The sequence below is a fragment of the Saccopteryx bilineata genome, chromosome 12 (assembly GCF_036850765.1).
Source record: "Saccopteryx bilineata isolate mSacBil1 chromosome 12, mSacBil1_pri_phased_curated, whole genome shotgun sequence".
Taxonomy (NCBI): Eukaryota; Metazoa; Chordata; class Mammalia; order Chiroptera; family Emballonuridae; genus Saccopteryx; species Saccopteryx bilineata.
This window is the reverse complement of record NC_089501.1, coordinates 23087792-23231970: the sequence shown is the minus strand read 5'-3', so window position 1 is coordinate 23231970 and position 144179 is coordinate 23087792. Positions and strand designations below refer to the sequence as shown.

Genomic DNA, 144179 nt, shown 5'->3' with positions numbered 1-144179 from the left:
GGCTCCACTCCTGCCATCATTTGAGATTAAAAACTCCAGATGGATCAAGTTTTAGATATAAAAGATAAACCCATGAAATGAATGAGAAGAAAACACAGTTCTTATGAACTGGCATAAGCCAATTGATTAAAACTCTTATTTTCGTTAATCAATAGCAGCGTTCCAGTAGTTAGACGTGGGTGAAGAATAACTACTGCCCCACAACCTCTCTATCAGGTTATAAAGCAAGCAATTCTCAGACCAAATTCTCCTGTGCCTGCAGCCATTATCAAGTTTTTAGTAAAAACTATGAAAAATATCTCATTAGGGATCAAGTCTTGGTGCCATCTTTAAGCAAACAAGACAATAGGTTCCTTAACCTTTTTTATGCTGTTCAAGCAAAGGGTAGAAGTGTCTCTGTTTTTATTTGATGTACATACCTCAAACGCCATTAATTTTACCAATAAGAACCCATCTTATCAACAGAGGCTGATTCATGTTTTAATTAAGAAAAGTTCTGCTTGACCTGTGGTGGCGCAGTGGATAAAGCGTCTACCTGGAAATGCTGAGGTCGCCAGTTCGAAACCCTGGGCTTGCCTGGTCAAGGCACATGTGAGAGTTGATGCTTCCAGCTCCTCCCCCCCCCCTCTCTGTCCCTCTCTCTCCTCTCTAAAATGAATAAATAAAATAAAATAAAAATAAAAAAGAAAAGTTCTTGCCTGACCTGTGGTGGCGCAGTGGGATAAAACATAGATTTGGAACACTGAGGTCGCTGGTTCGAAACCCCAGGCTTACCTGGTCAAGGCACATATGGGAGTTGATGCTTCCTGCTCCTCCCCCTTCTCTCCCTCTCTCTCCCCTTCTTTCCCTCTCTCTCCTCTCTGAAAATTGAATAAAGTCTTAAAAAAAAAAAGAAAAGAAAAGTTCTGGTGGTAATCAGAACTAAATTATCCGAAGCATGAATAGTCCTTGGAGTGTAGTTTTTCTGATTGTGCTAGCTGATGACCCTTTGGATAGGAAATCCTAATTAGGGCAAATGACCACCCATAACACATTGTTTAAGCTAAAGAGCATATATATAATAGTATACTGTCTATGCCAAGGTTCTTTAAAATGAATTAGAGACACCATTATACTGGTGTTTTTGTAGGGAAGCACTTTTTAAGTATGAGAGAAATGGAAAAAAAATGCAAAGGAAAAGAACCATAAAAATGGCATACTTTTATACATCAAAAATACCTTAAATTAAAAGGGGAATGGAAAACTGTTGGAAGTATTAGTAGAAATTATTGTGTAAGCAAAATATATACCATGTTTTTTATATATATGCATAAATGTACATGCTTATATATTTGTGTATGTTGCTGTTTTCTTCATCTTCTTTCATATTAGCTTATTATGCAAGAATGGTTACATGGATTTTCACTGAGTGCGTAGTAGGGTACACTTGCTAGCTTTGGATTAAGCAGTTTCTTTCACTGCAGCATCCTCACCTTGCTTCTAACCTGTGTTGTTGCAGCTGATTCTCTTGAGTGTTACTTTGCTGGTCACAGACCCTCTATTGGTCACCACTTAGGAAATCTCATCCTGATCCTAGGCAAAGAAAACTCTCCTGCTGTCCAAATGACTGGGGATTTTTGTTTTGTGGTTGGCAAGGGCAAGGTATTTGTTTTTCGTGTTTGCCATGAACTGTTATTCACCACTCAGGGATAACTTCCTTGACATGGGAGGATTTCATAACCACTGTTGCAGATACTGGCAGATCCAGAAAATAGCTTATCATTTTTCCATTTTTGTTGGCATTGCATCTCAGAGAGAAGAGATTCACAATGGTAACCCCAGGCAGAAGTAGTTCTAGAATAATATCTTGATGTTAGCATAGTGCTTCTATCCCCAGAGACTGAAGAAAGCTCCTTCCTTTCCCAAACAGAGGCCCACCTCATTTCTTACTTAATACCAACCACTTACTAGAATGATAAATCTGGAAATGTCCTTTTTCTCACACACACTCTCTCTCTCACACACACATACACATACACACACACCCACACACACACACACACCATGGTCTTGCCCAAGGTTCAACTGGCAAACAGAACATTGTTCTACATTGGTACGTTTCCCAAAACCTGTGTTACTCAGTCATGCAGTGGACATCTGTTGTTTATGCCTGCCAAAAATCCCTTTCCTCTTCTTTTGAAACGGAGCCCTGAACTTATATTGGGAAAACTACTCCTTCACTGTTGGATACAACCACGCAACTATCAATCAAGATGTCTCCATTTCCCTTGGCCAAGGGATAGGCATGTGATCCAAGCTATACCAATCAGATGTTTTCCTCTCCTTGGAATTTGAAGCTCATGTGGAATGTGGAGAAAGGTGGAAAAAAGCATTTGGAGCAGATCCATCCCATCTGGCTGTGACTGTCAGTTTGTTCCCATTTCTCCCGCAGATACTGTGGTTACTTTCTCAAGACTGACTCTGAGATTACAAAGATGTCTCATATTCTTCAATCCTCCAGTAGAGTTCTCTGTGCTTGTTAGACTGCGTTGATTTTTGTTTCTAGCACCTAAAGAATCCTGATACAAGGTTTACTCTTGATTGCATTTTTATGTAAGTATGCTTTCCTCCAAATTCCCTGTTCCTTGGTGGCATCTATCTACCAGGCTGGCATCCTAGATTGATTTTACCAATACCACTTGCTCTTTTAGTCTACTTTTCTTTTGAAATGTTGGATCAAGCCACAGGATGGGGCTATGATCAGATCATGCCTGGAATGTGGTTATTGAGGTTAAATGACTGCCATGACTCATTTTAAAATTACAGTACTTTCATCTTGATTTTTATTGCCTCAAATCAAAAGCAGTCTGAGTCTCTGATGGAGAGAGAAGAAAATGAATGAATGTAATAACCAGTGATGTAGCGGTTCTCCATGCCCCTTCTGTTGCCACCTGGTAGGAATAAATAGAGCAATGCAGATATAATCAGGGCTGAGTCTTCTGAGTTCTGGGGTCAAAAAATTGAATTTATCTTTGGGGAAGACACTCCCTTGTTTTATTAGACTTCTTTAAAATGCCTCAACTTTAATCATACAGCTCTAAGGCAAAACCTATGTGAGATAATAGAAAATATATATTAGTCTCTGGCACAAAGCTTCTGAAATCATTGCAATTTTCTAAGTGATAAGAGTACTCGGGGCATCTTGTTTTCTAATATTTGGTGTTTGATGCCTGTTTCTGACACAAAGTTTCTAAATCACCTGGAATTTCCTGGGTTGTAGCAATGTCTTTTACTCTAATGAAGTAACTCTGGGTGGCCTCCTAGATGGGAGCTGATCAGCACAAAGACTAGGATTTGTTGAGAAGCTTGAAACTTTCAGGCTTACCCCCTATCACGTAGTAAAGTGAGACGGGCTGGAAATTAAGCTGATGGTGATCATGCCTACATAATAAAGCCTCTACAAAATCCCAGAGGTACCCAGTCAGGCAGCTCCCAAGTTGCTGAGCACATGGAGGTGTGGGCAAATGCTGCGCCTGGAGCGAGCACGGAAGCTCCATACCCCTTCCCACATACCTTTCCCTGTGCATCTCTTCCATCTGGCTATTCATCTGTCTCCTTCATCATATCCTTTTTAACAACCTGGTAAACAGTAAGTAAACTGTTTTCCTGAGGTCTGTGAGCCACTCTGGAACATTAATTCGATCTGAGGAGGTAGTTGTGGGGACCACCAATTTATAGCTGCTGTATCTCTATTCTAGTATTGGTAAAAACCTGGACCCGCCATTGGCATCTGAGGATGGCAAGTTGTCTTGTAAGACTGAGCCTTTATTCTGTGGGATCTAGTGTCATCGTTAAGTAAATAGTGTCTGAATTGATTTAAATTATAAGATACCCAACTGGTGTCACAGAATTGCTTGGTGTGGAAAACCTCACATATTTGGTATCAAGAGTGCTGTGAGTGTGGTAGTATGTGAGTAAAAGAACAACACAAGAGTAATGTCATTTTATTTACACTACCCATTATTCTTGGAAAAGCCATTTTCATATTTATATATTATATGCTTAACGCTTCCATATGATTTTTAGGATGATTTCTAAATTCCATAAAAAATCATGTTGGGATTGTATTAGAGTATACTGATCAACAAGTTAATTTAGCTGGTTTATTTATTTATTTATTTTGTTTGTTTGTTTGTTTTTGTATTTTTCTGAAGTGAGAAGCAAGGAGGCAGAAAGTCAGACTTCCATATGCACCCAACCGGGATTCACTGGGCATGCCCACCAGGGGGTGATGCTCCGCCCATCTGGGGCATTCATTGCTCCATTGCAACCGGAGCCATGCTAGCGTCTGAGGCAGAGGCTATGAAGCCATCCTCAGTGCCCGGGGCCAATTTTGCTCCAATGGAGCCTTGACTGTGGGAGGGGAAGAGAGAGATAGAGAGAGAGGAGAGGTGGAAGGATTGAGAACCAGATGGGTGCTTCTGTGTGCCCTGGCTGGGAATCAAACCCAGGACATCAACATGCTGGGCTGATGCTCTACCACTGAGCCAGCTGGCCAGGGCTGGTCTAGCATATTGCTCAGTAAAATGCGAGATGCCCATTTAAATTTGAAGTTCTGATAAACAAATTATATATATGCATATGTGTATGTGAAATATCCCATGCAATATTGTACTTTTTTAGTGTATGTCCCATATAAAAAGTTTCCCATGAAATACTGTAATTTTTAGTATAAGTATGTATCATATAATATTTATACAAAAGGACTATTAATAATTTTTTGAAAATGAAATTTGAGTAGTCTGTATTTTTATTTGTTAAATTTGGCAACCATAATTTGGAAAGAAATGATATCTTTATGATATTGCCATCTTTTTCACAAACATTCTATACTGTCCAACTATTTAATATTTATATCACTAAATAATTAGAGTTGTATATCTTGTTTTTTTTGTTAGAATTATTCCTAAGTACTTAAAATTTTAGGTATTGTAAATGAGATGCATTGTTATTGCAGAGAAATACTATTGCTTTTTTATAGTGATCTCATATGGAGCAATCTTGTTTAACTTTGTCTATAAAAGTCTTGATTTTTGTATTTATGGTATTATTCCTAAGAATGAACTTTATTCCTTTGCTTTTAATCCATATCCTTTTATTACTTTTATTACTATACTGCACAGACCAAGACCTCCAACACAATGCTGAGCAGAAGTGGTAATAGCAAATATCTTTCTCTTGTTCCTAATTTAAAAGGAAATAGTTATAATTTTCCTAACAATATTATATTTATTTATGGCTTTTAATAAATAATTTTTATCAGGTTAAAATTTTTATTTCTAGTTTACTAAGAGTTATTTTATAATAATTATATTAAAATAATTTATTGTATGTAATCATTTATTATTTATATAATATAGTAATAATATATTATTATATGTATTTATGTATAGTATATACAGTTGTCTTATGTATAACTACATATTATATATAACATTCAATTATATTCATTATAATAATATGTAATATGAGAATAACTACTATTATTATGAATGAGTACTTAAACTTATCAAAAATACTTTCAGTACTTATACAAATCATCACATGGCTTTTCCCCTTTAATTGTTAATGTGGCAAATATAGTAACAGATTATCTGATATAAACACATCTTTTGGTTCCTAAGATATTTTCCAACTTAGTAATGACACACGGACAGAGACAAACACAAACAAGCACTTTGTGGATTCCATTTGTTAATGTGTTGTTTAGAGGATTTTATCCCATGTGATATCAACTTAAAATTTTCTTTTTTTATCGTGTTTATATCTAATTCTGCATTGATGGCTGTTCCGACCTCATAAAATGAGATCACTAGTGGGGAACTTCTTTTTCTATCCTCTAAAAAAGTTGGTTTACTTTTTGGTTGATCTTTTCATTGAAACACTAATTCTCAAACTTCATGTAAACTGCAGTATGCATAACTACACAGATTAATTAGCCTCACATGCAGGATTTCTGTTAGGAAGTGTGAAGTGGAGCTTGAGAATTTGCATTCTAACAAGTTCCCAGGTGACGCTGATGTTTTTTGTTCTGCCGGCCAGACTTGAAGAACCACTACTTCAAGTATTTGTAAACTCATTTATAGAACCATATCACCCCAATAAATTAAAAGTAAATTAAAAAGATTAAAAAATCTGATGGGCCAAGTTGGTTTTTGTTTGTTTGTTTGTTTCTTAAGGAGTGGGTACATTTTAAACTATTAATTTCACTATCTTAATGACCTAGTTCTAGTTTATCAATAGTTTTCTTTTGAGGCTCTTTGGTGAATTATAGTTCAATAAGACTTTGTCCACTTTTTCCAAGTTTGTTCTTATGTTGACAGAATTATTCAGGATCATTTTTGTACAATGTTTTAAATCTTTACTGTACTTGGTCTTATTTTTCAGTTCTAATATTATTTATATGTGCTTTCTCCCCAGGGATGTGTTGAAGTTGGCCTGTACTGACTGCCCAGAACCACTCTGTATCTCTTCTCAGTTTGCATGCAGTAACACCACGTAGGTAGATTAAAATCGGCAATAGTGGGGATATTTACGTTATGAAAATCAGAACTCTCACTAATTGTGGGCTACCTCTACTCCAAAAAGAGCTGGTTGAGCAGCACAACACACACACTCTCTCTCCTCTCCTTTTCTCCTCTTTTCTCCCTCTCTTCCGTCAATCTTTTGATATATTTTCCCATTTTATTTTTCCAAAAAATAAAATTTTGGGATTTATTAGATTATCAGTTTGCATCTTTGTTTCTTATATTAATTGATATTTGATCTTAGTTTTATTATTTTCTTTGCTCTATTTCTAGGATTTTCCCTGTTATTATTTTTCTAAATTTGGGGATGGAAAATTAACTCATTAATTGTTAGTTTTTCTTGTTTTGTAATATATGCATTTTAAGACTATACATTTTCTTCTAAAAACTTTTAATTTCATTACCCAAGTTTTGTTACATGGGAGTTTAGCTGTAATTTTTGAATTAATATTTGATAATAAGTACTGTTTACTATGATTTCTTCTTTGACTCCTACTTACCTAGAATTGTGCTTTTATAAATGACCAGATATTTATTATTATTATTATTTGTTCATTTGTACTATACATACAGTAATTATTTTTTCATTTCCTAGCGGAGTAATTATGGAATGTTGTAAAATTTTGGCAATTGTTGAAAATACATTGAAGCCCAGAACCTGATGAACTTTGGCAAATAAATGGATGTACATTTCCTAATTATTCTCTAAACTCTTAATATTTTGTTCACATCTTTAAAAAACATCTTTTAATATTAACTGTCAGTAACTATGCTTTGACTATCAGTTTCAGAGGGACAGGTGTTAAAATTTTCTTTGTCAATACTTTGTTACACTTCAATCTTCCTGTTTGCCTTAGAAGCCAGTTCAAGCCTCTTCTAATAGGTTTATCTACTTGAATACTTAATGGGCTTGGACTTCAGTTTCACTTTCTCTCTCTGTTATTGCTTTATACTATGTTTAAGGTTTCTAGGGTTTGTCTTTTCAAGTTAAGCATTGTACTAAGCCATTTTTTAAAATATCTCATCCAAAATTTTCTTTATACTGTTAGAGCAGGGGTAGGGAACCTATGGCTCACAAGCCAGATGTGGCTCTTTTGATGTCTGCATCTGGCTCACAGACAAATCTTTAATAAAAAAATAATGTTAAAAATATAAAACATTCTCATGTATTACAATCCATTCATTGCCTACCGCTCATGTTTATGGTTGCGGGTGGCTGGAGCCAATCACAGCTGTCGTCCGGGACAACACCAAATTTTTACTGAATAATGCGTAATGTACACGGGTCGTTGTGAGGTCAGGAAGTAAACTTCCCTTCTTTTAATCAAGTAGTCAGCTAGCTAATTGCAGAAACCCTTTTGACGAAGAATACGGCTAAAAGAAAAAAAGATGAGGAGTATCGTACTTTTCAGCAGGAATGGACAGAGGAATTCACCTCTGTGGAGAGAGCAGGTTCTGCAGTGTGTCTAATATGCAATGATAAAATTGCATCAATGAAATGGTCAAATATAAAGTGGCACTTCGACACACGCCATACTACATTTGCATCGAAATATCCAGTGGGGGACAGCAGGAAGAAAGCACGTCAAAAGCTACTGTGCAGAGTACAAGTTAGTCAACAGCAACTCCGTGTTTGGACCCAACAAAGTGACTGGAATTTGGCTAGCTTTGCTGGTGCTTTAGCAATTGTGAGAAACAGAAGGCCATTCACAGGTGGGGAGTATGCCAAAACATTCATGCTTGATGTTGCCAGTGAACTTTTTGACGACTTTTCGGATAAAGACAAGATATAATCAAACGAATCAAAGACATGCCTCTGATGGCAAATCAAATTGAGGCAACACAAGTGAAGGAAATAAATGCAGTACCATTATTTTCTCTCACTTTGGATTATTCAACAGACGTAAGCCATTTATCCCAGTTCAGCGTGATTGCAAGGTATGCTATCGGTGACACACTACGTGAGGAAAGTCTTGCTGTTTTGCCTATGAAAGATACAACAAGAGGGCAGGATTTATTCAAGTTTTTCACTGAGTTTGCTAAAGAAAAATATCTACCGATGGATAAACTTATTTCAGTGTGTACTGATGGTGCTCCATGCATGGTGGGGAAAAACAGAGGATTCGTAGCGCTTCTTCGTGAACATGAAAAGAGACCCATCCTAAGTTTTCACTGCAACCTACATCAGGAGGCACTTTGTGCTCAGATGTGTGGCGAGCAGCTTGGTGAGGTGATGTTGCTGGTCATTCAGGTGGTCAACTTTATTGTAGCCTGAGCTTTAAATGATCGCCAGTTTAAAACACTCCTGGAAGGCCCTGGCCGGTTGGCTCAGTGGTAGAGCATCGGCCTGGCATGCAGGAGTACTGGGTTTAATTCCCCGGCCAGGGCACACCGGAGAAGCGCCCATCTCCTTCTCCACCCGTCCCCTTCTCCTTCCTCCCTGTTTCTTCCCCTCCTGCAGCCAAGGCTCCATTAGAACAAAGTTGGCCCTGGCACTGAGGATGGCTCTATGGCCTCTGCCTCAGGTGCTAGAATGGCTCTGGTTGCAACAGAGCGGTGCCCCAGATGGGCAGAGCATCACCCCCTGGTGGGCATGCTTGTGGATCCCGGTTGGGCGCATGCGGAAGTCTGTCTGACTGCCTCCCCTGTTTCTAACTTCAGAAAAATACAAAAAAAAAAAAAAACACACAAACCCCCCCCCCAAAAAAAAAACCACTGCTGGATGAAGTTGGGAATAATTATCCTGTTCTGCTTCTGCACAGCAATGCACGTTGGTTGTCAAGAGGGAAGGTGCCCAGCCGTTTCGTGGCTTGTCTGAGCGAAATCTGGACTTTTCTTGAAATGAAAAACATCGAGCATCCTGAGTTAGCTAACACTGAGTGGCTCCTGAAGTTCTACTATCTCGTGGACATGACTGAACATCTGAACCAGCTCAATGTGAAAATGCAAGGCATTGGAAATAGTCTTATCCCTTCAACAAGCAGTGTTTGCATTTGAACACAAGCTGGAACTCTTCATCACCGACATTGAAACAGGTCATTTACTACACTTTGAAAAACTGGGAGAGTTTAAAGATGCATGCAGAGCAAGTGACCCTGCTCAACATCTTGATCTCTAGCAGCTAGCGGGCTTCACACCTAATCTTCTGCAGTCATTCAAAGTGCACTTTGGAGAATTTCATAAGTGCACTAGTCTTTTTAAGTTCATCACCCATCCACACGAGTGTGCAGTGGACAGCGCCGACCTGAGTTACATCCCCGGTGTCTTCATCAGAGATTTTGAGCTACAAGCTGCTGACCTGATGGCCTCAGACATGTGGGTGAATAAATCAAGTCACTGAATGAAGATTTGGAAAGATTTGCATGACAGCAAGCAGAGTTGGCGAGCAAACACAAGTGGGGAGAAATGAAAAACTTCAACCTGCAGAATAGCTGATTGTCAAAACTTGGAATGTGCTTCCCGCCACATACCACACACTGCAGCGTGTGAGTATTGCTGTACTGATGATGTTTGGCTCTATGTATGCATGTGAGCAGTCTTTCTCACATCTAAAGAACGTTAAGACCAACCTACGATCACGTTTAACAAATGGAAGTTTCAACACCTGAATGAAGCTTAACCTCACCACGTATCAACCAGACTACAAAGCCATCAGCAAAACCATGCAGCACCAGAAGTCACATTAAGGGTAAGAAGTACTTTATTCATCATTGGTTAGCAACAGCATAACAACGTTATTAAAAAGAATTCAGAGACTTATTGTACTTTAAAAGTGTTGGTCTTACATAAAATGCACACATTTACTTGTATTTAGTGTTAAACATATTGTATGGCTCTCACAGAATTACATTTAAAATATATATATGTGGTGTTCATGGCTCTCTCAGCCAAAAAGGTTCCCGACCCTTGTGTTATAGGGAAGTCATTTCCTATTTCAGCTCAGTGCAACGTGTTTGGTCATGCTCTTCTTACGCTTTGCAATCCTGACATTCATTTTTTTTGCTAAGACAACAACTTAAGTTTTAGCTTTATTAATTTGTTGCATTTATATCTTTCATACTTTTCATTTACAATTTATTTTTTAATCTTTTGTATTGGACCCCTTATTTGCTTGTCATTATTTTGTATTTATTTTATAAAAAAATTTAATTCACCTGACCAGGCGGTGGCACAGTGGATAGAGTGTCGGACTGGGATGCCAAGGACCCAGGTTCGAGACCCTGAGGTCACCAGTTTGAGCGCGTGCTCATTTGGTTTGAGCAAAAGCTCACCAGCTTGGACCCAAGGTCACTGGCTCGAGCAAGGGGTTACTCGGTCTGCTGAGGGCCCGTGGTCAAGGCACATATGAGAAAGCAATCAGTGAACAACTAAGGTGTTGCAATGAGCAATAAAAAACTAATGATTGATGCTTCTCCTCTCTCCGTTCCTGTCTGTCTGTCCCTGTCTATCCTTCTCTGACTCACTCTCTGTCTCTGTAAAAAAAAAAAAAAAAAAAAAAAGATATACATATATATATATAAAGCTTTTTGTTTCTCTATGAAAAATTTTTGAAGAAGAGGTATATGTTTTAAATATAAATATAATTTTGTAAGTTTTTATTTGTAGCACTTTTCTTCTATATCTTCTTTTTAATTTACTGAGGTTTTACTTGTACAAAATTAAGCAATCAAAAAAATTCCCTATTATAATGATGCTTGGAAAGGCCATGTAATTTCTATAGACTGTAGTCAATACATATCTATATAAATCTTATTAATGAGAGAGTATTTAGTTATACCTTATACTTAATAATTTTTATTTACTTGACCATTCAGGAATTGAAGATGACATTGATACATTTTCATATTTCTTTTGTGCTTTTAAAAATGTTTTCTTTATCTTTTGTTATATTTTAATATTTATATCAATGATATTTATTCAAATAGTATTTAAACAAATTTGTTTAAAAACTAATTTAGGGTGATATATAAGAGACACAATGATATATAAAGTTGCATGACTATTAGTCATTGTGACTTTTACTTTCTATCATTATAGATCGCTCTTTTCCTATTTATATTTTTTCCTTAAATTATAATTTATTTCAATATTTTATAAATAAATAAAAATTGAATCTTTTATATTGCTATGTGTATGATTATATGTCTATGTATATAAAAACTGTCCATTTACGTGTATAGTGGTTAAGATAATAATTCTGAAATCACACAGACCACGTATGCATCTCAGATCTGTTATACACTCACTGTGTATCTTTGTAGTTTTCTATTTCCTCAACTATACAAGAAATTTAAGTATAAGATCTACTTTTATAGGGTTGAATTAAAATTAAACACTATTTTATATATAAAGAGCTTAACAAGTATATTATATAACCCTGTTTTATATATCATCTATTTATGTATTTGTATGTGTAATATAGCACTTGGCAAATAGTGAACATTTAAGAAATATAAAATCATAATTGTGGAGAATTATTTCCTAAAGCAGCATTCAAATACTGACAAATTTAAAAATGAAATAAAACAGGAGCTAAACAAATCTTAGTTTAATAACATTGAGTCTGTGATTCACATTATCAGAGGAAATAAGTTAGGGTCCTTAAATTTAGGAAGCATTTAATTCTGTTAAAAAAATATTTGTTGGCCCTGACTGGTTGGCTCAGTGGTAGAGCGTCGGTTTGGCGTGCGGGAGTCCTGGGTTCAATTCCCAGCCAGGGCACACAGGAGAAGTGCCCATCTGCTTCTCCAACCCTCCCCCTCTCCTTCCTCTCTGTCTTTCTCTTCCCCTCCTGCAGCCAAGGCTCCATTGGAACAAAGTTTCCCTGGGCGCTGAGGATGGCTCTGTGGCCTCTGCCTCAGGTGCTAGAATGGCTCTGATTGCAGCAGAGCGACGCCCCAAGATGGGCAGAGCATCGCCCCCTGGTGGGCATGCCGTGTGGATCCCGGTCGGGCGCATGTGGGAATCTGTCTGACTGCCTCCCCGTTTCCAACTTTGGAAAAATACACACACACACAAAAAAATATATATATATATTTGTTAATGATATAATTTATAAGATAGTTCAAATTTTGAAAGTTTTCAGGTAATTATGTAAGCATTAGAAAGATATCTTTTATTTTATTTTATTTTATTTATTTATTTTTTTTTTCTGAAGCTGGAAATGGGGAGAGACAGTCAGACAGACTCCCGCATGCGCCCGACCGGGATCCACCTGGCACGCCCACCAGGGGCGACGCTCTGCCCACCAGGGGGCGATGCTCTGCCCCTCTGGGGAATTTCTGCCGAGACCAGAGCCACTCCAGCACCTGGGGCAGAGGCCAAGGAGCCATCCCCAGCGCCCGGGCCATCTTTGCTCCAATGGAGCCTTGGCAGCGGGAGGGGAAGAGAGAGACAGAGAGGAAGGAGGGGTGGGGGTGGAGAAGCAAATGGGTGCTTCTCCTATGTGCCCTGGCCGGGAATCGAACCTCGGTCCCCCATACGCCAGGCCGACGCTCTACCACTGAGCCAACCGGCCAGGGCCGATATCTTTTATTTTTGAGAAAGATAGTATGATAAAGATAGTGGTAAATAAAGAACAATCTATTTGATATTGATGGGCAAAACCTCTGAAATGAGGTGAAAAATGGAGCCAGAAAGATCAGATAGGAAGAATTTACTTTATTCTAGAGATATATGAGTACTAGAAAGCCTGGCAGTCATACGAAATGACCACTGTTCTAGATATTATAAATTGTAATTAAAATGATTTGTGCAAAGGTGTCTGCTAATTCAAACTGAATTACCCAGGGCAGGCAGCGAGGATGCCCCTTTGCTTAGTGCCCCATGGGGTTTCCCCCTTCTACTTGCTTAATTGCTTAAAGTAGAGTGCAATGAAGGAAACCACTGGCGGTACATTTCTTAAGAGCCACCACTAGCTCAATAAATAAAGGTGATTTAAATAATAAAATGTTAATTCACATGTCAAAGATCTCTTTGTACACAACATTTCTTGTGTAGATCATTTCATCATTTTAAAGCTTGCCTTGCAGAGGACCATCAATTATTTTTAATTTTACGTCCGTTCTTTCACGAACTTTTGAACAGGCAACATAAAGTTGACCGTGTCCAAATGCAGGCTCAGGTAAAAAAAATGCCAACACGATTAAGCATTTCGCCCTGAGACTTATTGATGGTCATAGCAAAAGCAAGTTTTACAGGAAATTGTCTACGTCTCAATTGAAACGGCAACCCTGTTTGAGATGGAGCCAAATCAATTCTTGGAAGTTTCTCTGTTTGAAACTGTTTTAATCCTTTTTGCGTTTCGGTCAGCATTACTCTGTCATTTTTTTTTTGCATTTCTCTCTTGCCTTTGTTCAAGGGACTCATTTTGTTGAGACAGGATTTTTTGTCTTGCATCTGAGGCAAGCCTTGTTTCTCTATGCTCATCAGTCTCATTTTGCCGAGAAAGACGCATTTGCTCTGTGACTGAAGCAAGCCTTGTCTTTCTCTGCTCAGTGGTTTCTTTTTGTCGAGAAAGCCGTTTTTGTGCAGCTTTAGCTCCTTTTCTCTCCTCTTCAGTGCTGTATTTTCTAGGAGGCATTCTTAAAAGAAATTATGTTAATACATAGTTTTTATGTAAAACAGATGATTGCCAATGCAAACAAATGTTCACCTTCCCCCTGGCACGCTCAATTTGCGTTCAGCCTTAAATTGTTTCAAAAGCAGATGATTGCCAATGCAAACAAATGTTCACCTTCCCCCTGACCCGCTCAATTTGCGTTCAGCCGTGGCAACTTCACCCCATTGGCTAGTACAGTTATGCAAGCAACCAATAAGCTATCGGCTACAAACAGACACTTAAGCTGCATATAATAAAGATAAGAGATCTACAAGACAGAATTGAGGAAACATAGGAAAAAAATGCCAAGGGATGACAAGTACATCTTGGTGAGAATCAACAGTTGTCAGGGTTTCAAAGTACAGTAAATCTTTAAAAATCCTTCACACATTTATAATTTTTTAGAATTTTAAAAGCAGAAATTAGCTTTTAGTTACATTTGAAAAATAAGTATTTAAAAAATTTCTGAGGTCGTGATTATTTGTTTAAAGTACACTTTACATTTTCAAATTAAAACTTTCTCTTCCAATTGAGATGAATGGAGACCAGATTTTACACACATCCATTACCTTAAACAAGAACAAAAAGAGACACATAAGAAATAAAAGTTTCAGATATTGGACAGCAAACAGTATAGGACTCTAGTGCCTGAGACAAGGGAAATCAACAGTGTGAACCATATGGTTTTACCAGTTAATTGATTAGAGACAGCTTTCACACTGCAGTACAGATCTAGGAACTCAAACAGAGGCCAAGAATCTTGCTAAGTTAAAGGAAAAAGTAAGTCAGAGTTTGCGGAGGCCGAGAGGGCTTGAACTTGCTGGTGAAAATCAAGTCACTCATAAATGTTGGTACTTTAATACATAGGAGGTTGAAACGTCCACATCTGGTTGTTATGCCAGTGTCACGACAACACAATTTATATCTAACTAGCTTAGATACTAGTTTATATTTTTAAAGAATAGTAGCTGTACCATATCTACACCTTAAACTCATTTTCCTTATATTATGATTCAGCTTGACGAGTTACCACAAGTAAAAATGCCCTGAGAAGGAGAAAAGGAGTCAATCTTAGGTTAATTACATCACAGGTATATGAACTTATTCAAGTCAATGAGATTTCCAAATGAGGCAGTAGTAACTAAATCTGTGTTGGGCGATTTAACATGAACCAGACCATCAGAAAACAATGGGAATTTAAAGAAGGGCTGTCTCTTACTGATTCCCTATTTCAGAGTTGCCAATGGACTCTTAAACCCACTGCTAGGTCCAGAAACTCTTTGCCTGACTTGTTCCTAAGGCACAGAAAAGGTCAAGCAACGAGGTAGTAAAATTTGTATTTCACAGCCACCGTCTCTCTTTTCTGACCTTCATTTTGCCCCTTTGGAGACTCTACAAATCTATTGCCTTGGTGGTTATCCTCTACCAAAAGAGAAGGAAACCAATACTGAATTAACTATGTTCATTGTAACCTCTATGGTGTTCTGTGTGAAATTATTCAATAGATACATCTTCAACAGCTATAGTCAGTTTGACATAAGACATGTCATCCATGATGTTTATGTGTTAGTCAATATAAAAGTTATTATTACCCTAATCAGAGATAACTCTTTTTGCTGTTGGTGGAGTATAAAACCAATGTTTTCTGCCTGACCTGTGGTGGCGCAGTGGATAAAAGCGTCGACCTGAAATACTGAGGTCGCGGGTTCAAAACCCTGGGCTTGCCCAGTCAAGGCACATATGGGAGTTGAAGCTTCCTGCTCCTCCCCTCCTCTCTCTCTCTCTCTCCCCCCCCCTCTAAAATGAATAAAAAAAACCCAATGTTTTCTGAGAACTTTCTCCCTCCTGCCCTACCTTCCTTCTTTCCTTCCAAGGGCCTAAATTCCAACTTCCTAACTTCCTTGCAACTTTTTTTCTTTTTTTCCCCATCCATCCACCCCAGAAAAAAGAAAAAAGATGAAAGTGGGGAAAAGAGAGAGAGAGTTTCAAGGTTAACAAGTAAAGCAGGCTGAAAGTATTTTATGAAACAAATTAGAGGCATCAACTCTCTATAGAAATCAACTGATAGTGAAATTATTTGAGCATGTAGATATGAAAAAAAGAAGACTACTCTAAAAATAATAATGAGAGCTTTTAAATAAGAGACACACAAATCCCAGCGTAGGTGGCCTGATAAAACTATCACAGTCATAAAAGAGAATTGAAGAGGATTCCAGATTGAATCAATACTGGTTCTGTATTTCCTTATCTACACTCACAAAGGGCTCTCATCAGCTTCATAGGGAAAAAAAGAACTAAAAACCTATTTTATAACCCCACTGTATTGGTATATCAGAACCTCGCATATACATGTATGTATTTATATTTAGTTGGAATAAGTATATGAGTGTGTGACTATACATATATATGTATGTGTGAACTGCAAGAGATTTTCATGCAAAGAGAAGGCTAGCCAGGACAGATTACCACAAGTACTTTAATTCTATTTGTAACAGGTACTTGTACCCAAAAATTATCCCCCCCCCCAAAAAAAAGCATACACACACACACACCAAAATCAAGCAAAGGGACACTTTATTATTATCTGGGGATGGCTCCAAATTCCCATAGAAAGCTCCGGCAGTATGGGCTAGCTTTGATCATACACCCATTCTTTTGACTGAGCTACTTGGACCTAAGAGGCATAGGATCAAAGTTCAGTGGAAAAGCCTATTTGCTTTTTGCTTCTACTCCAAAGTTTAAATCTAAATTCTGAATATCAGCACTCTTTGAGTCAAGAAAAGCACACCATCTAGCAACAAACAATGGAAGAAAGTGCAGACAAAGAAAGTGTTTGGCCCAAGGCACAGGGCAGAGCTGGTTGGATTTCCCTTCCCCACTGTTTTTGGGTTGGCTGGGAGAGGAGCTCAGGGGAGCTCCCTTGGCTCTTCTGATGCAGCTGGGTGGAAGAACTAGCCAGGGTTATGCAACACACACCAGATAAAAGCCTAGCTCAGTTAGATGAGGCCAGAAATATAAAGTGTCTGAAAATTGTTTTCTCTTTGTAAAACTAAACAAAATGAACCTCTTCTCTTAATCAAGAACATCCTTTGTTTCCACAAGAAATGAAAAGTCCCTTAAATGGATCTTATTCTCATATTATTTCTGAGAACTTTAAAATTCTCAAATATGTTCAGAAACATTTATTTTCTTTTTGCCTCTTATTCTGCTGTTGAAGCTGGTGTTCAGGATTTCCAAAGCTTTAGTATGTCAGTTCCAATTTTAACAGACCTCTGTTGAGTTTATTTGCTTTGGACCAATCTTCCTAATGTACAGCTCCTATGCCTCTCTGTTTTTATCCACCTGGTTCATTTGGGGGCTGGCAATAATAAGAAGTCAATGGATGGAAATATTCCCCAAACTGGGCAAACCAGAGTCCCTTTCCAGGAACTGAATCACTTTGTGTCACCTCTTTGGTCAGACACCTTCAAATGAGTAGTTGGGAAGCATTCCACATATTTACCATATTAGGAAATCAGTAAAATCAAACTGACTCTCTTCACCCCCCAATATAGAGGTGAGCAGTAGAGTGATATGATGAAAATATTACTATATATAGAAGATCCCTTCAGTATCTGGTTTATTCCTGAAGCTAGTTTAATACCTGTTCTTCTAGAGTCTTAGTTGTTTGGTAATTTTATAACTTCTGAGTTTCTTAACAATGAAACTTTTTTTGTTTTTTGTTTTTTGTTTTGCTTCAGCTAATGCCAGATGGGCTTCTGTTACATATATCTGATAGAGAGTAATGTAAGAATGAGACGGCACTCCATCATCAGATGTGCAGGCTTTATTAGAGAATAAAGACCTGCTGGGGCACTCCTCCAGGAGAAGTGCACCGGGTTACAGACTAGGGGCGAGTTATATAGAGCCTGAGGGGATACTGAGATAAAAGTCCTGGTATGTCTGGAATGCTCCTTCTTGGGGCGGCTTGTCAGCTTTTTGGAATTCCTCTGTCTCAGGGGCAATAGTCCAGTAAGGGTGAGGTCTGACAGATAAGCGGAACATCAAGAGGGCAGTTTGGAATACACATATCTATCAAGTAATACATCAAGACTTTCATTTGTTCTGTGTTTTTACATTTAATATGTACTATACCAGTCATAATTGGGGCTTCAACTTAAATTCTATATTGGGAACTGAGGACCCCTTTGTCTAGATTAGGTAAGCTTGAGAGATCTAGAACACAACTGGCCAAAAGTTTTGAATTTGGCCTACTCCATTCAAATTTACTTCTGGTTTTACCATGTGGCAGAGACTGCTAGTTGCTCATTTCAGTTTTCATTCTCCTATTCTTCCTCGTAATGGAAATCTTAGATTTTAGTTGGAAATATGGCTGCCTGGAAATACGGCTTTATTTTCTAATCTTCCTTGCTGCGAGATATAGCCATGTGACTCAGTTCTGGCAAATGAGATGAATGGCATGTAAGCAGAAGGTTTTGTTTTGTTTTTATAGCTTCCTGACTGATCAGATGGCATATGCTCTTTGCCCCTGTTCCTTTAAGCCTCCTTCTTTTCAGCTGGATGTATTGCAATCCAGTTGGGACTTGACTGGTTCTCTTGCACCATGCAGAGGAAGTCATGAGCAGAGGTAGATGGAACTTGAGACTAGGACATCATGGAGTTCATCTCTCCCCCCTGCAGAACACATATTTTTAGGTTTCTTTTTTTCTACATGAGAAAAAGAAACTAAACTAAAAGTTGTTCTTTTCTTATTTTGAGTAGAACTTAAGGTAGGTTTATTAAAGAAGCTTGAGTTCTCTCTACAGCCAACATATTTATGTTTCTGTACAGTAAAAAGTTCTGAATTCTCATTTCATGAATAAGTATAGTCATTCTCAAAAATCAATAATCTCTTAATAATATTGTTCAGTGTCATTTTCTAAAAATGCCATCTGAATAACATCACTAACTTGCTAAAAGTTTTTTCAATGTCTGAAAGCTCTTACTTACAATAATTAGCAAAGATTTTATTTGTTTGCTTATTTATTTGGGGATTTCATTTGTTTTATTCTCACAAGATTAGTTATAAGCTCTGTGAAGGCTGAGATCATGCCTATCTTATCCTATCACCAGTGTTTTAGACTGTGTATAACATATAGTAGACTGTCAACAAATATTTGTTAAATAAATGACAGAGATGGATGAATAAAGGAAAAATAATAAATTTGAGAAATCCTTGAGGTAACACTGTTCTGTAATGTACCTATATTAAATTTATTATTATAGTCAAGATTCTGGTGTATGAAAAAGATTAAACCAAGTATCACTTTCTATAAAACCTTGTTTTATTTATGAGGAGTGGGTATCATGGTATGCTACATGCAACAGGCAGAATTCTAAGATGACCTCCAATGGCCCATGACCTTGTACAACCTCCACCTCATGGGTATGTGAAAAACTAAAAACATGGTAGATATCACCCTTAAGATTAGGTTACTAACCAGTTGACTAATCAATCTCAAACTGAAGATTATCCTCAAGGAGCTTGACCTAATTGGGTGAGCTCTTAACAGAAATAAGAAGCATCAAAGAAAGCCAATATCTATGCAGGGAACTGACTATGGAAGCCATTTGTCAAAGAATAGCAAGTGGTTTCTGGTCACCAGCCAAAAGCCAGAAAGAAAATGGGTAGCCCAGGACTACAACTGCAAGAGCTGAATTCTTCCAACAATCTGAGTAAGCTTGGAAGAGAACCCTGAGCTCCAAATGAAAGCAGCATTATGACCAGCATCTTGATCATAAATTTGTGAGACTCAGAGCAGAGAATCCAGTTCAGCCCTTCCCAGATTCTTTTTTTTTAATTGATTTAAATTTATTGTGTTTACATAGATTCAAGTGCCCCACTGAATACATCTTCCCCCACCTCTGTATTTCCCTCAACAACCCCCTTGTCCCCCAACCCCCTACACCCTCCCTCCTTCCCTCCAGGATTTGCTTTCCTGCTTTCTGTAACGCTGTGTTATGTATATATAATTTCACCAATCTCTTTTTCTTCTCTGATCTCATCCTCTCATCCTCTTTCTCTCTGTGCGCTTTCCCTCTGGTCCCTTTGATCCCTCCTCTGCCTCTATTCTGTTCCTCAGTTCACATTGTTCATTGGATTCCTCAAATGAGTGAGGTCATATGATATTTTTATTTCTTGTCTGGCTTATTTCACTTAACATAATAGTTTCCAGGTCCATCCATGTTGTCGCAAAAGGTAGTATTTCCTTCTTTTTCATGGCCCCATAGTATTCCATTGTGTATATGTACTACAGCTTTTTAATCCACTTGTCCACTGACGGACATTTGGGCTGTTTCCAGATCTTGGCTATTGTAAACAATACTGCCATAAACATTGGAGTGCATTTCTTCTTTTGAATCAGTGATTTGGTGTTCTTAGGATATATTCCTAAAAGTGGGATGGCTGGGTCAAAAGGCATTTTTGAGGAATCTCCATACTGTTTTCCACAGTAGCTGCACCAGTCTGCATTCCCACCAGCAGTGCAGGAGGGTTCCCTTCTCTCCACATCCTTACCAGCACTTATTATGTGTTGTTTTGTTAATGAGTGTCATTCTGACTGGTGTGAGGTGATATCTCATTGTGGTTTTAATTTGCATTTCTCTAATGATTAGTGATGTTGAACATTTTTTCATTTGTCTCTTGGCCATCTGTATGTCCTCTTTGAAGTGTCGATTCATTTCTTTTGCCCATTTTTTGATTGGATTATGTTCTTGGTGTTGAGTTTTACATGTTCTTTATAAATTTTGGTTATTAACCCTTTATCAGATATATTTTTGAATATGTTCTCTCATTGTGTGGTTTGTCTTTTTATTTTGTTTATATTGTCTTTAGCTCTGCAAAAGGTTTTTAGTTTGATACAGCCCCATTTATTCATCCTGTCTTTTATTTCACTTGCCCATGGAGATAAATCAGCAAATATATATATTGTTGCGAGAGATGTCAGAGAGCTTACTGCCTATGTTTTCTTCTAAGATGCTTATGGTTTCATGACTTACATTTAAGTCTTTTATCCATTTTGAGTTTATTTTTGTGAATGGTATAAGTTGGTGGTCTACTTTTATTTTTTTGCAGGTAGCTGTCCAATTTTCCAGACACCACTTGTTAAAGAGACTGACTTTATTCCATTGTATGCTCTTACCTCCTTTGTCAAATATCAATTGTCCATAAAGGTATGGGTTTATTTCTGAGTTCTCTGTTCTGTTCCATTGATCTGTATGCCTGTTCTTATGCCAATGCCAAGCTATTTTTAGTACAATGGGCTTGTAGTATAACTTGATATCAGAAAATATGATACCTCTAACTTTATACTTCTTCTTCAAGATTGCTGAGGCTATTCATGTTCTTTTTTGGTTCCATATAAATTTTTGGAATATTTTTTCTATATCTTTTAAGTATGTCATTGGTATTTTAATGGGAATTGCATTGAATTTACAAGTTGCTTTGAGTAATATGGACATTTTAATGATGTTTATTCTTCTTATCTTTGAACATGGTATATGCTTCCACTTGTTTGTATCTTCCTTGATTTCTCTTATCAATGTTTCATAATTTTCTGAGTAGAAGTCTTTAACCTTCTTGGTTAAATTTACTCCTAGGTACTTTCTTTGTTGTTGTTGCAGTAGTGAAGGGGATTGTTTTCTTAATTTCTCTTTCAGACAGTTCATTGTTGGTGTATAAAAATGCCACTGATTTCTGAATATTAACTTTATATCCTGCCATCTTGCTGAATTCATTTATCAGGTCCAGTAGTTTTTTGACTGAGACTTTAGGGTTTTCTATGTACAGTGTCATATCATCAGCAAATAATGATAGTTTTACTTTTCTTTTTCAATTTGGATGCCTTTCTTACATCTTAAATCTACATTCCTCTTTTACTAGATTCCCAACCCCCCCTTGTTCTGTTTACAACAGGACCCTTAACATTTCTTTTTTTTTTTTTTTAACAGGGACAGAGAGAGAGTCAGAGAGAGGGATCGATAGGGACAGACAGACAGGAATGGAGAGAGATGAGAAGCATCAATTATCAATTTTTTGTTGCAGCACCTTAGTTGTTCATTGATTGCTTTCTCATATGTGCCTTGACCATGGGCCTTCAGCAGACTGAGTAACCCCTTGCTCTAGCCAGCAACCTTGGGTCCAAGCTGGTGAGCTTTTTGCTCAAGCCAGATGAGCCTGTGCTCAAGCTGGCGACATAGGGGTCTCGAACCTGGGTCCTCCGCATCCCAGTCTGATGCTCTATCCACTGCACCACTGCCTGGTCAGGCAACATTTCTTACATCATTGGTTTGGTTGTAATAAATTCCTTGAGTTTTTTTTTTTTTTTGTATGGGAAGCTTTTTACTTCTCCTTCTATTTTAAACAATAGCCTTGCTGGATAAAGAAGTCTTGGTTGTAGGCTCTTGTTCTGCATTAATTTGAATATTTCTTGCCATTTTCTTCTCACCTCAAGTGTTTTTGTTGAGAAGTTGGATGTCATCCTTCTGGGGTCTCCTTTGTAGGTGATTGACTGCTTTTCTCTTGCAGCTTTTAGTATTCTTTCTTTATTTCTTAGCTTTGGCATTTTAATTAGATGTGTCTTCGTGTAGGTTTATTTGGGTTCCTTTTTAATGGGATTCTCTGTGCTTCTTGAACTTGTGTGACTTTTTCCTGTATCAATTTCAGGACATTTTCAGCTATGATTTCTTCAGTCAAGTTCTCTATCCCTTGTTCTTTCTCTTCTCCTTCAGGAACCCCTATGATGTGGATGTTGTTTCTCTTCCTATTGTCACAAAGCTCTCTTAGAGTTTTCTCAGACATTTTGTTCTTCCTTTTTTTTTGCTGTCTTCTTCTGTGCTTTTGCTGATCTTGTCTGCTAAATAGCTGATTCGATCTTCTCTTTAATCCTGCCTGCTTTTAATTTCATCTAGTGTAGTCTTCATTTCTGATATTGTGTTTGTCATTTGTCTGATTTTTTTTTTATGATTTCAGTGTCCTTTCTGATGCCAAATATTTTTTTGTTTAGGTGCTCATGTTGTCTATCTATACTTGCTCTAAGATCCTTGAGCATCCTAACAATCATTATTCTAAACTCTGCATCCGGCATCTTAGTTATTTCCATTTCATTCAATTCTTTTACTGGGGATTTCTCTTGTTGATTCATATGAATTGCACTTTTCTGTCTTCCCAATTTGTCTCTATATAGACTGCTCCTTCAAATATGTTGTTTGTGTAGCTATCTGAGTATAGGGTTGGTGTTGTCTGAATCCAGCTTTCAGTTGTGTAATTTTTAAATTTTCCTGGGATGGCTTCAGCTGTTTGTAATCTGCTATAGGCTACTTTTTTGCTGCCACTGCTCTTTTTGCTGTTTGTGACAACGTTTTTTATGCCTTAGCTGGGTCAGGTGTGAGGAACCTTTCCTTAAGATACCACTCTAACTATGGTTGTTAGGTCTTGAACTGATGCTCTCCATATCTGGCCACTGGATGTACCAGCCCTGGACCTCCCTGGATGGAAACTGGTGAAGACCAGTGGGAGTCACCGCTTTTGACTGGCCCTCAGCAACCTTCTTGGAGCTACAGGTGATCCAGATCATCTTCTCCTCATCTGAATCCAATCCTCCAACTCAGCCATCTTGGGCTGCTCTCCCTTCCCAGATTCTTAACCCTCAGAGAATGTGAGATAGTAAATTTGTGTTTTTTTTAAAGCTTCCAGGTTTGTGGAAACATTGTTATAAAGCAATAGAAAACTAATACAAATACTTTTACATATATTATTTTTTCTCATAATAATACATAGATTGTGTTTTATTTCAGTTTTTATAGATAATTAAACTGATTCTAGAAAGGTTACACACTTGCCAGTGTTTACCTATCTAGTAAGTGCACTGTAGATAAGGAGAGTTTTGGAAAGGCCATATTGGGGTTGGAAATATCCATATTATATGTACAAGTGATGGAGTAGGCTGAGAACTGAGGCTGCAAACATCTCCATAAATAGTGTAATTGCTTCTATTCAGCTGACAGTATTGATTGAATACCTGAATTCTAATCAAAGTTAATAATGTAAGCTAAATCTTCTAAAAAAATTTTTTTTTTTTTTACAGAGACGGAGAGAGAGAGTCAGAGAGAGGGATAGACAGGGACAGACAAGCAGGAACGGAGAGATGAGAAGCATCAATCATTAGTTTTTCATTGTGTGTTGCAACATCTTAGTTGTTCATTGATTGCTTTCTCATATGTGCCTTGACTGCGGGCCTTCAGCAGACCAAGTAACCCCTTGCTTGAGCCAACGACCTTGGGCTCAAGCTGGTGAGCTTTTTTTTTGCTCAAATCAGATGAGCCGCGCTCAAGCTGGCAACCTCGGGGTCTCGAACCTGGGTCTTCTACATCCTAGTCTGATGCTTTACCCACTGCGTCACTGCCTGGTCAGGCTCTTTTCAATTTTTAATGGCTTAGAAATAAATTATTTTAGACCTGCTAATGCTTTTTAAGTTACTTATTTGTATTCTTGGCCTTTTATTCCTATTTTCATTTTCCATTATTTTCTTGGACATATTTTTACTAAAATCTCTCAAGTATTATATGTTAGAAGATATAATAGGAGGAAAGGAAGGAGGAAAGGATAGAAGGGAGCAAAGAAGGGAGGAATAAAGGAAAAGGGAGAGGAGAGGAGAGGTAGAAAGAAGAAGTGAAAGAAACTAAAGATGAAAGGAAGAAATAATAAGCAGAAATAAAAGAAAGAGAAAAACTACAGAGTGATGTTTTACAACTGAGGAAACTATGACTCAGAGAGATTAAAATTCTTGCTCAAAGTTAATCAGTTCGTGAGCTGTAATGCGTAATTCTCAAGTTTTCTAGCTTTAAGATTCATCTACTTTTTTTTCAGTCTCACATAAATAGTTAATATTCTTCATCCTAGGACTTTCTATTTTTATAACCATATATATATATTGCTCTGGCAAATCTTTTCCACCTACTCACAATGAAAGACTCACCAGTGCTCTCTGTTACCAGTTAAGCTTTGTAGTAGATTTGGGTCTTTTTGCATTGCGAATAAGAAGAGGTTGATTAAGATTAAACATGGTAGAACTGAATGAACTTTAATCCGCACATGCTCTAGAAATCACACTTTATCTTCAGCATAAAACCAAGGCCTTAAAATTTAGAAGGCCAAAGGGGAACCAAGGAAAAAATGTCATTTTAGAAAGGAGAAAAGATTAATGAAGTAGAAGGTAATAGAAGAAAGAGAAGAGGAAGAGGAGGAGCAAAGGAGGGTTATAAAACAAAACTAAAAAGAGGTAAATTTCAAAATAAATCTTAAAATCTTCTTTGGTATTTATATTGTATTTTGCATTTTTTTTCTTTTTTATTTATTTTTTCCTATGGAATAGCAGATCAAAGCAGTCACAGGTATTTTCTTCACTGGTGTTCACATTACAGAACTTAAATTCTGTGTTTATAAAATTACTTTCCTTACAGCAATGAATATATTTGTATTTTATTTACAAGGTATTTTCTTCTTATTGTCACATGGGTTGTTTTGGATTGTATCACATGCTGCTATTCAAGTACAGAGATGATGATACAGACTTACTGCTGAGAATTTTCCAATATAGTGCATCTCTCAGATTTGTGATTATGAAGTGCCTTTTTTCCTGTCTTCTCTTCCTAATTAAAAATGAGACCCTCGACATGAATTTACCACTTTAATAATTTGACCAGCGAACAACAGACTGAAACTAAGTCAGTGAAATTCAGAAGAATTTATTTATTTTTTTAATTGGCGAGGCTATGAGTTCATAGGCTAAATGTTAGAAGGAAAAGATTTTATTGCAAGGGGTATGGTCAGACACTGCAGATTTACTTATTTCTGAACCAAGTAAACACTGCTGCAAAGATACTTTTACTCTCAAACATTGTCCTGAAAGGGTTGCTGAAATTGTTACAAAACAAGAACAAAACAGTTGCCATTTTTTCCCTATCCTCCACTCATTCTCCTTTGGCAGCCATCATAGTGTTTCTGTTTATTTCTTTTTCTTTTTATTAAATTTATCGGGGTGACACTGGTCAACAAAATTATACAGGATTTAGGTACACAACTTTACAATGCATCATCTGTACAGTGTATTGTATGTTCACCACCCCAAGTCAAGTCTCCTCCCATCACAATTTATCCTTCCTCTACCCAATCCTTAAAGTAAACAGTTTCTGTTTGTGACTCATTTATTATGAATGCAATTTTGATTATACTATTCTCCAGATCATATGGGATATCAGAGTATCTAGAACACACAGATCCATCTAACTTGACATCATTCTGTTTTGACATTTGAAATATGATTGCTTGGTTCAGATCTTTTTTTTTCCACCAGGGATTAAGATATTTTTTTCAAAGCTTTGATATACAAGGGTGGGCAAAAGTAAGTTTACAGCTGTGAGTACACAAAACACAAAGCTTATTCTTGTATTGTTATTTATTAATTATTGTATTACTTATTTTTATTACAGCTGTAAAGTTACGTTTTCTCAACCCTGTGTAATAAAAATTACTGTTCATTGAGGAAAAAGGTTAAATTTGAAGACAAAGAATAGATACCAAGACCTTACTGTAGTCTTACCCATCACAGTTAATAGCCACTTTATCCTTCCAATTGCTCAGATAAAAAAATATTAGAGTCATTCTTGACTCCTTTGTTTCTTCACACCCTACTTATAACCTATGATCAAACCTGTTGACTTTGGTTTCAAAATAATCTCAGGATCTGACTTTCTATCACCAGCTCCTCTACTACCAGCCTATTCAAGATATTATTTTTGCCCTGGCCGGTTGGCTCAGTGGTAGAGCGTCGGCCTGGCGTGCAGAAGTCCCGGGTTCGATTCCCGGCCAGGGCACACAGGAGAGGTGTCCATCTGCTTCTCCACCCCTCTCCCTCTCCTTCCTCTCTGTCTCTCTCTTCCCCTCCCGCAGTGAGGCTCCATTGGAGCAAAGATGGCCCGGGCACTGGGGATGGCTCCTTGGCCTCTGCCCCAGGCGTTAGAGTAGCTCTGGTCGCAGCAGAGTGACACCCTGGAGGGGCAAAGCATCACCCCCTGGTGGGCAGAGCGTTGCCCCCTGGTGGGCGTGCTGGGTGGATCACGGTTGGGCGCATGTGGGAGTCTGTCTGACTGTCTCTCCCCGTTTCCAGCTTCAGAAAAAAAAAAAAGATATCATTTTTTCTCAGCTGCTTCCTTTGGTCTTTGTCCCCAGATGTCTACTCTTGACCTAGAAACTAAAATGATTCTATTGAAATATTAGTCAGATCATGGCACTTATCTGCTCAAACTCTCCAGTGATTCCCTATTTATCCCAGAGTAAAATCCCAAACTCACTTAAGTGTCATCTCCCCGCAGTCTTCTCTATCTACTCTTTAAAATTTCCAACTGTCATCCGCGTACCTCCAGAATGAAATGTCAAAAGCTAGAATTTTGTGTATGTGTGTGTCTATTTTATTCATGGATTTCCCCTGAGTACCTGGAATAGTTCCAGGCACAGATTAATTATGTGCTAAATATTTGTTGAAGGAATAAATGAATGATTATTGACTTAAGGCTCCTCTGAGGAATAATACAATATAAACAGTTATCTAACCTCTTACTAATCTTGGCTGATTTACATTTTTCTACTCATGGTTGGGTACTATTTAATATCCTGTTAAAGAAGTTATTATAGCACAAAGATGAGATAGAATATGGCCATTTGAGGGTATATAGTTAATAGGTTACTGTTGACATGTAACAGGTACACAAAAAAATTATCTGTAAGAAATGAGATTGGAGAAACAGAGACCAGACAATAAATTATTTGATATGCTCTGCTAAGAAGTTTGGGTTTTATCTTGGGAGGAGTATAGTGTGGCCATTACTAAGGTTCAAGGGATTTTGAGCTCATCAAGAGAAAAAAAATATGCCCATGTGAGGTAGTAGCACACAGCAAGCATTAGGGGGCAGTGCTTGGGGAGGGTTGCATGAGAGTGGAAGTCTCTCATAGTGTGAGACTGTACAGAAGTTTCTGGGCAAAGAAGCCTGTATGTATGTATTTATATAGTAAGTTTTAAAAATAAATGGTAGTTGTTACTAATTTTTTTTAAAGCACTGGAGAACATTGCAGGGAATTTTAGATTGGGAGGATACCTAGCAGCAGTGTGGATAATAAGTACGGCTCAAGTGAATTTTGGGAGACACAATGAGGAGTGTTTTATAGACAACTATAAGGAAAACCCACTGTACAACAGTGATTATGGAATAATAGAAAAACATAACAAGACATTTAAGGAATATTAAGGAAAGAATTGATAGGACTAAATCACTGGATAAATGAGAAGGCTGAATGTAATTTCTGACTTGAGAGAATGAATGGGAAGTGGAAGTTTGACAGGATAAGAAAAACAGGAGACAAGCCGATTTGAAAGTAAGAAGAAGGTGGTGATTTCAATTTGTAAGGTAATAAGTTTGAAGGCTATAGAACATTCAAAGTCAAGAAATTTTGCTTGTTTGTTTTTCTTGAATTATCCATTATCTACTTGAATCTGGAGTGGACCAGAGTCGAAGATTTAAATGTTGGAATATTAATGTTAAATGGTAATTAAGATCTTGTAAATGAATTAATTTTTTTCTATTGGAGATTAAGAAGGAAAACCAATAGTCAATGATGTCATAACAATCATAAGGAAAAGAATTTTGAGAAGAAAGATGATAAAGAACATTAGGAGTAATGGAGAGGTCTTGTACAGTAAGAACTGAAACATGTCTGTTGTTTTTAGCAACTAGAAAGACATTTTAAGGTTAAATTTAATAGCAGTAGAAAAGCAGAGTGGTTAAGACAATTCTAGGAAATGGGACAGCAAAGGTAAATACATATTGCTCTTTGGAGAAATATAGCTCAAAAAGGAAAAGTAAAAATAAAATTATCATTAGAAGGAAATAAAAAGACAAGATGAGGATATGCTGAAAAAAAAAAAAGAAAAATTAAAGATACAGAAGAGAGGAGATATATTTAATTTAAGTAAGATTTCCAAAGAAACAGATAAATGTGATTCAAAAACCAGATGGAAGGATTGTCATTTGAAATGCAGAAAGACAATCACTTAGCTAAAATAAGAAGAGAAGGGAAGGGGTAAGGCTGACTCTAACTATAGTTATATATATTTTGTGTTGTGAGTAGAGACAGAAAGTATAGATTATTCTTCCACCATGTTCTCTATATTCTCTCTAAAGTAGAGTCCATTTTCTGAGAGTGTTGGAGAAAATCAGTGGTGAAGGTCTGAAAGTATCATTGTGGGTAATGAGAGAGGAAGTGGATGAAGGAGAGTTAGAAGTTTTACTGTGTAGTGTTAATAGCTCAACTGATGTGGGAGACCATGGATTTGTAGTGGCATCAACCCATGTGGTTGTGGCATTTGTTTTCAGTAGTGCTTGGCAGCCAGATAGGAGACTGAAAAAGGCTCTCTTGGTTGGTCCAGGACTGGAGTTTTACTAATTAGTTGCCAGAGAAGGTTAAAGGGCAAGGGCACTGATGGTTATGACTAATAAGTTTTTTTAAGTAATAAATCATGTAATATAGGTGGATCAAGTTGATAATGATTATTTAGTGCCTCTTCTTACCAAAGAGAAATGCTATATGTTTTACGTAATTTATCTCTAATCCTCACATCAAGTATAATTTACACTTCATTTACAAATGAGGAAAACGAAGTTCAGTTGAATAATTCAATGAAATCAGGGAGAGGATGAGAGATTAAGATAAATTGAGGGACCATGGACTAGAGTTCTTAATGAGTCCAAAGAATATTATTTGTGAACATACAGGTTGAGGGAACAGAAAATTTAGGAGAGTTACAGAAAATTTAGAAAATCACTACAGAATGTGGTGTTTCAGAAATTATGAATTCAAAGCTGGAAGATTTCTGGATGGGGTATTGTTTAAGGTGTCCTGATCGAAATATATAGACAATGAGGTTGGAGTATTGGAAATATTGTCCGCACAGATGTGGCAGTTATCCAAGATGTGGTCAAAATAGGGTAAAAATGTGATCTTATGTTTGATCTGCTCAAGTCTTTGGTAAGCATGCGAGACGTAAGGAAGGAGGCAGAAAATGGCAGTTGCAGTAACTATAAAACATGATGATGCTAGATGTCTGAGTTTTAAGGAGAAGTTAAGGTTTAAAAACAGTGACAAAAATGTCGTTCTTTTGGGCCTCCTTCCTCTATGCACCTTCCTTTTATCTTTGATCACCCCCCTAGAATTGTGTTCTTTTCTTGTTTAATCTGTGCTGTTTCAAGTCTGAATTATTCACTTATTATTTTCACCTTTTCCAACCCCGTCCCTAGAATCCAACATATTATCACTCTTTGTAAATTGAACTTTCCATTTCCTTGTTTTAGCTGAAATTTAAATAATTCTATGCAAGACAGGGGTGCACTGAAAAGGGGAGTTGGTGTTTAATTAGGCAAATGAATCCTGTCCCCTCCTGTGAAAATCCCACTTAATGTTCTGAAACTCACTGGCCTCACATTTCCTCACAGAACTCATCAGTGAACCTGAGAGAACACGAGGAAATTGTCACTTTTCAAAATCCCCAAATAACTGATAAGGGATTTTACTATGGAGCCTCTGAAGAAATTCTAAGCCAGGTAGGCAGACACTGATTAGCTTGTTCCCAGGGTCTGATTTTGAGGTAGAAGTATCAGCAGCCGTGGGATGACAAGCTGTCCACAGCAACATTCCTCCGTTGGCTCATTTAGACACCTGATTAGACCTTTTGGGTCCAATTACGCTTGTGATCAGCTAACACCTTTAAGAGTTGATATTCCCCCCCCCCATGCCACAATTAATTCCGTCATTGCTTACAGTTTGTTATACTTTAATGATTTCTTATCTTATTGATTTTATCATTTTGATCTTAGCCTATCAGTTCCATCTGTTTGGCTATTTTACTATAAATATTTATCCAAATTGTCAGTTATTTCTCTCAGCATTTTCTTATTTTTTCAAATTTAGATACATATGCTTTCTTTAGCTTCTTCTAAGCTACTGAGATGAAGTAATAGTAAAGAAGAAAGGACAAAGACTGTGGTGCACTATTACAGAACTGGCAGGTTGGCATAGATAATTTTATCAACTTTTCTTACATGGAGTCACTGAGCTAGAGAAGTAGCACTTCTGTAAATCTTATTCATGAAAATATCCAGAGAAACTGGCAAATCTTTTGTTTAATTCAAGATACACTTTATGAAGTTTCCCTAAATAATTACTTTAAAAACTTAAAAAACAAACAAACTTCCAAACCAAAGAAACACGATATGAAAATGCGATTCGCGAGGCTGAGCCTGATGTCTGAGATCCCTGGTGATTCCAGGTGCCTGTACAGTGTCCTCCGACTGTCTGCTCTTCTTGCCTCTACATCAGCTCCTTTAGATTAGTTTTAGAACTTTGTCCGCTAGAAACACACAACCTTATTTACTCTTGAGAATCTACATTTGTTTCTCAGAGCAGGCCCTGTTATTTCGGCAAAAATAAGTGTTTTAAAAATAAAATAATTTTAAAAAATGAGCAATTTTTGAAAGTGAAACATAATTGGTATCTTTTTTTTAAAATGTACAATAGATGTGAGAAAACTACTTAATTTTCTGGTTCTCCTATACCACATTTTATGATTTAGAATCTGACTGAATAGCAAGTATTTCCCTTTCTTTTTTTTTTAATTTGGAAAGAATTTTAAAGATACATAATTTTTACTGGTTATCTGAGTTTCAGGCAGAATGCTAGAATTCTTTGCCATTAGATCTATACTATAGGCATTACATTAGGTTTCTGGTTTTAGACATCAAATAAGCGAATGGTGGCAATTTAGCCTTATTTTTGCTGAATATGCCAAGCACAAGATGCTTCCTATCAGCAGTTGAACACATTAATAAAACATCTGATTTTTAATTGAATAGTTGTATCTGTGCCAATGTAGAAGAGACAGTTATAAATTGTAACAAAACATAATAGGTTTCATCAAATAGGACTGTGTATAGTGGTTTGCTGCTGCATGTATTTGAAAAAAAAGGAAAGCAAAGATGGAGCAAAAAATTATGTTTCATATAAAACACACGTAGGTATAAATTTTTCTTAATAAAAATTTTCTATTGGGTAGTGATAAGTTGACTTGAACAGTTTTCCTTCTTGTCAATGATTTCTTTCCATGATTCAAACACTGACAACTTAATTGAGAAGAGAAAAGGCATCCTTAAATTGACAATATTGCTATACTTTAAGTTGTGTATGGTTTATATTTTTTATTATGTAGTTTACATTTTACAGTATTTTTCATTAAAAACCTCTCGCACCCATTTTTAATTTCATGTATAACTCATTTTTTCAAGTAATATACAAAAATTATAAATTAATATATGCAATATATATAAGTTTTGGGCAAAAAATAATATAGGCAATATTGCCTACAAGTTGAGCAAATTGAGGTAGGTGTTAAGAAGGGTAGTAATATAGATTAATTTTGTAGGGAAAAACATAAAGTAAATAGCATTACCAAATGCATTTTTATAGAAAATGATACGTAAATTAAGAAGGCAAAATAATTACTTTGGTTAGAATTATGAAGTGGAGTGGGGATTCGAGAAAGAGTTGAAAGATATATTGAGGAAAACAGGTTATAATGGAAACATGGTTTAAGTTGCTATTTGCCCACCATGCTTAATACAATATATTCAGTTGTACTTTAGTTTCATTACAGGTTAAATAATTCTACTACTTGTGTGTTAAGCTGACACACTGTTTTTTTTTTTCCTTTGCTTTTAGAGGTTACAGTGTTCTAGTCTAATTTCTCCCTTCATAAAGCTGATCCAAGTAAAGCATACCTTGATCTTGTGTGGTTTCCTTTCTTGTCCACTAAGAGAAGTTCTCTATTGTCTTACCTAGAATCTGTATGGAATCTGTCCTCCCTACTTAATCATTTTATTCTCTAAACACTGAGATTCTCTTTGCATATTTTATTTATTTTATATTTTATTTTATCTTGAAACAAGTTCAGAAAGATGACAAGATTGGCAAATTCCAGGAGCATGAATTCTTTAGACTGGTTGATTTTTTTACAATCCATTTATTTATTAGATTATTCTTACATCGATAATCTTTGCATTTACTATGTTTCAATCACAGATAAACCTATATTTCAGACTCTGATGAGTTCATCTTCATTGAATGCCTCCCACATTTCAAAATCAACAAAGCCAGCAGACAGCCTTTGTCTTGCCTTGGTCGGGGTTCTGGTGACACGCTCTCCTCAGCCTTGCCTAGACAAAGGTGGGATCGTTTCACTCACCCCGCTTCCTCTTCAGAGTCACCACATTTTGTGGCTACTACCTCCAAGTGATTTCTGATATCTGTCCCCTCCTCTCCTTCACCTTTCTCTCTGCATTAACTCAAGCTCTATTCTGTGGTCGAGCAATATAATTAATACCCATGTACTTAAAATTGCTGCTTATCTGGGTCTCCTTTCTGTCACTCTTTAAAAATTCCATCTTTTCCTTGTCAGCAAAGACATCTTCGTGAGGCAAACAGAATCAATTCATTGCCCCTCTTAAAACCCTACCAGACTCATCACTGTTTTCAAGATAAAGTCCAAAGGTATTCACATAGCATAGAAGGCTGTTTGTCACCTGTTTCCCGGTCCACATGCCTCCCTAATCTCTTGCCATAGAACACAAAAGCTACTTGAAGTTCCCCAAACAGCATTCACTCTTTTATGCCAGACTCTCCTCAGGGCCAAGGATCACTCCCCTCCTACGTGATTTCATGGGCAAAGAACTACTCGGGCTTGAGGAAGAGCCTCGCACCCCCCTTCTGACCATGCTCCCAAGGCTAAGATCGGAGCTTGTTCCTTTTGGCCCCTGTACCTCTAGGCAGACACTTAGGTACAACATTTTAATAGCATTTGAGTACTGTATGTGTTTCTTCCACTAGGAAGATTTAAAGATGAGGATTTTGTCTTTTGTATTTGTATCAACAGTATCAAGCATGTTGTCTGGCAAACAGTAGGTATATAATAAATACTCATTGATTAAATTGAATATTATAGAGAGATTAATTATTGAGAGATATGTGTGTTATATACCTCTGTGTAGAAATCTATGGATTTGTGATTATATATGTGTGTGTGTATTATATAAGAATATTTAAAACAAAGCATATGTAAAATCTGATAACGATAGCAACAATTTACAGAGCATCCACCATGTGCCTGGCATGCCATCTACTTTGTTTCCTTTAATTCTCACAAGTTCATGTAGTCTGTAATAATACATCGTTCCTAAATAAGAAGATTACTTATCTTATAAGAAGATTGAGAATCAAAAACTTATTTTTCCAAGATTGCACAATTAGTCAGTGGGTGGAGGGATTTAAATGCAAGTCCTTCTGTCTCCAAAGCCTGTGTTCTTTCTAATAATTTTCACTCAATAAGGCAACCCCAGACTTATTTCCCAGTGTTCCCCAATATTGTCTCTAATTATTCATCTTAGCCGTTTTTTCTGAAGGTCATTTTGATTGTTTTGTGGTACTGTCATATTAGGGTCTGCTGATTGGAAGGGAAACAGGAGCCAGGAGTCCCAGAAGAAGGAAGTCAGGGCTGATAAAAGATAGGTAAAAAAGGCTGGCACTCTGCCCCCTGCACCCTCCCACGCCCGCCCTGCCCCTGGCATATTTCATCTCCCTTTCTTCTGTTGAGTTCTGAAAGTTTAGTTTGGGCTGAATATGTTTTACTCTGTCACTTAGAACCTTGTAATATGAAAAGAAAATGTTCTTTTTGAAACTTGTAATATGAATACATTTGTGTTTTTCTTTGGTGAATCTTTGTTGACAGAGAGGAAATGATTAGTCATCGAAGCCGAGGATGATTCTTTTAAATTTATTATAACTTGTAGCCTAGGTAAATTTGACCTACCTCCAACCTTTGTCACGTTTCCAACCTTTGCAATATCTGATGAACATTTTAGAATTTAGAATTTAGAAGATCCTTTATGCAGCCTACACTTGGCATTTTGATTAATCAGAAAAAAATATGTAATGAAATGATTGTTATTTTCAAAAGAGAACCTACTTTTTTGTCTTTTAAGGAAAATCGAGTACCTCATTTTGCTTATATAGTTAGGCCACATATAAGAAATTCAATAAATTAATGTGAAATGAAAAGCAGACTGTTAGCAGATGTGACGTTATCTCAGATCGTCTGTCATCCGTTTTCCTCCACTCAAAACTTTTCCCTATGAGGAAAAATCAGTCCATTTTTAAATAGCACTTATATAAGATTAAATATCCTTATATACTTACCTGACTAAATGAGAAATACTTATTATCCTACTACTAATTAACAGGTTTGTTTCATTAAAAAACACAAAAGTTATAAACAAAGAACAAGCAATAACTGAGAGTATACAATTTTGGGATAATTTAGTTGATTATTACTATTATTATTTACGATAAATTAAGCATAAAGATTTATTACTCAGAAATGACACAAGTTCCTACTGCTTTTGTTTCTTTGGCATTAGACATACAATTCTTGCTATGTTACCAGCAAAAATTTTATCAGAGCATTACATAAAATAAGCAAAGTGACTTCTAGGCAAACATCTACAGAACAGTTTATGAGGAGATGCAAGCATTCTGCTTAATTATTTTGTACAGGATGAGAGCCTGATTAGTTGTTATAAGCTCTCTATAAACATTAGTTGATGGTATCACACACAAGTTGGTTGCATATGAGAAACACAGGAAACATGGTCTTTTTGTTTGTAATTGCAATGAACAGTAACAATTAAATGTAATAATTAACGTTAATTATTACAATAGAAGTGTTTAGCATCTTCCTAGTACGTCACATTGAAGATTTTAGTTCCCCCAAACAAATAAAAAGGTAGTTTTCTTGTCTACCAGTACTAATAAAAAAGAGAGCTAAGTATGAACCATTTTCATACCTAGATGAAGTGGCTTGGTAACAATGCATATTATCTTAGTTTTAGATAGTAGAAAACAAGAGCGTTAAAATAATGAGAGTAGTAACCCAATTTGTGCAAAGACACTAAGTCAGACAGTATTACATTCTTTGGGATTTTGAAGTGAAATCAGAGTGTCTTTGGTTTGTGTCTGGTTAATAAGGGAAAGCATTTCCTGAATTTAAAAAATGAAATTCAGACTTTATTAATGGAACTAAGAAGAGTTAGTACTCTCTCTCAACCCACCCCAACCAAAGCTTTGCCTCCAGATGTTATTTTGCATTTATTTTGCAATGTTTATTATGACAGTCCAAGCTGTTTATGTTTTAAAGATACATTGGTCAGTTTATTTATAGAGAGACAGCTTCTTGAAATGAAGACAATTTGCTTTGGGTGTGTGGGTCAAAGCAACGCCACACCAGAGAGAGAGGGTGTGACTGGTTTCCTCCAGCGGGCTCTCTGTTGCTGCTTTCATTATAAGGACCTTGTTTTATTTTGTTTTTGTTTTTTTTTTCTCTTCCTCTCTCTTTCTTTTTTATTTTGATCCTGTAAGGTTTTATAAGATTTACCCTGTGAAAAAGGATTGAGCTCCTGGAGCTGCTAATCTGACAAGAAATGAAAGGAACAGAAGGCAAATTGTGTGACTGAGCCTTGGTGCATTTGCTTATAAATCTGGCTGCTGTTAAAAGTGAAATGAGATTTCCCCAAGGCACCCAGGATAGGGAGCACTTTGTTTAGTTCTGATAGAATCACTGGTGCTTCTCAAACCAGGCTTAGTCCTGCTGGTGGACAAAAGGCTGTACGGGCACTGGTTGGTGCAGCAGGGCTCCATGAAGGTTGTGGAGGCCACACGTACTGAAAGCAGCTGTTATCTTTTTCCTTTCTGTGTTACAAAAATAAAACAATATTAAACTGTCAAATCAGGAGGAGAAAATTCCAAACTGGTTTTTTTTTCCCCCCTCACTGTGACTACCTTAATACCACTTTGATAGAATGAAGTAGCATTTAAAAAAATTTATTTTGGAATATAATATATATTTTTAAATTGTTTGTCCTTACCTCTGCTTTTCTAGGCCCTCAGAGTGTGCGTTGTCTTTCTGTTGGGACATCCAGCGCTGAGTCTGTGGGGCTGCTGGTGGGGGCATCACAGAAATGAGGCTGGGAATGTGAGAGCCCATGAGCTCAGGGGGCTCTGAGAACAGCCTGGGACCAGGGCTCTGTGGCGTTGTTAGAATTGTACTTTGCAGGAAAAGTGAAGGCCTATTTTTTCTTTTTGAAAATTAGACTATCTAGTGAATTCTTCTTTTAATTATTTTCTTCTACATTAGTATTATTTTTCTTTTCATACTCCAAGAAGTGATTTGAGAATCAATTTATTTTCTGAAATATTCTTCCCAATTCACTTTTAACTTGATGATTCCATATTGTACAGAGCTTCAAGTGACTAATATTAATACAGGGGAAAGCAAAACAATAGTCTCATTTTCTTTTCAGAATCTGAAATCACCTTATACCGGCTATTTCTCCAAAATGAAATGCTACTCAAGGTATACTTTATTTTTTTCAGTCTTTTGAAGCACTGCTATTATGTAGCCTATGCAAATGAAAATACTAAGTCTAATGGGACAGGGTATTGAAACACTGTTGTTAATTAGTTATGAAGTAAGCAATTGCAGAATCCATGGTTTGATTATTTATTTATTTAAATGATAGTTCATTAATGGATGATGCTATTGTCTGAATATGTCCCCCACCCACAATTCATATGTTGTAATCCTAATGTCCAGTGTGATGGTAGAAGGAAGTAGGACCTTTGGGAAGTTCTTAGGTCATGAAGGTGGAAACCTCATATTTGGGATTGGTACACTCATGAAAGAGGCTCCAGAGAGCTTCCTGTCTCTTTCTGCTATGTGAGACCACCATTAAGTAAAATGTGGGTCCTCACTAGACACCAAATCCATCAGTGCCTTGATCTTAGTCTTCTAGCTTCAAGAGGTGTTGTGTATAAGCTACCAAGTTTCTAGTATTTCATTTTAACAGCTCCGAGTAGACTCAGGCAGATAAGTTCTACTGATTGCTTTTATAGTCATTTCCCAAAAAGGACTTTATTAAATCTGAAACATGTGATGCTTTTCTATAGTAATTTGCTTATTAATTTTAAATTATTCTTTGCTTGTCAATTTAGTCTGTATTTATTTATTATGTAATTGATTGATTGCTTTTTGAGGGTTATAAGGGTGGAGGCAAGAAAACTGATACTGGTCCTGAAGTTCAAATTGTTTAGGCATGTAGGAATGTCTTTGCCCCAACAATCTATTTTGTTGACTATGGAAAAGATAATTTTCAATACAAATTTGGAAAATTTGGAGACCTAAAACAGCATATTCTAATAATCTCTTCTTTTCTATAAATAAACAGCACTTTGGATTTGATTGGATCATATGGAAATACAAATTGAGCTCTATTCTCCTGACCCTTTCACATGTTGCATATTAAGCTGTGCTTTAAATATTCCACAGTCAATAAGCGGAAATATTGGTTTACCACAATAATTCATTCTTCCACGCTCCCACCCGAAAAATTCCAACATTTAAAAGGAGGCTAGGATAGCAATCAAGAAAGCTAGAATTCATTTGCATGAAATTGACTCACTTTCCTAAACAGACTGCTTGTCTACGTCTTTTGGAATCATAAATTATTCTTACTGCTGGTTTGGATAAACTAAAATCAATTTTCTTATAGCATTTGGTGTGTTTCTAAAGTGAGTCATTATTATTATTATTATTATTATTACTACTATGGTAAGAAAATCAGTAAGGGCAAACAGTGATAAATGAAACCTGCTTCTAAATAGTTGCCACATGAAGAAAATCCCTCTGATGTTACATACAAAGTGTTTTTATTTTTGTTTTTCTAGTTTCCTTTTGTTTGGTTTTATTAAACTAGTACTTTAAGTGTAAATAGTATTGTTTCTTCGGTTTACAATGAAAGTACAGGAATTTACTAAATTATTTCTTCTACAATTTACTGTTAGATTAATTTTTAAATCATTAGGTAGTATATTTCTTGTTCAAATTAGCCAACCAAAAGATATAAACAAACAAAGTACAGGACCAAAGCAGGAAAGGAGGGCCAGGACAATTGACATTGCCACCATGGAGAGCCCAATGCTTCAGGTTAAATCATGGCTATTTTTTTTTTTTTTTTTTTTTTTTGGTGCAGCATTGTTGAGGACTGATAGCACATGGTTGTCCCTGACTAACTGTAAAGGTGAAACTAAGAACCCCCCATTTTTGTGGGGGATCATACCTTTTCTTTCTTTCTTTTTTTTTCTTTCTTCAAACTTTCAGTTGACCAAACTATTGTAGAACCTCTTACCTCTTGGGAGGTTGGAACCCACCAAGAGTGTGTGTGCATGATGTTAGCAGGCTTGTGAGCATCAACTGACTCAAAAATGCCTCCGGTATAGTATCAAGATTGAGTGGTAGCTTATGTTACTGTGTTTGGGCACCACAAAATTCATAAAGGGAAGTGGTGCTTCCTGCTCCGCCATTGATGTAGTTCTGATGCCAGCAGCTACAGAAAAATACACAAGAAAAGACAGCATGCTGCATTCTCCAATTTGTGGTCACCTCAGGAATTAGTGCTTTTATTAACTCCTTCTAGGGAAGGATATGGATCATTTCCTCTCAGAAGAAAGTCTCCAGTGAGGTCAGCAGTGTGTGGGGTGGGCGAAGGAGAGGAAATCTGCTGCTCTAGTGAGTGAAGGGCTGCCAGCGACAGTAGCTTATATTTATTGTGCTTTATAATTTCAGAGCACTTATAAATGTATTGTATCATTTCAGATTTTATTATAAACTTTTCAGATGACCCTATAAACATTTTAATGAGTTAAGTTGGTTGAAAAACATGCCCCTTGCTTAAAATCTATTTGTGATGAAAATCTATAGAGATAACTTGATAAGGTTTAACAGATTAGGCAGAAAACATTGGTAATCAAAATTATTATTCAGCGTTGTTTAAAAATATTTTTATTATGCATTTTTCAATTCTCTATTTTTAAAAGTAAAACTTAATCTTTAGTAAATGTTTCGTTATCTTGGACTGACTAAACATTATTTTAAACAATATTTTCCACTTTGCATAATCATAGATATAGAAGTGTAAGGTGTTTTTCCAAGTGTTTATTTATCAGATTGTTTTATGAACATGTAATTCTGTCTTGTCTTCTAGAATTACACTGTGATCAACTAGTAGAATATTTCTACTTGTACAGGTTCTCTTACAATTGTATTTTAATGAATATGAATAAAAGTCCTCTCCTGTCTTTTTATTAACCTATTTAGATGATGGATATGTTATTCTTTGCATTACTGAGAGGCAGAATGGGCTAGAAAAGGCATGTGATAATTAAAATATTGATGTTGAATGTTTGAACTAGCTGGGAGAAAGGGAGACCTTATTTGAACAAAGTTGTTTTGGCAGTTCTGACAGAAAAGATTTGTTGATGTTTCTTCTTGTTTCAGTGTAATTTTGAATAAAGACTCAGAGAAAAGATGATATTGTTGAAAAATATCCTGCTTACACTGGAAGAGAACAGAATGGAGAGTTATAAAGGTCCAGGGCAATCCAGAACTTTTTCCAGGAACCATACTTGTCTTTTTCTGTCTGCACTTCGGTCTTATTCTGATGGTGCATAATTCTCAATTCTCCTTCACCCTACAAGTGCACTTGGCTCCTCCCATTAACTGCTTCACCAGCTAATCCACCAGTCCTCTGGAGCTCACACACAGACACTTGGACGGACACACACGCATATACACACACACTCACATTCATTCACACATAGTCGTGTGTGAGTTCAGCTTCAGAGTTGAGTATTATACTAGGTTGAGGCCTCTGTGATTTAACTTCACAGACTTCTCCTTCATGAGGTCTGGTTCAGATCATGTGAAAATGCTTTCATAAAATGTGTCATGGACATTCTTGGAACTAATAATAAATATGCTTTTAATGATTTAAATATAACATAGGGAAGGAGTGTGAGCTTTGGACTCATCAAGAGCTGGGAGTGACTTCCAGGCTCACTGGTTGCTAGCTATGTGACTTTGGGTACATTTCTGTGCCTCAATTTCCGGATATTAAAAATGAGAGGGTTTTTGGCATAATTACACAATGTAATGTAGTCATTAGTAAGTGCACAGCAGAAAGGAAGTACAGGCAATTTTTTTTTGTTTTGTTTCTCTTTTTCTAATAAATCTAGAAATCAAATAAAAACAATAATACATCCTGTTAGATCAAATATTATTGCTTGCAATGGGATAAAGTTCATTTGATCTGAACACCACCTTTATTTAATCTTATTCTTTCAGAGGAAGATGGATTTATATCAATTCTATTTGTATTATAGGAAGTAACTCTCTATCTGTAAATAATCAGCCTTTGAAAGAGGCTCCCTCCACAATTTGCACAGAAAATAATAGCAGTTAAATTGAGAAAGAGTCTACTCAGTGCCTCTGCTATCAAAATATGTGTATAGGAAAGATGGCATGTCTATGCCCATTTATAAAAATGCGTACTTAAGAATAAATTATTTTTTAATTTTAAGAAGATTCAAGATTAAACTGGTATATACATTTTAGTTACTATTATTCTTTTCATTTCCATTATTCTCATGTGTATACTCACTTCTTGAAATTAATATATGCTCACTCTTGAAATTAGTACACATATGGATATTATTGCATATTGCTAATCAAAAATAAAATTGATTTCTATGTGTTAGTTATGAAATTGGTCATTATTTTCCATTGATATGTATATATAGAATAGTTATTATAACAAGTGATTGATTAATCTTTTAATTCTCATCATAACCTGGCAAGATAGGAATTTTCACTTCGTTTTTGCAGGTGAGAAACAGAGGCTCTGAGAGACAACACAACTCGCCCAACATCACACAAGTTATAGCCAAGCAAATAACAGAACTAGGATGTTAACACAGGCTAACTTTCACTATAGTGAATTTCCTGTTTTCTTTTCTCTCTCCCTTTGTGGGGATTTGCCTCTATGTCTGGCATGTGCCATATGTATGTACAGTGTGTCCATAAAGTCATGGTGCACTTTTGACTGGTCACAGGAAAGCAACAAAATGTGATAGAAATGTGAAATCTGTACCACATAAAAGGAAAACCCTCCCAGTTTCTGTAGGATGATGTGGCAGCATGTGCGCATGCACAGATGATGACATAACACCGTGTATACAGTGGAGCAGCCCACGGCCATGCCAGTTGAGATGTGGACAGTACAGAGGAAAGTTCAGTATGTTCTGTGGCTCGCTAAATTAGAATCTGTGACCAAAGTGCAACGTGAATATTGGCAAGTTTATAACAAAGCGCCACCACGTAGGAATAACATTACGTGGTGGGATAAGCAGTTGAAGGAAATGGACATTTTGGTGGAGAAACTCCGTTCTAGTAGGCCATAAGTCAGTGACGAGTCTGTAGAGGCTATACGGGATAGCTACTTAAGGAGCCCTAAAAAAGCTGTGTGTGAGCCCACATCGAACTGCAATGAATAGGTATGAAACTGGGAGAGTTTTCCTTTTATTTGGTCAGATTTCACATTTCTATTGTCTTTTTTGCTTTCCTGTGACCGGTCAAAAGTGCACCATGACTTTATGGACACACCATACTTCTTTCCTTTTCAATATTATTCATATGCCCTGGCTGGTTGGCTCAGCGGTAGAGCGTCGGCCTGGCATGTGGGGGACCCAGGTTCGATTCCCGGCCAGGGCACATAGGAGAGGCGCCCATTTGCTTCTCCACCCCCACCCCCTCCTTCCTCTCTGTCTCTCTCTTCCCCTCCCGCAGCCAGGGCTCCATTGGAGCAAAGATGGCCCTGGCGATGGGGATGGCTCCTTGGCCTCTGCCCCAGGCGCTGGAGTGGCTCTGGTCGCGGCAGAGCTACGCCCCAGAGGGGCAGAGCATCGCCCCCTGGTGGGCAGAGCGTCACCCCTGGTGGGCTTGCCGGTTGGATCCCAGTCAGGGGCAAGCGGGAGTCTGTCTGACTGTCTCTCCCTGTTTCCAGCTTCAGAAAAAAAAAAAAAAAAAAAAAGGAAAAAAAATATAAGAGAATATTATTCATATAAGTTTCAAAACCAGTAGTGTAGACAACTTTTAATTCAATAACGTCAGAAAAGTGGAGTTTAATTGGTATACTCTAAGAGTCTACACATTTCCACCTTTGGGAAAAACAAGGTTAGGAAACCAGAAAGACACTGTTACTAATGAGGACTTAATAGGGACGTCACCTAGAACTAACAGAAGTGTCACATCCTCCTCAAAACTGGGACTATAGTGATCCTCTCCAGCTTACCTTTTTTTATGTTGCACTTAAGAAATGGGGACCCAGAGCAGTTAATTTGCCAGTGGCTAACACCTGGGACTGGAACTTAACCATGCTGATAGATCAGATATCTCCACTCAGTAATAAATCAGAATTTGGAGACAAGAGCAGGAGTGTGGATCAGACATTGGTCAATTTATGTTCCTGTCCTCTTTTGATTCTCTTTGTACTAAGAATTTACCAGCCACCTATTACTATCAACAGTTTACCAGATTTAGAGACAGAATCAGAGCAGAAAGTTAATGCCCTCAGTGACCAGAAGTGGATCATGAGTTTTTGTTCAAAGTTGAGTAGACTGCCAGTATGAAGATCATAACAATTCCATGTGCCTAAAGCTCTATTATAAGCGGATTGAGAATTATAGTTAAAATTGATGCTACTTTTTGTTTGCATTTATATTTCACCCAATGTGTAAGTATTAAGGCTAGCTTTTATTTATTTTTCCTTTGTGATAATTCTACTTTTATTTAAGTACTGCATCAAGGATTTAGATGGTCTGCCATTGTCTGGAGGACCATAAGGTAAAGGTTTTGAGTCAAATCACATGAGAAGACATGATAGTCATGTGCCACCATTGTGTGTCCTGGTTTATTTAACCCTTTTCCAGCACGTGTACTCAGGTGTAGACCTTCCTGGTAATTTCTTATTGAAATAATAAAGACAATGATAAACATAAGAAGATACATAAAAATATTGTGGTCACTTATGCTTGACTAGGTAAGACTGAGGAAAAAGATGGTATTTGAATCAAGTAAAAACCTTAGAACATGGGAATATACTTCTGTCTACTATAGTTCTGTAGAAAAAACTTTGGTTATCCTTGGTAACATAAGTTGTAGTTGAAAAGGTAATTATTTTTATACATTAGAGATAGATTTACTTAGTTGAAACACTTTGTCTTATGTAGACGAGAAATACCAGAGTAAGAAACAAGAATACATCATTCAAAAATTCTGTATTTTGGAAGAGCAAAAGAGGAGTGGATATTGAAGTAAGCCAATCAGTCCACATGAACAGTGCAGTAGGTGGAGAAAGGGGGACCAGAGATAGGCAGGCAGAAGCCCAATTCACTGCAAATTCTTCAGAAATCAGTGCTCTTTAAGGGGTTAGGAAGCGTGGTGGACAGATCAGCCGTGCATCCTTCCCTTACAGCAGGAATGGTAAGGTGGGTCATAACAGTTTGTGCTGCACGCTGAGGGGCTTTCTCCTGCCCTGGCTGGCTGTGTCCTCTGTGAAACATTGGTGGGGCCTTCAGCTAGGGTGACTCCAATCCTTGAAAGAGGTCCACAGACTGAGAAAATATGGAGAAGAAAAGGCCAAATGTTCAAGATGCAGGAGGAACCAACATATTAAGAAAAGATGCTAATTTTTAAGCAATGAAGGGGTGTGACAGTGAAATAATTTAGGGAGGCGTATACCTCTATCACTAGATTTTTGTTGATTAAAATAAGAAAATAAGTTGAATAAATATCTCCTAGTCCTCTGTAAGTCTATCTCCATCGGCTAATTTCCAAAGGAGGATTTAAAAAGTAAACACTAAAAAATATAATATGTCCTGAATTACATAGGATACAGAATTCTCTTTTCTAATTATTGAGTCTCTAAGAGTAACAATTTTTCAATAAAACAAAGTGAACCAAACTTTAAAAACTATCAACAAATATATTTATTGTGGTGGCTTTCCCCCCTACTAGATACACCTCGTTAGAAAGTAGTATCCCTTTTTAGTTTCAGGTGGACCATTAAGCAGGTATTAAAATCGTTTCTCCCTCATTGAGAACAAAAACACATGACTTTGCAAACATGTTGTATTCTCCTTGTTCTAGTTTTTGTTTTCTATGAGATCAGAATTTTCTTGTAATAAGTGTGATTTTGCTTTACAGGTATGTGTTTACAGACTTCCATAACCAAGGGGTAGCAGAGGCTGAACCACAGTGCTGACAGAGACTGGAGACTGTTCCGGGTTATCACAACCCTTCACAGTTTTGGAAAGCACTTAAGTAATCTCCAACTCTATGGTTTCTTCCACACTTTGCCTTTCTCCAATCCCATACAGTATATTTAACTCTATGTGCATTCTCATGCTTCTTGCAGGACAGGATGAGGGCAATAGAACGGATCTTAAAACAGTTGTTTCTGTGGTGATAATTCTTATGATTCCAAATGCCAGGCCCTAACATCTGATCACTCTCTAGATCTCCTGGACAAAACAACACTGTCCTTGGAAAGTTGTTTCTTTCCCCCCGATCGATCTCTTTATTTGTCTTGAAGGGATACTGCATCTTTGAATTTGCAGACCTATCTTTTGCTTCTTAAAACAACAGCTTGAAGAAATATTTTTTCATAGGAAAAAGATGTTGCTTTTCCAGATGTCATCATTAGGTTGTTACAACTTATAGCCTATTGATAATTATGTACATGATTTCTTGTCTCTTAAAAATGCACAGAAGCACGTAACATAACAATTTTAAAGCATCCCTTCTTTGAACTTTGGGCTCTGTGTTGTTAACTATGCTTGTATGAAGATATAGCAACTATTTGGAATGTTGTTTAGACTGAGCTGTCACTGACACGTTGTCCATTTGTGGTCCTAATGGCTAGAGCACCTGTCCTGGGCATCTGGTTGAGATAGCAGCATCACGAGTCTACAACAATCTCATGGGACCCTCTAATGCACAGTGCTGATGGATACCGATTTCTGTTGTTTATCTTGGACCTTTCGCTTCTTCTGCTGCTGTTTATTTTCTCGTTGTTCTGGGGTTTCTCTGCTGGGTTCCAGACCTTTGTTATCAGGTACTGCATCCTTATTTTCTTCTTTATTAAGTTTTTTTCTTTTTCTTTCCCTTCCTTTTCTTCCTGAAATGAAAATATACACCTTTAAAAACATATTCAATTATTTTCTATTTGGTTATTCTAAGTTTTAAAAAATGAGTTAAATTTCTCTTAGGTTGCATACTATAATACCCATAGATATCAAATAGCTTCTCTTGAAATTATTCACTCAACTACTCTTTATTAAGATCATATTGTAGTTCCAGCAATGTAAACATGAAACACATATAAAATATAATGAAGCAATTAATAAATAATAGTTCTGAAAACTGGAGTGTTTTATTGTTATACATTTGGCGATGTTTTACATAATAGTTATTTATAAGTATTGAAATGTATTAATGAGTATATGTTATCTGGATTGTATTAAGGCTCTATTTTGTATTCAAATTTTTCCAAGTAGCAATTACATATTTGCAATCTGCCAATATATCTGTTTGCCCTCTTTTATTGTAGAAGAGATTTGATCTGCATACCAAATATGCAAATAACGGTTTATGAAGAATACTAGGATAACTATATGTAGTTTAACACAAATATTTATATATTGATATTAATTTCCATTGCAATTTCTACATGCAGGGACAGTGGGGACTATAACACAAATAACCTATAATAAGCTACAAAGGCAAGGACTCTTATCAATCAAAATGTGTCTCTATCAATCAAATGAGCAGGTTTTTATTGCATATATACTGGCTTCCACGGTGTTTGAAGTATGGATTTTAAGTCAGTTTTGCACTATGAGGCATTTTACAGAGTGGAATCAACACGACTTTGAAGGTTTTGATGAGGAAAGCCATTCTGCAAGGAAGACGGAGCCAGCATGAAGACCTGACACTCGTCCTGTGGGCACTGGAGAATGGCCGGCAACTGGAGAGGAGAGTAACGTGATAATGCGCTCGAACCTGGCACTGCATGGGATGGATTGTTTTTATTTATTTCTAAATCGTGAATTAACTGGATGTTTTTCTGTTGTGTAAATATTTTACATATACAATCGACAGTGTAAAATAATTTCTGAGAGCATGGTTTTAGTAGCAGCCATTAATACATATATCTCAATGAGAAATTACTAATTAATTCAATATTATAGTAAATGAAAACTAGAGACCAACTATTCCTTGAGAAGAAAAAAAATACTCAAAATCTGTATTCCCCACCTACTAAGCCATGCAACATTTGATATTAGTCTCTGCCTACAAAATGTTACTTTGGACAAAGGTATTTTGGAGAAATTATTTGCATGAGAGAACCAAAATATTTTCATGTCCTGAAATAGGCTGCAAATATTGAATTCAGTGGTTTGGCTTTCCTTTTCGAGAGGTCTGGTTTCAGAATCCCAGGGAACAATATTATTAATAGTGCATACGTGTACTCAGCCAATATAGTCTCCTTGGATTAATGATTTTATGCCACAACTAGTTTTGGCCGAGACTATGTTTACAAAAGCTTCCAGTTACTTTATGAAAACCTGCCTTGTTGGACTCAACATAACACACCTCCAAATCCTGGACTGTGAAAGGGACAGTTAACAAAAATGAGAATTCAGACCACTGTAAGGCACACATCAAATTGTTTTGGATATGTAAAGATGAACAAAAAGAAATGTTTATTAAGCCTAGGCTGAACTAGCTGTACACTGGTTCATGAATTCCATTTTTGTTTTCACTTAAAAGAACACTGCTGGATTGATAAGATTCCTATGGAAGAAGTCCACATTTTGTTCTGTCTTGGTTTTTGTTTTTCCCTATACTGGCTTTAATTACTTCACACTGAAGTGTTAACTTGCACTTGGTAGCTAAAAAGAGAAAAGTGAAGAGTAAATATACCTACTGAAAATCAAGCATAATCTAAGTATCATAAAGCTTCACAGACTGAAAGAGAGAAATGCTGGTTTTCAAGGTATGTGCTTGGTTTTCAGAAAGACCTGGCTGCAGAGGTTAGATTATATAATATTTCCATTTTGAGGAGTATTTTGGAGGTGTTCAAGTTCAACTCTAAAAAAAATAGTCAGTGAAAATCAGTCCAAAGTTTCATAAAAATTACTGACCCAAAATGTTACTTTTATGGAAATCATCCAGAAGTTCAGTGTTTGACATTGTTCTCTTGATGGTGGTCCAACATCTTACAGCTGTGATCCCAACCATAATGTTTTGAACACATAAGAAATATATTGTTTCTTTCCTGGTCACAGATTGATTTATATGTTTTTTAGCCACATGTAACAACATAGTCAACTTACAGCGCTTTTCTGCTTATTAGCAAACTGATATGATTATTTCTTAAGACAAGCAGAAACATTTTTGGAAGTAGCTTGAAACTCAGTCTTATAGTTTTATTATCCAAGGGATAGCTATTTAGTCTGGGCGGTGAGTGAAAGGGGAGGCTCTAGTCAAGTAACAGGAAACTAACACATTGTACATTGTTGTTGCCCAACAGAGGGCTATTGCACAATAGAAAAATGGGATTATTATTTTTTACAGGCCATGTGTTAGTGGTTGGAAACGCTAACTACCCTTTTGCATAAATAATATATTTTCCTCTAGTTCAAGAAATAAAATAAAAATGCAGAAGAGTGGCTGCAGTCCATTAAAAATTATGTGCAGTTCGGGAAATTTTGCAAGGTTTTCATTAGAAGGGAGTTCTTTTTTTTATTCTGGTAACTTTTCATTGATGCGGTCAATAGTTATTTTTATACTTTATTTTTTTGTAATTTTGCAAACTAAGCATTCCAGGTATCACTGTCTTACATATATGTTTTTGTATCACCACTCACTGATTATGCATGTGTGCACATGCACGCTTGCCCTAGAATTAGGCTGTAGACTATTTTTATGATTAAAAGAATTTTCATCTTTCCTTAATGTTCCAGCTATAAGGTGGTGTTTGGATAGAAACATCAAAAGAGAAATTGCCACTAGCAATCAAGTACATTCTGAGCTCTTGCAGAGAAGCACCATGGTGTACTGTTTAAGACCCCTGTCTTTAGAGTTAGAATGACATGGTGTCCAAATTCTAGGTCTGCCACTACCTTTTGTGAGACTTTTTGGCACATAGTTAAAATCACTTCGAATTAATTGTCTGATATTTAAAATGTGAATAATCATGCCTGACCAGGTGGTGGCTCAGGGGATAGGGAGTCCATGTGGGATGCTGAAGACCTAGCCTCAAAACCCCGAGGTCTCTGTAGCTTGACAGTAGGCTCATTCGGCTTGAGTGCGGGCTCACCAGCTTGGGCACAGGTTTGTAGGCTTGAGCTTGGGATCATAGACGTGATGCCATGGTCGCTGGCTTGAGCAAGGGGTCATTGGCTCAGTTGGAGCCCTCCCCCAGTCAAGGCACATTTGTGAAAGCAATTAATGAAAAACTAAAAGTGCCTCAGCTATGAGTTGATACTTCTCATCTCTCTCCCTTCCTGTCTTTCCCTGTTTCTCTCTCTCTCATTAAAACAACAACAACAATAATAATAAAATAAATAAAATGTGGCTAACCATTACTATTTGTTAAACTTGGTAAGGATTACACAAGACACTTGTAAAGAAGTTCCTGGCACATGTTAATCATGGATGAAATGAAAGCTAATATTATTAACTCATTACATAAACATGAATGAAGCCTCGGCTCCGTGCCAAAAATTGTGCTAAAACCTGGGGAAACAAGCACGATATGGAGACAGATACAACAGTTGTAGTCACAAGCTAATACTAAAATAGAAGTATGCACAAGATTGTGTTGGGAGCACAGAAAGGAGAGCAGTGAACTCTGCCAATGGAGATCGAGAGAGACTTCCCCAGATGGGTGATGTTTGAGCTGAGCCTTACAGAATGAGTGAGAATTTACCACACACTCATGGGGTGGGGCAGTGGGCAGTATGTGAACAACATGAAGGCATGCAAAGATATTAAGAATCTGGGGAGCTGAAAGTAGCCTTCCTTGGTTTGGTCAGGGTCTGTATATAGGATATTACCCAGAGTGGCTGGAATGGCATACAGGACTTGATTGCCATATTGGGAGTTTGTTCGGGACCAAGCGGTACTGAAAAGTGGAGAAGGGAAACTATCAGAATCTGAGAGCAGGGTGGAGTTTGGCTGTTTTTGTGATGAAGTTAGAAAGGCCAGTTTTGACGTGTATTTCTTATGTCAGAAACACTTCTGTAAATAATTACCCATAAAGGGAGTGTAGGCAGGCACTGGTATTTAATTTTGAAACTCAATGGTTAAGAGTAGCTAAAATCTCTGTTCACACAGCATAGGTACATATTATTTAAGACTTTGTTGTAAAACAGTATCACAGAAGTGAATCGTATTGACATTTTTGGGATTCTGAAATTATTTTTCACTGATACAAAAATAAGCTTCATTATATAAGCATCTCCTAGGGCCTCTACCGACCAGGTTTCCAAGAATAAATGACTTCAAAGAATGCAGAGCTCCAGGCTCTACTTCTGGAGATTATGATTCAGTAGTTCTAATGATGGGCCCGGGAACCTGTAGTTAATAACAAGTTCACCCCAGTTTATTCTGATGTGCAGCACATTTAAGAACCAAAGCTGTAGATCAATAAAAGATTCAATTTCCTTAAACATTACTCTCAAAATCTATTTTACATTATAGAGTTTCTCATTTAATTTATCTCTTTCCCAATGGATAGCATATATTTTTGACTTACTCTCACTACTAATTTTTAAGTCAAGTTTCCTGGTTAGATACCTTTTAAATTAACACATAGGTACAAAATAAAAACTAATTGCTGATTGTCTCTTAAAAATCTGTTCAAATAGACATATGAACTAAAAAGCATAAACATGTAAAAGGGAACAAAGACAGAAGGAAATTATCCTTCTGAATTATTTTTCCTAAGTTATGTATTATATATTCAAATTCCAAGTGAATATAAAACCTAAAGAAAACGCTCAATTACCCTTTTAAATGTAATAATGTTATAAATAAAAAGTTTCTATCCTATAATCACAAATAGAAATTCCTTATTGAGAGTTACTCGAAATATGAATATTAGCACATGCTTTTCTTGATATTTAGAAACCTGTTTAGAAAAGCTGTGAAATTCTTAAAAGACACCACTAAGGGGAGCCATTGAGCTATAAGTAACTTCCCTTCCAAGACAAACATTTTTTTTTCCCCTCAAAAAGCTACAAATTTATCCCACATTCTAAACTGAGCACTAAATATCACTGAATCTGCATCTCAGATCAGTTAAATAATTATTCTATTGAAATTTAAAAAAAATTCTAGGTCTTTTCCTTTTATTGGGTGTGGAATGAAATTCGGTTGGAAACCCACGGCTTTATGCCTTTAAAAAGGCACAAATGTAAAAATGTGGTTAATGATTTTTGAATCCAGAATTGGACCTGATTTTTATGTATAGAGGATGGAAATTCCAATTTTTGTTCTTTTTGGTTAAGATATCACTTGGGAAAATTTGCAAAGGCAGGTGAATTGCTACAGTATAACTTCTTCTGCAATTATGATCTATTGTGTATCAGGGGTCCCCAAACTTTTTACACAGGGGGCCAGTTCACTGTCCCTCAAACTGTTGGAGGGCCGCCACATACAGTGCTCCTCTCACTGACCACCAATGAAAGAGGTGCCCCTTCCGGAAATGCGGCGGGGGCTGGATAAATGGTCTGGGGGGGGGGGCCCGCATGTGGCCGGTGGGGTGTAGTTTGGGGATGCTTGGTAGATATTTATTTAAAGGCGTTTGAACTATGGGTTATATAAAAACAGAACGGCCTGATCCAATGAAGAACCAAGGCCAAACTATTTCTCAGCTATATTCTTACCAACTGGAATTGATTTGAGAAACACATTCAAACTTTTTGTCTAAATATTGTGTTTGTTTTAATAAGACAGAAATACTTCTTTCCTTACTATTATTTTACCTTAGACATGTACAACAATATGTATTTAATGCCTCCAAATTGAAATGTAAAGCTATCTGAATAATCTACTCCATCGTTTTGATATGACTTAATTCAATTACATTTCTATTTAACTTCCAAGATGTTTTCAATTAATCATAAAAATAATCTGGCATGTTATTACACATTCTACTAGATGCTGCTAATTTAAGAAATTACTTTGAACCCATTTTTTGCAAAGATAGTTCTGATCATTAAAACATATGAAGATGGAAATAGCATTTTGCCACCATTTATAAAGAACCAGCTTAAGAGATGCAGTCTATTTGTGTCACATTCCTTTGGAATTCTGAAATAAGACTGACCTGACAGCGAGACACTGATGGTGAATTTTAGGAGGTGACGGATACACCCAAGTATCTTAATACGCACTCAGAGTCCTTGCCTTTGGTGACCTGGCCCCTTGCTTATTTTGTTATTCGTTTCTATAGCCTCATACTTCTCTTCCTTTTCCCTCCTGTAGTTCACTTGCCACAATCCACAGTATTTATTGATCCCATATATTTGATACATTTACCTAAAATGCATTTTCTATCCATTGCACTAACCTTAACCTTTTCCTTCACATGATTATCTATGATTCTATTCTCTTTGACCTATAAACTTCCAATTAATAATCTGTTACATTAATCAAGATGATGACCTGGTGATCTGTTTTTAAAAATAGGAAGAGTAATGACAACAAAAATTAATAGACACTGGTAAGTACCAGGCATACTTCTAAGCAACAGCACCATTTCTACCATCTTTATTATAATCCCTATTTACCAGGTAAAGAAAATGAAGGCTCTTAACCCCTGTATTTTTCCGCCTCTCTATTATGTCTGGATAGAGCACAATGTGACATGGCATCCTTGTTTTATTTCACAAGTAAGCTACTGAGTAAAAAACAAAACCAAACCAGGAAAGTGTCCAAGTGTGAACTTATTAAATAGATGAGTTTCATAAAAGTTGAGGTTTAGAACATATTGAGCCTCTTGAAATTTGAATTTCCTGAGCAGCAAGTTGCCTGTCAGAACCTAACTGCATTTTTGTAAGCGCCATTCAAGTTACCTCATTCTCTACTCTCTTCTTTTTTATTGCACAAGTATATTTTTTCTGTATGTCTATGCCTCCCCAATCATATAAACAAACATAAGATACAATATATATATATACAATTTGAAATTATTTTTGTGGCATATATGTTAGAAACTTAATTTTACTTTTAAACTACCACCATTACATTTTGAAATCCTAATTATCAGAGATGTTTATATTTTGTTACATTTAATACCAAAAAAGAGAAGGAAAACCTGTATGAATTTAAAATCCCGCTGAAGTTTGAATGCAGTCCTGTCCATTCATTTTATAAAAAACATACTAAATATCAATAATCATATTTTTAGGATCTAAATTTCAAAGGATGTAGCATAATGAACTGCTTTGCCAAATCAAATACATTCCTTGTGAATCAATTATGTCAATAGGCCCATACAGATGTTTTTTCCTCTGTTGTTTCAATAATTTTATTATTCACTAAAGATTTAGGATCTAAAGTTTTGAATTTTAGATCCTAACTCAGCTGTCCTGACAGAAATTTCCACAGCCCTATCGTCCAAGGTAATTCCATTCTATCTTGTCGCTTTCATTGCCCAACTCTAGCCTGGACTTTTTGCATTCAAAGGGAACATTAACTAGAATTCAAGAGAAACTGTTAAAGTATTGAAGATTGCTTATTGGAAAGTTTTGCTGCTGTAAATCAGCACTAACAGAATAGTTAAAAGTACAAGGAGGAAAAGTGCCCAAAGATTTTTTACTATTTGTAATATTTACAATTTATTTATTATAAAAGTAAAGACTATACTGTATTCTATTATTTCATTTTACAATATTTTAAAACATATAGCATTACAATTTAATTTACATAACTATTTTAAGTTTAGTATTCTTAGTTACCTTATTTAAAAATATTAGCTGTCAATCTAGCTACAATATGCTATGAAAAAAAGTTTAGTATTCCTTTCTGTGGGCTTATTTCTCTTGAGTCATTGACCTTTTGATTGAAAGTTTAATTGAAAGTAGTAATTTCAGTGGTTTTTATTTTTATTTTTTTTGTTTTTTTAGTATGAAAATCTCTTGGCTTGACTTTGAAATTCTATCCATCACATTAGGTTATATTACAAATCTCTCAGGAACTAAATCACACACATTAATTTACGTGTTAAAAATTTCTTGACCTAAGCATGTTTGGATAATGTGTTTTGAACAAGATCTTGGGTCTTAGACAATTCTATCTATTGTATAAACAAGGAAATCTTACAATTTTTACTTACTATCAAAGGGCGTGTTGATAAATTTCACCTTTTAAATTTAGTCATATTTTGTTCATTACTTTGCCATAAAATTCATGACCAGTTTGTAAAATGATATTATTTCTCCCTTAAGAAAAAAATGATTCTGTGCATATTTTGATTGCATTATATACTGTTTACAAACTTCTAATAAGGAGACTTATGTGATGCTGCTTATCTGCATTTTAGACAGCTCTGTGGATGGCTCTACTGTTTTTTTTTTATTTAAATATATTTTTATTAATGTTAATGGGGTGACATTAATAAATCAGGGTACATATATTCAAAGAAAACATGTCTAGGTTATCTTGTCATTCAAGTATGTTGCATACCCATCACCCAAAGTCAGATTTCCCTCCGTCACCTTCTATCTAGTGTTCTTTGTGCCCCTCCCCCTCCCCCTCTCCCTCCTTCCCTCCCGCCACCCCTGGTAACCACCACACTCTTGTCCATGTCTCTTAGACTCGTTTTTATGTTCCACCAATGTATGGAATCATGTAGTTCTTGTTTTTTTCTGATTTACTTATTTCACTCCGTATAATGTTATCAAGATCCCACCATTTTGTTGTAAATGATCCGAAGTCATCATTTCTTATGGTCGAGTAGTATTCCATAGTGTATATGTACCACATCTTCTTTATCCAGTTTCTACTGAAGGCCTTTTTGGTTGTTTCTATGTCTTGGTCACTGTGAACAGTGCTGCAATGAACATGGGGCTACATGTGTCTTTACATATCCATGTTTCTGAGGTTTTGGGATATATACCCAGTAGAGGGATTGCTGGGTCATAAGGTAGTTCTATTTTCAGTTTTTTGAGGAACCACCATACTTTCCTCCATAATGGTTGTACTACTTTACAGTCCCACCAACAGTGGATGAGAGTTCCCTTTTCTCCGCAGCCTCTCCAACATTTGCTATTACCCATCTTGTTGATAATAGCTAATCTAACAGGGGTGAGGTGGTATCGCTTTGTAGTTTTGATTTGCATTTCTCTAATAACTAATGAAGATGAGCATCTTTTCATATATCTCTTGGCCATTTGTATTTCTTCCTGGGAGAAGTGTCTGTTCATGTCCTCTTCCCATTTTTTTATTGGATTGTTTGTTTGTTTGTTGTTGAGTTTTATGAGTTCTTTGTAAATTTTGGATATTAGGCCCTTATCTGAGCTGGTGTTTGAAAATAACATTTCCCATTTAGTTGGCTGTCTGTTTATTTTGATGTCAGTTTCTCTTGCTGAGCAAAAACTTTTTATTCTGATGTAGTCCCATTCATTTATCTTTGCCTTCACTTCTCTTGCCTGTGGAGTCAAGTTCATAAAATGTTCTTTAAAACCCAGGTCCATGAGTTTAGTACCTATGTCTTCTTCTATGTACTTTATTGTTTCAGGTCTTATATTTAGGTCTTTGATCCATTTTGAATTAATTTTAGTACACGGTGACAAGCTGTAGTCGAGTTTCATTCTTTTGCATGTAGCTTTACAGTTTTCCCAACACCATTTATTGAAGAGGCTTTCTTTTCTCCATTGTGTGTTGTTGGCCCCTTTATCAAAAATTATTTGACCATATATATGTGGTTTTATTTCTGGGCTTTCTACATATATATGGTCCACTGTTTCAAAAACCTGCGAAGCCTGCCTCGCAGATCGTCAAGTGTCTTCCATGAAATTCTGAGTTTAGTCCAGTCTTCTCAAAGTACTAAGGACTATGTCAAAAATGAATTGATATGTTTATCTTCTTTGTAACTCAAACCTTACCTCGTCTCCCTCCTCACTGTCCACCCCAACTCATTATGGCTGCTACCTTATATCTCAAGGTGGAGAATATGTGAGAAGCTATGGAATATTATGTCAAATATTTCTTTCATATCTTCCTGTAACAATCTATTTCATTAATTTAAATACTGAGAAAAACCAGTGAAATAGCCTCTTTAAAAATGCCTATCATACACATATTGGAAGATGTATGTAAGTAATATCATGGATAGATTCTTTCCCATAAAATTATTTAAAAGCAGAATACACAATGGTCATTCAGACCTTCTGTAGAGCAATTTCTTTAAAAAGTCTGGAAAAACTATATGTTTAATAGTTCATTATAATTATGGTTAAAAAAACTTTTCATGTTCTTTGTGATTAATTAATTTGCCTAATTTGTGTCAATTTAAAATTTAAATGTAACAACTTTATTTAATATGTTACTAATTAACAAATAAATTAAAAGTACTGCCTAAAGTATAGATGACTTTGAAAATCTATGTCTTAAAAACATTTGTTTCCAGTGGACTTTTATTTTCTTACTCTAAATCTGAGTTGACAATTATTACCTCAGCCCCAGAGACACATATTAAAAAGTAATACAATAAAGAATGCTTAAATCGGATGACCTAGCCAATTCATTTATCTTAGAAAAACCGGAAACTTCACTGGTATCAATATTTGATTCTGAAAGTTAGTAATAGTTTGATTTTTTTCCATCCTTTCATTTTTCTCTCATCAGACAGCACAGTGACAGTTTTTTATGTAGAGTTTAGAATAACACTGGTATTTGAATTTTCCCCATTTTTCTTTAGTTAGATCCATAGGCTCACAGTGCAGTCTTTTGTATTCGAATTACATGTTCCAGATTCTGTTTATGATAAATATCCACCAAATGCCCCCCCCCATTTTTTAAGAAAAAGAGAATCACTAAGCCAAGAGCACTGTCTTCATCTTTGATGAAATATAGCTTTCCAATTAACAGGAAAGGCCTTCATTTCAAAAGGCTGAACAGAATGCTACTTGAAAATTCATTCCAGCTGGTTAAATTGAAGTACTGAAAGAATTCCAAAGAAAGAATATTCTCTTGGCATTTATCATTTGATTTTCATTTGGATAAATTTTCATTTGCTCCAAGAACTTGTCTCAAAATTTTGTTCTTCTGAGACAGAAAAAGAAGTGTTGATAGCCATGTTTGACTGCGCTCTACTTCCTCCCTTACCCAAATTGTCTACTCGGTTGTATTGACAGGAGGGGATGGCCTCATACTTGCTGACACATTTGTAGTGATTGATTATACAAGAAATGTTGATATTATTCTAGTCTCTTTCATCATTTTATGCACTGGTTGCCTCTGCTGTCTAATTCTCATTCTACCATAGCCCACTCTCTTTTTTCACTGAAGCTTTTTACTGTTCTAAGGGGAGGGGAGAAGGGGGAGGAATGTAATTCTAATCAGGAATTACATCGCAGGGATGAAAACAATTACATCACAGGAGAAGAAAAAATACCAAGTATCTTACTTAGCGTACACTATGCCATGATATTTTTAGTACAATGTTGCATAGTTTTATAGCTATCATTAGATATTTTTAGCAATTTATTACCTTTGTAAAGCAAATATTTTTATGCACCTTTATTATATTCTGAAATGTTTTCACTCTGTTTCAGTTTTCTCTTTCCTTCTTTTTTGTTTGTTTGTTACAGACTCTATCTCAAACTATTGATTTCGTAACTAGTTTCAGAAACATAGGAAACCTCACTCAGCCTCTATTATAATTTGTAAAAAATAAGTTTTATTCAAAATATAAACAAGATTACAAGGGGCATATTTCATTTATGGAAGCTAAGGCAAGCTTTAAAATACTTTTTCTCTCCCACTCTATTTCTTGGTGAAAGTATCTGTTTTTTGTTAAAAAGACTTTCACATTCATTTCCATAACCAGCAAGATACAATAGCTCCTTGTAATTACTTCATCAATAGTGGTTACGTATACTCGAATGGAATACAACTGATTTCATTACCTTAAAAAATTGTGGCAGTTGGAAGTTTAATAATCTAGAAATATCAACCCTATAATTAGGCAAGATTAGTAAGATTTTACTGTCTCTCATTTTACAGCTTCCATTGTGCTTCCTTTACCATAGTATTGGAGTGTGTTAGCATGGAGGAGGAGAGTTGGGAGAGTAGACACATGGACAACAAATGTGTATGTATGTTTGTATATGTATACATAAATAAATATGCACGTATTTATTTATAGGTCCCTTCCCACCACAGATGGAAAAGTTTTATTTTCCTGGTTGATTTAAAAAAGTCAATGAAAAGACCATGGCCCTGTTTTCCAATTTAATTTTCAGTGAGTCTGAAAGGAGAGTCACTCTATTTACAGGAGCCTTCAGAAACTTGAATCCTTAAAATAAAAAGACTTTGCTAGGTCTTATGACTTTGAACTTTTTCTTATTACACTTATTTTCCATGCGTTAACACATGTATCTTCTCTATTTTTTTTCCTTGAAAACTTTCAAAATGTTGTGGGGTAAATAAAATATGGTGCTCTAATAAGCATCTGATTAATGTAGAAGAAATAAAAAAAATTGCTTTTGTTCTTCAGATACTCATCCTTCTAACTGTGAACTTTCAATACTGACTATCATTAGAAGCTCAATTTTCCTCTTGTTTCTTTGCTAACTAGTTCATTTTTCCCCATTGTTTTGATTAGATCCCTAACTGTATTATAATGTATTATCTACTGAATTTTTTTCTATATTTTAAGCCCTTTTGCAATTTGTCAGATGATAAGAACTGCTTCTATTATTTTGTGATATAAGGAAGAACAATGTAGTAATAATTGCATAGAGCATAAACCTATCTTTATAGAAATTCATTCTTAATTTTGATTTCCTATAAAAATATTCACAGGACAGATTATTTTTGGGTGAAGTAGGGTGAATAAGATTGGGGCTTATAGTGGTGGGTTACTGATTAATTTTGTGTACTGAGAACCTCAGAAGTATATGAAGCACACATACCTGGTCAGCCTTGCTATCACTGTTCCAAAGAATGTGGTAGCTTTGCCTTTCTCTTTGGCAAGAGTCTGTGCACAGTAGCTACTCAAAATACTTGTTGAAAAAATTAAATGAAAAGATGAATAATGCTTTCTTTTCTTGGTTTTATATCTGTCATTCTATTAGCAGAAGAGTTGGGGAAGGACAGGCATAGAGTTGCTTTGGGTGTTATTCTCACATAGACAAGCATGCTGTGATTACCCAGTAATTCAAACAACTGGTCTTAATGAGTCCATTATTATTATGGAGTCCTCAGCCAATTAGCCACTTCTTTTTCAGTATCAGCTTCACGTGGCTAAAGCCCACTCCAAAGAGTGCATTATGGTCTCAGGGAAATAATTTTGACTTGTCATGCTCTAGAAGATCATCTTTGGGACCAAGCCAAAGATGAAAAAGAGATTGTTCTAAGACTGCTTCAAGAAGAGAGCTTAGTAAATCCAGATTGCAACAGAGAGATTACAGAGGATTCTACTCTTTCCTCTTATTTTGAGAAGAAACTAATTCTAGAGCTGTTTGGGGGATTTGAAACGGCTTGAAAAGTTTCACTGAAGTTGGGAGTGTGGAGCAGAGTCCATCTTCAAGCCCAACGCTGGGAAACAGTGGCCTAACAAAACATTCCTGAGACTGGAAGATAAGAAGTGGGCAGGGAGAGGGACAGAAAGGGGAAGTGGAGGCAAAGAAGAGGGGACTTTGGATGATTGTGAAAAGTTTTAATGATGGCAAAATAACCTTTTCGTCTTGAAATTATCTTTTACAGTAGGAGTAAATGATGCTTTATCTGGTGGAGTTGGGAATGTAGTCTTCTTTTAAAGTAATGAAATATGACCCTGGCTCATCTTGGCTCAGTCTTGGGGCTTTTGAAGTGGCACTACAGTCTCAGAAGCCTGATTGCCTTTTGAATTTTGAATGGCTGTGGCTTTGGTTGTGATCTGTTGAATTTTGCTTTCAGTGGAACTCCACCAAAATGAAGGGCCACTGGGAACCATAATACAGCTTCTCATTTCAGAGGGTGCAGCAAGGGCAGAAATGGCATGTGCAATGTGATTAATGGCGAGAGAAAGTCCTAGAGAAGATTTGAGCAAACAAGTTGAAATTTAAAGAAATTGCGACATTTCTTGAAGGAGTGAACTCCGTTGTCATCAATTCCATGGAAATGAATAATTTATTGCTTAACTAAATATTTAAGGATCAAATAAGGTGGTCTTGAAAATAAAAAGGCTAAATGAAGTTTAAAAAACATGTTTTAAAGGGATAAACAGTTTTCATAATCCATACTCTTGGTTTTTATTTTCTTAGCAAAGTAAATCATCTTCTTGTAGGCCTACAAACCATATCAAGGTAGAACAAGGGAATTTTTAGGGAAAGGGGTAAGGGTCAGGAGGCGAATAAAAATACTGAAGTAAAAATATTTAAGGAAATCAGAAAAAAATTTAGATTGGCAGATATGTCTCTCTGCTGTGCTGCGGTTTGGGGAAAAGAGAAAGGAGAATCCTTTCTTCTCTGTTACACCTTGGCAACCCTTAATCAAATACATTTTGGGGGGACCTTGTGAACTCTGTTGGTGCTTTTTAGTTGCAGAACCTTGAGGAGTTAAGCACAAATCTCCTGGGCAGCCTGCCCTGGATCTGAATAGGTCTGGGTTTGAGTGTATGAGTTGGTCCTAACAAAAAATGATACCAGGGATTTCTAAAAACCAGCAAATATTTCAGAGATCACTGACTGGTCTAATAGATTATTTTCATTGCCATTTACAACACATGGGAAGCAGTTGTATTCTTTATGTGTGTTGATATATTTAACATTTTTTATTTATACACAAACTCAACATATTTCACTGTACTGGTTGTTAAGTATTCTGTAAACCATGTCTTGCATATATATATATATATATATATATATATATATATATATATATCCTTCAAGATACTCTTTGAAGGCTATTTTCTCCATTAAATCTTCCCTGCCATTCTCCAATAGGTGAATAGGGATGCAGTAAAGCACTGCTTCTGTGACCATAGATTCTGAAGTTAGAAAGATCTGATTCTCTGCTAAATCATTTGTCATTGTCTCTCCTCAAGGGTGGTTACTTAAACCCTTAAGAACTCACTTTTAAAAAATATGTGTTAAAAATTACATGTGACATTAAACTAAATATGAAAAGTCTGACCTGGGTATCAGAAAATGTGCATTCTAGACTTGGTTATAGTACTTATCAGCAGTGTGACCTTAAGTGAAGCCCATTCTGTACTTCAGATAATAAACTGAAGTGAAGTCCATTCTGTGCCACATTGATAAACTAGAATGAATGATTTTTATTAGCTCACTATGTGGGCTAGGTGTGAGGAACAAATAATATATAAGCATTAAGAAAAGGCAAAGACTTATAAAATAATATCCCCTAAAAGGATGATGATGATGGTTCCTTTGGAAACATAAAATGAGTAGAAAATGTTATTTTGGAAAATACAGCAGTCTTAATTTGACTAGGATAAAACATCAGGGGTACCTAATTCCTTTAAGAATTTTGGTGAAAGTCACCAACTCACTCAAGTCCATTTGCTTTAGTAAAATTTCACAAATTTTACGTCTTACATAGCTCCAAATGTCTTATACCTTCCTCTATTTCATTTGCTTCATGTCTCAGTCATCTCTAGAATGTATTTTTGCAAAAACCAGGTCTTGTTCTTTTGTTTGCTTCCTGTTGTTTTCCCCCTTCCTGCCAGGTTCCCTTCTTATAGCACTGAGAGCTGGTCTATTGGTCCTTTCGGTCTCTTGTTTTTAAATCTCTCCAGGGTCAGTTATCCCACAGTTTGGACTTCATGGTTTAGAAAGCCCTTCAGAATTCCACTCCAGCCTGTTTTATAAAGCATTATCTCTCCATAATTTGCCCTGTTTCTGCACATGACACGTCTCACTCTTATTTGATCTCTCATGCTTTTTGTTACCTTTGTGCCATAGACGCTGCTGTGACCATAGATTCTGAAGTTAGAAACATGTGCTTCTCAATGGAAAATTTCTATTTGGCCCAGAAGAGGCAATAACAACTCCCCTCCTGTGTTCTCAGAGCATCCTACCCATCTGTCTACCTTGCCATCATCTGTTTCTAGTCAACACCCCCATGAAATTATGAACTCTCAAATGAATCTCATATAGTATATTTCGTTATCTTTCCTGTCCTTTTCACTTCTAGCACCAAGCACGGTCCCAGGCATATAGCTGTTATTCAATACACGAAGTTGAATGAAAGGCTAAAAAGGTAGAACGTAGATCACCAGACTCACGCAAAGCTCGATGAGTGGTGATTCCACAAGGCTTAAACAACAAAACAGTTTAATGGCAATTTTATACATAAAAACACATTTTCTAGTTGGATATCAATTTATTTTATTAGATTATTTTTTCCTTTGTCACAATTACATAGCTTTGTCTGCTTCTTTATGTTGTTCTTAGTAAAGGAATCTTTGCTTATAGTGATAATGTGATCCAGTAAATAAAATTGTTCTATATGAGGCCTCGGGTCATTACATCACCCCAGCTGGGAGCAGTGAGGATACAAGGCTCTCACAGTATTGTCTCATCCAGCTTCCAATTTCTAGGCTTCGGTATGTCCTCTGATTAATATGCGTAACACATGCATGCATGCATTAGGGATGATAGATTTATTCATATTTTTTTATAGTTTGTTTACAAGAAAAATTAACTTTCCATTTTAAATCAATAAAAGATAGTTAATAGAGAAAAACAGAGAGTAACGAAAGATCTGGGCAGACTTAGCTGAATCTGTCAACAATTTCTCATAGAGGAAATCATCACTGCAAGTGTCTAGTTCATAAAAATGAGCAATGCCCATTAATGTTTGTCCTTGGCTTGATCTCTATTCACCTAGCATCTATTAAGAGAGTATTATGTAAATCAGGGGCCCTTCAAATTCTATGCAGCGTGACCCATTTTTCTGGAATAGTTCCATTTCTGAGAGGCAGACTAGTAGCCTCTCAAAAATGACAATGTGTCCTAATTCTGGAACCCGTGATTATGTTACTTCACATGGCAAAGAAAATTAAGATTGCAGATGGAATTAAAGTTGCTCATTGGCTGCCTTTGAGACAGAAAGATTATCTGAAATTACCCAGGCAGGCTCAGTCTAATTATATGAGTCCTTAAAAGTGAAAGAAGAGGCAGAAGGGTCAGAGAGATGTTATGTGAAAAAGACTCAACCTGCCATTTGTGGCTTTGAAGACAGAAGAAGGGGTCATGAGCCAAAGAATGTTGGCAGACTCTACAAACTGGAAAAGGCAAGGAACTGGATTCTCCCCTAGAGCCTTCGGAAAGAAACAGCCCTGCAGACACCTTGATTTTAGCTTGAATAGGCCTGCATTGGACTTCTGACCTATGGAACTATAAGATGATACATTTTTTCTTTTGTTTCAGACACTAAATTTTTGGCAATTTCTGACAGCAATCTAACACTTATACAAACTCAAACGTTGCAATGTTTTTTCTTATATTTCAGTCCATAAACATATGGCAATAACAAATGTAAAGACCAGAATCTGAATAGACCATCCTGGTCATGAACAGCACCTAGCTTGTCTATACACACTGTGAAAATACAAGTATCTTAATTTTCTTTCTTGAAATTTTAATCCAGGAAATTTTGAGAAATTAAATATATCGATGGCCAGATGCTAAGTAATAGGTCAAAAGCAGGTAAAGTGTCAGAAAAAAACCATATCTTATTTTTTCTTAAGCTCATACCTCTACTATGTATCTAATTTTGATGAGAGCTAAAAATTTGCTGATTTAAAAAACAACAACAACCCATCTGAGTAATTATTAGTCACATTTTGAAATAAGGTGGATCCACTCCATCTTATTTTTAGATAATATGGTGGTTATACTTTCAGTGTCAATTTGTGAACAAGAATTCCTATTAAGCAGAAATTCATCTGGACTATGTCATCTGCAAGATCAGCTTTGAGAGAATGAAAGAATGTGAAAACAGGGAGATTCTTTGAGAATGAAATTATGCCTTCTTCCATGCGCCCACACCAATGTGGTTACAGAACTTTGGGGAATTTATCCCAATGTTTTCTCTACTCTCGGTGTTCATTGCTTCAGCTCTTCCTATCAGAACCTCTTGAGGTCAGAAAGTTTTGCCCTTTTCAGAGAATTTTTTTTCGGCTGGTGAAGGCTTCTGAGCTAACCAGAAATCAAAATGGGATGCTGCATTATGTCAGAACTGCATGTTTAGTCTGCTTTCTTAGAAATAATCAAGAAAAGTTATATGTGAAAAGACACAGATGCTCCTTTCTCAGAAAAAGTTTCATTCTTTTGAAGTATAGAATGAAAAAATCTAGTTGAAATCTAGAATATGCATTTTGTATATCGGCACATATTTTATTATTTTCATTTATAAAAGCTCACAAAATATAAACATCTTTTGAAAAATTCCCAAGATTATATATATGCTATATATTTATATATATATTATTAATATTTATATACTATATGTAATGCAAGGCAATAAATGTTTATCATGTTAATGCTTACTCTTAGCCCAGAATGTGTTTCTTTGAAAATTGATATTTTACTATTTGTTTCACTTACAATTGAGCATATTTGCAGTGCAGAGAATATATGTATTAGATTCCTAATCATTTAAAACATTTTTTGAAGGGATGCCTAAAACTAAATTGCCTCAAGTTGATTCATTTTATTTTTTAAATTTCTGTGAGTATGTGAAAAACGGGCTCAGATTGAAACTGCTTTAAGAAATATATTCTGTTGTGAATTTTGTAAGCAAAAGGCTTATGTGGGTATCTGCAAGATTCTCAAGGAGTTGCCTGTGACATTTATAGTTGTGCATCCCAAATTATATAAAATGTCTTTGCTTGTCAATTGTAACATAATCTGTTTAAAAATATAGAGTGAAATATAGTTAGTTAACACTTTGCTATCTGGATGCAAGGTAACTACAAAGACTCTCTCGGAGGATGGGTGGCACTGGAAGAGCAGCTAAGTAAATACCGATTCACGTTCAATGAATACCAGTTTCCTTTTGCACTCCGTTTCTATTTCAGAAATATGTCAAAGAAGGACCATAACCTACAGATTATGAGACCAATACTAGCATTATAAAATTTAGTTTACCATTCTATTTTGGGGGAGAAAAAAAGGCAACAAGAAAATCCCAATAATAAAAACAAAACTTTAAGATCACCATTTGGCTCTCTCTAACTCCCTTTCCCGGAACAGCACTTAACAATGGACTTTTGAGGAAAAACAAACACATTTGTAAAAAAGTTTGGCTTCTTGTGAGTTTTTCTCAGTTTACGTTATTTTTTGTGTACATTATTTTTAAACTTTCCAATTCTTATTTCACCACTTCAGCTTTTCACCCAGCTCTGTTTATTTATTCCATTAGCTTGTGATATATGAATTTCATACCTTATCATTATTAATTCTAATAGAATATAGAGTTAAATTCTTATGACTGCAATAAGTTCCACTTCCTTCTGGCATGGAACTTTTGGTGCCAACCTCAAATCGGTTTCAGATTACATTTGCATTCACATCTCCTTTCTGACAAGGCACGACCTTCTGCCATCCCAGGACAAACAGGCAGCCCCTGGCTGCTATATGACCCGCTGCGCTTCAGGAGGACGAACCTCGCTATTGGCAGCTGCCTCGTGAATGTATCTCTTCTGTGCAGCTGAGAAATAGAGTTCTTATTGGTGAGCATTTGGTGCAATGTGGTAGCTTGAAAGGCTGGGAATTCGCATTTGTGATATATAAGCAGATTTTAGGTTCACTGGCTTATTCCCAAGAATTGGGTAACATGTTATAGTTTTTAATGATTTATTGGTTATTTGTTATTCTTTTAAATTCCCAAAGAATGAGAAAGCTATCCGGTGGGAACACTGACGTGAGCAATAGACTTAGCAGTCGCTTTCATAAGACATCAGCCGTGGCGCATCACATTAAAAACCCCAACGGCAGGCCGATCTTGCATCAGAATTATCCCCAGTTAGAAAAAGGCTCTCCATTAAGGGAGGACCAAGTTCAAGAAAAGTCTGGCTTAAAATGTAATGTTTGAGTGTCTCAGTAAGTGGAAGAGGTAGGGGAAAGGTACTGTTTATTAGAAATTAAAATTTGCTGCTGCGAGGAATCAAAGGGACTATTAAGAGTGTAATAATTCAGCTAGAAGAAATTCATTTTTTCAACAGGTGTCACTTGAACTAAATAAAGATATATGTTAACTTTTATTTGAAATTATATATATATTTCATCATTAAAGTGCATCGTGAGTTTTTTCATTGTCAAACTCTATTATCACAAATTCATTTAAAATTACTTTCTTGTGATTCCTAAGATAAAGTTCTTCCTCCTCCCCACCAGAAATTAAAACACATTGTGCCCGTCTCAAAACTTTTCCATCTGTTTGACCTTATTAATAATAGTTATGAAAAATAGCTGACCAAATAAGTGGGATTTTAGGACCCAAAGGAGCTAATAGTAAGAAGTGATATTTTAGGTGTACTCACAAGAAAGAAAATAAGTTCCCTGCCACTGGAGCTTCGACTCCTTTTGTAACAGGCTTCCACTTCAGCTTCCTTTTCTGCTTAGTCATTGCTTTCACTCCCACTCTGAGATTAATTGCGTGACCCTTGGAGATGAATGATCTTCCACTTAATCTTAGCCAATGCAATCTGGACAACCTCAGGATTGGTGAGGCTCCTCTTGGGTGGTTTTCATTTGTTTTAAGAACATTAAAGTATCCCATAAATCTATATTTATTATATTGGTGAGTAATCTACTATAATTAAATATGAAATGCTGAAGACAATGCTAAGGTAACATTGGGGTCACAAACCCCTTTTTATGGTGGTTTCATGGCTACAAAATACTCTGGAATTTGCTTTTGCATTTATGTCTGCATCTGCTTAACATTACATTCAGCAGCACATCCTTTTCAGCTGGGCACTTTATAAGTGTCTTAAAATCATAGTGATGTTCTCTGATCATAAATACATAGTGCTTATAATAAAATTATTTAAGATGAATCTTTGAATATGGTTAACAATACACTTATTCAATATAAGGTGTTCTCCCTCACCAGTATTAGAAAATTTGGTGAACTTGTCTTAAAGAATACTGTCTAAGATTATCCAGGTTTGGTATCAATCAGATCTGTTCTTACTAGTTTTTAGACTGAGACCAGTATTGAGATGCAAAAATCAGGCTGAGTCATAAACACAGGTCAGCTATAAATCCATGAATTTGGAACCTCTAATTGTGTGCCAAAATTGACCTTTGTCATATCATCAAGGAGTAGAAGGATTTAAAAAATTTTTTATTTATTTATTCATTTTAGAGAGGAGAGGGAGAGAGAGAGAGAGAGAGAGAGAGAGAGAGAGAGAGAGGAGAGACACAGAGAGACGAGGGGAGGAGCTGGAAGCATCAATTCCCATATGTGCCTTGACCAGGCAAGCCCAGGGTTTCGAACCGGCAACCTCAGCATTTCCAGGTCAACACTTTATCCACTGCGCCACCACAGGTCAGGCAGAAGGATTTTTAAATAGATTTAAAATAGAAACACACAGTCATTTTTAGAGGTATTTAAATGATCAGAAAGTATATATAACGTTTTCCAGCACTTTGTATCATTTATGTACAAAATAATCAATGTTTTCAGGCACTGTTTCTTTGTTTTTTTGTGGGGTTTTTTGTTTGTTTTTTAAAGATTTTATTTATTTTAGGGGAAAGAGAGAGAGAGAGAGAGAGAGAGAGAAAGAGGAGAGGAGCAGGAAGCATTGTTATTTGATAATTGAAGCAGTCACCTAACCTATATCCACTTAGCAGTAACAGATTAACCATATACAATTGAAGAACGTAACAGAATTGTATGACTTTCAAATATTTTCTGTAGTTCACACTAGCAGAGCTCTTACTTTTTTGAATTATCTGGATCTTCAATATTCAGAAAGATGCATTCCCCCACTCCCAACCCCCCCCAAAATCGACATACTGTGCTTTGAGACTTTATCTTCCAAGAGGGACTTTATTTTCTAAGTCAGACAAATGAACAAAACAAAACAAATGGCCATACCGGTAGATAAGAGATACTAAGGGTCAAATATAGAAATAAAACTACAAATCAAATAACTATAAACTGAGAAAATGCCTAAGTCAGAAGACAAGTGAATTATAAAGTGTAAAGAGAATGACAAAGTGAGCATTGAATATTTTCAGTAAGCTGGGAAAATCGCTTTTTTTTTTCATATAAAATGTGCTATAAAATCTATTCACTAGAAAGTTTTAAAATTGAATAAATATCCATGCATTTGTGTCTAAAGTCAGAGATACAAATGAAAACATCCTTAGAGTTCCTCACACATACTATTTCCTGGCTAGTTTCAAAAGTTAAGATAAAATTGCCCTGAGATAGAAAGTTGCTCTATAAATCTAAACACTATTTTTGCCAGCTACCCCGCAAAAGTGGCTTAGGAAAATTTGACTAAGTACTTCAAATGGAAATTTATTGCATAGCTGAGAATAAATGAAAATAGCTAATAAAATAGGCTTTATTTAAAAAATGTGTTGGCGACTACATTTCCAGTTCTCTGACTCCAAATGCATTATTTTTAATTACTGTGTAACACACACATATTTAGTCTTTGAGGACAATATTCCACATTCTATTGGTCCTAGAGAATACAGTGGCAGTGAGGTCAATCTGAAAAGCAGTGGTCCTCATCTTCCCATAGGAAAACAGCAGCACACTAAAATCAGCTCAGAGGCAGTTTCCTAATGCATCCATTACCCCGATTTCTCAACATCGCACGTTTCTTTTGCTTTCCTCACACCTCTTGTTTTTTTCCTGATGGAAGCATACCCACTATTGTAAAACGAGGCTAAATTAAGTGTTTGTAATAATACACAGGCAATAATGCCAAAATGGCAACCACCAATTTTCTATTTCCATCAGAACATCCTCGAATTTGAAAAAAAAAAAATTTAATTATGTTTCAACTGCTTTAGAAGGTTTAATAAACTGCTAGTAGGTTTTTACCACATCTTAATTCTAAAAACCTGTATATAATTTAAAGGAAACATATCCATGTGTTTCTGACTAACTTGCCATTAAGCTTATTTTGTGAGCTCAATTTCTTGTCTAAAAAATATTTAAAAGCCTCTTTAAATTTTTAAGCCTTTGCTAAGAGCAACGCATTACAAACACACACCATTAAAAAGGGGGTCGGCATTTGACATCCCAAACTGAAGTCTGTAAATAGCATCTAATAACATTACTACAGGAAATAAATGCACCCATCTTTTGGCTCACTGCCCTCTGTTTGCCACCTTGGAGAGAAGCAAGTCGTACGTTTACAATGTTGACATGAAACGCTAACTCTGACAGCAGTCTCCCGTTTCTAAGGTTAAGCTACGATATCCTAGGACGAATTCTGCACCATTGCCTTAGCTTCCATCTCACGTGCCTTCAGCAGATGTCTACAGCAATTGAGAGCAGCATTTGATTTTTCCATATAGTCGTGAGTTCCCAAAGAACAAACCAAAAGTCATGCTGCATCTGCTTTATTCGCACATGCACATTGTGTTCTCTCTTGGAACTCTATCCACTTACAGCTTGCTTCAGGCTTGGAAGCCTCCTGGGGTTGGAACTTTGCTCCATGTCTGGCATATCCACCGACTCACATGACACTTAGGAAACCATATATACAGTACTTCATAAATTGAGTTGAAAATCTGAACCTTTGAAATACACTTTTTGGTAAATTTCATTTTTGTGTCTTCAGTGTTATTTTATATAGTAGTTGGAAGGGGTATTAATTTTCAGGACCTTTTAAAAAGCCAAACAAAGATCTTTATTGGAATCCACATTTAAACATACCCCTAATGAAAATTGCATAAAGCACTTTAGAGCCTAAAGGTCACTGACTCTATTGACTGACAGTCTTTGTTTAGACAGAATGATGTCGGCTAATATAACCATTTACCAAATTTGAATATGATGTTGTCAATTTGTGAAAACCATTTGGCTTTAAAACAGCCTTGTGATTTGAGGCAAAAGGGAAATCATTGGCCAGTTTGCTCATTAAGTTCAAGTTTGTTCTTTGAACATCAGAACGGTTGTAAAAGTACAAAAAAAGACTTAGCAGGTTTGGTGGTAGAACAAGAACGTACTCAATTTTATCAGCAACAACAGTGAAATAAGAAATAATGGCTAATGCCAACCACATGTGTAGTGAGTATAATTAGAAAATATTGGACAAATAAAAGTAAATAATACCGAGGCAAATTGTTGAAAGAGACAGCATGGGAAGACAGTTGTGTGAATAGACCAAGGTCCTTGTTCTAGTCCTGATTACTTATACTTGATGCCTTGATTTCCTCATTTTCAAAATGGAGTGGATAACAACAAAGCAGAGATGCCCAAAATATTTAAAAAACTACACAAGATAAATATGCAACTTGCCAAGCTTTAGACAAGACATACTATTAAATCACAGTCCAACAGGAAATAATTTATATCAATGGATATGGTTATTGAATTTGAGTAAGACATATAACCCAAGCAAATTATTTTCTTGTCTTCTGACATTTTGTAAGATGATTTGGGTCCATTATAATTGCCTTAGAAAACCATTTTTACTTTTAATAACTAGAATGTATTCTAATCTTTATTTTAATCATCTGATCAGGTTCCCAAAATAATACAACTATGTAACTAAACTACTGTGCCCTGACTCCTTAGTGCCCAGAGGTGAATAAATCCCCTTCCAGGTATACTACTTATTTATTGGGCCTCCATGGAACATTAGGATTTAAACCGACTCAGGATCTGTATTTTATGTTTTAAAAATGTCTAAGCCTAACTAGGCAGTGGCACAATGGATAGAGCGTTGGACTGGGATGCAGAGGACCCAGGTTCGAAACCCCATGGTCACTGGCTTGAGCGCGGGCTCATCTGGTTTGAGCAAAGCTCACCAGCTTGGATCCAAGGTTACTGGCTTGAGCAAGGGGTCACTCGGTCTACAGTAGCCCCCGGGTCAGGGCACAAATGAGAAAGAAATTGATGAACAACTAAGGTGCCACAATGAAGACCTAATGCTTCTCATCTCTCTCCTTTTCTGTCTGTCTGTCCCAATCTGCTCCTCTCTCTGTCTCTCTTTCTCTCTGTCTCTGTCACACACACAAAAATTCTGGTTATAAAAGCTGTACATGTTAGACCATTTAGTTTTAGACTGTGAAATCAATAGTTAAGGGCATATTAATGACTCACAAGTTTTCTTTCTAGAGAAATCTAGGCTTGTAAAAAGTAAAAAGAGGCATTTTAGTTTACATGGATAGAGTTTCATGGCAATCCAACGTTTACTATGATGAATTGAAAACACTTATGTTTCCTACAAAAAAGTGGGTGTTTGCCGTTAGAGGATTCTGGATCACATGTTGGTAGTTTTATTCTTTTCCTTATTCCAAATACATATATTCAAGCCCTTTGGGTCTCAAACTGACTTATTTTTTTTAAATGTAGTACTGCACACACATTTTTAGTTAAGCAATAAACATCTGTCATCTGCCATTTATTAATATTAATTATAAATGGTCAGTGGCTCATGGGATCCAAGTGTAGCAGCTGAGATTTTTCTAAATCTGACCTCCTTAGAGTTTATATAAAAAGTGTTCAGAGTACTTCTCCTAAGCTCCTAGCCAATTTAAGTCTGGTTTGCAACCTAGTGTTTCAGATTGTGTATTTAGCAGTCAACAAGGAGATATAAATGATAGACATCTTGAAAAAAGCATTGTGCCAGGGACTTAGGGGAGACAAATAACAAGAGAAGATGTTTTTCCAGGTTATATAATGCCACAATTAAACATGAATACAAGTTAAAAAAGTATGTGTGCAGTGTATGTGTTAACATGATACAAAATTTCATATCTCTTCTCCATAGAGTTGCTGCTACAGATGAAGAATGTGGAAGGGACATTTCTATAAATTATTGTAAGTGAATACAAAGCAGAGGAGAAAACCAAGAAACAAAATCCAGCATGTTACTGTATCCCTGGAGAGCTAGTGTTCACAGCTCCTTATTCCTGTCACCCTGAGCATCTACAGCTATGGAATAATATACACAATGACATCTGACACAGCTTCTCAGTACTTTAGGAGGCATGCTGATACATTTCTTCCTTTTGAAATTCAAGCAATTTTCCTATGAAAAAATATTGTGCTTTATTGTAGTAAAGGGTCTATATATATATATATCAAACTTAGGTTGTATCTAATTGAAAATATAAAAGAGATTTTATAAACCATCTTCTTTAATAGTTTCATATAAAGGACTCCAGCACAGGGTTATTGGTTGATGAGGCCTCTTACTTCAATACAAGCCCTTCTAGATTTTTAAATTATTTTGAATTGTGGTTAAAAGCTCATAACCTAAAACTTACTTTGATCATGTTCAAGTGCACAGATCATTGGAATTAGGTACATTCACATTGTTGTGCAACCATTGCCACCATCCATCTCCACAAATATTTTTGTCTCACAAAACTGAAACTGTATCTATTAAAAAATAACTCCCCATTCCTGCTTCCCCTGCCCCTGGCAACCACTGTTCTATTGTCTGTCTCTAATAAATTGACTTTCTAGGTATCATTTATAAATGGAATCATACAGTATTTGTCTTTTTGTGACTGGCTTATCTCACTTAGCATCATATTTTTAAGGTTTATCCATGTTGTAATGTGACATATTTTTTTCCTTTTTAAAGCTGAATAATATTCCATATATATTTATATATCTTCATATATATATTCCACATTTTGTTTATCCACCCATCTGGATAAACAAATGTTATCAATGGAAAGTTGGATTGCTTCCTTTTTTCGGCTATTGTTAATAATGATGCTATGAGCATGGGTATACAAACATCTCTATGAGACCCTGCTTTCAATTATTTTGGGTATATAACTAGATGTGGTATTGGCAGATCATATGGCAGTTCTATTTTTAATTCTTTGCAGAACCACCATGCTGTTTTTCATAGCATCTCTACCATTTTACATTCCCACCAACAGTGCACAAAGGTTCCAATTTCTCCACATCCTCCCCAACAACGTGCACTTCTATTTTTATCTATTTTATATATTGGGCTCTGCATAAGATTTTAATAAAGCAGAGGGTTCTGTTACTAAATCCCATTTTAAAATGACTTATCTCATCCAATCTTCTCATCTTGTAAGCATCTGTAGATAGCCCAGTAATGTATTACCAGGAACAAAACAGGACTCAGTAAAATGGCCACGTTGAGGGGAATACGGGGGAGGGGAGATGCATTCGGGACAACACTAGAATCTATGTAAATACAATAAATTAAAATCAATAAAAAAAGTTAAAAAAAATAAAAAAGCTGCCTTTCTTCTTATAGGAAACCGCTTGCTTGCCTGTCTCTTCGTTACCTTTTTTCTTTGATTTTCTCTTTTGGTGTTTCTTCCCAGACCACCTTTCAGGTAGAACTTTTTTTTAGCCAAATGCCCAAATCTGCTTTCCAGAATACCTGGCTCTAAGCCACACCAGCCAGTGAAAACAAACCCACTGAGAAAGACCTATTTCATTGAAAAGAGAATGTCTCTTTTCCACAGTAGCAACAAAAATAGCTCAAGTAGGAGGCTCCCTTTGCTGTTTAAAAATAGGGTGATAAGAAGTGATTTAAAAGAGGAGAAAGCTGGTAAAGTTAATATGGTGATACATTGTTAGATATCTATATAGTTATAATATTGAATTAGTAACGTCAATATAGTTCTTAATGGAAAGCAATTAAATGATATTACAAAAAATATTGTGTCCATAAAGCAGCATGATATATTGGAAGATGCAGTGCACTCAAATTGGGACAAGGATGCTTGGGCAAAGTCATTTAATCTCTTTGGTGTTGATGTTAGTTATTGCTTAAAAAGAAAAAAAAAGAATAGATGAACTTGGCATCAAAAGATCCCTTTTTAACTTTCTCATTTTGATGTGTCACCTGTTGCTATTGCTATACAAGAGAAATAAGATTAGTCCTAACACGCATCTCCTATTAATTACATTGATAGGGACAGAGTGAGTTTATGAAAGATACAGGGCAAGGTAGCTTCTATACAAGGGCCATCCTATGTACATAACAAACACATTTATACTAGTGTGTCTGGCACTGTGTCTAACACACAGCTTCTGCTCAATAAATATTTGTTGAATAGACAGCACACATATAGGATTATAATATTTAATAAGTTTTTTTTTAAATTAGCAAGTTGTGATCATGTAAGATGGGAAAACCCTCTGTAAACATAACGGTCAAGTAAATAACAGAGTAAGAAAAATATTTGCTATACATGTGACAAAAGATTAATATATCTTCTATATACAGTGTGTCCATAAAGTCATGGTGCACTTTTGACAGGAAAGAAACAAAAGATGATAGAAATGTGAAATCTGTATCAAATAAAAGGAAAATCCTCCCAGTTTCTGTAGGATGATGTGGCAGCATGTGCTCATGTGCAGATGATGATGTAACACCGTGTATACAGCGGAGCCGTCCATGGCCATGCCAGTCAAGATGTGGACGGTACAGAGGAAAGTTCAGTGTGTTCTGTGGCTCGCTAAATTAGAATCTGTGACCAAAGTGCAACGTGAATATTGGTGCATTTATAACGAAGCGCCACCACATAGGAATAACATTATTCGGTGGGGTAAGCAGGTGAAGGAAACCGGCAGTTTGGTGGAGAAACCCCGTTCTGGTAGGCCATCAGTCAGTGACGAGTCTGTAGAGGCTATACGGGATAGCTACCTAAGGAACCCTAAAAAATCTGTGCGTGAGCCCACATCAAACTGCACTGAATAGATATGAAACTGGGAGAGTTTTCCTTTTATTTGGTGCAGATTTCACATTTCTATCATCTTTTGTTGCTTTCCTGTGACCAGTCAAAAGTGCACCACCACTTTACGGACACACTATAGAGTTTCTACAACTTATTCAGAAATAATATAATAGAAAAACAGGCAAAGCATATAAATAGCTATCCTATAGAAATGCAAATAACTAATAAACAGATGATTAGTCTTACTAGTAGGCAGCAAAATGCCAATAATAAAATAACAACATGCTACTGTTAATTCATCAGATTGGAAAGAGTTTTAATTAATTATTTTTATTTATTTTATTTTATTTTTTTTACAGAGACAGAGAGAGAGTCAGAGTGAGGGATAGACAGGGACAGACAGACAGGAATGGAGAGATAAGAAGCATCAATCATTAGTTTTTTCGTTGCGCATTGTGACACCTTAGTTGTTCATTGATTGCTTTCTCATATGTGCCTTGACCGCGGACCTTCAGCAGACTGAGTAACCCCTTGCTGGAGCCAGCGACCTTGGGTCCAAGCTGGTGAATTTTTGCTCAAACCAGATGAGCCCACGCTCAAGCTGGTGACCTGGGGGTCTTGAACCTGGGTCTTCCACATCCCAGTCTGACGCTCTATCCACTGTGCCACCCCCTGGTCAGGCTAGAAAGAGTTTTAAAAACAGGTAACATCCAGATTCAGTGGTAGAGCATCAGCCTGATATGTCGATGTCCCATTTTCGATTCCCAGCCAGGGCTCACAGGAGAAGCGCCCATCTACTTTTCCACTCCTCCCCCTCTTGTTTTTTTTTCTCTCTCTCTTTTTCTCCCTTCCTGCAGCCATGGTTGGATTAGAGTTAGCTGAACCCTGGCACTGAGGATGGCTCTATGGCCTCTGCCTCAGGTGCTAAAAAATGGCTCTGGGTGCAACAGAGCAAGATCCCCAATTGGGCAGAGTATCGCCCCCTAGTGTGCTTGCTGAGTGGATCCCGGTCGGAGTGCATGTGGGAATCTGTCTCTGTCTCCCCTCCACTCACTAAATAAATAAATAAATAAATAAATAACAAACAAAAAAGCAGGTAGCATCTAGTTCTGGCAAGAGTGTAAGAAAACAGGGATTTCTGTACATTGCAAATGTGAACTGTTAAAACCTTTTTGGAAAGTAATCTGGAAAAATACATTAATATTTAAAATGTGCACATCCTTTCATTTACCCATCCAATGTTTGGGTCTCCATTTATTAAGTCTCACATTATTGGATGCTTACCATGTGCCAGACACAAGTCTAAGAGTTTTATATATACTCATTAATTCCTTACTACAAAACTCCTTGCAATAACTGTGAAGTAGTTAACTATTATCATCTCCACTTTACAGATAAGAAAAAGAGGGTATATAAAGGCTAAGTAATTTGCTTAAAGTCACAGAACTGGTTAGAAGCACAACTGAGATTTGAAAACAGGCATGTGGTTCCAGAGTCTCTATGTACTATGACATATCAACTCTTTTACCTGTGATAGAACGAGGTGCATCAGTTTATTACCATTATAGAGATTTTTATTATAGTAGTAAGTGCACAACAAAGAAAAAATTTACTATCCATGTATGCCATTATGGCATATTGTATATTTACCACTACCGTTTTTAAAATAAAAAATAATGCTTTTGTAACAACTAAACAAAGAAACAAATAAAAAGCTAATCCAGAATTGAAGTAAGATAGTTTTGCCTTTTAAACTATTTTGGTACTTTTTTGCTTCACTAAACTGACACGGCACGTATTAAACAACTTTTGAAGATTTTGAATGCAAAAAAGAAACAATGGGTCCATGAGCAGATAATTCTTCGAAAATGGAGGAAATGTGCCGGCATGGCAGGAAAGGACGACGAGGCAAGATGTGACGTAGGAAAGGGGCATTGAGGGCAGGCAGGACGCCCAAGGGTGAGGGGAGGAGTTCCACATGAAAACTCCTCTCTCCTGCACACTTCAAAGCAGAATTCGATAGACTGAGTAAGTGTGAACCCACCATAGTTCTGCCCATGAAATAGTTTAGTAAACTGTGTCTTATTTATTGAAACAAAAAAAATTTGAAATAAAACCAAATTCCTTTGTGATTTTTGTGCTTCATGGAAAGCAGATACGCATCACATCAGACATTTACAGTGTGCACTTGTCATTCCGAGGGCTAGTTCACCATCATACGCTCATATTCCATAAAAAAGTGATCAGTTCGTTAGCATTCTACTGATTACATTACAGAAAACTAGGTTATTATTTCAGTTAATTAAAGCAACAGGGTTGCATTTAGTTAAATATTAACTGCTGGTTTTATGTATGCATACATTTCTATGGCTGTTTTGTCTTTGGAATTAGTAATTATTAATATTTCTCAAATGTGAATTTAATATGTTGATATATCCTTGCCAAAAGTGATAATTCATAAAACACCAGTAATAAATAAGTGACACTGTGCTTCTAAACTTCTAGAATTCACATGATGCAAAAGTAAAAGGAATATCTCGTTTAAAATGCACAAGTTTTGCATTGAGGTGTAAAATGTAATTGGAATCTGTTCAGAAACAGTTTCCTAAATCTGATTCTTTGCAAAAATAGAAAAAGCAGACTTTTCCAGCAGAAACAACAAATAAACAAAACAACCCTTTACAAGGCAAATTTTTCAATTATGGCAGCCTGAGCTAACAGAGGCTAGAGTTATGACCGAGTGGTGTATACACAGTATAAACACAAGAGTTCAGTAATTAGGTTTGAGTTAATTTTAAAGTTCCAGTGGCCTGGTGCATAATCAAGCAAAAGGTCATTACCCACACTGGTACATTTCACACAGAGCGCTCGGCAGCTAGAAATGGAAATGGACATGTCTTTATTTAAGCTTGCACAAATCAATCCCAGAAACCACTCGTATGAGTAGTGGATTCTTTTTCTATTCATTTCAGAGCCAGTTTACTTACATAAAAATGTTTCTAGCAAACCAGAGAAATCAGAAAAAAAAAAAGATTAAAATATTATTAGCATTATGCTGGACATGGCTCTCTAGTTTAAAATAGATGGAAAAAACTTTGGTTACTCCTCCTCACTTAATTCCCCCCTCCCCCATAAATGATATTGGGCAGGATTATCTTATAGAAGAGTATAAGCTTCTAAACTTTTAACTTTTTTCTTGAAATGGGGGGGGGGGAGTGTCATTTGTAACTGCTGTTTGTCAGCCTAGCCTTCTTGTTTCTACATAGAATTGCCACTGAAAATGGCCCACGTGTTCATTGGCTTCAACAATGGGCATGCAACTTAGGCAGGCCAATCACAGTGACTTGTTCAGGGGTGGGCATGTGACCCAAGCAGGGTCAATTTGAGTCCATTCATGAGATTGGATGAATGAACCCTGAAAGAGAGAGAGAAGCATCCTTTTGGATTGAGAGCAATGTGGATATAGACTGAGGGCTGCCCAGAGCCAGCTTTTCCCCTGAGTAGAGAAAGGCTCCCTGCAGCAGGGAGAACAAGGCAAATTAACAATGAGAAACAGAGGCAGGATGAGTTGAAATAGTAAGAAAGAGCCAAGTGATACTGTTTAAGCACTTAGAGCAAGCTGCGCCTGGAGCCAATAGTTTTCTTTCTGCTGAAGGTAATTTGAAATCCTTCATTTTCAACTAAAATGCCTGCTGAATAAAGAGGCGAGTTAACAGCGAGCTTGGTGAAAAGGGATTATCAATGGAGATAAACACAAATATGTTGTTTTTCTCTTCAAGCAATAATTACACATATTTGACAACAATGTATTTGGGAAATTATAAAAATGCATTTCCAATTTAGGACATGAAAATGAGGTGTTTTAAAGAAAAGAAAAAGGGACTAGGATGGCTGGTCACTCAACACTCTCTTCCTATCTAAAGGACTGTCCCTTTCTTTGTAAAAACACACTCAATGGGTTATACAGATATTGTGTAAAAGGTTATTTTTATTGTACTTTCTAATTTGTAAAGGGCAGAATGGGAAGAATAAATAAAAGGCCAGGCCAAGATACCTTCATTCATTTAACAAGTATTTATTAAAGCACCAGTTATGTGCTAGACAGTCCTAGGTGTCTAAGGTATAAAATGAACAAGATAAACACAAAACAGCCCCTGCCGTTATGAATCCTATTATTTTAGATGTTGGCATCATGGCTTATGTCAGTCCACAGGGCAATGAGCATTGATGATCAGCTCCCTTGTAACATATACTCGTGTGGACTGTTTTTATCTTTGTAATGTGCTCTATCAGTCGCTGAAGTCTTCATTAAAATTTGCTAACACATTTATTTACAAAGACATATGTTTATGCTGGCAACAAATGATATATCTCTGCATACTTTCAATGTGGTCTCAAGGTGAATATATTTATTTCTTTTTGTGACCACCATGTTGATGGGCAAATACGTGTTTTTGAGATGGTTAAGTAGGGTTAAAGATACAGCTTGTGGCTGTGGAACAGAGCTGAGTTAAAGGGCCCTTTGGAGAAATGACCCCAAGACCTTGGCTTCATTTGCAGCCTGTTCTAGCCAACTGAGATCCCTGCCAATTAAGAGGGTTCCCTAGAGAGAGGCTGGGAGAGCATCAGCATAAATTTAAATTTTGGACCCCCAAGTATAGTTTCCAAAAGGGCCTTCTTGTCCTTTGCTAATTACAAAGTAAACATTTCTCCAGCAAAAGACACTTCCTCCTTTCATGCTCCGGTCCTCTTTCCCACCTTCTTAATACAGTCACTCCTTGAAACTGCTGGTGTTGCTGAAACCTCTTTGGCAGAGAAGACACTCCACATTTGAAGGCACAAAAGAATTATTCTTTCCATAGACCATTATCTTTTCCTTTTATCTACTCCAGCAACTTCTTCACAGAAACATTACCAACTAACTTTGTAGATTGTTACAGCCTGGCAGAAAGGAGTGGATACCTTCTCCTTAGGCCTCCCAAGAGGTGAGACCAAACAAATACAACCAGATTACAATTAAATTTGGTGATACCATTGAAACAGAAACATTCTCAAACTTGTTTACATTAAAACTGTGTCACGAGTTGGAATAGACACTCAAATAGCTTAATCCTTACACACAAAGCAGACCCTAAATAGAATGAAGTATATTTTTTTATTGATGGACAAATTCAAACATAAAGTTTCTAGCACAGTGTCTGGCACCAGTAGGCTATTATTATTAACATGGATTGAATGGGTGCAAATAGCAAATTCTTCAAAAACTCATAATTCACTATGTTTCTGTATTTTTCCATATGTATTTCTCTATTTAATCTTCAATTCAGTTCTTTTTACATTTGCTTATTTTTTACACACACACACACACACACATTTAACTTTTACAAATAATCATACCTTTTTACTAGGGGTTCACTGTTGTATTTATTTTTTGTTTTTATTTATTTCTTATTGAATTTATTGGGGTGACATTGGTTTCTAAAGTTATCTGGGTTTCATGTATACAGTTCTATCATACATCATCTATATATTTTATTGTGTGTCTCAAGTCAAGTTTTTTTCCATCACCATTTATCTCCTTCTACCTTCCTCAAGAAAAACTGCTTTTCCTTTCCCTCTCCAAACCTCCTAGAATCTCTAGCCACCTTGATAATGATAGAAACGTAGCACAGTTTCCTGAGTTCTCAGCCAGCCAACAGCATGAGGGAGCCCAGATGGAACTGTAACAGGGGATCTTAGCCAAAATTGCTCATTCACGTTTATTGTTATCATTGTTTTAAACCTCTATGTTTTGGGGTCATTTGCTATGCAGCAAAACCTAACCAAACAACTTCACTTTCATGCACAGGATCTAAACAATGGCAAACTCATTGTTTGCTTAAGGGCTGAAGAATGTTTTGTATACTAAAGCTACCGCTCTACTGAATAACCTGACCCATGTGTGGTCAAAAAACCATTAGATATTTATAAACATCACTAAAAAATCTGAGAAAATAAACACATTTGTCTAGATAATTTATTATAAAGATGGTCTTAGAATAGGGATGCTGAAGTGTACATCAACAGAGCAGAGCAGTCTAAGACTGAATATTCTATCACCATAGCAAGGAAGGGACTGCATGGATAATGGTAACACAAGTATTTCCCATCATGAATTTTGAACACCATGAAAAATGTCCCCCAAATTTAGAAAGTCAACAAAAATGAGATAATATGAATTTGGTATTAATTATAAAATGATAACTGATGGTTGAATTATAAAAAATAGTATAGTACCTAGGATTGCAAGGCATGAAGTAAAAGGCTTCTTATTTTCTGCTGAGCTATTTCTGTAAAACTGAAATGTTTAAGAAAGAACATACAACAGGATTGTAAAATAGCCTTTAAGAGGAGGTACATACATTTATATAAGGGAACATCTCTCTGAAAGCAAAAAGTGTTATTTACTGCAATGGGCTACCTTTCTTGGAAGTATAAACATAGCTGAATATTTTCATGTGACACTGAAATATTTTAAATTAAAAGGATATTAATTCCTAATAAAATTAGTTATTTTTTTATTGATTGGGGAGAAAAATTTTCCACTCTGTTTCACCATCTTGTCCTTGTTACCAAAGCTTCACACCACGTACAGGTTTTCGTTGGTGGCAACTAGTCCTCCCCAGAACCTGAACAAACAACCCATTTAGTTAGGAACAGACTAGAACCCAAAGAGAAATAACAAAGATCAATTGTTGAGTGTATACAAGACTTTCTCCTCCTTGGCATTAGCAGATAATTTTTATTGTGGGGAGCTATCCTGCATTACCACTAGATGCCTTCCACTAAGTTATGATAATCAGAAATGTCCCCTGGGGAGCAAAAGTAGGCAGCTAAGAACTTCAGTCTCTAATGCCATTATTAACTCAGCTTTGTACTTTTTCAAATTTTCTCTGCCCTATGTCAAAGGGCTAGTCCACTGGTTTGCTGAAGGAGAAGAGCAGGGAGCTCCCACCCTCCAGTGCTCAAGCAGGACGAGCGCTGTTAGGGCCAGCTGGTCTTCCTCCACGGAGTGAAGGTGGGGAGAGGACATCATCTACACACTCTAAGCCAGTTGGCATCCTACAGTTTTGAGCTAGTGAATCCATCTATTTTGATCTTGAGAACTGTTCAGAAAATATTGGCTAAATATCTTGTTTTGAATTTAAACAAATATTTAATATAAATCCTTTCTGTAGAAAACTCAACTATTAATCACTGGAATAGCTGCTATAAAGATTTTAAGACATAAACTAACAAACAGAGCAGGATACTTAGGAACCAAACAGACTCATTTTTTTATTTGCTTGATTTTTTAAAAAAACTTTGCCATAATTTTAAATATAGTGCTCATGATAACCATAATACATATTTATAAAGTGGCATTTGAAGGTGTAATTAATAGCAATTTATAAGCAAACATATAACATGTTTCCTTTGTTTAAAACCTACTAACTTTTACTACTGTCTGTTTAACTTGGGGAAAGTAACCTGCAATATGTTCAAATAATACACTAATTCCTACACTCTTTCTGCTAGGCAAGTGCCTCTAGACATTTTATTTATTTATGTTTTAGTGTATTCCTATTCTCTTTTTCTGGTGGAAGGGATGCTATTTCTTCCTGATACCAAGAATGTAGACCTTACTCTATTTCTTCTGGGACAACTCTTCTCCATTTCTACTCCAAGATCCTGTGCTGCATGTTATAAAGTAGTGTGTTCTGCATGCAATTAGCCAAGAAATAAATTTTTTTTCTTTCTTTGTGAATTGCCTGAAATACACCCAATATATATAGAAAATTTCCTTTAGTCAGTTAAAAGAATGTATGAATGAATAAGAAACATATATGGTGATTGTCCTTCCTTTGACCCTTTTGCATCAAATGCAGGCACACATATATTTCATTGTCCTGTTTTCTTCTTCTTATCTAAGATTGCTACACCTAGTAAATCAAGAGTCAGTATATATAAGCTGATGACCATTGAAAGTGCATTTTCTCTTCTACATATTTCAATAAATTGTTTTAATTCATGCATGATTTAATGCATGTCTATATGTATAGTAGTCTATATGCTAGCCTTTAAAATCTTTTAAAACATTATATATCTTTGATATTTTAGATATATAATTTAACTGAGATAGGTTTAAGCTACAAACTATTGCAATGGTAATAATTTATTAAAGGTAGTAATCGATGGAGAAGTTAAGATTGATTGAAAAGTAGCACATCAGATAAATGGAATAATCTTAAATGGTACAAGTAATACATTAGATAAACATTCAGATTTTTGGCTAGAGAAATTATATTTTTTTTCTTCAAAGATTCATGTACTATAACTATTCTAGGCATGAGAAAAATGTTAGTAAAGAAAAATGTGTAGGTAAGATTAGCAAACATCTTTTCAATTATATATAATGATATATACGCCTCTCATAACTAGAATAATCTATTTATTCTGTTACTAAAGCCTAGTTCCTTCTATTCAGCCTCTTTGTGTACATTTTAAAAAGTCATTTCTGGATCTTATCATTCTTCCCTGGAGGCCTTGCCTTTGGCAAATGCAACACAGCAGAAAAAATTTGAACACATGCTCCACACCTTTTCCAAATATGACTTATCTACCTCTGTCTATTGTTACTCTTAGGCAGATATATATGTAAGTTTAAATTCAAGATTTCCAAGCTAAATTTTGCTTTTTAAACATTATCTTTTAGCTTACTCTTCAGAAAAGTTTCAGCTATGAACCGAAGAGATCTTATTTTTTGAATTTATATGCATTTAAGGGCAACTCAAGTAGTAGCTATTCTATTGGTAGGAGAAATCATGTCGTTATCAATTTATTGTCTTTACCTTCAACAATTTATTTATTTATTTATTTATTTATTTATTTATTTATTTACTTATTTAAAGAGAGAGAAAGAGAAGGAGAGAGAGACTGGGACAGACAGACAGGAAGGGAGAGAGATAAGAAGCATCAATTTATAGTTCTGGCACCTTAGTTGTTTATTGATTGCTTTCTCATACCTTGACCAGGGGGCTCCAGCTGAGCCAGAAACCCCTTGTCCAAACCAGTGACTTTGGCCTTCAAGCCAGTGACCTTGGGGTCAAGCCAACAACCATAGGGTCATGTCTATGATTCGACACTCAATCTGGTGAGCTCAAGCTGGTGAGTGCACGTTCAAGCCAGATGATCCTGTGCTCAACCTGGCGACATCTGAGTTTCAGATCTGGGCCTTCAGTACCCCAGGCTGATGCTCTATCTACTGAGCCACCACCTGGTTAGTTTCTTGAATACTTTATTACACACACACACACACACAAATATATGTGTACACACACAGAATATTTCAGAGCCTGAATAAGAATATTCTGGGTAATATTATTTTGATGTGATATAGTGGCCTGTTCAGAGGTCATAAATACTTTTCTGATTGATCTCTCCATGTTCAAATAAGATATTTGATAAGTTATCATTAAAAGTAGCTAAGAAGGGCCCTGGCCGGTTGGCTCAGTGGTAGAGCGTTGGCCTGGCGTATAGGAGTTCTGGGTTTGACTCCCGGCCAGGGCACACAGGAGAAGCGCCCATCTGCCTTTCCACCCCTCCCCCTCTCCTTCCTCTCTGTCTCTCTCTTCCCCTCCCGCAGCCGAGGCTCCATTGGAGCAAAGTTGGCCCGGGCGCTGAGGATGGCTCTGTGGCCTCTGCCTCAGGTGCTAGAATGGCTCTGGTTACAGCAGTGCAGTGCCCCAGATGGGCAGAGCATCACCCCCTGGTGGGCATGCCGGATGGATCCCGGTTGGGCGCATGCGGGAGTCTGTCTGACTGCCTCCCCGTTTTCAATTTCAGAAAAATTAAAAAATAAATAAATAAAATAAAAGTAGCTAAGAAAACTGTTAGGTTAGAAAAGTAAGGAGTAAAGGAACAAGTGGGTTTCTTTCTAAAACAGGAGAAAATTTTTTGAAGAGATAAAAAATGAATCAAGATTAATAAAAGTGGAACTGAACCTACTATTTAATTATAAATTCAATTCATATTTCTTGCTTGGTTGTCTATGCATTATCAAATTTGAAAATGAAAAAACACATTCGATTTTATAGTTGTACAAAGTTCTTTTGTAAATATAAAATGTCACTATTCCTATCAGAGGGGAAGAAAAATGATCAGAAAGAAAGTTTTAAGCCAAACTTATATCACAGGTTACTATTTTAAAATTTCTTGTGACATTATTTGTCTTATCCACTCTTAGTTTTAAGAACTGACACTTTCAATGTTAATGTTTAAGTCAAGTGCTAGCAAAATATATTAGAAGACTATATTCTCAAGTAAAAAATAAAATATAATTAGTATCATAATTTTTTCTATTAAATAAGATTTTTTTACTTATAGTTGAAAAGTCAAGTATACTGAATACTGATTAGTAATGTAGTCTTTGTAAAAAGAATAATATGAGTTAATACCACATGTAAGTCATTAAATTTCAAGAAAATTTAGTAAACATAAGTAAATGTACGGCTATGGGAGCTTACTAGCAAGTAGAGTGATGAAATATTTGATTTCCAAATCCAACTTTTAAAAATCTAAGATGTTTTAAATTAATTGGTAACAAATGCCAGAAGACCTTTTTTACTAGCCAACTTTCGTTCCTTAAACCTAATTTTAATCAAAACCTCCTACAAATTTGCAAAAGTTTGAAATTTCCTTTAAAATAATCCATGTCTTCAAGAATTTTATCACATTAACTGCTCGATTACTAATGACAACAACAGCCTCTATACTTTCTGATAATGGCCAGTTTATTTGGTATAATGAACGACACTTTGCAAAGTATAGGTGACCCAAGTTCTTTCTTATATGAGCAATATTCAGGGTGCACAATACCTGCCTCTGTGTTCCTGTTGAACTTATGCACACACATATTATTTCCCTTAATATACGATACTGTGATTATCTGTTTAAACATCTCAACCCTCCATACGACTCTGAGTGAAACTTCAGGATAGAAATTGCACTTTACTCAGTTGTGAATCTGTAAGGCATAGCACTGTGTGTGACCATATAGTAAAAACGCAATAAAATGATCTTAATTGAATAAATAAATGAATGAATGAAATAAGCAAATGATGTTCAACTACAGCAGTGGCCAACCTTCTTTCAAATTACAGTTAATTGAGGGGTTGATTTATTGACTCACCAGATAATTATCAATAGTTATATAAACCTATATAACAGATTTTTAGGGAGTGATGCAGAGGACATTAGTGAGAAAAATGAAAAAAAAAATTAAATATTGAAGGTCAACAACTTGTAGATGGACATATAATTACCTTAAGACATCATATTAAAGGGTATATTCCTTCTTGGCAATCATAGATTTCAGAACAAGTCCTGACACAGAATTATTCAATACTGATCTAATAGGTTCTATAATCTGATATATAAAGTTAGTATACTGTGAAAAAAAACTGGAGAATAACATGTCATTAATGTTTGTATTCTATTTATAAAATATGGCTTAGTTCTATAGTTCAACTGTAAAGACAATATTAAAAACATATATCTATTTAAATATTTTTAAAATCTCATGTAACTTTTAAAATATGGTTAGCTACAGCCCCATCGATTAGGTCAGTCAGTAAGAGCATCATCCTGAAATGCTGGGGCTCATGGTTGGATCCTCAGTTGGGGCACATTTGGGGAGTGGCCAGTGAATGCACAACTAAGTGGAACAACAAACAAATGCTTCCTCAGCCCTCTTTCTTTCCCTCAGCATCCCTCTCTCTCCTCCCCCCACCCCGCTCTGTCTCAGTAAAATCAGTCAATAAAAAATTAAAAATGCAATATGTTTAGCTAAAAAGCCTATACCCTAACCGCACTACTTTGGTTTGTAGGCAATGAAAAAAAGGAATAAGTTTATTTTCTGGTGTCACTTCACCATGGTCTTGCACCACATGCTATTATACTTTATGTTTATGAGATTCCCCCCAAAGTTTTCTAGGGACTAGGGAAGAAGAGTAGAGGAAAGATAATGTACCCTTTCTCCAAAATAGGTCTAGATTCCTATGATGCAACCTACTTTATCAGGATTCAATGGGCACACTACTATAGTAGTTTACAGTTCTTATATCAGGCTCCATTTTTTATAATTACACACCTATATTCTGTAATTTACAGCCATGTACTTTTTGGTTGGTACACATTTTAGGGTTTTGAACACTACTGGTAAGATCACATGCATTCTAGAAATAAACTGAAATTTGCACCAAATTATGAAGATTCAAATAAGCACACTTTTTTAGTATGGTTGTACCTCGTTCTCCCTTCTGACACTTCTTTCTTTGCACTGTACACTTTCTTGTCTCACTGGTCGGGGGACACAGGTTACCCTTTGCTGAAGGATGCTGTGTTATTTCTCGGACCCTTGTTTCAGTCCCTCTTTTGAAGCCACATGTTTTTCCTTTCTTTGTGCATGGACTCCAAGGACTCCACTCACTGGCTTCACAGTGCACTGAAACAGAACAGCAGAAACAGCCTCAGCTGGCTCCCAAATATTTTCACAATGGTTAAATAAACAAAGAGACTTGCTTCCATCAATACTTGCCCAAATTCCGAGCAGAAATCCTGCAGAGCAAAGTTGGGCAAGGTGATTTAAAGATAAAGAGAAAGAGAAAGGCTGGAATAGAATGTTTTCAGATTTCTTAGTAATCATATTATCAGGTAAACTCATTCTTACATTAGGTCTGTTTTTCACTTTAGATTTGATTCACCAGCAACTAATATGATTACTCACAATTGACCAATATTTTATAATTTTTGAGCACTGAACAATTATTGATTGATCCTGACCATAACTTAATAGAACATTCGTTATTATGTGCAAGAGAATTGATTTTTGAACTGTAGCATACAACAGAATCCCCAGGAGGGCTTGTTAACACACTGAATGCTGTCCACACCGCCAGTGGTTCTAGTACATCTGTCGGGGATGAGGCCTGACAATATGCATTTCTAACAACACACACAATACTGATTTGCAGGTATGAAGGACATGCTTTGAGAACTTCTGTACTACAAAACGGTAAAATGAAAAATGAATTCAAGTTTTTAGCCTCCAATTTATTACCTCCTCTACTTCATTGTTCTTTGGTACTTAATTTTTGTCATTTATTAATGGGTATGGTTCAGGCATGGCAAGATCGATTTTAAATTAATTCTGGGTCAATTTCAGCTGATAGACTGCTTCTAGAATTAACTTGACCAAGTAATTCTTAAGACCAACTGATACGCTTTTTCTAAAGTTTCTTTTTTCCTTATGTATTAATCTCTTCTTTGCAGTCATGGCTTTTTAAGGTCAGATTTTTGCACTCTTAATGAAAATAAATACCTGCAAGGTGCTATTCTTATATTTATGTCCATAAAAATTCCTGACTTACAATAACTGTAACAGCTTGCAACAGTAACTCTTTCAGATGATATAAGACTCCCTTTCCATGAAACCAAATTTCCAGTAAACTTTCTTGCTGCCTTCTGATTCAAAAACCTGTCCTTTAGGGCAGAATGCTATGTTGTGTACAACCTCAAGAAATAAAATGTAAATGTTTTAGAAATTTAAATCCATTTGCCAAACATTTTTTTCACATGCTTTTTCAGTCCCTTTCAAGTATCTGAATGCAAAACAGGTTTAAGTGAAAATGATTAGATAAGTGAAGTTTCTATGAACTCAAATGAGCTTTATTGAACCATTTTCCAAAATAGTCTTCATGCTCAGTTATACCATTGTTAGAGCAACTACATCACTTAATGATATAATCTCTTGCCACTTAAGGAAATATCTTCCATTCTAATATTAATCATTAAAAAGCAGTGATAGGGCACACGAGTAAAAAGACCCCCAAGAATACACATGGAAAAATACAGATCAAAGCTTGTGAGCTATCCCTTTGTTTAGTATTCACTTAGTGCCAGAACCAGGAGGACTAAATGAGAAAAAAGTTATATGATGTGGAAGTGAACCAAACTTTGGTGTGTTTTCACAATGGCAAAGGTGGTCTAGGCAAATGTATACTTAGACTTAAGAAGAACGTTTTACAAATTACAGCATAGCTAGTTATGCGTCCTTAGTCAGAAGAGGAATGGTTCTGCAAATGTAATTCTAATAATGATATTGGATAGTTCCATTGAAAAATGAGAAAAAATATTCAAAATAAATGAGTTTGGATAATAAAAAGCTTTAATGGATATTATATTAAAAAGCCTTGAGAGGCCCTGGTTGTTTGGCTCAGTGGTAGAGTGTAGGTCTGGTGTATGGATGTCCTAGTTCATTTCCTGGTCAGGGCATGTAGAAGTGACCATATGCTTCTCCACCCTTTCCCCACCCCTTTCTCTCTCTTCCCCTCTTGCAGCCATTGCTCAATTGGTTCGAGTGCATTGACCCCGAGTCCTGAGGATGGCTCCATGGAGCATCTGACTCAGGTGCTAAAAATAGCTCCATTGCAAACATCACCCCAGATGGGCAGAGCATTGGCCCCCGGCAGAGGTTGCTGGGTGGATCCAGTTGGGACACAGGCAGAAGTCTGTTTATCTCCCCTCCTCTCATTTGGTAAAAATAAAAAATAAATAAATAAAATAAAAAAGGATAAATAAAAAGACTTGAGAGGAGAATTTTTCCTGGAGAAATACTGTAGAATGAGTCTATAATATTGATGTTCAAAAATATTTCTGAGAAAAATGGAAACTCTGGAAAACATGTAAGGACAATAAAATAAGTAACAAGTTATATTCAGGTCATTAAATGAACAATGTAGAACTAGGGCACTATTTGGTTAAGAAGCAATTAGGAAAAAACAAGACTACTCCACTTCTGTATTTATTCTATTTTCTGTATTAAGAAGAGCTTTAACACTGGAAATTAACTATTCACTAATGAAGCAAGCGTGTTAAAAAATAATTAGTTCCCTGTTCCAAGAAGTGGTCATTCCGTGGTTGATCACTAGTCTGAAATGCTGTAAAAGGGATTCTTAAACTGGGAGGAAAGTTGAACTGGATGTCCCACCAGTACTTACAACACCATTATAATACCATTACTTCTTTGCTCTCATTCTTGTTGGCTAAGCACATGGTTCCATAGAGAACACAGCAAGAGCATGTCCCTTGCTACTCACTCTTTGGAGCTGAGTATCTTCCCTCTTGAACTACTTGAACAAGGCCAACTTTCCAAGAGAAAAAATAAGGATGACAGAATTGAATGACTGTTCAGAAAGAAAGCAAATATCTAGAGTAAGAAGCAGAAAAAAATGTGTTCCCCTATAAAATTGGGTTCAGAGGACATTTGTGCTTCATTTGATTTGAAAACCATGGCAATGAGTGTTTGTAAGTTTTTCACTTAGCTCTATATCAGGGTGGTGTTTTTCTGTTTATGACTTCTTCTGTCAACTGAAAATCTGAGTAAGCAACATGTCATACTGTGTAGATTTTAGCAAAGGCAGAGAAAAAACTTTCTTTAACCTGATGGGTGGGCATTAGAGAGCTAGTCCATTAGTCCAGGCACATATTATAACACAGACAATAACTCACTTGCACCACCATTTCAGCTCACTGAGTCCTAGTTTTCATATTTGTTAAAGGAATAAGCTTTGGCCCTGGCCAGTGGGCTCATTAGATAGAGTATGGCTCAGTGTATGGACATCCTGGGTTCAATTTCTGGTTAGGGCACACAAAAGAAGCAACATCTACATCCCTTCCTTCTCTCTCTTCTCTCCCTCTTCACCTCCTGCATCCTGTGGCTTGGTTGGTCCAAGTGCCTCAGCCTCAGGTGCTAAAAATAGGTCAGTTGATTCCAGTATCAGCCCAGAGAGGGGTTGCTGCGTGGATCCTGGTTGGAGTACATGAGGAGAGTTGTTTCACTATTTCCCTTTCTCTCACTCAGAGAAAGAGAGAGAGAGAGAGAAAGAGAGAGAGAGAGAGAGAGAGAGAGAATAAAGAAGAAATAGGTTTTAATGCTCCTTTCTGTTTAATGGTCCTTTGTGATAATCAAGCAGGTCATCATTTTTTTATGAGATTCTAGGGCAAGCTGATGGGCAAGGTCTGCATAGTGCTAGTAGACTAGACAACATATGATGGCAGACACCCTATATGTAGCAAGCAACAAGAACCAGCCCTGAATCAAAGTTGCTGACTTGCACTACTAGTACGTCCCAGGTTATTTCTACCTGTTCAATGAGCTAGATTCACTAAATGGCTTTTGGATTGCTAACCCTTCCTCTAAAATGTGTAATTTCTCTAATTTCATTGTGTTAAGAAATAATCTTTTTCTTTTTCTTTTTTTTACAGAGACAGAGACAGAGTCAGAGAGAGGGATAGGTAGGGACAGACAGACAGGAATGAAGAGAGATGAGAAGCATCAATCATCAGTTTTTTGTTGCAACAGTAGTTCAGGGGTCCCCAAACTTTTTACACAGGGGGCCAGTTCACTGTCCCTCAGACCATTGGAGGGCTGGACTATAAAAAAAATTATGAACAAATCCCTATATACACTGCACATATCTTATTTTAAAGTAAAAATACAAAACGGGAACAAATACAATATTTAAAATAAAGAACAAGTACATTTAAATCAACAAACTGACCTGTATTTCAATGGAAACTAAAGGCCTGCTTTTGGTTAATGAGTTGGTCAATGTCCGGTTCCATATTTGTCACTGCTAGCCGTAACAAGTGATATGACGTGCTTCCGGAGCTGTGACACGAGCATCCCATGTCACCGGAAGTAGTATTGTACATAAGTGACACCACGCTTTGTGGCGCCACCACATACAGTATTAGTGACCACCAATGAAAGAGGTGCCCCTTCCGGAAGTGTGGTGGGAGCCGGATAAATGGCCTCAGGAGAATGCATGCAGCCCGCGGGCCGTAGTTTGGGGACCCCTGCCTTTGTTGTTTATTGATTGCTTTCTCATATGTGCCTTGAAAGTGGGCCTTCAGCAGACTGTGTAACCCCTTGCTTGAGCCAGCGACCTTGGGTCCAAGCTGGTGAGCTTTGCTCAAACCAGATGAGCCCGTGCTCAAGCTGGCAACCTTGGGGTCTTGAACCTGGGTCCTTCACATTCCAGTCTGATGCTCTATCCACTGCGCCACTGCCTGGTTAGGCAAGAAATAATGTCTGAATGGTAATATAAATTACTGGTAATCTTTAAAGACTAATTCAATAGTTTCAAGTTTTTAAGTGTTAGATGATATATTTAACATTGATATATTTAAAATAAATAGCCTTTCAAGGACTGAATGCTATACTTCCAACAACTAAGAAAATCTGAACATGTGGCTCTTTTCCTGGGTAGAGAAATATCACCAACTGTCCCTGAATATTGCACAGAAATGTCTTCTGTGTTTTCCACAGTTTAGAACTTATTACTTCTGATCTTTATACCTCGGTACCTACAAAAAAAGTAAAGTTGTAACTTTTATCTTATATTGAAGGTGTTTTTCTGAGTTTTTATTGACTAGAAAAAAATATATATATATTCATATATATATATATATATATATATATATATATATATATATATGAAACATAGAACCAAAATGAGCCATGGACTGTTTTGGGATTGTTGCTTTCCAGATGCTTTTGAAATTATCTTTTAAATATCATCTATTTATTTCATTCTAAAAAAACAGCCTAAAACTGTTTAGAAAGCAGTGCTCTGTGTGGACCTGCACTGGTTAAGCCACCACTTTAGAGTTATTGCTCCGGCACTTTGGTTTCTAATGGATGCGTCTGTGCGGACCCCAGGGGAGTCCTGGAGACTATCTTGTACTGAATCAGGAGGACAGTTGTGCGCATATGCCAACATCAGCGCAGCATCAAAGGTTCTTGGAGCTCTTGCCCAGGGGATTTTGAGATTTAGTACGCTGTTTTCCCATTCGGTTTAGCATCTGCTCCCCAAGTGTTCATCAAACTTGTAGCTGTAGTAGCTGCACAGCATTTAAAAGAAGGAAAATATAGCCTGACAGTGATCTGTTATTTAGACAAACAACTTGTCTGAGGGACCTCCCCTCCAGGAAACTCAGCCTGCAATTAATCAGACCCTGGGACAATCTCCTCTGTCAGTTTGAGTAAGTCCAAAAATCTCTCCTTGTTTCTGGATACCTGCATAGCAGGACATTTCAGCAGAGCGGTGCGAAAGGAAAAGTTAGAATTTTAACTGTTTCGGCTCCAGTTCTCTAGGTGTTTGATCCACCCACTGAGCATGTTTTTTTCCCCTTAGAAAGGGGAGAAAAGTATGGCCACTGAATGACATTAGACTTAAGTGTTTTTGTGAAATTTTTGCCCTAGAGTGGAAATTTAGTTCAAGACCAAATATATTTATATAACATTATAATATATGTACATATATATAATATATATAAATTGCTGTAAGTAAAATTTCATTAAAGAATGATCCAAAATAAATTTATAATGATAAGATTATTTGAGCCTGACCAGGTGGTGGTGCAGTGGACTGGGATGCGGAAGACCCAGGTTCAAAACCCTGAGGTCGCCACTCGAGCATGGGATCATCTGGTTTGAGCAAAGCTCACCAGCTTGGACCCAAGGTCACTGGCTTGAGCAAGGGGTTACTCGGTCTGCTGAAGGCCTACGGTCAAGGCACATATGAGAAAGCTGTTAATGAACAACTAAAGTGTCGCAATGAAAAACTGATGACTGATGCTCCTCATCTCTCTCCCTTCCTGTCTGTCTGTCCCTGTCTATCCCTCTCTCTGAATTTCTCTCTGTCTGTGTAAAAAAAAAATTTTTTTTAAAGATTAGTTGAAACAATTAGCAGTCCCTAAGCATAATGGAGCTCCCACAGAGTATTAAGTGGTACTATAACACATGCTGGGTAAAACTATAAGAACACAATTAAGATGGAAGGCTAGAGAGGGTTTGAGAGACAGGTTCTTGTGAAACAGGACCTTAAGAAGCACTTCCATAAAGAACAAACTTTCATCCGAGCTATTTCTCGTCCTTTCTAAACCTCAGGGCTCCTCCTTACCGATACTGACGCACTCCATGGTGTGGTTGTTGGCTTCCAACCCTTCCGGGCAACTGTCAAGGCACTTTCCAAGGTGTAAGTAAAATCCACTTTTACACTTTGTGCAGAAATTTTTGTTGAAACAAGTATCACAGTCAGCTTTGCATTCTGAAAGAAAAATAAAAGGAGAAATATTTTATTATTATCTTCACTTAACTATTGTTGCTCTAGTTCTGTATACTGACAACCTAGGCACAGGCAACTTTTTTGTCAAAAAAAAACATTTAAGGTTCAAAATTATTTTGCCAAACTAAATTAAGGATTCTCCCATCGTCATTTAGTTGATATATGTCAGTCACTGATTCTAGAATTTTATTGATTGCCTTACGAAAAAAAAATTGGCAATACGTCTACCTCCAAAAATGTTTATAAGGTCAAATATTTATTTATATTAAATAACAGTGAAATTGATTTATTAGAACTTTAATTAGATATACTAGGGTATTTTCATTGTGTTGTTCTTGAGGTCTATTCATTCATTCATTCAACAAATATTTGATTGCCCATTATGGGCCAATTACTTTTCCAGATATTGATTGATAACTGCACAAAAAAGAAACAAGGCCCAGACTTCACAAAGCTTGCATTCAAGTAAGGGAGGCACAATAAAAAACAACAACAATAGTTGGATACTTATATTGTGATACTATAAGGCATCCACTATTAGAAGAATTTTTCCATATTAAGTCATTCAAACCTTCCAATAACCCAGTGAGGTGGTTCCTATTATGATTCCCATTTTATAGATAAGAAGACTCAGACTCAACAGGGTTGTGTAACTATTCAAGGACCACAGGGCAGATTTGTTTTTAAAGCCCAGGTAGTCTGGTTCCAGAATAATAAGTTCCTTGGAAAAAAAGAAAAATTAACAGTAGAAAAAAGATATGAAAAATTACTGATAAAATGAAGAGATTGTTTATTTGGATATGATGGTCATGCACTGTTTCTCTGAGAAGGTGACATATAAGCAGAATCTTGGATTTAAATAAAGAGTCAGTCATGTAAAGGTGTGGACAAAAAAAGCTTTTGCCCTGGCCAATTGGTTCAGTGGTAGAGTGTTGGCCCAGCATGTGGATATCCTGAGTTCAATTCTCAGTCAGGGAACACAGGAGAAGCAACCATCTGCTTCTTCACCCCTTCCCCGCCCTCTGCCTTTTTTCTCTCTCTCTCTTCCCCTCCTGCAGCCATGGTTCGACTGGTTTGAGTGCATTGCCCTGGGTGCTGAGGATGGCTCCATGGAGCTTCTGCCTCAAATGCTAAAAATAGCTTGGTTGCAAGCATGGCCCCAGATGGGCAGAGCATCAGCCCCAGACAGGGGTTGCCAGATGGATACCTGTTAGGGTGCATGCAGGTGTCTATCTCTCCTCCTTTCACTTGGAAAAGAAAAAAAAAAGCTTTCAAAATTGCCAGGATAGTGTGTGTGGAACAGTAATTGCAAAGGTTCTTAGGTTAAAAATCCTGTAAGAAGGCCAGTGAGGTTGGTATGAAGTGTTTGAGGGGTAATCGTAGAAGATAAATTTGGAGAGGTAGACAGGGCTACATATGGTATAGGATAAAGGAATGACATTTCCAAATTTACATTCTGAAAGGTTACTCAGTCTACAGTGTGGAGAGTAGACTTTTAGAGTGCAGATGAGAGGGGATATGACATTTCCAACCTTTATTTCCAACTGATAAATGTTTCAGTATCTATACTGCAATCCTTCCTGAAGTGAAAATAGCTGAATTAATTCTTACAATCATTAACTACTTCAATTTTATAAATAATAGGAACACAGATGGCATTGGCGCTTGCACTGATTTTCTATGTTCAATGAGTAGTAATACCTAGAAATGAAACAATGAAAAGAGACAAACAAACAAACAAAAGTTGAGTACTTTTTATAAGTAGTAAAAATTTTCCTGCCCTGAAGGCAAAATCCAAGTAAATTTAGCCTAATTACTAGGTAAATATTATTATTTACTTAACATTGGATATGATAAATATTCTAGAGGCCATTTCTAATCTGGAAAGTCCCTAAGGATGAGATAAAAACATAATTTTGTGTAAGCACTTACTTGTACACTTATTTATATCTGGATATCGAGTTCCATAATATCCACTTGGACATGAAGAGAGACACACTCCAATCTGCTTCATGCCAATTCTTTCCAGAACAAAAAATAGTCTGGGCTTACATGACAAACAGCCATTGTAATCTGAACACGTCGCACAGCCTCCTTGGCAGCCTTGACTGACGTTAGGATGCACTGGGGGACAAATGGAAAAAGACAAAAACAAAGGTTAAATTGTAAACGTAGAAGTTCAGTGACATTCTCAGCATAGGACACACATTTTCTTTCATTAGTTTTCAATTTTGTGATAATGGGTGAATGAGTAGGAATTTTTTTCCCCTCTCTTTTTTTTTGTGATCTGATATTTCCCTTTTATATATATATATATATATATATATATATATATATATATATACACACACACACACACACACACACACATACATTGTTTCTGATTTTAAAATTTTTTAAATTCAAGCATTTGAAATATAAGAATATAGTGTCTTAACTATCTATAGATCATATATATATATATATATATGAAAATATCCACATTGAGCTGACACCCTGACAGATTTGAGATGGTAATTTTGTGCTCATTGAAATCAATACGCATTAGTTTTGCTTTTCATTTATGTGGTGGATGATAAGTACGTCTCTAATTTCTTCAAGCAAGGATGACAACATAGACCAGGGCTTAACTTGAGTAAGGACTCTGTGTTCTAGGATATCTTTTTTCAACTATGGTCTGTTAAGAGTACACAGTTCTACCCTTTGATCCAATGCAAATTGATTCTGAAACTATGTAGCTATTCAGCACCCCACCTCCCCAATGCCTTCCTGAAATATTTCTTCTCACATGAGTTTAATATTTATCAGTTCAAATTGATATAATGCTGAAAATATGATGTTTAGCTTACTGGTATTTCCATGTAGATCATCTGTGAGCTTTTATTATAACTTATGGTCAACATTTTATCCGTTAGGAGAGAAGTCTTAGAGTTCTTGTGCCCTCATCTTACGTTTATTCGAGCAAAATATATATTTGTTGAAGACATGACCAGTTCACACTGAGAACTACTTCTACACATATTCCTGATAATTTCAAGTTTTCTGAAAGTCACTTATTTGTGTGGTAAGACTATTCAGTAGAAGTCTGAACAAATATAAGCCAACATTTGGAAGATTCATATCTACTTAAAATGTTACAGTTTTACACCTTCTTAGGACTAACTGGTCACCAACACCTATGTGTGAGCTGATAAAATATTGCTAACTAAAGTGAATCTCTCAAGTAGCTGGGGTTTGGGGTGATTTTTTTCTTCTAATATATTCTCCACTTTAATACAATATTAATAGCTTTATTGTGCTTTCAGGAGTCCAGAAGATAAAAATATTAACCTTTATGGAAAGCAAAGGCTGATACATAAGTGTGTAAAAACATCCCAATGTATTTCTGATTTCTTTTGTTATTGTTGATAGTGGAAGGGATGCTCTGATGGACCTTGCCATTATTAAATGTTTCACAGTGATGTTTGATTATTGCTAAGTTCTTTATCACAAAAATAAACCCCACCCAGCTTACTTAGCAGGGGTACCCATAAGATCAATTAGTCTTACCACAGGGTGCAGGGGTTAGCTACAGAAAGGTCACTCAGTTGACCAGCATCCTCTGCCTGGAGGAAACCATCCCTGAATCAGCCACAGGAACCACAAGCAGCTCATTCTCATTCCAAGACGTTTTGTAAATAAACTGAGGAAATGTGTGGGGGAAGGGGAGTCTGCTTTTCCTGTACATGCTCCTCGGTGGGGTGGGGCAGACACATAAAGTGGCACAGGAGGTTTGGACATTATAGGACCTGGGGGACTTGTAAGTGAAGACTGCTTTCCAAGTAACAGGGTACTTTTTCATGCCAGTAACTCAGCATCGGGGACTTACATATTTTAAGCGGGGAAAGACCCTAGGAAGGAAAAGAGGGAAGAGAGCTTCATGTGATTCTGAATCAAACTGACATATTTTAAGATATAAGAGTGTAGACAAAAAAAAAAAAAAAGAAGGAAGGAAAGAAAGAAAGAAAGAGAAAGAAAGAAAGAAAGAAAGAAAGAAAGAAAGAAAGAAAGAAAGAAAGAAAGAAAGAAAGAAAGGTAAAATAAATGCCCTGTGAAACCTTTTCATAAAACTCTATGGAAAAGTAGACCTCAGTTTGAAAGACAATCATTCCAAGCCCAGGGCACTAAGTGACTCTGAGTTTAAATGAAGATGGAGTGAACTGGTCCACGCCAATCTGTCCCTCTCTGCAAGGCAGCTGCTCAAAGGAAGCACAATACACTTTTGATCACCTTGAAACGTTTGTCAATTATGAAATAACTTTCAAGAAATCAGCTACGAAAATAAACATGACTCACATGTTCAGAGCATCAAAAACCAATGCACAATTTTAAAAAAATTATTTTAAAGACTGAATTTTGGATTTTGGAAACTTCTCTGAAAGAGCTATGTGGGTCCCATGATTGGTGACAGTTCACACCAAAATTATGGGGGATCCCAGTTCCCCCTTTAAAACATTTACTGATGAAATGCAGCACAGTTGAATCATTCTTTTCGCTTGGTTTTTAAAAATATTTTCTTTTTTAGAGAGGAGTTTTTAACAAAATACCTTTTTGAAAAAGTAAAGACATAATTGTCGTAACTGGCAAAGAAATTCTTATTTGTTCTTAATCAGGGAGTTTTGAATATGGGCAAGTACAAATTTGATGGCAAACTTTATGTCATCAAGGAGGTTTAAGTATGATGTTATGGGAAGTGAGAAGAATTGAGACTATAAAGTTCCTAGTCTAAGAGTCTAGATTTTTTTTTTCACAGTTGAGTAGCACAGTGATTGCTTTCTTGAAAGCTGTATAACGATCAGTGCAATTATATAGTCAGTATTACACAACTGGACACAAATTTCACAAACTTCATCTTAAGGCAAGAGTTTTTACTTTTTATATAGAAACCACAGAAAACTTTGGTCTGGATTGACTGTAACAACCCATTTAGCCTTAAAATCTTATGATTCTAAGAAAGAAAATAGAATTCCAATTGGTCATGCTTCTTCTTTGTTCCATTGAATAATAACTTCATTTTGTATCTCTGAACCACTTTTCCAAACAATGTTTTTGTATCTTTGTTTTATATGGTCTACGGAAGTGTTGTTGGTGGCGAGTTTGCACAGACTATCTCATGTGTGTATTTAACTTTAGAAAATGAGCTGAAGTTATCAGTATGGAAGTGGCCATGGCAGGGCAAGTGGAGGGTATACCACAATGACCACATCAAGAAAAAGACTGGCATTAGTTCAATGCAACTGATGCTTAAGTCGTGATTAATGGTAGCCTGAAAAATATCAAGGAGATTGGAAGCACAGGGTAGATCTAGATTATGAATGTCTTCGTGGGCCAAGGACATTATTCTGTCGATATGGAGAATTTCAATTGGTGAATGAAATGTTCACATTTGCATTAGAAAGGTGATTTTCTCCCAGTGCATGACAGGCATGGAAATTAGGAGACAGTGATCAAGGTAAAAGACTGAGAACAACTCAAATTATAGCAGGGGCGATGTCATGCGATGAGGAAAGGAAGCATATTCCGTGGATATTTAGGAGGTGAGATCAATTAAAGATAGTGAGCAGCAGAATGTGGACTGAAGAAGGAAGAGGATTGGAGAAGGTGTGTTTTGAGTTCCAGCCAGTGAATGGAAAGGAGAAGGGTGCAAAGGGAGTAAAAGCCTTCAGCTGGAGCTTTGGAGCAAGGTACAGAGAACAGAAAAGTCTAAAATGATAAACATGGCTTGGGATCATTGATTTTGCAGATATTATAAAATATCCAGAAAGCAACGCTCAGTAGATAGAGCTTTATGGTGTGATTGTTGATTGAGATGTACAAGTGAGTCTCTGGTGGTAGCTACTTAATTAGAGAAGACATATTGAAAGGGAGGGTGAAGAATGCCAGAAGAAGGAAACAGATCCCCAAATAAGGGACATTTGGTAAGAGCAAAAGATATATTATCAGCTGATTTAAATAATACTTTCTATTTTGGTGCTGCTTTTTTTTTTTTTTTTTAGATTTTATTTATTCACTTTTATTAGAGAGAGAGGGGATAGAGAGAGAGAGGGAGAGATAGAGAGAGAACAGGGGGAGGAGCAGGAAGCATCAACTCCCACATGCGCCCTGACCAGGCAAGCCCAGGGCCCCGAACCGGCGACCTCAGCATTCCAGGTCGATGCCCCATCCACTGCGCCACCACAGGTCAGGCTATTTTGGTGCTGCTTTTGCTGTCAAAGAAAGTTCAATTAACTGTGGTAACTGTTGTTAGTAACGGTAGGAGCTATAACAATCATTTATTTTGAAATCTCAAATTAGAACTCAAAGAAATACTATAAACTACTGGACAAATGGTGTGTTTAGATAAAAAGTTTAGATCAAAAGTTAAAACCTAGATCTTTACTATTTCACACCAATCTCCATCTACATAAGTAAACTTTAGGTGTGTAATGTGGGTAATTGTAAGTGGAAAAATAGGCAGAATTCATGGGAATTTTAAATTGGGACCTTCTGATTAGAAATGTGTCAAATACTACATCAGAATAAAAAGTTTTTGCTCAGCAAGAGAAACTGATATCAAAATAAACAGACAGCCAACTATATGGGAACTGATATTTTCAAACGACAGCTCAGATAAGGGCCTAATATCCAAAATTTACAAAGAACTCATAAAACTCAACAACAAACAAACAAACAATCCAATAAAAAAATGGGAAGAGGACTTGAACAGACACTTCTCCCAGGAAGAGATACAAATGGCCAACAGATATATGAAAAGATGCTCAGCTTCATTAGTTATTAGAGAAATGCAAATCAAAACTACAATGAGATACCACCTCACTCCTGTTAGATTAGCTATTATCAACAAGACGGGTAATAGCAAATGTTGGAGAGGCTGTGGAGAAAAAGGAACCCTCATTCACTGTTGGTGGGACTGTAAAGTAGTACAACCATTATGGAGGAAAGTATGGTGGTTCCTCAAAAAACTGCAAATAGAACTACCTTATGACCCAGCAATCCCTCTACTGGGTATATACCCCAAAACCTCAGAAACATTGATACGTGAAGACACATGTAGCCCCATGTTCATTGCAGCACTGTTCACAGTGGCCAAGACATGGAAACAACCAAAAAGCCCTTCAATAGAAGACTGGATAAAGAAGATGTGGCACATATACACTATGGAATACTACTCAGCCATAAGAAATGATGACATCAGATCATTTACAGCAAAATGGTGGGATCTTGATAACATTATAAGGAGTGAAATAAGTAAATCAGAAAAAAACAAGAACTACATGATTCCATACATTGGTGGAACATAAAAATGAGACTAAGAGACATGGACAAGAGTGTGGTGGTTACCAAGGGTGGGGGGGGAGGGAGGACATGGGAGGGAGGGAGGGAGAGAGTTAGGGGGAGGGGGAGGGGCACAGAGAACTAGATAGAGGGTGACGGAGGACAATCTGACTTTGGGCAAGGGGTTTGCAACATAATTTGATGACAAAATAACCTAGACATGTTTTCTTTGAATATATGTACCCTGATTTATTAATGTCATCCCATTACCATTAATAAAAATTTATAAAAAAAAAAAAAAAAAAAAAAAAAAAAAGAAATGTGTCAAATACATGGTAAAATTAGTATGGCTTTCCCTAAAAATTGGGAAAGGGGAAAGTGTTTTTCTTAACTTGTGTATGAAGGTTAAGTCTGAAAAGAGTTTATGTTAATGCATAACAAATTTTCAGTGTCTGAGCTTTCAATATTCTCAGTGACTCCAGTTTTTATTTTAGTTGTTAAACATGACTCTTTACTATTTCGCTGTTTTGCAATCTTGCAATGCCTGACTGACACAACAGTTCCTTAAGGCTATTCTCATGAGTGTTGACTTTTATCATCCAGAAAGAAGTTTGAAATGGCATTATAGCATTTGGTAAATACAATATATTTAGGTATTTTCTTTTTTATTTTATTTTTGTTTGTTTTATAGTAAGAGAGAGAGAGAGACAGACAGACAGACAGACAGGAAAGGAGAGAGATTAGAGGCATCAATTCTTTGTTGCGGCACCTTAGTTGTTCATTAATTGCTTTCTCCTATGTACCTTGACCGTGGGGCTCCAGCTGAGACAGTGATCCCTTGCTCAAGCCAGAGATCTTGGATTCAAGCCAGCAACCTTGGGCTTCAAGCCAATGACCTTTGGGCTCAAGCCAGAGACCATGAGGTCATGTCTATAATCCCACACTCAAGCTGGTAACCCCACAATCAAGCCTGATGAGCCCATGCTTAAGCCAGCAACCTCAGGATTTTGAACCTGGGGCCTCTGCATCACAGGTCAATGTTCTATCCACTGCGCCATCACCTGGTCAGGCTAGGTAGTTATTTTCAATGTTTATGATATACCAAACTAATTGCAACATTGGAATCTAAGTTCTGTTTCTGTAACAAATGAAGTGCGGGCTTCAGGGATTTGCTTTATTTTAATCCCCTTAGAAAGCCTATTGCAAATATACTAGCATCTATTGTAAATGACTATGTGGAAAAGACCCATTATTGCAAACTGCCAATTACCTCTGATGGTCATTTACTTGTGGCTAGAGCATTTCCAGAAGTATGAAATTTAATAGACTTTAGGCTTATAAAACAGATTTGACTAAATTTAAAAGAAGTGTTAAATACATGAAATTAACTTAATTTTATAACTCAGATAATGAAAAATTAATGTTAGCAAATATGATAAAGGTTATTTTTAAGCAAAAATGCCCCCTCCCCCAGATTTACTCTAAAGCATTCTCATTTTTACAACATTCATTGCCTACTCTTCTCTATGTAGTGGCTTGAACAGACAGGATAGGGAGAAGAGACCAATGAAATTGTATAATCAAAATTAATTTTACATCTGTCCTTCCTTCCACATCTTCTCCCCCTACAAGGAACATTTATATGGACTTCTTGAAGGCAAGAGTCTGGTTGGTCTTGGTAATTTCTTCATCGCTTCCTTGATAGCTTTCAACTTCCTCATAGTTTTCTGGATAATTTTCAAATTGACAGCTGCTTATTGAATAAATTCTCAATAAAGAATGTTTGGCCCTGGCCGTTTGGCTCAGTGGTAGAGCGTCGGCCTGGCGTGCAGAAGTCCTGGGTTCGATTCCCGGCCAGGGCACACAGGAGAAGTGCTCATCTGTTTCTCCACCCCTCCCCCTCTCCGTCTCTCTCTTCCCCTCCCACAGCCAAGGCTCCATTGGAGCAAAGATGGCCCGGGCGCTGGGGATGGCTCCTTGGCCTCTGCCCCAGGCACTAGAGTGGCTCTGGTCACGGCAGAGCGTCGCCCCCTGGTGGGCGTGCCTGGTGGATCCCGGTCGGGAGCATGCGGGAGTCTGTCTGACTGTCTCTCCCCGTTTCCAGCTTCAGAAAAATACAAAAAAAAAAAAAAAGAATGTTTGATTCTTGAGTGAATGAAGGGAAAAAATTTAAAGAATAAGCTATTTATTTATTAATAAAGATATTTTCCTGACCAGGCAGTGGTGCAGTGGATAGAGCATCAACCTGGGATGCTGAGGACCCAGGTTCACAACCTCAAGGTCGCCAGCTAGAGCATAGATTCATCTGGTTTGAGTGTAGGATCAGCAGCTTGAGTGTGGGATCGTAGACATAACCCAATTGACACTGGCTTGGGCCCAAAAGTGGCCGGCTTGAGCAAGGGGTAACTGGCTCAGCTCAGCTGGAGGCCCCCCCCCCATTTCTGTCAGGAACATGGGAGAAAGCAATCAATGAACGACTAAGGTGCTGCAACAAGGAGTTGATGCTTCTAATCTTTCTCCCTTCCCATCTGCTTGTCCTGTCTGCCTGTATGTCATCTGTTTCTCTCTCACTAAATAAATAAATAAGTAAATAAATAAATAAAGATGTCAAAGGAATATATTAATAGTATATTTAATAGAAATTTCTAAGGTATCATTTTTAAGTAGGCTATACCTATGAACACCTGGTTAAAAAAAAATCAAATTTCAAATCAGATATACTTTGAGGATGCTCAATAATGAAATAAATCTTTCAAAATTAAACAATGCAAGCTTTCCTAGGTGCCATTTACTTCAGTTAGCCATTCACCTAGAAAAAAAATGTAGACTTTTTCTCTAGCTTAAGTTAGGACAACACATTTCTATTATACTTTGGGACTTGATTGTTATAGAATCATTTTTAAGTTTAATGTAATGTTATGGTTACAGAAAGAGTTGTTTCATGGTTCCTGTGGAATGTTTGGCAATATTCATTTTAAGAAAAATCTAATGTTAAAAATTTGAATTACTTGGCAGTCTCTTTCACACTCTATTGAATCGTCCCCAGAAAACATTGAGAGCCAATGTTTCTTAGTTGCTCATGAGTTAAAGTATCCAAGTAGTTCTGACAACGTCTTGATCTATGCAGCCATTTGGACAGTTTAGGAGTGTTAGGTATAGAAAGCAAAATATCAAAAGCTCTGTGAATGGATATAATTGCTTATTGGCATACAGCACTTTTTAATATCCTCAAACAATAATTTCTGGATAAACAAATTTATCATAGTCTCTCATTATTAAGTGTGGCTGATAATTTGTTGAAATAGTCACATGTTTATACAGACAAACATAAATTTTGCTTTTTTTTGAAATACTATGCATCATCTGATGGTTTTATAATTTATTAATGTTTAAATCACTAAATGAGCTACAACTCATTTATGCTACTTAAGTATACATATGTGTTCATGTGTACATATGTGATGATATGTGTGTTTGTGTATACATGATCAGACATATAACACACACGCATTCTATTTGGCCTTTTATTGACAAGTCAAGAGCTCAGACATTAGTTGACCTAAAGCACTTAGGATAATTGAGTCCATCACATCTTTTGTCCCAGCAAATCAACCTTGAATACTCTGCAAGTTTGTGCCCACACTAATGGTTTTACAAAATTCTTAATAGTCTCAGGGAGGAATGTGTTCACTAGTTGCCGAATATAGCCCAGTTAGGGCTCCACCATTATTATGTGGGGAAATATACTGTTTTTAATGGAAACTATTTTTTTGAGAACTTGGAAAATCTCTCTTTTCTCTTACTGAATAATAATTTCCTGAAGGGAGTCTAATATTTATATCCTATAAATACTTTAAATAAAACCACAGCAATGAAACAGACCTAACATTAGGTAGCAATTAACTAGACTTTCCACTAAAATCAAGCCAGCTTAAAACATTAAGAAAATGGCTAGCAAATGATGGCAGATATAGAATTCCTGAAATCTAAGATATGATGACTATTTGGTAGCTAGATGCCAACTTGGTGGCTGATGGCTATGCTTTGTTTATCCATAGGCTATAAAATCAAGACTAGAAATAAAAGATAGATGGTGAGGGGGGTGCAGGGCTGGGTGAAAAAGGTGAAGGGATTGAGAGGAAAAACTCATGGACAGAGACAACAGCATGGTAATTACCAGAGGGGGAGGGAGATGTGGGGAGGTAACAAAGGCTCTGGGGAGGTAAATGGTGATGGAAGGAGACTTGGCTTAAGGTGGTGGGCACAATGCAACATACAGATGATGTATTATAGAATGGTATACCTGAAACCTATATAATATTATTAATCAATGTCACCTTAATAAATTTAATTTAAAAAAAGAAAGTGGGCATCGTGTATACATTGTGGAGACTATTGTTATTGTTCTCAACTAAAATTTCTGATAACTCACTATGTGCCCAACAATACTCGCAATGCAGAAAACATAGGACTGAACAAGACAACTGTTCCTGTCCTCATGACATTATTCAGTTAATAAGCAAGTAAAGAAATAATTGGTTAAATATTGTGGAGTGTTGTGGAGGAAATAAACAGGTGGATAAGGCAAAGAGTAGCTCTAGGGAGCTAGGGTGGCCAGAGAAGACCCCTTTAAAAAGATTACCCTTTAGCTGAGACCAGGAGAATGAGAAGGAGTCAACCACGAACACCTGAGAAGGAATAGTTCAGGTGAAGCATCAGGAAGTGCAAACATTTTAAGACTTTGGGAAAGAACTGGGCATGAGGAGCTGCACAAGGGGACCAGTAGGGCCTCAGTGCTGTGAGTGGAATGAGACGACATTAGAGAAGGAGGTTAGAGCCAGGTACTACCGACCCTCGTGGACCAAAGTAAGTAGCTGTGATTCTTTACCCAGTGCAGTTAGATTCTGCACTGCTGAGCAAATATCAGAGGGAAAGTCAAGGACACATTTTGCCTGATATATTTATTCATTTTTATTTTTGTTATATTTATGGGTCAGGGAAGAGAACCAGCATCTTGTATTCCATGAAAACATCTACTCTTATTAATGTTTATATTAGAGGAGAATGTTCTAACTGGCCACAACTTGGGAATTTACATTCAGATTGCAATCTTTAAAGAGACTGTGCATTGATCTACATGTTCTTTGCTCTTGGGAACATTTTATTTCTTCTCTTTTCCTCCCATTTCCTTCCAGCAGTAATTTTAGTTTGTTTTGGGGTTTTAATTTCTCATTTTCTTTGACTGGAGTGTGTGGGGTGGTGGTGGTGGTGGTGAGGAGAAACAGCAAAGTTATGAAATGTAGAAGAGGTCATAATAATGAATATAGAGAATAAAAAGTAAAACCTATTGCAATTTTGTACACAATCCTTTCATATTTTTTATGAATCCTTGCCATTAGAGATGTCTGCTGACTCAGTCTAAATAATTTAGAGCAACAACACTATAGTTCTACTTCTGATATAACCTTCATTTTAGAATCTCAATCTTATGTTCTTTTTTTCCATTAAATAAGTTAATAAGTGAAGGTCTAATTCCAAAGTTGATTATTCAAAAGTATTGAAAACCATATTAGTTTTCCTGGGTCTTACCAGAAAGCTATAGTTGATTCTGCAGTTGAAACTGTAACAAAAAGCATTTGTAAAACCAAACATAGTTGTTTTTATTTCCTAACCACAAGTGGAAATTCTATCATAAAGTTAATGCACTCTGCTACGGGTGTAAAATGTAAGGTACTGAATCAGCATCTCCAGCTGTTGCTAAGGAAGGGAAAGCTTCCCCTTCTCCAAGTGGCCATGTTCCCAAATGGAGGTGAATAGAGGACAAGAGGGTGTGGATTGGGGTGATGGAGACCCAGATCCTGTAGAGAGCCAGGACCTGTTGATGAGTTAGTGGGTGGTAATAACAGCGTTTTTCATGAGACAGATCCAACAGTGTTCATCCAACAGTGGGAATCATTATGTGCTCTGGTCTGGCTGAGAAAGCCATTCCTTTTTTTTTTTTTTTTTTTTTAAGGGGAGAATTAATTAGAAATCAACATAAACAGAAAATGTGATAGTTTCATGGTAATGAATCTGCATGGGTGTGTGATTCCATAACTACTAAGTTCGCATTCTTGAACGAAACAAACTTCAGTTTGTGCTAAACACAAACTCCACTTTGTTATATTATGAATAAACTTGGATCTTCTTGCCACATAACATGCTAAAGTAGACTATCTGATGGCTGGAGTCTTAGCATAAGCAAACAGCAGTCAAGGGACTTGTGGTATTTTAACAGGCACAAGAAGATGTGCAAATAGTGGGTATACCATTAAATAAGTCCAGCATTCTGTGTCACATCTAAAGTCCTGAGCTGAAAAATAAGTGGATTTTTCTACTAGGTTCACAAAATTCCTGAGACTAGGAGGTGCTAACATGCACCTTCATGAGTTTGGTGCATTTTTATACTTAGGTGCACACTCACTGAATTGCCACCTTATTCAGAAATGGTCCCTGCACACTTCCCTAAGAGGCACCGGAACTGGGTGATGGAGAACTGGCTATGGACTCATACAGAGCTCTGACATTTACCAGCTGAAAAAACAACTTTATCTCTTCATCCAACTATTCATTTAAGTAAAATATGCAACATCCAGACATTGTGCTTGTTAGTGAGCATCCAAAGATGAATAAAACCAATCATCTGTACCCAGGAGTTCACAGTCTGATTATTTATTTAGACAGAATTGGTTACCTCTTTGAGCCTAGGCTTCCTGATCTGTAACATGGGAATATCTACATGATAGGGACTGAGGTGAGAAGTGGAATTAAGTGAGATCATATGTAATGGCCTAGCCCTCTTGCAGGCACTTATTACCAATCAGTAGGCATAAGCCATTTCACCCAAGCAAGATGTATCTTAAGCCATTTCCACTCATTAGAGGTAGCTGAAAGCTTTAGTTAATAACTGTCTCAGAAACCTTCATGTAAGGCAGCTGGAGAGAGGGCAGATGCTGATGCTTCCTTCTAACACAGAAGATCTGGGGAAAGTCAGGGAACCAGGGACTCACTAATAGTCATAGGGAGAGGCTAGTTTTTAAGGACCACAGGCAGATTTTAATGGGTATCAATGGCAGGCTCACATAACATTCTGGTCAAGAAATCCTCTGGGACTCTACACTAAAGACAAGAACCTGCTTGAACAGACAGAAGGTGGTAAGGCATGCTATAAAAACAATACCAGAATGGTATATAGAACCTGGAGGTCTATGTCAGTGGTTCTAAAACTTGACTGTATTTGAAAATGACCTGGAGTACTTTTTAATAATACTAGCTGCATTTATAAGAAGTAACACCAGGTGAATGTCACGCAAGTATCACACTGTATCACATCATTGCCATCACAACAAATAAATATTTAGTCAGCGATTACTGTAAATACTCTTCGAAGGATTGAAGGACAAAACATAGCCTCAATCAAGAAGCCTACAATACAGTTAGTATTATAAAATAGTCTTATGTTCTCAGGGCCACAGGTACATAGACAACAGAAATTAACAGATAAGAGCAATTACTGAGGGTTGAGCTATTTGAAGACTATATAGGGCAGTTAAATACACTTTTGAGACTTGAAGTTAAAAAATCACAGACAAATGGAAAGGGGGAAGAGAGAGAATGTTATAAGAAGAGTTTATGTAGAAACATAAAGAAGATTTGGGAGAATGGTGAATATGGCTGTGAAATTTCAAAGGATCTTAGAGGTCTTCCTTCTCTCTTAAATTTTGGATGAGAACACTGAGGCCCATACAGTTAATTAGCTTCCAGCTGATACAGTCATAAACCTTGGGAAGTTTAGAGGGATTTAGTTCAAACATCTCCCCCAGAAGTCTATTTAATCCTGTCGAGTAAAACAAATCTTAATGACATTTGCGGGCAGCCAATATAATCATTCTGTAGCATCTCCTTATATTGAACATCTTAAAAGATCTCCCCATATTGAATGTAAACCCGTCTTTCAGAAAGTTCTGTTCCATACAGTACACCCAATGCATGTTCTCTTCTTTCCTTAAGACAGTTTGTCAGATAATGGTTGGCACTTTAGGAAACGTGGTTAAGACCTAAGAGAATGGTGAGAGACTATAAACAAAGTAAAGCTAGTGTGGTATACATAATGTATAGGACTTTGGCGGAAAGGAAACAACTAACCACCTGGAAGCATCTAATTGGAAGATCTGACATTTGAGCTGAATTTTGAAAAATAAGGGGAAACTTAATGGGAGTTTGAATCTAACCTTATATGCAATTTAGAGGAACTAATTATGGAAAAGTCAGTGACATAATCTAATTTAGTTTTAAGATCTGATGGCAGTGCCTGACTAGGCAGTGGTACAGTGGATATAGAGTGTTGGCCTGGCATACAGAGGACCCAGGTTAGAAACCCTGAGATTGCCGGCTTGAGCACTGGCTCATCTGGCTTGATTGTGGGCTCACCAGCCTGAGCACAGGGTTGCTGACTTGAGTGTGGGATCATAGACATGACTCCATGGTTGCTGGCTTGAAGCCCAAGGTCACTGGCTTGAGCAAGTGGTCACACCTCAGCTGGAGTCTCCTAGTCAAGGCCCATATGGGAAGGCAATCAATGAACAACTAAGGTGCTGCAACTATGAATTGATGCTTCTCATCTCTTTCCCTTCCTGTCTATCTGTTTCTCTCTTAAAAAAAAAAAAAGTAAATGAAAAGTTCTGATAGCAGAGAGAAGAATTAATGGAGGAGAGACACTGTTAACTGAATAAAAAGAGTAGTTGGGATGGAAAAAAGAGGGCATGGGTTTTAAAGTTATTTGCAAAGGAGAATGAATAAAATTTGACAATCAGTTTTAAATAAGTAAATGAAGGATCAATAAACATTGATTTGGCAGTTTCTAACTTGGGAGACTGGCACAAAATAACTGGAAAACAAGGATTCAGACATCAAAGTAGAAGGATAGTTGGTTGAGGAAGGGAGAAAAGCAGGCAAAAATGATTATTTTGAGGTCCTGAGTGCTTGGACTTGTCTTCCTTCCCCTTTGAATTGCAAACACATAACCCAGGACCAGGTATATTGAGAGGTTCATAATAAATTATAAAGAACAAATAAACCCCTTCTCTCTCTCTCTCTCTATATATATATATATATCTCCACCAAAACCAAAACTGAAGCTTATGAAGTTTTGGTTGCTTGATTAAGATCACCTGGCATTATTGTTTTGTTGTTGTTATTTTTGTTTGTTTGACTGAAAGATAAAATTGATGGAGAGAAAAAGAGGGGAATAAAAGTTAAGGCAAAACATAAGAAACATGTTAAAAAGTTCACTGTGAAGATAAGAAAACACCACTATTTTGAAAGGCAATGAGATTTTAGGAAAAGTTGTTTATGTGTTGCAGGAGTTCAAAAACAAAAGTTGGAGAGGATGTTCTGACCCAGCAGGTCAACCATCACACCTGAGCATGCTTGAGTTTAGGTATGGGAGCTAAGAATTTTTCAAAGCCAAAGAGAACTAGAATGCAGGAGCTAAGCTTAATTTCTTAAAGCAGCATTATCCCATTATTTCTTCCAGGGTTTGAGATCATTCCCTGATGTGGAGTCCAGGTCTGTCATTGTAGAGACAGGACCTGGAAAGTTAGTCATGAAAATTGACCGAAGTAGGAGCAGAGACACCTGACAGTAATTCCTCTGATTTTCCATCTTCCCCACAGGATAAAACAAATTTTCCTGTGGTCCATTATAAATGATCATTCTAATTGAAACTACAGAGCCAAAACCTTTTGTTACTAAAAGACCCAGCATGGATCATTTTTCACCATAACCACAACAGGCACGTTGCTTTGCTTTGGACACTCTGCATCGCCAAAATGTTCTCTGATTAATTTTCATAAGGAGCTTATTTCAGGATCCTAATTCAAACATACAATAATTACAGACAATGAAATAAAATGGGAAAGTTGTTTTTCTTAACCATTTTACAAAATAATATAGCAATATGAGTCTCTTCTTTAAAATTATTTTTAGTTTATAAGGACTCCCAGGACAGCCATGGACTTAAAATTGTATTCTTAGATTTGAAAGCATTTTTGCTCAGTCTTTCAAACAGATTATCTGGCACCCTATGACTCCTATCTCCTAGCCCAGGGGTCTCAAACTCAACTCAGCATGTGGGCCGCAGAGCAAGATCACAGCCGTTCGGAGGGCCGCACTAGGTCTACAAAAGGCAACTGTTACGCAACACTTTTCTCACTGCAGTTGAAAACAAAAAAAAATCAGTACAACAAGCACAATCGTACATGCAGTTTACTCAGTGTCACAAAACGACCAGAAACTGTAGTTCGCATCACAACTGTGTTAACTAAGCTAATATCTAGCTAGGATGCTAGAGAAATGAAAAATACAAGTAGGCCCCTAGGCTTACTTAATTTTATCCAAAATATTTTGAACTTCGTGGATTAGTCTGCGGGCCGCACAAAATTGTTCAGCGGGCCGAATACGGCCCGCAGGCCGCAAGTTTGAGACCCCTGTCCTAGCCCATGTGATGGGGTCACACAAAGGTATGCAAATGGAAAAGGACCTTAAAGATCCACCAATTCACCTTGTCAGCCAGTAAGAATAACCTCATTTGAACAAAGATCTTGCCTACTTTACATGTCTTTCATGTCAAACCCAAAGAAACGGTACTAACAGAAGGAAATTCACAGGAGATAAACGGCATAGTGGCAATGCAGGAAAGGCCCTGGGTTTTTAGTAAACAAAGCAAACGTTTTCCCATAAGAAATGTGAGGCTGAGTTCTGCCACTTACTAGCTTTGTGATATTGTACAAGTCACTTAACATCTTTGAACTTTACGTATAAAATGGGAATGGTTAAACCTGTTCTGCCCAGTCCCTAAGAATATGGGGGGGGGGGGAATAAGCTGCATAAAATATTAATATGTTATTGTTAACAAAGGCATAGAGACTTAATCCACTCCGGGCCAGATTTGAGCCTAACCATTCTCAGGAATAAAATAAGGATTAATCTGATGAAAAACTGACATCTGAATTTGAGGATATGTAAAGCTGCTTTCTTTCCTTTAAATTGTGCCCTATCACACATGAGTCGTGTTAAAACTAGGGCAACAGGTTATAGTAACTTTATAAAATTTAGATCTCATGGAGGAAGGAAATAAAGAAACTGAAATAAATCTTCATCCAGTGAACAGATAATTTTCTTTGAAATGAGCATTAATTAAGTAAGAAATCAGATTCCCAGAGGATCCTCTTCTTTGGAATGTCAGTCCTTGCACCATCTATTTGCGGCGTGCTGTGTGGTGTTAAAGAATGAGTCGCTTCTACTTATCGCTCCACTGCAAAGTGACTTCAGTCAATAACTTCTCTGGCCTCTCTTTTTCCTCTAAAGCAGGCATCCCCAAACTATGGCCCGTGGGCCGCAATGCGGCCCCCTGAGGCCATTTATCCAGCCCCCACTGCACTTCTGGAAGGGACACCTCTTTCATTGGTGGTCAGTGAGAGGACCACTGTATGTGGCAGCCCTCCAATGGTCTGAGGGATAGTGAACTGGCCCCCTGTGTAAAAAGTTTGGAGACCCCTGCAAAGTAACATGAGCAGCTTGCACTGTATATATTCTATCTAAAAATCTTCCTAACTGTTAAAACATGTTGAACACCTAAATCACATGTGTTCTTTTTCTAATATCTTCTATTTCACTAAAGGGCACCATTTAGTTATTAAAGCCAGAAATCTAGAAGCTCTCCTCATTCCCATCTCCAACTACCCTTTCCCACGAATTCTACCTTTTTAATTAATGGAGCTCCCAACTTTCCATTTCCTGCCTGGACTATTGCTACCATTTAGCAATTATTGATTTTTTTTTTTTTAGGAATAATTATTATTAGGATTCTGCTTTAAAAACAGTTTAAAGGCTTCACATTGTATTTATCAAGTAACCACTTCTGTCAGTGGGCTTGTTTTGCTCTCTCACCCTCACTTTTTGTCTAAGGAGTCACTAGCAGTTCACTCTGTGCCACAGAAAAATAACTCTCTGTCATTTAAACCTCTCCTGGCATTCTCTTTTAACAGACTTATTAAAAGGAGAGTGCGGCCCTTGCTTGTGGCTAAGTGCATAGATCATCAGTCCAGTATATGGATGCCCCAGGTTCGATTTCCCGTCAGGGCACACAGGAGAAATAACCATCTGCTCCTCCACTCCTCTTGATCCCCCTTCTCTCCCCCTTCTCTCCCTCATCCCCTTCTGCAGTCAGTGACTTGATTGGTTCAAGTGGCCCTGGGCACTGAGGATGGCTGGTTTGGTCCAAGAGTCAGTCTCAGGTGCTAAAAATAGCTTGGTTGATTCAAGCATCATCTTCAGACAGGGTGGATCCCGGGTGGGGTGTATGCAGGAGTCTGCCTCACTAACTCCCCTCCTCTCACCTTAAAAAACAAAACAAATAAAAACAGCGGAGTATAATGGAGGAAGCTGTGCTTTAGGTCAGATGATCTGGTTCTGCCATTTTTGGCTATGTCATTTTGATCTATTCCTTAGTTGTTTTGAGCCTCAGTTTCATCATTTATAAAACAGTAATCAATATATCATGAGATTGTTGTAAGAGTTACATGAATTAACGCATAAAGTTTCCTTCTTTACTCAAAACCGTTTGAGTTAATAATAACATTCAGAAAGCAAACTGGATCATGTTATTGTCAAGACTGAAGTCTGGCAACTGACATCTTTAAAGCTATCAATTGATGTTAGAAAAGGTCATCAACAGATTTATGTGAGACATTCAAATAACTTGTTGATATGTGTTTGCCAGACTGGTGCTTCACATAGATCAGATTGTATATTCCATGTAGTGGTCAAGGGTTTACCATAAAAGATTGAAAAAATGACTCAGAGAAATAGGCACTCTTTTTAAACATAAAATATTTTAATATTTGTTTGGTGAAAGTAATTCCACTTAATGAACTAGTGTGGAAGTTCAACTATAGAAATCAGTCAATGTTCTGAAAATGGAAATTTGCTCAGCCAGACTATGCCACTCCATTACAAGCTTTACCTAACAATGCCAACTACGTTTATAGTGCGCATAGCTTACTTCCTATGATTGTCACAAACGTCATGCTAAATGATGACTCCTGTTCACTGGTTATAAATTTTCAGACAAGAAAATACTGAGAAGCCCAATAAATTCCAGTGTTTTCAGTTGATCTTCCTTCCACCTTCCTGTTTCATCCCCTTGCTGTCTAATAATCCTTGTTTGCCAGAGAAGAATCTGGATGTGCTTTAGACTCATTTGTAAACTAATTAATTTCAAGTTCTATTTAAACAAACCTTTAAAAATATTATTTAGTTTATAAAGAGCGTCTAATCTTAAGCCAAACATTATTTATGTGTTTAGGTTTTATTTCCTTAACAACTGTGACACTCTATAAGAGTAGTTTTCATGTGTGTTTTACTCACTTTTGTAATCCCAGCAAATACTAAATGTTTAATAAATGGCTGTTGAAGAAATAAATTTATGCTGTTTTAATTAGGGCTAAGTTTAATTTCAATTTTTCCCAAGACTTTTCCTCCAAAAGAACTTATTTTTTACTTGTTAGCTTTCTAAAAATATGGCATAAAACTCCATAAAAGTACAAAGAGAAATGTATGATTTTGACTTCAAGCCTTAACTCCACATTCCTGAAGTTTTGACAACTATCTAAGGTTAGAGCATGTAACAAGAAGGAAAGGGAAAAACTCTTTGATCTTACTGTTGGAGGACCTTCAAGATCAGTCTCCTGCTTACAGGTAAATGAAGATTGTAAATTCCATTTTCTAGTGGATGAAACTGAGTCACAGACTAAATGCTTTGTTTAAATCATACAGCAGAGTACTAATTAGAAATCAATCTACCTGTCCCTAACGTGGGGTTTCTCTAACTATAGTCCAAACTCACCAAGATCTAGATTCCAAGAAAGCAATTAGAAAGATGTTATTCTCCCGAGATGAATTTTATAAAATTTCCCTTTCAGTTCCCTTAAATCTCTTTGTATCATTTTCTTTGCTAAATTGTGAACAAATACAGGACTCAAGTGGGATTCAACTGGAGACTCAGCAGCGGATGATTGTTATTATATGTTTGAAGCAAAAGTAAAATCTCATTATAGATATTTTAACATCTTTTTTCTAAAAAGCTTTTCTACAGAAAAAAAAACCTTAAAGGAAAATAAAAATTCTTACTCCTGCGGAAGAGAAAAGAACTGCATATAACAATGAGAAATCTTAGTGACTTATAAATAAAGACACTGCATTAAAACTTATAACTTTGTATTTTAGTGTAGGCCTGAAATCATCAAAGGAAGGAGGAACCAGTAACTAAAGGATGTACACCTGTTGTAGTCAAGTATCATAGCAACCATTAATAGTGCAGAATTAATTTTAAATTCTGTGGGTAAATTCTCTAATCCTTTATAAATTACCTAGCTGTATAGTATAATCCCTTAGTATATAATGAGCATGTGTAAATGCCATGCAATCTGCAAGGCATAGAAGTGGAACACTGGTGAACTTCCGCCCCTTGAGGCTAGGGTACCTCCCTATTTTAACAAATGACATTTGATATGAGCACTAGAGCCCAACCATTATCTCTTTTAATAGTTCTGAATAATAATATAGAAACCGGATCTTATCTCTGACCTATATTCCCTCATTTGGTGGGAATATGGAGGAATAACTAAAACCTGTACTTGAACTGGCATAGTGATAAAAAGGTCTGGCATTGCCTCTCTCCATTTTTTAAACCATTAAATGCCAGAAACAAATTTTTGCTACTTTCAATTTAAATGAACTCATTTCCCCTACATTCTACGCACATTAAAACTTGTCATATCTGATGGAAAATGATTTGACTTTGGGTGATGGATATACAACACAATCGACTATTCAAATGATGTAGTGATGTTTACCTGAAATCTATGTACACTTGTTGATCAATGTCACCCTGTTAAATTTAATTTTCTAAATAATAAACAAACAAAACAAAACAAACAAAAAACACATAATCTCTATAATGGTAACTTAAAATAATATTTTGCAGCCCAGATCACATACAGTTCAATGTCATTCCTGTCTTGATTCTTTTTCCCTTAGTCTTTCCTGCAGTGTACAGTGTTGGAATCTCTGCATCAGATAGCATAAGGCCTGCTGTTGCAAACATTAATAAGATCTATCATTTATGAACAGTTACTTACACTTTGTTTAATCTCTAATGGAAGAATTTTTCTAAATATTTATACCAGAACAGTTGTCAGAATGAATCCTGCAAAATTGCTGGCATACTCCCAGGAGCAGGGGTTGGTGTGTGGGGGAGGAGAGATGCCTAGTCCCTGGTCATATCACTGTAAGCAGCCTTAGAATTTTAGGGAGTGGCTTGCTGGAATATCAAGGGTTTGCATTAACGGAAAGGTACTCCACGGTGCAGATCAGGGTGCTCATATGTCTATAATGGATCTGAACAGCCACTTTCATTTACTGTTCTTATAAAAATGACTCTCCATTTACCTTAGCTTTAAAGGCATTATTGAGGTTTCAGAGTCCCAGGAAAGAAATTGTTTCTGAGGAAAGAAAACTGTTCAAGAAGTGTGAATCAGCACCAGACTTATTCTGTGCAGCGGTCCTTGAGGTGCTTAATCTACAAAAATGACTTGTTCCTTCCATGAGCTGCTGGGTGAGAGAGAGCATGCAAGGGTTCAAGAGCAGAGGACTGAAACCTGCCAACATAAATTGCACAGAGTTTTAGAAATTAGCTCGGCTATCTGTGTTTGTTTTTTCTTTGGAAGAGTCTAAAATTACAACCGTTCAGTTCATCTGAGTCGTGGTTTAGAATTTGGGGAGTGGATAAGGAAGTGAGTTTGGGCTCTCAGAAGGGTGGAGAAAATATCTGCGCTGGAAAGCTCGGCAATTTTCATGTGAAATGTGTTATTTGATGAATGATTGCACTTCTGCCCCACAGCCTGTGATTTAAGTAGTTCGGTTAAAAAGCATTACATAAAGTTTTCTGGAATTGTAAACTCTCTGTGTATACTATGGGCAGTATATTAATTAAGTTCAGAGGCAACTAGTTTATAATGAATTCCTGCAATGTGAGGTGTCCACATGGGTGCTGAAAATAATTGCAGGAACCTGAAATGGTTTAGAGCACCCCTTCCTGAAACTTTCCTTTATTCTCTTAGAAATTAAAATTTGAGGTATGGGTATGTAGTGCTCACAAGTCTAAAACACACACAAATCAGGTCTGGGGCCTGGGCTCAGTGCTGAGTGTAACAGCATGTGTGATTCACTGTACTAGGACCCAGGATGCATCCACGTGGTCCTCGCTGCAAGTGCAACTGTCTTCTAAGAGAATCCCACTGATCTATGTGAAAAGCTTGAACAGACTAGAAAATTGGATGGATGTCTCAGAAATGTCCTATAGGGAAGAGAGACTGCCCCTTTTAAATGGTATTAATCTCTGTGGTAGGCACTAAGGGTTACCATTTTGAGTATGGCATGAAATGAGTAGGGGAATTGAGGCCAGAGGGGCTAAGGATACCACCTTTGGGCTTTATTTCTTGTTACCAAAAAGTAGGGAGGGTCCTTTTAGATTTTGATCAACAAATTGGTCATCAATTGGAAAACAAGACTGAATTCTGTAAGAAACAAATATTCAGCTACTCGTTTGGTGCAGCCAGGCAGTATTTGTCTATATATTTTATATCTCATGGCAGAAACCAGATGCGATAAAAAGGTGGTGATATAAGTAAACACAGGTAACAATTTTGTGATGAAATTTCCAAGAATTAACATTCTGCTATTCTTTGCTTATCTCATGATCAAATTCAAGACCAAAGAAAATCAAACATTTCCATTAGATTGGCAATATATTGACAGCGGGTCAAAATAACTCTTTGGTGTGCACAGAGCTCAAGGTCAAGATTTATTTACCAAATATGACCCAGAGATTGCCACTTGCCAGAGAAAGCTGGCCAGAAAATGAATCTGCCTGCCTGCCTGTCAGTGGATTTAAAATAAGCAGTATCACTTATTCACGTGTTTAAACAAAGAGAGCTAGTAGTCCAAGGCAGTGATTGTCAACCTTTTTCGTCTCGTGGCACACAGAACCTAATTACTCAAATTCTGAAGCACAACAAAAATATGTTGTTCATTGATCCGACAAAAAAAAAAGTTATAATTTTGATTCTTCACACTGAACAGCTATTGTTGCTTTGACTCTTGTCATATTTTTATTTGACAATCTAAGGGAAAAAGGATCAGTGTTCTTTACTAAATAGTCAGGTATTGCATGCTTAAAAATTTTTTGTGGCACACCGGTGTGTCATAGCACCCAGGATGAAAATCGCTGGTCTAAGGTTATAGGAGTACGGAAATGTACTGGAGTCATTCTGAGTCTTAAAGGATTGTGAAACTTACCACATTAAGAATATAATCAGTGGAAGCTCTGTCTCTTTGTGCCATAAAGATCCATCACTGAAGTGACAGAGTATCTTTTTTGGGTGTTTGAGTCAATGCTGATAGTTTTAAAGGTAAAATTTCATTTAGATTGTTAGATATATTCATACTCTTTGAATATTTGCCTGTAGAAAAGTTTAACACTTTTTCTAATTTCTAACATACTGAAAGTTTAAAATTAGAGCGCTGCTTAGTTATTGATCATTTCTACTTAGCTACTTACAGCACCATGGTTCAACATGGTTTTTTTTTTTTTAAATACAAGAAATCATAACTTTGTTCTGGCCTTCTCCTAGCTCTAGAGGTTTCAGAATTTCAGCCCTGGTAAATTATACTACTATTTTCTTATTTCCAAGGGTTACTTTAGTAATATTATATGTAAATTGACCTTAGGATGTTTACAAGAGTCCCTTCCCTTCCCTTTCCATGCTAATCAGACACCTCTTTCACAAAGACACAGACTGAATTCCTTGGGTTCTTTTTATCTGCTCAGGAAGGGAGGGGGAGAACTTGGAATGATGACAGCAGGAGGTCTGTATGTGTGTGTGTTTGTACTCATGCAGGCAGACAAGGTGGTTTATATGACGACGGTGACATGAACTGTGTCCAAATACCGGTGGCATATTTGCATTTCTTGCATGCTTAGGGTGAATAACTTACCAAGGGAAAAAAATTGGTGGAAAGCATTGTTTTCTGGTGGATTTTCTGCTCTCTATAACTCATGATTGTTTCCAATCCTTTGGGACAAGTAACTAGGTCTGACCACGGAGCAATGGCTCAAACGTGCTGTGATGACCCTCCTCCCAAGGAGCCTGGCTTTCCTCAATCTAATTACTTCTGGCAATTGTGGTTATTGGGATTTGGCCTAGTGACTCACTAGAACCCAAATTCTCCCAAGAAGCCCCCTTAACAAGCAAAATTAAGTCTGACAGGAAGTCCAGATTTCCACCTCACTATACACGGAGTTTCCCTTTGTGACAAGGTTTGAAAATCCTTCCTGGACTAGAAAAAAATAATAAACAAGATTTAATGAAGATAACCACCCGAAGAAGAGCACATTAAGAGAAAAATGAAAACAGTAAGTTCATGGATAAACAACCTACCACAAAACATAACCCATTAACATAGAATAAAAACCTATGCTATTTATAGTAGCTTTACTGATCACCAGTAGTCAATCTAAAGTTGGTCAACAATTATAGAAACTCTAAAAGAAAGGCATGCTTATTTCTTGTTATGCAGTTTTCTAACCTAAAAACAAAGAGGACTCAGGGACACTACAATCATCAGGTAAGGCATAAGAAATCTGCTTATTATTAAGTAGTTCAGTAAAACCTTTTTAGTATGGCTGATACCTCATCTTCTATCCCATTTACTGTCTCACTCAGCCATGGTACATAGAGTTCAGCAGTAAGCATACTCACCCCAGATTGCAGGTCCCCCAACGGTGTTCTTATTCTATGAGATCCATATCTGTTAAACTCACTATCATGTCCTTCTGTGTGCAAGTTACTGTCTTTTCTTAGACTATTTGGCTGCGACAGTTCTCTATCAGCTAGCTCTGTGCACTAGTCAGTGTCACAAATTTAACAATATTTTATTGATAAACAATGTTGGACTATCAAACTGCTTTACACTTTAAACAACTATCTGTTCAACTGACATGTATCTCCTCTTTTATTTATTTTTTTAGTGAAAGAGAGAGACAGACAAGGACAGACTGACAGGAAGGGGGAGAGATGAGAAGCCTCAACTTGTTGTGGAAATTTAGTTGTTTATTAATTACTTTCTCATATGTGCCTTGACCTGGGGGCTCCAGCTGAGCCAGTGATCCCTTGCTCAAGCCAGAAACGTTGGGTTTAATCTAGCAACCGTGGACTCATGTCTATGTTCCCACACTCAAGCTGGTGACCCCGCATTCAAGCTGGATGAGCCCGTGTTCAAGCCGGAGACCTCAGGGTTTTGAACCTGGGTCCTCTGCCTCCCAGGTTGATGCTCCATCCACTGCGCCGCTCCTGGTCAGACTGTATCTCCCTTCTTATCACAATCCTCACAAGTCTGTTTCATCTATCTAACCCTCATGAACTGGCACTGTTTTCCACAGTTGCTCAGCAGTAATAGTTATTCTTGAATTGAAGATCCAACAGTTGTTCTCATTCTTGGCTACCCACTAAAATCACCAGGACTACTTTTGAAAATATAGATGTCCAGGCTCCATCCCCAGAGATTGTTTCATTTGATTGAGGGTGGAGTCTGGTGTTGGTTTGCCCTTATTTATTTATTTACTATCTCCAGGTGATTTTAATTTGAAATGAGGGTTGAAAATCACCGTACCAAGGCCCATAAACCAAGAATTTGGAGTATAAATTACTATTAATGATCATGGTAAAAGTAATACAAACAACAGATTTTATGAAGTACCATAAAGATAACTTTTCTGGATAACAAAATCTAGCCAGTGAAATATCTATTGTGGTTGTAAATTACATAGAAAGATTTTGATATTTAACTGCAAAATTATAGACTTTGCCCACATCCTCATGCCTAAGTTAATCTTCTCTTGGACATGAACACCATGGATGGGAAGAATAATCTTAGAGCATTTCATATAAACTGTGCTGTTCTATTGCTTCTAATAAAAGATAACAACATTTTATGTTTAAAATCAATAGGGAAGAATGAAAGGAAAAAGTAATGAAAAGAGAAAGATGCGAGAGAGAATGCTAGAATACCAGAAGCAACTTCTATATTAAGTGTTTGAAAAAGACTTGTGCTTTGTTAAATGAGAAGGAAGAAATAATGAGCAAAGAGAGAGTAAGGGAAAGAAAAGATAAGGTGATATTTGAGAAAATGCTTCCATGATTGCCTCCAGTACCAATCCCAAGAGTTGAGGGGACAAGAAGTAATCAAGAGAGGACATGGGCACCTGACCAGGTGGTGGCGCGGTGCATAGAGCGTCGGACTGGGACGCAGAGGACCCAATTTTGAGACCCCGAGGTTACCAACTTGAACGTGAGCTCATCTGGTTTGAGCAAAGCTCACCAGCTTGGAACCAAGGTCGCTGGCTTGAGCAAGGGATCATTCAGTCTGCTGTAGCTCCACGGTCAAGGCACATATGAGAAAGCAATCAATGAGCAACCAAGGTGTCGCAACAAAAAACTGATGATTGATGCTTCTCATCTCTCTCTGATCCTGTCTGTCTGTCCCTATCTATCCCTCTCTCTGACTCTCATTCTGTCTCTGTAAAAAAAAAAAATAGAGAGAGGACATGGGCATTACAGTCAGATCAAGGCTGGAATCCCAGGTTGACTGGAGCATCTAACATGGGACTAGTGAGGAATAACTGAGATAATATTTGCAGAAACATCAAGTACAGGGTCTGGCACTCACAGATGACTAAAACACTGCAGCTATTTAAATAATAACCATTATCACAACACTCACTTCAAAAAGTAATTATAAATGTATATTAAGATAAAATGTGTAAATATTATAGTGGCTCTGAGAACTAAGAAGCTGTAGTTCACCCTGAAGCATGTATACACACACACTTTGGCACAACATTTTGTCTCTTTTTTTATAAGCAAAATGTCCCTGATACCACCTTTCCCTATATGAAAGCCATTGTCAAGATGACTGTGTTTGAATCTGTGAGGTCGCTTTGTATGAGAGAACATAATACTGAGAAACTAGCTGCTCTTTTTCTTACCAACTTATCAAGCATATGTTAAGAAAACAGTGTTCTAAAATAAGCAGCTCACAAATTCTGTTATTTTATATTGTGTGGTAGTGGTTTGTATCATGTGGTTATAAAATGGGGCTGCTTTACCACTTACTCTCAGGAATGTGCTTTGTATTGGGGTATAATTATAAATATGCTTACCAACTAGTTTTCTGAGGACAATTTTTGGGAGTGAATATAGTGCATTGCATTATTGTGTACTCATTTTAGAAATATGTTCTAAAGTAACTAAATCCAATCCCATGCTCATTGCCAGGGTCTCAGAAGAGAACCAAGAGGACAGACTAGAAAGTATAACCTGTTTCTGATACAGACTGTTCAAATTGAATAGGAGGAAAAAGAGAGGGCATAGGGTGGAGTTGTTATTAGGGCTGGACAATTATTCCATGGGGATGTGGCAGATGTAATCCACACACTGTATGAATAGACTGCATTATTTCCAGTTCCATTCCACCCTGGGATGCTCTTATTTTAAAGGAGGACACTTTGTAGAGAAATCTACTTGAAGGTAGACTGCCACCATCAGGAGTAGATGCTAAATCTAAATGGAATATTATAAAAAAATAATTTTCACATCTTAAGGAAACTTATTTTTCTTTACCATAAAGTTTTTAGAATCATGTATAATCTGTGGCAAAGTAATATAGTTCCACTAGTAATGACACTTCCAAGTATGGTCATCAATTCAAAGACTTGGCAAGTTGAAATTGCAGCTCACAATACCAGTGACCATTCTTATATACAGAGAGTACCATACATAAAAATAAGAAACCATAGTTGAGAATGATACATTAGACTCTTTAAAATAGACAAAGTACCTTAATGTAATTAATTGGTTTTTGATGCTACCATTAAGGGTGAGTGTCAGTGCCAGCACTGCAAACACTTTTAATAATAAACAAGACACCATGAGAATTTATCTCATGTGTCTAACTATCCCCTTCATGTGAGTGATTCCAAACTAACTTATCTCCAGACCCTGACAGTCTCTGAAACTCTTATTTGGAGTTACTAAATGTCCTACTGGCCCTCAAAGTAAAGATCACTCAAAAGCAAAAAAAGTTTCTCACCAAAGATGCTTCGGCTACCTTTCCATCTTTTAATCTCCATTGTTTTTCTTTTTTTCCAAGTAAAAAGGAGGAGAGAGAGAGACAAACTTTTGCATACGCCCCAATTTGGATTCACCCAACAACCCCTGCCTGGGGCCAATGCTCTGCCCTTCTGAGACCATGCTCACAGCCAAGATATTTTTAGCGTTTGAGGCGAGGCTTCATGGAACATCCTCAGCACCAGGAGCTGATGCCTTCGAACCAACTGAGCCATTGGTTGCAGGAGGAGAAGAAAGAAAGAGAAAGTGGAGGGGGAGGGGTGGAGAAGCAGATGGTTGCTTACATCTCAGCACAGGCTACTTCTGAAAACCTGCCATTGGAAGGGGAGTTCTGAGGCCTCTCTCAGGCTGTTGTTCCGAACCAGATCCCTGTGACTCTAAGCCCAAGAACAAGATGGACTTGCCAAAGACTGAGTACACTGACTGATGCTATGGCTAAGGTTTTCAGGCACTCGAAATTGTGAAAGATGGGAAATACAATAATTAATTCATTGTGTACTCTGATAAGTTATTTATTAATTCATCCTTCTGTGATGAATTTACTTATACTAAAGAAATACTTGAATTTGCTTTCATTCTTAATCTTTATCCATGGAACATAGTTGAATAAGACAACTAAGTTTAAGAGTGTCGAACTCCCTAGTCATGAATAACGTTCTTTATGTTTCCTTACCAAAAGGTGAAAAGTTGAAGAGGTTATAGGATCTAGATTTTTAACCAACCATCTCATTTTTCAGATGTGGAACTGCTGCTTAGTGTGGTAAAGGGACTTGACTGGCTTATCCAGACATTAGTAACAAGGCTGGATCTGGAACCCAGCCTTCAATTTTCAGTCAGTCTGCGTTTCCCAACATACACTGGGGATTCTCCCTCAGTGGCTTCTCAGGTCACAGCCTCTACCATGAACTTAAGATGTTCAAAATTATAAAGGTCAGGTGGAACCTTAATAAAGAAGAATTGTGAATACTGGATTAGATTTTTACATGAGGCATAAAGACAGTTAAAAGCTATAAAATAAGACATTTAATTGGGCAATCATACCCTTTAGTACTAGTTTTCTCTGAAAAGACTTTTAGAAGAATTTTAGTGTCAACAGATGGTAACTAGGTCCTTTGCCAAGATTACAAATAAGGGAGAAATGCTCTTATCAGATAAGAGGCACCTGTAACTATATTTTTAAAAACGAAAATTTTAAATTATTCAAAATTTTCACATATAAAAAGAATTCAGGTAATTTTCTTAAAAGGTTCATGTTGCTGAAACACCTTTGGAGCAGAAAACAGAATTACTTAGCACTCAATGGCACTTAGATGGCAAGCATTTTCCACACTACCATAATTCTTGAGAATGGAACATTTCATTCTTTTCAGTATTGTTGGATGAGTACTTTAATCAGAATGCCAGCAATATTCCTTATTTTATTTTATTTTTTAAATTTATTCATTTTAGAAAGGAGATAGAGAGGGAGAGGAGAGAGAGACAGAGAGAGAGAGAGAAGGGGGGAGGAGCAAGAAGCATCAACTCCCATATGTGCCTTGACCATGCAAGCCCAGGGTTTCGAACGGGCGACCTCAGCATTTCCAGGTCGACGCTTTATCCACTGTGCCATCACAGGTCAGGCGCCAGTAATATTCCTTAATGGAAAGATATGATGGACAGAATTAAATAAATAGAAAAAATGGGCCGCATCTCCTACAGATGTATATTTCTTATGTTATACAGTTTTGTTAAGGTATAATTGTAAAGCCTTTCAAATTTACCTGATTGTTCATCAGATGGTAGATTTTAATATGACCCAAGCATTTTAAACCTTAAGAAAAAATTACAAAATTCTACATTATTTTTCAAAATCAAAAGCAAGGCAAAATATTCTATATGGTTTATGATTCAACACTTTTTCAAATGATCACTCTGAAAAGAATGTCAGTGTACAATGTACTTTTCAGAGAAAAAATAGCCCTAACCAAGTAAAACATAATTTCAACACACTGTCTCGCATGATCCTTACCATGCTCTCAGAACTGAATGATGTTTTCCTAACGGTAACCAAAGTTGATTCTTACATTTCATGAAACATAATACCCACTCTGATGGCATTTCAAAAATTTACTACTCAGAAAATGATTTTGGGGTAGGGGGTGAGGAGACTGAACAGTGAGGAAGTGGGAAGAGAGGTTAGTACAATGTCCTAACTCCACATAATATTCTATCAACATTACATAGAATTAAAAAAATATTGCATTAAAATGATAAGCTATTTAATTTAAAAATATTTTAGACATTTAGTAGCAATCTGAAGATCTCTCCATTCATATTAAAGTAGTCTAAAATGATCAGATGACTAATAAACTTGTTTTGTAGTAGTATGACAGGGTCTCCTCATAATAACTTGAAAACTAAATTTAACTATATGTTGTAATCTCCAGCCATAGCTTTCTAGGGACCTATTTGTAGAGTATTAAATGCAAGGGAAATATTTAATGGAGAAACGAGTTAGCAGAACTTATCTACTTAAAAATTAAAATACTGTTCATATTTCATGCTTTAAGTAATACTGAAATGATGGCATTAAATCAATTTCATACTTATTCTTATATTCTCCATTAATTTATATAGAATAACTTAGGACTAAAAAGACAATATTTAAAAATTATCATTGTTAATTTTCTTGATAAAAATCCTTCTATTGACATCTAAAAGAATTAAAATAGTATAACAAAGCTTTATTTTATAAGAAACAACTCTGATAGTTTTATGGTGACTAAATTAGAATTCATAAAAATAAATATCTTTTGTATATATATATATTTAGATGTTCCCATTACTGTCTAAGAGTTTGAATTTGTGGCTTTGATTTTATACAGATATTACAGGATATGTTGCAAAATATACTTTCTCCAGAAAATTTTACTCATATCTGACTCTATTATATTTCTCTCAAAAACAGGATAGATTGGTAACAAAAATAGATAGATGAGTAAATGCATTGTAGCCAATATCCAAACTATAAATTAATTCAAAATAATATTAGAAAAATTCAAGCCATGGCTGGTTGGCTCAGCAGTAGAGCACTGACCCGGCATGTGGAAGTCCTGGTTTCGATTCCCAGTCAGGGCACACAGTTGAAGCAACTATCTGCTTCTCCACTCCTCTCTTTTCTCTCTTCCTCTTCTGCAGCCATGACTCAAAAAGTTCAAGTAAGTTGGCCCCAGTGGCTGAAGATGGTTCCATGGCCTCACCTCAAGCACTAAAATAGCTTGGTTGCCAAGCAATGGAGCAGTGGCTCCAAATGAGAAGTGCATTGTCCTGTAAGGTATTTGCTGGTTAAATCCCAGTCAGGGCGCATGTGGGAGTCTGTCTGCCTCCCTGCCACTCACTTAAAAAAAAATGCATAGCAGAATGAAAGTTTTTTCCACCTTATTATTAAATTGTTATTTTTCAAGATTAGAGAACAAACATCAGAATCTCAAAGAATGGCTCAACATCTGAAACAATGTCATAAGCAATAACCAGTATATTGCAATAAATTATTTTTATTTTATTACCATTAAATTATTTCATTTGTATTCTTACTCTTTTATCTCAAATATCTTTATGAAAAATTTAAAAGTTTTGGAGATTGTGCAATGGGTATTTTGTAATTATTATGTATACAATGGCTTTTCAAATCTTGCTTTTATTTGCAATCTAAAAATTAAAATTCAATTTGTACATAACATCAAAGAAAAGGTATACCACAATGTCAACTGATGTTTCTAACAATAGTATCTGGCATAATATGGCCCTGCAATTTCTTCTGAATAATCAATAATATTCTATAATAAGGTTCACTATCATTATTGAGAATGTAATTTTTTGTCATTGGTCATTAATGTATAGTACATAGAAATATCATTTAAAAAATTTCCAGTTAACCAGAAGAGCTTATTCTCCAAACATAGATAAATTATGGCTTAGAGATCATAATATCTATTACTTAACACACCTGCATGAGTTAGTGCATAGTATAAATAGCAGGAGACGAGTCTTACTTACTAGCTGTATGGCTTTGTATAGGTTACTTAGCCTCTGTTTCTTGGGTTCATTCTCTGTAAAATGGGAATGTTAATGGCCTGCCTCTTTAGCTCAAGTGGCTATTTAGGGGCCTAAATGAATAATTCAAATGAAAACGTGGTGCGATAGTAAGTTATTGTGGTTTTATTACTATAGCAAATTTAAGCATTAATTTTATTAGCAGATAACCTGGAATTCAGAAGCTGACTTTAACAAGTTGCAAAGGCTGAGCTGAATTAATTAGAAGCTGGGTTCCAGGTTCTTGACTTAGTATCCAGTACTTGAATCTAAGGCTTACCTCTGAAAACATTGCTTAATGGGAATATTTAAATAATGATTCCATTTCATTTTTATCATGAATAAATTCAATTTAGTCATCCCTAGGAACTGAATATTAATCCAAATAGGTAAAAGTTATTGTGCATCTACTCATCTCTCTCTCTCTCTTTCTCTCCATATATATATATATATATATATATATATATATATATATATGATATACATAGGCTGGAAGAGTGACATATATATATAAAGTTTTGTTTAAATGTTTCTTTTATAAGAGGAAACAAGATAATCAGTTTGCAATAACATAGAGAAAAAGGTTTAGCCGTTGTTTCAGGGAAACAGGAGAATACCTAATATGGCTTTATATGTCATACCTGAGGATTTGCCGTAGTTCCTTAAACTTGAGAATGTTTAGCACTACAAGTAAACATCTTCTTTTGCAAGACACTTTCTACTAAAGTATTCAAAAGGCTACTACTAAGTTCTTATACCCCAATTTTCTATCTCTCATATTGTTAAGATTTTAATAGTCTAAGAAAGTGGAGCTATTTAACTACATGCTAGAAGGGATACTCTAAAATATTCACTTTAGTTATCTCTTCGAAAAACAGGAAAGACCACTTCTTTCTAGAATATTTCTGACTTATTATTTTATTTTTCATTAAGAAAATTTCTAGTCCTTATTTGAAAAAAAATCTCTATATGTTTTTTCAGAGATTTCCAGTGAAATTATTAGGTACACATGCAATTTGGCCTTTAGTTTTTGGACATTCAACAAAGATTTCTCCTTACCCTCCCACCCCTTCCCCATTCTCCAAAAAACCATAATGCACCTGCCAAGAGGGCCTGGCGTGTCTCCTCGGAGGACACAAGGGGTCGCCACTCGCCCAGGATTGCACCAGCAGACCCAGCCGCTAATCCAGACTCAAGTGCGAAGGAGCCAGGAGTGTCGCCCGCTACGGGAGCTCTCTCCCAGTCCCACTCCCACAAAATAACTGGAATTTCAATCCAGTTCCACCCACTCCTTCTCTCACCCGCGCTACACAACCAGAGGGCGCCTTTGACTTGGCCTTGAGACGATTGATTAAGGCAGGTCGAAAAGCAGTTCTACTTTTGACTCTGCGACTAGGTCCCATCCCAGGGGTGCACGATCCCGCAGCTCCCCCCCCCCCCGGCCTTGGGTCACCCTCAGCAGACAGCTGCTGCCCCCCCCCCCCGCTGGCTTCGCTGAGGGAGGTGGGAGCGAATGGGTGGCCGGCTTTCTTCCCTCTGTCCTTCAGGAAAAGGGGCACCAAAACTTCATTCGGAGACACTGAAAACACTGCCACCGAGGTCCCTGTGCCGCCCGGCAGGAGTGTGGTTTCTCGCCCTGTGCGCTCTCAGCGGGGTGAGGGAGGACGAGGACTAGGGGCGCTGGGTGGGCACCAGCCGGAGGAGCGCTGGCCACAGGAGGCCGTGCCCGTGCCCGCCTCCCTCTCCCCACGGATCTGCGATTCAATTCCTCGGCAGGACTCCGCCAGAAGAGGCGGGGGCTGCCAGGCGTGAGCTCCAGGCTTGAGTGAAAGGATGATTGGGAGTTACGAAGAGTACAAAAGCTTCCGAGGCCAAGAATAATAAATCGGATGCCCTGACATGTTTAGCTCTGGTCCTCCTACCCCCCTGCTACGCGATCCGAGAGGCGGGGAGTCTGGGCCGGAGCCCCCGGCTCTCCAGCCCAGCCGCGTTTTTAAAAGGCAATTTTCAGGTGAATCGAACCTGGTCTGCCCGAGGCCAGGGCACAGGGGTGGCTTGCAGGGTGCCCTCACGTGCAGGGGCAAGGCAGAGACCAACCGCTGCGGAGAGCGATGAGCAAACCTCCACCTCACACAAGCCTGTGTTGGGTCCTCCGCGTGGCATCCGCGACTGCGGCGAGGGGCCGGGAGGGCTTCTCACCTGGGACCCAGAGCCGTCAACTCTGTTTGGCTCCCCGGCCCAGGAGGTCTGAGAGGCTGAGTCAGTAGCATCATCCTGTGCGCCACCAGGAACTCCGGGAGGTCTCTCCCTCCTTCTCCCCAGCAGCGTACCCCCCACCCCCCACTAACGCGAGGGTCGCCCCGACTCTGCTATTTGAGAAGGGACTGCCACCGAGGGCACAGAGTTCAGGGCGGCCTGTGCGCCGGGGCACCTCGAAGCCTGGAGAGGTGACATTCTCGCGTCTGTCCCCTCATCTCGGGAAGACACTGCCTTTCACTTAGACCAACCTGGATTGAGGGTGCTCTGGGATGCTTGTTTCATCCCAGCAAGGACACTGTTTTAAGAAGCTTTCTCAAAGCCAAGCTTCCAAATAACAGGAGTCAGAGCTCGAGGCTTTAGGGGGCACCCCACCCTCGGTAGTTGTCTGCCCCCAGGGACCCACTTGAAAGGGCCTGAGATGATAAACGCGCTCAGGTGTGAAAGGCAAGGTTGTAACTGGAAACCGGACTCTCAGCGGCCGTTTCCGAGATCCTCACAGCCCCGACTGGGACGGAGAGCGGCTCTGAAGTGCGCAGACAGGCGCACCCTGAGCGCCTCTCCAGCCTCCGGCTCCACCCGCGCGCGTGGAGGGGGGAAGCGGCTGCGCAGCGCAGGCTCTCGCTCGCTCGTTCCCTGGCTTCCCCACAGGATATTAGCTGCCCTGCGGCTCTTCGCTGCAGATCGCCACGCGAGGGCCCAGCCAAGTCTCTCCACGAGAGATGGCCATGCGAGTGGCGGGTGCCCCCGTGAGCGCGCCTCCTCTGGCGTTTCTTCAGGGGTCAGGGGCATCCCTAGGGTTCGAGACCCCCATCGGAGTCTCGAAAGTAAAGCATAAATTCTTAGCGCTCTGCAAACGAAAGACCCGAACTGTTCTGCAAACCTTAAGTCCTAAGGGGGCGGGAGACACCTTAGCGCCTGATCAGCTCGACTCTGGCACCCGCGTGTTTGCGGGGAACAGAGGGATGTGCCGAGGAAGGCGTGAGAGACACGGTCAATCCTGGAACCTAAACTGTTACCTCCTACGGAGGCGTGGGATGCAGGGCGGGAGGGCCATGCAGTTGGGATCCCATACCGCTTGGGCTACGCAACGATCAATGGGACAGGTGAACGCGGCGGGAGGGAGCAAATGCATAAAAAAACCCTGCACTTACTTCTTCGCTGGCGCCTTCCCCGGGAGGCGTTTTGGCTGCCGATGTATTCCATAAAGTTCAAAATGATAAAAAACCAAGAAATCAGTCGCAAGTGCATAGTAACCCAGTAATGTTTCCCTTCCTTTTCTCCTTTTTCTTTTGATGGTTAATTATATTGAATGTTTTAGAAAATATATGTAGGTGTTAGGCGTATAGAGAGAAAGCCAGGGAGAAGAACCCAGGCAGCGGAAAACTTCTCCACTCAGATCCGATGGGCGTGCTGGGATGGCAAACGAAGCGGGTCGGGTGGAGAGGGAAACCAACTATTGTACTTTCAAATTGTCCGAGCCCTGAACTGCGTCGGCTCCGCAAGGGTGGCTGTCAACGCCGCGAGCGAGAGTTCCCGGAGCAGCGAGCGGCCTCGCCGGGGCGGCCGCAGGTAGCATGGTGCGTGGCGGCAGCGGCGGTGGCGGCGGCCGCGAGCGGGATCCGGGCGGGCTGGCGGCGGTGGTGGCGGCCCCTGGGGCTCAGAGGCGGCGGAGGCTGCGGCGGCCGCAGAGGCAGAGGCCCCGGGAGCAGAGAGAAGCGGGCGCCGTCTGCACCGCGGCCATGGCCAAGGGGCGGTGGAGAGACCCCGAACTGCTGCTGCCTTTCTTGAGCAGGAGCCGCTCGGGTCGGACTGGGCTGCCAGGAGAACCCCAGAGGGGCGGAGGGAGGGAGGGAGGGAGGGAGGGAGGGAGGGAGGGAGGAGGGAGCGCAGGGAAGACGGGGCGAGCGAGGGGGAGGGGGAGGGCTGCGGGGGGCGGGGGGAGCTCGGGGGCGGGGAAGGAAACTGCCGGAGCAACAACCCCGAGCGACCTCAATAACTTTCAATTTCAAGAGGGAAAGAGGGAGCTGGAAAAGTACAGGCGTTGCGATTTGGCAGCGGGACGGGAAGAGGCGCCTAAGGGGTCCCGGGTCTGCGGCGGGAGCATCTCTGGATCCTGCAAAGACGGCGGGAGAACAGGAGCCGGGAAGGGGGGGGGGGGTAGTTGCGGAGCAGAGCCCTCCAAACCGCAGCTTTCTCAGGGGGAGGTGGGCGTCCTCGGCCTGGGAGTGTTGAGACCGAAGCTCCTGCAGGCTCGAGAGCCCCGCGCCCTACTTCCGAGTCCCCCTGGTCTCCGCGGTCTCGGGCTGGGCGCGCTCCGCTCTCGCGGGCCGAGCGCTCGGCATCCCCGTCCGCACCCCCAGCGCCGCCGCGCAACGACCGACCTCTGGGCAGCTAGCCCCTTGACAGCTTGGCAGACTGCTGGAGGGTTTCTGGCTGCGGACAACTTCTCAGATTTTTTTTTTCTTTTTCCTCTTCTTCTCTCTCTTTTTTGAGCCTCACCTCCGTTACTTTTTTCTTTCTTTCTTTCTTTCTTTCTTTCTTTCTTTCTTTCTTTCTTTCTTTCTTTCTTTCTTTCTTTCTTTCTTTCTTTCTTTCTTTCTTTCAGTAAAAGTAGCTGCAGTGAGGCGCAGGGCGGGTGGTCTGGAGGAAGCTCAGTGGCCGCCTGCGGTTAGCTCGTCAGCGGCTTACCTGCCGGGAGGTGGTAGGACCCAGAGGTGTGTGTGCGCTCAAGACCTTCCCTTTGGAAATGCAATTAAGCTGCGGCTTTCTTCAACACTGAGCCCGGCTGCGGCCCTGGAAGATTCCTCCTCCCCTCCGGCAGTTCCCTCGCTCTCCCTCATTCTCCGTCTCCTAAATCTTGTTGTGCAATTTGGTTTCTCATCTGGGAGACTGGGAATGACACTTGAAAAAATTTTCCCTGTCTTGTGGGAGAATAGGGTCTCTCTACTACTTCCTTCTGTTCCCAGCGCAGGTAGGGGGCCCAGGGCAGCGGAAACTAAGGTTCCTTGGTCCACCCAGGGGTGGGAGAACCGAGGGCCAGCATTTCTGAGTGGTGTACATCCTGGCCGTAAGCTTCCCATGTCCTTCCTTTTAATAGCACAAGTCGACGAGCTTCCAGTAGTTGCTGTCTTAAGAAGTATTTAGTTGAAAATCACAAGCCCCCAAGGTGATTTTAATACAGACCTGTCCTTTGGGAATATCTGCAGGACCACATTGTGCAGTATTAGTTTTACACAGCCCCAGGCTGCTGGGAGGTCACTTTGGAAAAGGCCCTGGTTCATAGACACCTTGTTAATTCTTATGCTTAAATAATTTAGGTTGGGGGAAAGCAAGTAAGACACGTATTCCTTTCTCTTTCCTCCATTTGTAACCCCTATTACTGGGTTGCCTTCAATTTACGTGTTGATAAATGAGAGGAGGAAAAAAAAAAGGTTATTGCCCCTACCCACCCTATTTTGTCAGCTTGCAATGCTTCAAATTGTTGTGTGCCTCTGAGGTCTTCCATGGAGGAGCTATACTACATCCCAGAAGTGAGGACTGGGGGGATAAAAAGGCCTGGATGCAAAAGGAAAGGAACATAAAATAAGAATTCTTGCCAAGGTGCTAAAAATTAGAATCCAAAAGACTGGCCTTTTCTGGTAATTCCTTAAATATCATTTATTACTTTGCACACCTGTACTGGAATTTCAAAGGTAGGAATAGTCTCGTTAGATTATATATTATGAGGAAGACAACAAGCACAACAATCCCATCATGATTATGATTTCTGGTTTATTTTTAAAGAATCCTCATTTGAGTATTTCTCTTTCTGGGGTAGAACTCTATTTTCTGTGCATCACACACACAAGCACAAACACTCTCCTTCTTACTATCCTTTTTTTAATCTGTTGCATAATGTTCAATTGCAAATGACTGAGTTTATCACTTTAAACCAGAAAAGTTTCAAACAGCAGGACAATTCCAATAGTGGCTATCCAAAAAAGAAGCAACTTTATTTTTCTATGCCGATTACAGTCAGCTTTGCTTTCCTTCTCACTTAATACCTCAGATCCTGAATATCTGCACCATAAAATGTGGGGGGTTTAAAGGCTGTGGGAGGCTCCCTTTGAAAAGGACTCCAGAGAAGGCCATTCTAATCCAGGATACTTGAACCGGATGGGATGAGATTGCAAAGGGGATGTAAAAAAAGCAATTTGGTGAACAACTTCAAGGAAATAAACACGAAGAAAGACATTTACTTTTCTCTGTGTGCTCTGCAGACATATGTTAGCTTGGATGAGAATGGGAATGACAGTGTAAATAAATAAACAAACAAAGTGAGAGGCTGTAGTTCTTGAGCCATCCCAGAAAAGAAGTACTAGATGTAGTGGGCAGGAAAGGTTTGTCAAGGAATAAGTGCTGTTCTGAGGAAACATAAGGAAAACATTAAATAAACGGCGAGTGTATTCTTTCTCTCTTGACGCTATGCTTTAGAACTTTTTCCTGATCCATGTTACCGTACTATTAAATGCGTGTTTACTTGCCTGGCTGAGTCTTACATTCCCTCAACTGTCCGAGCAGCTTATGCAAAGCATGCCATGGCTTATTTTGTGCAACACAGTACCCCACCCCCTCCATTTTTTTTTTTTTTTAAATCAAGAAAGCAACACTCACAGAAGCCTGTGACTGCCAATGATTTCCAGGGCCCAAGCCTAAAGCAAGTTAAAAACCATAGGCTCCGTATAGAAGTCAACATTTGTTTACTTTTCTCCACAAAACATTCAAGTACCAGGGAGTTTGGATAACCAAGAGTTTCAGAGAACTGAGCCAGAAGAATAGCATAGTTTTGGACAAAGAAAGTGGATTAAACACATCCAGAGTAGTTAGTGCAACTTCTCATCTCTCCTTTACCACCTCCCCCACCAGGGAGTGACAACAGTAACAAGTTATTTTTGTCCATTGCAGCAGTGGCACTTTAAGAAGAGAAAATGATTGTCATATTGTTGAATCCATACTGCAAATATGCGAAAGGAGGTGTGCTCCAGAACAGAGAGCAAGCCCCATAGTTTGGAATGGGATAGAACTAGTAGTGATGAGAGATGTTTGGCAAAGTTCAGGCTGACATCAGTCATTATACCACAGAGCTGACATGCAGATCCTGAAAGTGCTCAGCTCTCCAGTTACTCAGATCTAGAGGCATCTGAGTAAGTCAAATAGGGTACTGTTGGCGGGGTCTGTGTAACTGAAGCAGCTAGAATTCATCCCTGAAATATAGAGCAGACAGCAAGCAGTATTTGAAAGCCATTGAAATTGGTAGATGAAGGACAACTGCTATTTTTAGAGAGAGAAATTGAGGAGACAGAATTATTATAGCAGTTTAAAAAATGATTAAATGGTTATATAGCATTAAGGAAATGGGAAAATCAAACCCATGATAAATTACTTTCTGTCAACAAGAAAAAAATATTCTTATTCTTTCTCCCAGATGAAGTTATATGGCACTTATAAAATTGTAGTGGGCACTGTGTGGTGTGCCTATTTTTAATAACTTTTTTTCCCACAAATTGGTTAATTGCTGGACTCACTTAAAAATGAATATCCAATAGTACTTACTATAAAAAATTGAATACTTCAGGAAACTTTAATTATAGATCTTTAATATAAAGAAGTTGTGTATTATATTAAGACGGGCTCTAAACTAGCAATCTTAAGGATCAAGGTAAGTCCTTATTCTGTATTTGCTGTTGTGTTTCAGGTTTCTTCATCTGTAAAATGAAGGTGTTCAACTAAATGATCTCCTAACTCCCTTTTTACTCTGAAAATAATTGCAATAGATCCAAAAAAGAAAGACAGACTTGTAATTGCAAATGTCAAAGCTATTTCTAGTTATGTGACATCACAGCTTTCACTTACAGAATTGTGTTTAGTTGAATAGGTTCAGACTTAGAAATCTGCTGGGAAACTTGTTGATTTTTTGGAAATGTCTAACCCATTAAAAGAATCCTGGATGACTCTGCCTTAGTGAAGTATGCCCAGGACTACTTTAATCTTTCTAGAGATCTTTAGATTTGGGAGTAAGGAAGAACTCTCTCCATCTCTCTCTCTCTCTCTCTCTCTCTCTCTCTCTCTCTCTCTCTATATATATATATATATATATATACATACATATATATATATAATTTTTAATGACAGAGACAGAGAGAAAGACAGAGAGAGGGACAAACAAACAGGAAGGGAAAGAGATGTGAAGAACCAGTTCTTCATTGCAGCACCTTAGTTGTTCATTGATTGCTTTTTCTCATATGTGCCTTGACTGGGGGTCTGGGGGGGGGGCTACAGCAGAGGAAGTGAACCCTTGCTCAAGCCAGGGACCTTGGGCTCAAACCAGCGACCTTGGGCTTCAAGCCAGTGACCTTTGGGCTCAAGCCAGCGATCATGGGGTCATATCTATGATTCCATGCTCAAGCCAGCAACCCTGCACTCAATCAAGCTGGTTGAGCCCATGCTCAAACCGGCGACCTTGGGATTTTGAACCTGGGTCTTCTGTGTCCAAGTCCAATGCTCTGTCCACTGCACCACTACCTGGTCAGACCATTTTATATATTTTTATTTTTTATTGAATTTGTTAGGGTGACATTGGTTAATAAAATTATATAAGTTTCAGGTGTACAATTCTATAATATATCATCTGTATAGTGCATTGTGTTCACCACCCTAAGTAAGTCTCCCTCCATCACTATCTATTTTCCCTTCCCTCCTCCACCTTCTCCCACCTCCTTTCTTTCCTGCAATCCCCACATTGTTGTCTGTGCCTATAATTTTTTTCTTTGCTATTCCTTTCACCTTTTTTACCCAGTCTCCCAACCCCTATCCCCTCTGACAGCTGTTAGTCTGTTGAAGGAAGAATAAATTTCAAATCTCAGATTCTGGGCAACATGCAGAGAGAATAGAGAAACACACTTTTTTACCCACTGGAGGTACCACTCAATCTCAGTTATCAGGAATCATAGGTGAGGAAGGAAAATGCATTTCATTGAGTGACGACATGTTTTGTTTTGGTTTTTTTCCTGTTATTCCTTTCTTTTTCTTACCTGTATCTTTGGATGAGGATTTATATCCCTCTCTCTATTGTCCCAGGAAACTCCTCAGAAAACCAATAGCAAAGTTTGAGTGGCTTTGGTCACAGCTTTAGGTTGAAGGATTACTAACAAAGACACAAAAATACTATAAGACGTAGTTGTATAGCTAGATGGGGGATAATTCTAATGAGCAATCTTTTTGCAGTTGCTTTTATATGTGTTATCTCAAAACAACTTCAAAACACATTGTTTCATAGATGAGGCAGCTGAAGCCCAAAAGTTAAAGTCACTTGCCTGAACTTCAGTGGAAACCACGGCCTAGCTCTCAACCTGGTTTCAATAACATTATTTACTCTCCTGCCTCTTTAGGTGTAGGAATGGAAGTGAACTCCTCTCGTTCTTAGTCCTTTGGTGCCTCACATCTTGTGTTGTTTCCCTTAACTCTTTACTATTACAAATAGTGCTTTTGTACAAGTGTCTTCCAAAAATTCTTGCTGGGTCCCCAAGTGTCACATAAGTGTCAGAACTGGGACTTGAAACCAGGTTGTCTGATTTAAAGCCAGTGCTTTTCTACCATGTCATCTGGCCTTCCCAGAGGAATGCGCTCTGGTCAAAACTGTGTTGGGTGAAGGGGAGGGAACCAAGAGAGGCTGGAGGGGCTCAAGCCAGGAAGATCTATCAAGTAAGGAACACAACAGACTTCAGAGCAAGGTTGTGGGCTAAACTAGAATGATAACTAGAATCAGAGTGGCAAGAAACAAAGCAAAGTTCATGCTCACAGTTGTCAAACTGGTCATGCACAATTGATTGGTGAATAAGGGTATGTTATTGGAAAGGAAAGTGAAGGGTGACAGGTAAGGTAAATCAGTCATCCATCTATCCTACAGATATTTGTTGATGGCATCTACTATTGGTGATTCCAGACTAGACAAAGAAGTAGAGTTTGATGCATGACTTTTAAAAAATATTGAAGGGTTGACTTTGTAGGTTGTATTGATGCTGTGGTGGAAAACAATGTTACAGTTCACGACAGAAATTAAATGCCATGAAGAAGAACATAAGGGCATGCTCAATAATAACTTAGAAAACATCATTTCAAAGCAGCAATATTATAAAACAACAACACCCCCTCCCCCCAAAAAACAACCTCATACTTACCTATCATTTATGGTTTACGTTTGTTACTACCAGTGCATTTGAGTAGGCACTTTTGGTCCACTAGTTGCTCTTATTTCAACATTCAATAAACATGTGGCAAATATGATGCTAGGCTCTAGAGGTACAAAATGATGAAGATGAGGGCCTTGCTTTCAAGGAGAACACCCTCAGTGAGGCAGGAAGGTAGGCATATAAACCACTCAAGTTCCTATAGATCAATGCTATGTGATATGTTCTGGGAAGAGGAAAAAGGAACAATGCTTGGGAGTGGCAGGGGGAGATAAACTCTGTGTCTAAGATGTACAGCTTTAAAAGGACTGAGGGTGAGTCTTAATGCAGATAAGAAAGGATTTCTTCCTTTGTCCCGATTCAGAGGTGGAGGGCTAAGCTCTTCTGTCTTGTTTTGTGGAGGTTAGTGGTCATGGTTGTCTGCCTGCCTGCTAGGGAGTTGCCTCCTCCTCCAGCAATTCAGTGTGGCTCAATATTGAACATGTGGGAGTGTTTTTAATGGCTGATACCTGTGTGGGTGTCTGTGTCAGTTAATGATTTGACCAATTTACTATAGCTACATTGTGGTTAGATTTCTCTCAAGTGAGAAAAAGGCCATTTTATCTCTTCTTTTTCCTGCAAAGAGAGTAACTAAAAAAATGAGGGCTGGCCTAGGTGTCTGGCTGCTCTCACTCTCCCAGCCCAACCTCATCCTCCACCATTCCTCACACATTCTAGTATTTCTTGCAGCATGTTCTCCCCAACAGTGTTGTGTGCACCCAACCTTACCGAACAGTTCCATGCAGGGTCTCAATGATCTGGCTCTGTAACCCTCCTCAGATTAGAAGCTCCCTGCTCTGAAACCCAAGTTATTAATGACAAAAGAGTTAGCTTTGCTCTGCCCTTCTCTACTCCCGCCCTCTCTGTATAATACTTTCTTTCTTAGAAATATATTTTGATTTCATATTATCCTATGGGGTGTGTCCCAGATAAAGGGAATTTCAAGGCCTTATGAGTAAAAGAAAGTGTTCTGGTTGCCTGGTCGTCCTGACATTGGTTTGCTAACCTATTTGCCACTTTTTCTAATTTGGCAGGTGGTATTCTATATTTATAGGTAGAATTGCCTCAATGAGAAGCAGTCTGCATGAAGATGGAGGGAAACAAAGTACTTTCTTCCTAGGGAGTTTCTATTATATATTGCTATAAAACAGCCTTCCCCCCTTTAATGTTAGTGGCTTAAAATGTCAACTATTTATTATATCTCACAATTCTGTGGGTTGACTGGTTGTTCTTTTGGTCTTCCTGTATATGCTCATTTTTGAGGGTTACTCATGCTACTTTCAGCTATCAAATCACTGGGTCTGGATTCAACTGAAATGGCAGAGAAGGTGTAAAGCCAGTAGCCACGTTCAATCACAGCCACCTGGCCCGTGTAGGTTCACATTTGATTTGGACAGACCTTTGATTTGGACAGACGGTAATGAAACAACAGAGCCAAGAACTGGTGGGTCATTACCTTTAATCCTAGCTTGCATCTGGCGGGCAAGAAATATACAGTGGGAAAACACTTCCCTTTCCATTCAGGGCTCCCAAAGCTACTGACTTATCCAAGTTTCCTAGAATCAAAGGTTTCTAACTCACCAGCCTTATTCACCTCTGTTCTCCATCTCTTTCTCTCTGCACAAACTCTGCACAAACTGGCTTCTCCTTCAGCACTCCAGCATCTTGGCTGCTCCTCCTCTCCTCCACATGGCCTTTCTCTGCTCTCCTTTCTCTGCTCCCCTCCAGCATGGGCTCCTCTGCCCTATTTCATAGTGTAGAAATCAAAACCTTTAATCCAATATACAAACAAAAAAGTCTCTGATACAGCCTGACCAGGTGGTGGCGCAGTGGATAGAGCATCAGACTGGAATGTGGAAAACCCAGGTTCAAGACCCTGAGGTCACTAGCTTGAGTGCAGGCTCATCTGGTTTGAGCAAAAGCTCACCAGCTTGAGCCCAAGGTCACTGGCTTGAGCAAGGGGTTACTCGGTCTGCTGAAGGCCTGCGGTCAAGGCACATACGAGAAGGCAATCAATGAACAACTAAGGTGTTGCAACACGCAACAAAAAACTAATGATTGATGCTTCTCATTCTCTCCGTTCCTGTCTCTCAGTCCCTGTTTATCCCTCTCTCTGGCTCTCTCTCACTGTCTCAAAAAAGAAAAGAAAAGAAAGTCTCTGATACAAAGTCACTTATCAGAGGTATAATGGAATTCCTCATAAGAGTGCACCACCCCCTATCATGCAACAGTCAAGGGTGTGGGGAAAAGTTTAGGCTTAAAACTAAGCCTTAGGCTATAAGGACCCTGCCTGCTTACAGCCTGTCCTGCACACCCAATGCAAACTATAAGTGAGCAAACATATATATCATATTTACAAACTCATTTGACCAACTGAAGGTAAGCCTCTCTCCCCATGTTTTTTCATGGTTTGAGCATGGAGCTCTTTGGGTTCTAGATGCACAAGAGGGGAAGCTGTAAAATCCTTTGGAAGTTCTACAATGTCATTCCCACTATATATTCTTTCAGTCAAAGCAAGTTATAGGGCCATACCAGTTTCCAGATTTTACTCAATAGACTCTAACTTTTGATATAAGGACCTGCAAAAAATCGTTGACAACTTTTAGTCTACTACAAAGCTAGTAAACAGTTTATTTATCTGTATGAAGTCAAACTTTTGAACCCCTTTGCCAGTCAGAAAACTAACACTGAACTGAAACAAAGTAACACTGAGGTTTACCATATACCCTCACTGCAAAAAATGTTCTACTTCTAGATTAGTTTTTTCTCTCTGGATTGAGTTTCAAGTAAAGTCTTGAGGCTTCAGGATATTAAATCGGTACAAAGTTCCAGGCCACTTCTGGAATGAATTTTTGGGCTTAAGTCCATAAGTAGAAAGCCATTATGGTTTGGAACTCATTGAAAAAAAATTGTTGGGGCATTCTGATCTTGGGGGAAGTCACAAGGGCTTCCCTTATATAGAGGTAACTTCAGCCTGTTATTTTCCCTCTTCTCCTTCTTGTCTCAACAGTTAGGATAGCGTTACTTAAGATTTGTAAATTCAACATAGAAAGCTTCTCATTAAAAGCAACCGCCGTGTGTATGCTTTACCGTGTATATACTTTATTGCTGGGAGGCCTTCTTTTGTGTACTAAAATTGAGAGCACTTACCATTTTAGTATGCAGGAGTACTAAATCACTATCTTATTAAATTTCAAAATTCTAAGATTTAAAAAAATAGATTCAATCATTTTGCCCTACAAAATAGATTTATCTTGAGTGTTTAAGAAAAGAGGCAAGTGAACTGGTAGATTTCTGTCTCAGTGTTAATTGATTCTCTGACTTACCTAAAAATTATGCATTAATTTTGCATCACTTTATGGTGAATTTCCACTATTTGTGATCGTTAGAATTAATACATTATTTAGTAATATTGAAATTTGTATAAAATATGGTATCTTTTATGTTTTTGTTAAAGATCCATGCTATACTAGTTAGAAATTCAAGGCCAGTCTGGCTTGTAATAGATGAGTAAAACTACTTGAAATCATCACAATTAGAAATTTATTTTAAATATACATACTTCCAAGAAAGTTAAGAATGAGCAAATTACTTTAATTAAATTGCTTTTTCTTTCTTAGCAAATTCCTGGCATTTCACAAGGAGAGAAGGTCCAATCTGTGCCGGATATATTGAAGTGTATGTGGCAGACTTTTGTCTAATAAGGATGCTGAGTAACTATGGGAGGTGGGCAAGTGAGGGAAGAAATAGAAGCTGTAAGAAAAAACAGCAGCAGAAAGATAGCTATGAGTGTTTCAAAGATGAACTTAGTTTTCTAAGGATGTCCCTATAAAGCGTTAATATAAGTATAAATTAAATACCCCTTCGCAGTCCCCATAAAATTGAAATAGGCTATATAAAAAATTATACAATGGATTGTTATAAAAATAATCTAAAATTTTCTGACATAAATTCACCAGAGAGTTGGTGTGGTCTATAAGATAAGAAGGAAAAAAAATTATCCAGGAAGTGCATTTGAAGGGTGAAAGTGAGGAATATATATTCTCAAACACAAAAAGGTGAGGCAAAGCATATAGTACCATTTTTATTCTTCACTCATGTTCTTGTTAAAATTAGCTGTTTTTGAAATTGTTGCTATTATTGATATTTGTTACTGAGAATTGTATGAAAGGATTGTCTCTGACCTAACTGACTTTTAAATACTTCGTTGGGAGAACTCTTAGTGACAACATAGATATTTTTTATTACATTCTATTACTTGTCCTACATTTTACTTTAAAAATTGTCCCAGCTGCTGAAAAACATTTTTTTTAACTTATAGTCTTAAGTTTAATATTCTATTAAATATTCTATTGCTTAATGTGAGAATAACAGTTTCAAAAATATTAAGCAGATGAATTTGTTATTCCCTGAGTATTATTTTTCCCTACAGCTACTCTATACATTGAATCAAGGCCATTTATTTTTGGGGGCTAGAGACAGACCATAATTTTATCATTCTACTTTGAGCCTCAAAGCTGCCTTTCTTGAATCCCTCATTAGTATCAGTCTTGCCATGGATTTGTTGAAAGACAAGAAATATCTGAACTCCAAATTTTTACTTGATATATACAAGCAAAGTTAGCAGTCCAAATATAGAATTTCACTGAAAGTTATAGTGTCGTGAGGAATCAGGACATAGAAGATAACCTTGTCAGAGGGAAGAAGGCATAGAGAACCCTTCTGGAACTGGAGGGAAGAGAGTGGGAGAGTGGGACAAAGAAGTCATAGTCTAGTCTCTTCTGCACAGCTCATCATCCATGTCGTTTTCCATATAGTAAGAGCAGAACTATTATGGATATTTAGGGTCTTGTGTAAGATATCTCTAAGAAAATTATAATAAAATTTCAAGGATGGACTAAAATTTATCTCTGTATTGGTAGGAACTAATATAATAGTTCAAAGGCAGATTTGCTTGGGAACCAGAGGCATCTTATATAGCACTCAAATATGGGTAAGAGTGACTGTAGGAGTTGTCCCTATAATGCTGGCCCTAGCATGGCCCTATGTGGTAGCCATAGGGCTGTTCAGCAAACAGTCTGTTTGTCTTTGCTATGCTTTCTAGACATTGGTATAGATTTCATTTCCTGGTCCCTCTCTGTGTTTAAATTCAGTACAGAATATAAGAACTGGAAAAAAAAAAAAAAAGAACAGAAGTGACACTAAGTCATTACCAAGATAAAAGCTTTCAGAGCCAGGGACAGATTTAAAACATTCTCTTTCTGGTCCTGTGATG

General features: G+C 37.4%; 1 protein-coding gene across 2 annotated transcripts; it reads right to left on the bottom strand.

Moving 5' to 3' along the window:
* Nucleotides 1-44564: 44564 nt before the first annotated feature.
* On the bottom strand, nt 44565-132458 carry RSPO3 (R-spondin 3). Of its 2 annotated transcripts, XM_066248425.1 has the most exons (6): nt 131792-132458; nt 96583-96774; nt 94486-94632; nt 87765-87962; nt 46319-46482; nt 44565-44917 (listed from the first exon to the last, which is right to left on the bottom strand). In XM_066248425.1, the coding sequence occupies exons 1-6, from the start codon at nt 131886-131888 to the stop codon at nt 44882-44884; spliced, it is 834 nt and encodes a 277-aa protein (XP_066104522.1). In that variant the 5' UTR covers nt 131889-132458; the 3' UTR covers nt 44565-44881. The 2 variants fall into 2 exon arrangements, with proteins under 2 accessions (XP_066104522.1, XP_066104523.1); XM_066248426.1 differs by lacking the exon at nt 44565-44917 and having other exon boundaries at nt 44942-46482.
* Between the last annotated feature and the right edge of the window lie 11721 nt (nt 132459-144179).

Bases quoted from the DNA above. Each gene is read 5' to 3' on its own strand.
- RSPO3 (XM_066248425.1), bottom strand. From the start codon at position 131,888: ATGCACTTGCGACTGATTTCTTGGTTTTTTATCATTTTGAACTTTATG. The intron at 87,963-94,485 runs GTAAGGAGGAGC...GTTCTGTTTCAG, and splicing joins CATGGAGTGCGTCAGTATCG to TGCACTGTGAAGCCAGTGAG. The intron at 46,483-87,764 runs GTACAACCATAC...TTTTCATTTCAG, and splicing joins GTGTCAGAAGGGAGAACGAG to GAAGAAAAGGAAGGGAAAGA.